Source organism: Cyprinodon tularosa, unplaced genomic scaffold (genome assembly GCF_016077235.1).
Source record: "Cyprinodon tularosa strain WSP-4 unplaced genomic scaffold, ASM1607723v1 ctg798, whole genome shotgun sequence".
Taxonomy (NCBI): domain Eukaryota; kingdom Metazoa; phylum Chordata; class Actinopteri; order Cyprinodontiformes; family Cyprinodontidae; genus Cyprinodon; species Cyprinodon tularosa.
This window is the reverse complement of record NW_024039560.1, coordinates 6,743-128,638: the sequence shown is the minus strand read 5'-3', so window position 1 is coordinate 128,638 and position 121,896 is coordinate 6,743. Positions and strand designations below refer to the sequence as shown.

At 37.5% G+C, this 121,896-nt stretch overlaps 7 protein-coding genes and 3 long non-coding RNA genes across 12 annotated transcripts in view; 5 read left to right on the top strand and 5 right to left on the bottom strand.

Moving 5' to 3' along the window:
* Positions 1 to 619: 619 nt before the first annotated feature.
* Positions 620 to 12,888, bottom strand: lss (lanosterol synthase (2,3-oxidosqualene-lanosterol cyclase)). The gene is made up of 22 exons (XM_038271295.1): positions 12,698 to 12,888; positions 11,200 to 11,368; positions 10,758 to 10,896; positions 10,546 to 10,654; positions 10,073 to 10,194; positions 9,882 to 9,978; positions 9,592 to 9,727; positions 8,234 to 8,342; positions 7,369 to 7,487; positions 7,168 to 7,265; positions 7,016 to 7,043; positions 5,630 to 5,686; positions 5,481 to 5,552; positions 5,311 to 5,361; positions 5,018 to 5,167; positions 3,934 to 4,030; positions 3,514 to 3,619; positions 1,829 to 1,894; positions 1,675 to 1,755; positions 1,428 to 1,598; positions 1,265 to 1,343; positions 620 to 1,167 (listed from the first exon to the last, which is right to left on the bottom strand). Exons 1-22 carry the CDS (start codon positions 12,709 to 12,711, stop codon positions 1,030 to 1,032), a joined length of 2,208 nt encoding a protein of 735 aa, XP_038127223.1. The 5' UTR covers positions 12,712 to 12,888; the 3' UTR covers positions 620 to 1,029.
* Positions 12,889 to 16,712: 3,824 nt separating this feature from the next.
* Positions 16,713 to 18,235, top strand: LOC119774021 (zinc transporter 7-B-like). Its single transcript, XM_038271286.1, has 4 exons — positions 16,713 to 16,869; positions 16,959 to 17,017; positions 17,725 to 17,906; positions 18,047 to 18,235. Exons 2-4 carry the CDS (start codon positions 16,999 to 17,001, stop codon positions 18,080 to 18,082), a joined length of 237 nt encoding a protein of 78 aa, XP_038127214.1. The 5' UTR covers positions 16,713 to 16,869; positions 16,959 to 16,998; the 3' UTR covers positions 18,083 to 18,235.
* Positions 18,236 to 25,116: 6,881 nt separating this feature from the next.
* LOC119774020 (protein pygopus-like) lies at positions 25,117 to 26,256 on the top strand. Of its 2 annotated transcripts, XM_038271285.1 has the most exons (5): positions 25,117 to 25,258; positions 25,341 to 25,387; positions 25,471 to 25,581; positions 25,618 to 25,832; positions 26,012 to 26,256. In XM_038271285.1, the coding sequence occupies exons 2-5, from the start codon at positions 25,369 to 25,371 to the stop codon at positions 26,048 to 26,050; spliced, it is 384 nt and encodes a 127-aa protein (XP_038127213.1). In that variant the 5' UTR covers positions 25,117 to 25,258; positions 25,341 to 25,368; the 3' UTR covers positions 26,051 to 26,256. The 2 variants fall into 2 exon arrangements, with proteins under 2 accessions (XP_038127213.1, XP_038127212.1); XM_038271284.1 differs by having other exon boundaries at positions 25,119 to 25,258; positions 25,471 to 25,832.
* Positions 26,257 to 28,722: 2,466 nt separating this feature from the next.
* On the top strand, positions 28,723 to 54,584 carry hibch (3-hydroxyisobutyryl-CoA hydrolase). Of its 2 annotated transcripts, none has more exons than XM_038271293.1 (14): positions 28,723 to 28,858; positions 29,405 to 29,447; positions 30,780 to 30,911; positions 32,956 to 33,040; positions 33,134 to 33,214; positions 33,372 to 33,424; positions 37,050 to 37,128; positions 47,497 to 47,642; positions 49,108 to 49,194; positions 50,099 to 50,157; positions 50,351 to 50,432; positions 51,806 to 51,925; positions 52,505 to 52,538; positions 53,765 to 54,584. In XM_038271293.1, exons 1-14 carry the CDS (start codon positions 28,827 to 28,829, stop codon positions 53,878 to 53,880), a joined length of 1,149 nt encoding a protein of 382 aa, XP_038127221.1. In that variant the 5' UTR covers positions 28,723 to 28,826; the 3' UTR covers positions 53,881 to 54,584. The 2 variants fall into 2 exon arrangements, with proteins under 2 accessions (XP_038127221.1, XP_038127222.1); XM_038271294.1 differs by lacking the exon at positions 28,723 to 28,858 and adding an exon at positions 29,190 to 29,299.
* Positions 54,585 to 58,468: 3,884 nt separating this feature from the next.
* On the bottom strand, positions 58,469 to 61,688 carry LOC119774019 (small membrane A-kinase anchor protein-like). The gene is made up of 2 exons (XM_038271282.1): positions 61,309 to 61,688; positions 58,469 to 60,701 (listed from the first exon to the last, which is right to left on the bottom strand). Exon 2 carries the CDS (start codon positions 60,540 to 60,542, stop codon positions 60,285 to 60,287), a length of 258 nt encoding a protein of 85 aa, XP_038127210.1. The 5' UTR covers positions 60,543 to 60,701; positions 61,309 to 61,688; the 3' UTR covers positions 58,469 to 60,284.
* A 5,864-nt stretch (positions 61,689 to 67,552) lies between these two features.
* Positions 67,553 to 69,692, bottom strand: LOC119774025. Its single transcript, XR_005279481.1, has 6 exons — positions 69,635 to 69,692; positions 69,395 to 69,442; positions 69,107 to 69,284; positions 68,874 to 68,975; positions 68,722 to 68,796; positions 67,553 to 68,596 (listed from the first exon to the last, which is right to left on the bottom strand). It is a non-coding gene; the product is annotated as an uncharacterized LOC119774025 (long non-coding RNA).
* Positions 69,693 to 70,366: 674 nt separating this feature from the next.
* Positions 70,367 to 70,823, bottom strand: LOC119774013. The gene is made up of 3 exons (XR_005279480.1): positions 70,781 to 70,823; positions 70,619 to 70,642; positions 70,367 to 70,415 (listed from the first exon to the last, which is right to left on the bottom strand). It is a non-coding gene; the product is annotated as an uncharacterized LOC119774013 (long non-coding RNA).
* A 4,746-nt stretch (positions 70,824 to 75,569) lies between these two features.
* Positions 75,570 to 85,449, bottom strand: LOC119774011. Its single transcript, XR_005279479.1, has 3 exons — positions 85,403 to 85,449; positions 85,094 to 85,126; positions 75,570 to 75,665 (listed from the first exon to the last, which is right to left on the bottom strand). It is a non-coding gene; the product is annotated as an uncharacterized LOC119774011 (long non-coding RNA).
* Positions 85,450 to 87,739: 2,290 nt separating this feature from the next.
* LOC119774022 (heat shock 70 kDa protein 12A-like) lies at positions 87,740 to 90,229 on the top strand. Its single transcript, XM_038271287.1, has 4 exons — positions 87,740 to 88,060; positions 88,162 to 88,386; positions 88,483 to 88,654; positions 88,926 to 90,229. Exons 1-4 carry the CDS (start codon positions 87,779 to 87,781, stop codon positions 89,951 to 89,953), a joined length of 1,707 nt encoding a protein of 568 aa, XP_038127215.1. The 5' UTR covers positions 87,740 to 87,778; the 3' UTR covers positions 89,954 to 90,229.
* A 29,219-nt stretch (positions 90,230 to 119,448) lies between these two features.
* Positions 119,449 to 121,896, top strand: part of LOC119774026 (heat shock 70 kDa protein 12A-like) — a 2,689-nt gene continuing 241 nt past the window's right edge. Inside the window, exons 1-4 of the mRNA XM_038271290.1 lie at positions 119,449 to 119,736; positions 120,305 to 120,526; positions 120,699 to 120,864; positions 121,107 to 121,896. The exon at positions 121,107 to 121,896 is cut by the window's right edge and continues 241 nt beyond it. Coding sequence (XP_038127218.1) covers positions 119,464 to 119,736; positions 120,305 to 120,526; positions 120,699 to 120,864; positions 121,107 to 121,896 — 1,451 coding nt within the window. The 5' untranslated portion in view covers positions 119,449 to 119,463. The remainder of the gene's footprint in view (positions 119,737 to 120,304; positions 120,527 to 120,698; positions 120,865 to 121,106) is intronic.

The following is a 121,896-nucleotide window of genomic DNA, read 5'->3' as shown; positions in this document are numbered from 1 at the left end:
TATCTGACGGGGTTTATAGGCCCGTCAGATAGCGTTTTCCCCTGATGTCATTTACGTTGAGTTGCAATAAATGCAAAACTCTCGGCAGGTACTTGTCTTTGTCGTCCTCTCTATACAGCTGGCTTTTAAAACACACGGCGAGAAGGTGGGGGCCGGGTGGTGAGGGTTACGGGGGCGAGAAATGCAAAAGTAACGCAATAGTTACTTTTACTAGTAACTAGTTACTTTTATAGTGGAGTAACTCAGTTAGTAACTCAGTTACTTTTTGGGAGAAGTAACTAGTAACTCTAACTAACTACTTTTTCAAAGTAACGTGCCCAACACTGTTGACATTGTGCATGTATATAAACAACTGTGTATATTAGATTGCTTACTAGGCAATACGAATGAACTCCAATGACTTCACATAAACCAAAACTAAGGCTTCTTTGAGCTCATCCCAACCAAACCCATGAAATCATTTTAAGGGAAAAAAATAACCATTTTAAAATGTTTTAACTTTCACAGAAGCACCGAAAGAGTTGTTTTGGTCTTACATTTATTCTGCAATCCACACATCTGTTTATGAACATGGAAATTATTTATTCAAATGCACAAGAACATATACCGTGGCTAAAAGTGTTTGCATGGTTACTGATTAATTAGCAAATACAAGACCTGGAAAATGACCAAAGACTTCCACCTGGCTGATTGAGTCTGACATCTTTCTAAGGATCCTTTCAGTGTTAATGAAGCAAACTATGTGGAAAACGCTAGCTTAAAGTGAAGCTGAAAAAAAAAATCAAATAAATTACTTAATATATAATAAACAATGAATCAGGGAACTCTGAAATTCCAAGCATCAGAACCTCTAAACTCTTTTGCCTGCTTGTGGCACATTGGGAACTACCATTTGTAGAGACCTATTTCACTAACTCTGACTGATCATTGTGTTATCTGGTTTAGACCTAACATTAAAAATGTTCTGATCAACCATGAAAGAAAACATCAGAGTTAAGGTAGATTTCAGATGTGATATTCTGCAGGATGTCACAGCTTCAGCTTCCCAGCCAATGGACTGCTGGGATAAAGCCTTGAGAAGCGTCCGAGGGTCCAGATTGGGAAGACGTTTCTGTAGGAGGTGTAACTGATGGCACAGCTCTTGTTAAACACACCAGAAATGTTCTCCTTCAAAGCAAACAGATATAAGACACATTTCTTACTGTCAGTGGATTTAGTTCTAGTTATAAAATATATGATCTGAAGGAAGGAGGCACTAAGTCACCTGAGGCCAGTCTCCATTTAGAAGCTGCTTATCAATCAACAGCTTAACTCCTCTCTCAATGGCCTGTTGGTCAGGATGTCTGCACAAACATACATAAGATCAGGAAACTGTCAGAAACTTCATTCCACACCTAAAAATGTGCTGGTAAATGTAGGAGCCTTACCTGACCGCCATGAGGCCTAACAAAGCCCAGCAGGTGTTGTGGATCTGAGCCAAGCTGCTCTGGATGTAGCGCCGCTGCTCACACGACTCAAAGTCCTCCCCCCAGCCTCCATCAGACATCTGGTGCTCCAGCAGGAACCGACAAGCTTTCTGCACCTCAACCTGCACATCTCTGGTGACAAAGAATACCTTTTTCTTTAAGTCCATCTTCTTAAAAAGCAGCAGATGTATGGATTTGTCCACCGTACATGCTCTTATAGGTGTGACCCATGCAAGCAAAGGCTTCCAGACCAAACCACGTCCCGTATGTAAAGCAAACTCCCCAGGATCTGAGGAAGGACCAGAACACTGAATAAAGAGCTGCTGGTTATTTGTTAGGGGCTAAAACAAGTCATGGCTCACCCTTCCCACGATCCATCAGTCCTCTGAACCCTCCTGCAGTATTCAAGACCTTCCCTTAGAGTGGATCTGAATGAGAGACAGAACTGTTCTGTTTATTTTGGATTTGGTTGCTTTTCACCAAGATCTGTCAGTCAGGCACAAAATAGGCTCCTGATTAATTCTACGTTAACGATTTTTAATTGTTACAAGCAATCTGTCACAGAGAAATATTCCTTTTCATCTGTATAAAAAAAATCAAGACTTGCAATACAATTTTAAAAAATAAAGTATCTGTTTCTACAAATGTTTACCTTTGACCATAAAAAAAAAAAATACACCCAGGATGTAACAAAATCTATGTTTATTAACATAAACATAGATTTACACAGCAAGTAAGTAATTGTTTCTTGAAATATGTTTATGTTTCCTTGATTCACCAATAGAATGAGATGTTTTATTTTTGATGCAACTCGTTTCTCTTACTTCAAGTGCATCATATCTATTTTAAAGGGGAAAAATACTCATTCCACTAGTAGATCATGTTATGGATGTGCTCAAATACTCTTGTTTTAAGAGGAGTTCACCTATTTTTAGAGCAGTTTTGCAGTATATAGAACTTGTGAAATCAAAAGCAATGAAGATAAATAATACAATTCTATTATTAATTGATATAAAGATGACTGATGAAAAAAAAAAACATCTAAAAAAAAAAAAGGAAAACCTTCAGACCACTTAAAAAAAGACAAATATCCTCCTATATTAGTCCAAGACAGGAAAATCTCAAACAGGATAATTATCCACAATTTGATTTTCATAAAAATAAATTACAGACCATTTTTTTCCATCAACTACATGCCTAAAATGAAGCTGATGTCATGTTTTAGGGCAAAACATGACATCAGCTTCATTGCTCAAAGGTTTGGAAATAAGATCTATGATTTGTAACGGTTTTAGATAGATGTTATTGTAAACTGTAATGTAATCTTTTGCCGCTGTCTTGGCCAGGCCTTGAAAAAGAGATTGATAATCTCAATGGGACTTTTCCTGGTTAAATAAAGGAATAAAAAAAATTAAATATAGAGAAGCTGGCTTCAGATAAGAGCAGCGAGATTATTTGAGTCTTATTCTTTGATTCTTATACTCTAGTGATGTTAAAATCTGGCAAGTGAAACAGCGGCTGATAATACGCAGGAAACGTAGACTTTAATCTTGCGCCGCATACTATAGGAAGGCTGTGCACAAGTACTGCATTGATCACTACTAGAAAAACAGCTGTTGAGTTATGCATTGGAATAAGGACTATTTAAATACTCTAAGATTTTTTGCTGGTTTATTATGCATCTATGATACTGCTATTATTTCTATGGGTTTTCTGCTGTTCACTAAAGCAATTGATAAAAAAAAATCTTCACTTTCTTAACCCCCATTTGAGCAGGAAACATTTCTGTCTATGCTCAGACTTTATGCCAGTCTCTGATGTAACGTTGCTCTTTTTTATTTCTTAACCATAAACACACCAGTTTTCATAAATCTGATTAATGCTTTTTAAACATATTTCTTTCTAAATCTAAATAAAGAAATTAATGTAAACCATGGAATAAAAGCCTGGATTCATCTAAAAAAGAAAATGATAAGATATCTATCAACCTTTTTAACAAAAAGTATGAAAAAGGTTTGAAGAAAAATAAAATAGTTTGTTTGCGAACCTTATCTCTTCAGTGCGGTGATCAGGATAGACCTTCTGGAAGTGCCTCAAAGCCTGCATTGCTGCAGAGGTGCACTCCACATATGTGTAGTCTATCATGATGTCACCTGATGCAGACAAGCAGAGCGCCGTATGAATAATTATACCACAACAGAGGAAATATCTGGATAAATGTCTCACTCCTAAAACCTAGACATGATGCATGAGTAGAACAAACAGGTATTAAAAATCCATTTAAAAACTCTCTTTTTGAAGGAAATTAAATTGCATTAAAAGAATAGGAGAAATTACTTAAAAACATGATGGGAATTATAACTCAGATTGTTAAAATAATTTGAAAATGTATCTTGCTGAAAATTGAATAATGTTTTGTGAATTAAAATAACCCAATTAATTTTTTTCATGCCAGCTTGATGCTTACCAAACACCTCAGAGGGGTTAAGTAGCTCCAAGAGTTTTCCTCCTCTTTTAGTTTCATACGTAGCAAATCCACCATCACTGTTCCTCATGCTCAGCAGCTACAAAACAGCAACAGACAAATCAAACAAGGCTGTAAGCTATCTCTAATCATACTATCGCTTGGTAGAACTCCAGAGGGATAAAACTCTCTCTGTCCGACCATCCAAAATATAAACACCCAGGATTGGATAAACTCTGCTGGGACCATAACTGGATTTAGGAGCTCTGGTCTCAGATTTGGCACCGGGTGTGTCCAATTTTCGAAAGAAAAGGTGTAATTCCACCTCATATCCACCTTAAAGCTGTGTAAAGAACCACTGATGCATTTGGTTTATTCCTCCTCTGAAGGTCTGGGAGCCTTAGAATATTTATCATTAATAATGGTATTAATAACCTGGTAGAAAACTAAAAACAATTTGTCAAGAAATAAAAATCCACAACAGATTATCAGATCTGTGTTGAAATGGGATCTTGGTTATGTTGGAAGATAAAGATCCATAACAAAAAATGTGCATCACCTCATTTAGAACAGAATAGCATAGACTAGAATAGAATAGAATAGAACATCCCTTTTTTTCCCACAATGGGGAAATTCTGGTGTTTACAGCAGCAAAAAGATTCTAGAAAAAATTGTCACACAAACATGGACCTTAGAAAAATGTATAAGAATAATATAATAGTGGAGAGTTAAAAGATAAACAAAAAAATGCTTAATTGTAAAGTGTAAACACAATAGAAAACTGTGCAACTGGAGAATAAATAACCAATATGCAGCTATGGACATTTTTCCAGCAATGGATATTTTAAAAGAGCAGCAACATCAGAGATGTGCAAAATTACAGCAGTATGTTATTGAACTGACTAAGGTAGAAAGTGCGCAAAATCAGCATAAGAGTAAGAACTAATTGAGGTTGTTGGGTACAGTGGTGGTTATAGAGTCTTACAGCTGCTGGGAGGAAGGATCTGTGATAACGCTCCCTTTATTAGAGCAAAGAAAGAACTAATTGTTCTTAATTTTTCCCTGCTTTGTTTCTGCAGAAACTAACCACATTGACGGCATCGTATAAACGCTCTGAGGCGATTGGCTGTCTGAGGGAGGGACAGAGCTCCTGCAGCAGCATCACCGACTTCAGGCCTTCAGCCGTGCAGTCGGCCACGATCCAGCCACAGTCACGGGTGCTGAAGGGGAAGCCGCCCTGATGAGCACAGAAAGATGCAGCTTATGAGCTATGGATGCAGAAGGGCTGTATATGGAAAATAAACTTATATGTCTCTGCTAGTTTCTTTGTATTATATCTCTTTTAGTTTAAAGTACATTTTTGCATCATTTTTACTTCACCTTGTTCATCTGTCTGTAGTATTTCTTATATTCAGGGGGATTGTCGGGAATCTGTGGGAGTGGAAAGAGTGGATACAAATCAGGAATCCTTCGTTACTGGGAGGTTCAGATCTTACAGTTTTTGCTTTTACAGACGTGAGTAAAAAGGAGGAGTAGTTATGCTCTCTAACCTGAGTAATTCTGAGGAACTCATGGGCTTCTTGAAGACATTCCATCAGTTCAGGGTCATCCTGGGCTCCAGCCTGAGAGGAAACCATAGAGAAACCATTCAACAACCAGAAAACATGAACACAGGGGGAAAGCATCCACACACTGATACCTCAAGAAAAGCCTGGACAGCGAAGCACGTGTCCCAGAGCTGAGAGCCATTGGTTCCCTGTGAAAGGCAACAATACAAGGAAACTTATTAAAAACAGAAAATAATGAAACAGAAACAAAAAGGACAACAAAAGCGAAAAATTGAAAGTTCAAATGGATTTTTTTCAGTAATTTTCCAGTTTTTTCATGTTTCAATCAAAACCACCGGTGTGTTTGGTCTGGCAAAGCAACAGAAAATAGAGCTCAATTTGAAATAAAGGAAAATTGGCATATTTTTGTAAGTCGAGATTAAAAATCATAGCATTAATTTATATTAATGTTCATATATTAATGTTATCTAATAAGAAGAGACCAAAATGTAACTTAGATAAATGTATAAAACACTGTGGTTCTGTATTAAAACTGCACATGCCCCTAAACCAGGAGATCCTAAAGTCCAGTTTTCTAGAGCTGCCATCCTGCAACTTCTAGATGCACCTCCTCCCCAGCACACCGGATCTTATCAGCTTAACTCCCTTAGCATGTCATCCACCTCAGCAGTCTGGTAATGAGGCACTCTTTAGATTCATTTATTCCCTCTAAGGAAATATTTTCTTTAGCAAGAACATGAGCTGATTCAATCTGGTTAAACGCTGCTGACTCCGGCCAGATTGACCTATAATGCAGCAGAGCTTTTCTGCTAGCGTGACAAGCTGGCGATCTCAACAGAGCAATGATCCAATGAAATTGTAGTAGTTTCTTCAACGACTTGACAAGTTTCTTGGACTACAAAATTATAAAAGCTGAATGCATCCCTTGGAGTTCTTGCGTCACATCTGCAGCTGAAATGTTCTAACCTGATGAAGCGGAACCTGTTAGTCCCAAATTTGAAAAGAGCTTCACCACACTGATACAGCCTGTATACTTCCTATCTGTCTGGCTGGCCAAGCTAGGTGGTCGATGTGAACATAAATGGAGTTAAAGGCTAAGATAAGATAAGATTGACTTATTGATCTCACATTGGAGAAATTCACTCGTCACATCGGCTTAATAGTCAAAAAGAAGAAAGCTGAAGAAGTAACATTTGTTGATCTACAAAATATGGATTCAGAATAAAAATGCAAGCCACACTTTTCAGTCTTTAGCATAAAACGTGCCTTTGTACTAATCTTTCAGATTCAGATTTATGCCCAACTCTATGCTTAACTTGGAGACATCTGTTAAGGTTTTCGGTTCTGCAAATTTTTTGTCCCTTAATTTTCTGAAATGTGTTTGAAAGTTAAAAACTATAAAAACACCAGAAACAAAATAAGAACCAAAAACAAAACATATGTAATGTTAAATAATATAGTTAATAAAAAAAATGGTTTTCATAGCCTTAAAATTAAAGCAGATGATAAAATCTCACCTGCATTTTCATTCCATCCAGTCCCAACCTGTAAGACAGAAAACCTCCAGCTGGTTGATTACTTTCATTACTTTCCATAAACTATGTGTTTTATTTGAATTTTCTGGTTTCTATTGTTAAAACTGGACGTTATCAGAGAGCTGCAGACTGACCACAGGTAGTCTGGGATCCTGGAGACGTGCTCCTTAAAAACCTCTGATTTGGGACCGTCCACATACCAGCGAACCAGCATATTGATTGTCTTGGAGATCTGCACCAAAACATTACAACCTTTAGTAAAAAATGAGTGAAACTGAGGTTTTCCAAATCAAAGTAGTTCATCTTATTCTTTGAAATGAGTGAATTTTCAATACCGGTCCGATGCTGATGCATTTGGTGAAGCGGTCGTCAGCCTGGATGTGGTCAAACAGCTCTCTGACGGCCTTCTTTCTCAGCGTGCTGCTGTGGTTGGCTTCATACATGTTCAACACCACTGCAGGGTCACAGACAGAGTCACACATTTAGATAAATAAAACAGCCTCTTCATGATAAAAAAAATAATAATAATCTAACACCATGAATATCAATCAAGATATTTAAGTAGAGCTAATATCTAAAAAACAATCCACTGGACTTTGTTTCCAAGTTTGAAGACGTTTCGCTCCCCATCCAAGAAGCTTTTTCAATTCAAAATGTCAGAAATGGTGTATAGTTTGAGGCTGTATAGAGTAGCCTAACAAGGCCTTGCTTTTGTTTAGAAAACATGCAAACTGAAACGGACGAACGGGTCCACCACTTTGGAATGGCTTCTTTTGTTAGCCTGCAATGCCCCATACCTGTCTGTGTCTCTGCAAGGGGTGTTGTTAAAGGGAATTGTTGGCCTGGCTGTTGGTCTGGTCAGTTTCAATTTGCATCTTTTCTAAACAAAAACAAGGCCTTGTTGGGCTGCTGTATAAAGCCTCGAACTCAGCGCTGTTCCTGACATTTTGAATTGAAAAAGCTTCCTGGATGGGAAGCGAACCATCTTCAAACTTGGAAACAAAGTCCAGTGGATTGTTTTTTTTTTAACTTTTTTGGAATGTCTACTTATATTTATCAAATATAGCAGAACATATAAATTGAAATAATAAAATACACAGTTACGTAAAGAAATTAAATTGTCAAAAATGCATAAAGAATAATTGTGTTAAAAATAAAACAATCATTTTTAATCTATATTTCTGTGCAGATGATTCTTACTGTAGGCGATGGTGAGCAGAGTGCTGTGAGGCGTGTATAGGTCACATGCAGCCACGTTGTTCCTCTGAGCGGGCCAGTAAATGGTCTCATAGTTCTGCACATACAGCTCCTGGATCACAAACACAAACATCCCAATCATTTTTAGACTTAATACTTTAGCATCAGTTGTTCAACCCCAAAAGAACCCTGAGATCATCCAGACAGAGCCTGCCTGGTTTTAGCACAATCCAATATTATTATTTTACTTTGTTTGTTTATTGTTTTTTTAATTTTCATTTCAGTAATTTTATTTTTGTTTGAAACAAATTTTTTTAAACATGCTTTAGGGAATCAAACTATCAGTAACATCAACATGAAAGGAGGTAGTAAATGTATGTTTATGCTTTTTTAATGATTTTTATAAAGCGTAGCCTCCAGCAGGTAAAGTCCAACACAACATGAACAAATGTTAAAGGAATAGTACACCCAAAACACGATTAGCCTTCATTTTCTACTCACCCCCATGCTGAACAACACTCTGGAGTACTTTTTTGATATCTCAAATGCGCACTTTCATCTGGTTTGGTCTGCCGCGGTTTCCGTAGACTCATGAACGCGCTTTTAGGAAATCCTATACACTACTGTTTATGCTCTAAAAACATTCTAAATGACTTTGTTTCGAGTAAACTATGGACGCTACCCACTCAGGACACTTGGAATACATTGGACGAGCAGTATGGAGGAATATTGACACGTTTTTTGTGGACTTTTATGGACCTTTCTGCCTCGGGCACCATAGACATCCATTATTTGAATGTCAGCAGAGAGCAAGAAGCCTCCCAGATCTCCAGATGCATTTGAGATATCAAAAAAGTACTCCAGAGTGTTGTTCAGCATGGGGGTGAGTAGAAAATGAAGGCTAATCATGTTTTGGGTGTACTATTCCTTTAAATGATGCCCAGAGCAGCTTTTTAGGTTTATCATCTTTTCTACACAGATACCATGAAAAAGACCCAGATGTTGTCTTCTCCTTGCACAGAGTAACAAATTGTGATTATACAACTTTTTAGCAAATGGATATAATAACTTGAGGAAGAAACCTCCAGTAGAACCAAGCTCAGTGTGAGTTTTCCTCTCCACTGTCACTACACGCATGCTTGGTGGAATGGATTGCTGTCGAGACAATGAGTCGATGCAATCAGCTGGTTTTCCTTAGATAGAGAACTGAATCAATCTGACTGTATGATCTGGTTGAATTTTCTCTGTAACGTGCCTTGAGATAACGTGTTTCGAACTGAATCGAACATCACATAAAAAACACATCGTTTAATCATAAGAACTATTTACGCCCCCTGCTGGCTGCCTCATGGTCCTGTCACCTGTCGTAAGCTGAGGATCAGGGGGTCTTCCTCTGCTGACAGTCTGACAGCATAACAGTAGCTCATAGGCAGGTAGACCTGGCGACAGTGACACCACAGGGTTGATGGGTGGGCTGGCATCCAGGTGGGGAACAGCCTGAAACACACAAAAACCATCAATCACCTGAAACGATTAGACTCAGCAGTAGACAAAGAGCAACAAAGCAGCCAGAAACACAAAAAGAAAACTCAAAAAGGCCTGATATGTTTCTTATTATTCAAAGCAAGCATCGCCGGTTGTTCTGACCCACCACATCTCTGGCAGCAACGTGTTCAGCCCATCCCAGCTGTAGACGTTTAAAATAGCCAACCAGAATTTACCCCACGATGGGATCCCGACGGCGCCACCTTAAAAAAGAACCAAGCCCAGAGACAAAGAGAACTCATTAACAGGATGTTCCTTTGACTTCAGTGGCGGCAGTGTGTTTGTTGTGGTCCAAACCTTTACTGTGCAGGTTGTTACGAGCTCGAACCAGATCGGGATCATCAGGACCCACCCCCAGGATCCTGAGAGACGTGTAGCTCAGAGCCGTTCCAAACACGGTGGACTTATCCTCAATATGTCTGTGGAAGGTGCAGAAACAGTCATTTTAAATGAGTAAACAAGTCCATCATATGCTTTATAATATATCCTGACTCCAATAACTTTAGCTTCATTTTTAACCAGCTTATGGAAAACTGCAGTCTGAACGAATTCAACAGATATGACTGAGGAAGAGGAGGATACAGCTGCTGGACTGGCCTGGAAAAAAATAACACCTGAAACTCTTTGTACGGTATCTTATATCCCCAATACAAGGATTTTTTTTTTAGCTGTTCTTAAAAAAATGTCAGAAGGTATGTTAAAAGGCCCAACAGTTAAAATGTTTACTGGATGGATCATGTTACTAAGATAAAATTGTGATGTGGACTTACAGACCCCAACCTCCGTCTGGCAGCTGAACGGAGCGTAGGTACCTCACCATCTCCTTCTTCCAGGCTTCTGGCAGAGGGATCTTTGCAACATGACAGGTAATAAGGAGACCTGGAGAACACAAAAGGACACAGAGGTAGAAATAAAATCCCTCCCAGGATGGGGTCTGTGACTGTCAGCCTCAGGTGTTAATGAGAAGAATGATTTCCTTCACCTGGGAGCAGGAAGAGGGGCCCGCCGTAGTCTCCGGCCCAGTGGCCGTCCTCAGCCTGGAGACGTCTGTAGAAGTTCATTCCTTTAAAAGCAGCTTCTACAGCACTTTCAGAGGCAGGGGAGTCTGACACAAACATGCTCTGTGGACAGAAACCAGAAGGATTGAATACAGAACAAAGACACTAAAAGATGCAAAAATTATTAATGTTTGTTCAGGATTTTCTTTGGATTTTGTTACTTTTACACTTATCTACTATCCAGTTTACCCTTGCTTAGGTAAAAAACAGCCTAAGTCCACTTCCTTCAGATACTCAAAGACCCAGTAACTAAAGACGACTTCCAGTTTAGATGTGGTACCGACAGCTGAGGCCTAGATACTGAGTTTCTGTGTGTTTCTAAGTAGGAGTTAAATCAGGAAAAGGAGATAAAGAATGAGAACATACGATGTCCAGGCCCAGAGAATGAGCTTCCAGCATGGTCTGCTCTCTGTCTGGGGTCTCATGATCTTCCACGTAGGCCCAGGTCTGCCGGCCCTCCACGTTCCTCAGCCTCCAGCGGCTCAGGTCTGTGGCCGGATCCGTTTTATAAGGTCCACCTCTCCTCCTCAGCTGCCTGACACACACAGAATATACAAACACATCGATTGGCTTTTGGTGACTTAATGCAGAAGCTTTAACTAGCAGGAAATTATCTGCACTGATGATACTTTCCTATGTATCATCAGTGGAAGATCAACGTTTTATTCTATTATTAAAGGACTGCTAATATTTGTACTGTTAATTTCATATGCTCTATCCAATGGGTGTCCAAACTTTTTGCAACAGGGGTCACCATAACACCATAACATGAGTCCATTTATTATATTTAAAAAAGACTTACATAGTTTTTACTAACACTTCTAAACGTTCAGTCTCTCTCCTCAGCTGCAGGCTGGTTTATGCACATAATCGAATCTATTTGCTTTTAGAGACATCAGGGCACAAGTGTAAAAACACAGATAGGTTAGAAATCAAGGTCTTGTTTTTATCCCAGTTTAAATTCTGAGGGAGGAATTGTAAAGAGGGTCATTGAAGCGAATAAAGGCTCCCAGGAGCCTGTCATGTGATACATCTGGTAAACTAACGCCGTATAAAGAGGCAGCCGCCTATTCAGGTAGCATAGCACCAATGACTGACCTTTCTGTTGCAAGGATATAGCTGATGAAGAAAATAACACCAATCTCATATGTGTAATTCAAGTTTTTTTTTTTTTTTTGTACAACAAGCTTTATTAAAGAAAAAAAATATTATTTGGTACGTTTAAAAGTATGCACCAAGGTCTGCTTTTAGTAAATGTTATCTTATGGTAATACTAACAATGGAAGATAAAATAAAAATGCAGTTTTTGTAGGTTAGTTTTAAATGTGTCACAATCTGCAGCCTTGACAGTTGAACTAAAATTGTGCCACCCTTTATTATTCTAGCAGGATTGATTTCTTCATGTCAAGATCAGTTTTTTATTGGCTCATTAGTTATTCTGTTCATTAATAATCCTGCTGACATTTAGCATAACTCTAGGATGCTTTTTTTTAAAACTCACTACTTTCCTGAAGGGTTCAAGAAGTTCTTCATATTCTGTTTTTTTTGAACAAATACAAATATTCAGAGGTTCTTCATGGTCCTGGACCAGGAAGCTGAACCACACCACACTTTGATTAACTGTTCATTACCTTCAGTGTCTTAGATGATTAAGCTCTTTGCAGTTTCTATACCATTAAAGTCTAGAAACTAACAAGTTTTCACATTAAACCCTTTCAGAAGGCAACAAAAGAAAAAAAAATCACATTTAATAATTGGTTAAGTTTTAATTGTATCATTTAATTCTCCACAAACTACAGAGGAAAACATGCAAACTACAGAGGAACAAAGTTTAGTTAAAGAGAAAAGCAAAATAAATACTTACGTTCCTTCAGTCATTGCTGCTGTTAAATGCAGAACTCCTGCTGATTGAAGGTATGAATGAAGCTCCACACCTGTTGATGAACCTCCCACTTGTTTGCTTCACATGGGAGCTGTAGTTCTAACGGAGAGCTTTACATGTTCGGTGAGCAACAAATAAAACTTCATTCCCCATGAACGCTTTCACTTTTGGAAGCCTGAAGCGTCCGCTGCTCGATTAAAGTGGAGAGACATGGGCAGAGAGTCAGCTGGCCAATCACAGACGGGCCGGGCGGGGAAAAGGGCGGGTATTTGCTGAGTTTGTCCAATGAGAATCCTCTGGAGGTAAACATAACACATGTGCTCACTGTGGCCCAAAGAAGGAACAAAGTGCATTCATGTTAAATATTACAACATTACTGAAAATGACATTTATTTTATGTACTTATTTGACTAAATTAAAAACACCTTACAGACTAGTTCCACACCGATGGATGTTTAATTTTATAACCATCAATTAATAATAAATACCTTTGTATGAGAGTAATTATATGTATAACATATTCATGATAGTTTATTATGTGCATCACATTGTACTCAAGTTTGCGGCTGACTGGGCATCATTGTGGAGTTAATTTCCTGATATATATGATGTTTTTGTGATGTAAAGCACTTTAAATTGCCTTGCCACAGAAATATGCAAAATGAATATATTATAAATTATTTCCTTATGGACCTATATGGACAGTCTAAGATTCAAAATTACAAGATTTTTGTTTTATCTTTTTCTAATAGATATATTTATATTTCTATATATGTGCAGTTTTGCAATCAAGTGTTAAAGCCAATAATAAGAGGGGAATTTTTTTTTACATCACTAAATATCGAGAAGCAGGAATTAGAGCCTTTAGATTTAATCATCTGCAGGTGGATCCGTGTTTTAATTAACCCTGAGTTTAGGCCTCCAGGACTTCTATTCCTCCTGTTTTACATCAAACTGTCCCTGCAGATCCTCCAGTCTTCATGTTTAAATGACAGAGGGAGTCAGTTATGTCTAAGTGTTTACTGGATCTTGAGCTAAATCACTGTGCATTTACTGGTTAAAGTTAGAATTTAATTCGTTTCCTGTCTCTTATCTGCAGAAATTCTGACTTGATTATGATTTCAGAGGATTGGCAATGAACTCAGCATTCCACGAAAAGAAAGAAAGGTGGGCAAGTTTGTTAAATTAACTGATTTTTGTCACATCGCCATCTAGTGGACATAATAGAGAAGGCACTTAGATTGAAAGAAAGAGAAGGCCAACACTATGATTTTTAATTACACTTTTTAATACACAGGGCTACTTTTGTATGGAAGAGGATTGGGGCCACTGGAAAAATAGCAAAGTTAACTGATTTTTAAATGTTATTTCAGTATAACATGAAAAAAAAAATCAGAATTCTGATTTAAATCTCAGAATTCTGACTTTCTAACTGTTTTCTGACATCTAAGCTGTCTTGCTTTAATTACCTTCTGCTCTTCCATTAATGAAATAGCATCACCAGGGACCCTTCTGGCACAAAAAAGTCGCCTAGTTCTGTCGTTTTCCACCAATGTGTTACTGGCCCTCCCAAACAACGCATATCTTTGTCAGTGAAGCTGAGTGCTCCCACATCTCTTCCTACATGGTGCCCATGTACATTAAGATCCAAAATTCTGAGATAAAAGTCAGAATTCTGAGATTAAAGTCAGAACTCTGATTCTTTTCTATATTAAACTGAAATAAAATTTAAAAATCAATCAACTTTTTTTTATTTTTTCAGTGTCCCTAATCCTCTTCTGTACATTTGAGATAAAAATTCAACTAAAAGAAAATGTACAACAATTGTATTATAAATCAAAATCAAATCGAACAGTGTAAAATTCTAAGATAGAGTCCTTTTAAAATGCAAGAACATATTTTAGTAAATCATTAAACATTTAAGAATATAATTAGCATTAAACATTACCATAATACAACAATAAACCTAACAGATTAGGTGTTTATATTTTTAAATACGTTAAAAAATCTGCAACCAGGTACCCAGTCTATTTGTTTTCTTTTACTGAAACAGCAGCTTGGAGAACCACTGTTAGACAATAAGAGCCGTTAGCATGAGATGTTTTTTTCTACACCTGTCTGACTTCAGTCTCTCACATCATTATGGAGGACATTTGTATCCGTGCAGCTCTCTGCAGGTCTCTGCAAAGCTTTTCAATCAGGCTGAAGTTTGGACTTTGACTAGATCAATGCAACACTTTGATCTTTTCCGATTTCAGTCATTGTATCCTAGATCTGCAGCTGTGTTTGGGGTCATTATTTTGTTGTTCAACAAGTTTGAATCAAGCCTCACCTGCTTAACAGGACTTTGGAAACATTTGGTGTGCAGAAGAGCTCCTGGCCTATTAAATAAACCCTAAAAAAAGACCACATTAACAGCCTGACAATTGTTTTAGGATTTTTTTAATATTTTCAAACACAAAGCATTGATTTATGGTCCAAAATCCCTTTAAATAAAGGACATGGTTCTAAAAATCCAAGCGACGTGATAATTTTATCTACAGAATAACAGACTTCAGATAGTTGGGGAAAGGCCCCACCCAAACTTATCCGCAGTAACGTTCCTGTGAAGAAGAAAAAGCTTTGGAAAAATTTGAGGTTTTGAAAGATTCAGTGTTTGGGGATTCCGCCACACTTGTTTCTGCTTAGGATTTTTTTATTAGATGTACGAATATCTTGGAATTGTTTCCAAGAGCGTTTGTGTTTGCTTATTAAATAAGAAGCAGACATGATCTTTGCTGGAAGTCTGCTTATCGCGATAAGTAATTACAGTTTCATTTAGAGATTAGTATTCAGTTTATTAATACTTGTAGATAAGCTTGAAATCAAAACGTTTTGTATTTGTTTGTTTATGTGTTTATGAATCAGCTTAAACTTAGTTAATTTATTTAAAACATTAGGTAAGTTGGTGTTAAAGCATCAGATTATTAAAGGTTTAAGCCACAAGAGGATAAAAAGTTAAGATGTGGTGGATAGAGTTTACAGAACTGAAATCAGACGTGATTAATTTGTGTGGCAGAAGGAGAATCTTTTAAGTGGTGAATCACAGTTCAAATGTCTGACAGAAATATATCTGACCTTTACGGTTTTTGCTGAGCAGAATTATGTTTTTGAGAAGTTGGCATGGGAACATAACATTTGTAGAAAAAGAAAAATGAGACAGAGTTCAGGAAAACTTATTGGGTGTAACACATCTAATAAAGAAATCCAGTTGGAACCAGACAGGAACCACCTGACACCAATGAGAGTAAAAAAAATAGGGTTCGATCACAGTTCAGTGCAGGGGACAGATAGCTGATGTTGTAATTCCTTGATAATTTGTGTAATTTCTAAGATAGACTCATCTTTTGATGGAAAACTTTTTTACATATGTAGGAGGCCCTTATGAGTATTTCTATAATAATTTTATTGTAATCTCTGCCTTACTTTTTAATACCTTAATTAAAACAATCAATCTATGTTATCCAGTTTTTTATTTTATTTTCTGATCCAGATTCCTCTTTGAAACAAACATGCAGTTAGAAAAATAGCAAAAATATTTCCTGTAGGTTCCTAGAAGAGTTGTTCCAAACACTGGAAAGTGTTTTATTGAAATTCTTGGCAGTGGACTTGATTTGTGAGCCTTGAGTGTCAATAACCTTTGGTTCTTCGAGGATGACTGAGTATTTTGCAACTGAAAATGTGAAAATACTGTTTTTATTACATGATAAGACCTAGTTACAATCCTCCAACTGTTCAAACATGCCAGCAAACTGGTTCTGTCCACCATGGTCTGCAGAAAATACAAAATAAAGGCCAGGTTATCCAGTCTAAGGTCTATTTACCTTGTAGGCTGGGTTGTAGATTTATTTTTTAGGGCTTGAAAAAAAAAAACAACAGCTTATCAAACCTAATATGAGGTCAAGGAGTGGCAATGATTATAAACATTAGTGACCACATCTTTTACTCCAAACACAGGATGACTGCTGGGAGTTCTGGCACCGCTGATACAGAGGGGGCGGGTTCAGGCTGAGGTGCGGCTTCATGTAAAAACAGCACAAAGTTGCAGAGAGGTCATAGGATCGACTCACCTGCAACAAACTCAGCTGAGGATTCTTTCTCTGCAGCCTTCAAAGGTACAATAGAGGCACATCAGATCATGATTGTAAGTTAATTACATTATTTTTTTTCATCTATCATCCACACCTCTGCTTTTTATTCACAGACTTCTGCATTTGGAAGCTGCTAGACGCTGAAGCTCCGAGATGGATAAACAATGCCATGGTAAGTATTGCAGTCATTGAAGTTTTTAATAGTCTTTCCAAAATAGGCACATTTTCTACTAATGTTTAAAGGTTGCATATAAAAACAAACCCATAGCTTTGGTTTGTCTGTAGATTAGAGGAACAAAAATAGCAAACAAAATATTATTGAATATTCCGTTATGCGGAAAGTCAGGTGTTTTGAGTAATTTAGTAAAGTAATTCCCAACAGTGGAAGGAAATACAATAGGAAATCGCTACATTCTCCCACAATGGGGAAATTCTGGTGTTTACAGCAGCTAAAAGATTATAGAAAAAATGGTCACACAAATGTGGACCTTAGAAAAATGTATAAGAATAACATAATAGTTAGGATTTAAAAAATAAAAACAAATGAACTGTACGGTAAAAAATACTGTAGTGTAAAAAATAAACAAATAAATGAAATACTGAACTGTATTTTTACACTAAATCAAAAAAGGTTTAAAGCGTAGAATTTACAATAGTTAGAGTTGAGGTGGTCAGCTACTGAATGTGAGTGAAAAAGTAGCCAACGTCTCAAGTAAAACCTTCAAAAACCCCCAGAAAGCCTATAAAACTGTTGAGCAGGACCATCTGAGAGATTGCAAGAAAATCTGCTTGTTTCTGATGAAACTAGAATAAAAAGGTTCTGCAGATTACAAGTTTCTACATTACTTCATTCTAAAGTTCTTCTAAAAATGCCCTTAGGAGGACACGGTCATGGTCATGGACATGATCATGGTCATGGACATGGTCATGGACACGGACACGGACACGGACATGGAGGTTGTGGTGGCAAGGAACATGGACATGGACACAAGGGGAAGCACAAGCACAAGGGTGGCCACAAACACAGCAAATGCCACAAGAAAGGGAAGGACTGTCATGCGGTGAGATTGTGTTACTTTCCGCACTAAACATACATTTTTTTTCACATCTTGACAATGTTTTGTGAGTAAATATTGATGTATCATACAGTCAGATTTAGGTGTAGTAGTAACACCTGCTTCTATTTCTTCTTCCCCTGCAGTCCTCCAGCAGCTCCTGCAGCAGCGACTCTGATTAGACAGAGGCGTAACGAGCATCTTCAGCTCCAATAATCTGCAACGATCAGTTTATTCCACATCTAAAGCTTGTCTGTAGTCCCAATGAAAATGGGCTTTACACAAAAATACCTTTAAGGTTCTATAAATGCAAATGATCTTTTTTTTTTTCAAAAGCAGAATGAAACATTGCTGGATTTCTTGCATTGTACTGATTTAAAAATAAAAAATATGAAATTCAAAAAAGTTAAAGATTTCTGTGTTATTGGTTTTGTTTCACTTTTCAAAGTTAAAATGAATGGTGCAATTTGCTCTCATTAGTTCAACAGTAAGGCATTTTGTCCAAATGAATTTAGATTTTTAAAACCTTGCAGATTTTAAAACTGCTTCTGATCCAGAATTCTAAAGTTTCTCCTAAAGATTTGTTTTAATTTAAATTTTTATACTTGGGCTCCCTTTTGTGTTGGGAAGTATCAGCAAACCTTGAAGTTCACGTGAAAAACCTCGACTTCTTAAAATGATAGAAGTTGCCTTTGCAGAACAGACAATACATGGAAATACTCAAAATTGACTAATCTTATGCAAACAGGCAAAAATAATTCAGCAGTAAAAATGAGACAGTCTGACTTCAGATAATGTTGATCCATGACTTACATCCAAGTCAGATCAACAGAGTTCCGAGTTGCATTGGAAATGCGTACCACTCTTTAATGTAAATATAAAAATGTATTCACAGTGAAAGCTCAGATTTCCTGATGTTGTACCTTCAGGATTATATCAGTTGCAGTTTATTCTGAGATTGAGCCTCTATGGAACTCATGCTGGACCAAAACTGCAAGAAACGATCAATTTGTCTCATACACCCCCACTCTGTGATCAGATTTAGATATTGATAATGTATTTAAAGGGCATCCTTAAAGTCTTACTTTTACCCCTTATGATCCGATGCTCCAGGAACCAACTAATCTAATCTCTCTTGTCTTTGTAGGTCAAATTACTTTTATTATATGGAACATATTTTCCAGTGTGGTCCTGTTTCTCTGACCGTGACTGAGTGGATGTGCTCTCTTCGTCCTCTGGCATGGGAGCTGCCTTGGAGCTCGTCTGCCTGGCTGTGTGTTTCCTGGACGGGGCCGCCTTTTACAGCTGCTTTTTGTATCTCTGCTTCTGTCTCCTTGAACCCCAGTCGGCCTCGGCAGATGGCCGCTCACACTGAGCCTGGTTCTGCTGGAGGTTTCTTCCTGTTAAAAGGGAGTTTTTCCTCTCCACTGTCGCTACAAGCATGCTTAGTGTGGGGGATTGTATTTGAGTCAATGAGTCAATGCAATCAACTGGTTTTCCTTAGATAGAAAACTTTGTATCAATTTGACTGTATGATCTGGTTGAACTGTAAAGTGCCTTGAGATGACATGTGTTGTGAATTTGGCGCTATATAAATAAACTGAATTGAATTGAATTGAATTGAATTGAATATTAAACCCCAATTTGATAACGTCTTTTTGGTCCAGAGATTTTCTTTTAATTTTTCCTCATTATGTGCAGAAATGATCGTTCATGAATATTAATTTGTCTTTATCAAAGGGAAATGTGGTGACTTAAATCAACGGATTTAAAAATAATACATGTAAATATTCTAGTCCTTTAATACATTTTTACAGTGTCCTGCATATGTTCTTGCACACCTTAAACCTTCACAGATTTTGTCACGTTATAACCACAAACTTTTATGTATATTTATTGTGATTTTATGGGACCAACATAAAGTAGAGAAGAATTGTAAACTGGGAGGTGGACGTTTATTTGCAAACCAAACTCCTTATAAAATCCCAAGAAAGCACATGGATCTTTAAGGAAAGTGACAAAATAGAGAAGTTGTACAGGTATAAAGACTTTTGTAGAATTTAAGTAGGAAAATAGTCTATCTTACTCCTTCTTCCTCTGACCTCATTTGACTTCCGTTTCTCTGTTTGCTCTAGTAAGAGGTGTGATGTTTTATTATACTTCGGTTTCTATGGACGGGTGAATCGCGACCTTTATTCACATTTTCCACAAACACTGACACACCCAGCAGTTCACCTGTAGAACTCCAGCTTTCATCATTTCCATATCTTTTATTTATTACATATTTTCCTAGAAATGCGCGGGTGCAACTGTTTGCCCATTTAAAAATATTGCACTCCAGTCCAAATGCCAGAATTTTCATCTGCAGTAAAATTCGAGCTGATTGGTTTCTACATAAAACAGTTGAACTTTATATTAACTGAAGATGTTGATTGCTGATTTTGCAGAAATTTGTCTCCCCTGGCAACAATGAAAGCATCTGTTTTTGTGTGTTGTTTTTCAGCAAAACATTATATGAAACATTTAGGAACAAAATCATACCATTGGATTGACAGAGTGCAGTTCCAAAGATTTTTTCTTGCCGTTATGTTGTTTTTTTTTTTTCATCTTGATTCCGGGCTTTATTTGATTTACTGGAACTGATAATTTTCCAGGTAAAAAAGGTTGTCAAAAAACAAGGTTTGTGTTTTTTGGATAGGATTACAGGATCACAAATACAGATTTACATATACACTATATTGCCAAAAGTATTTGCTCACCCATCCAAATTATTGGAATCAGGTGTTCCAATCACTTCCATGGCCACAGGTGTATAAATTCAAGCACCTAGGCATGCAGACTGTTTTTACAAACATTTGTGAAAGAATGGGTCGCTCTCAGGAGCTCAGTGAATTCCAGCGTGGAACTGTGATAGGATGCCACCTGTGCAACAAATCCAGTCGTGAAATTTCCTCGCTCCTAAATATTCCACAGTCAACTGTCAGCTGTATTATAAGAAAATGGAAGTGTTTGGGAACGACAGCAACTCAGCCACGAAGAGGTAGGCCACGTAAACTGACGGAGCGGGGTCAGCGGATGCTGACGCGCATAGTGCGAAGAGGTCGCCAACTTTCTGCAGAGTCAATCACTACAGACCTCCAAACTTCATGTGGCCTTCAGATTAGCTCAAGAACAGTGCGCAGAGAGCTTCATGGAATGGGTTTCCATGGTCGAGCAGCTGCATCCAAGCCATACATCACCAAGTGCAATGCAAAGCGTCGGATGCGGTGGTGTAAAGCACGCCGCCACTGGACTCTAGAGCAGTGGAGACGCGTTCTCTGGAGTGACGAATCGCGCTTCTCCATCTGGCAATCTGATGGACGGGTCTGGGTTTGGCGGTTGCCAGGAGAACGGTACTTGTCTGACTGCATTGTGCCAAGTGTAAAGTTTGGTGGAGGGGGGATTATGGTGTGGGGTTGTTTTTCAGGAGCTGGGCTTGGCCCCTTAGTTCCAGTGAAAGGAACTCTGAATGCTTCAGCATACCAAGACATTTTGGACAATTCCATGCTCCCAACTTTGTGGGAACAGTTTGGAGCTGGCCCCTTCCTCTTCCAACATGACTGTGCACCAGTGCACAAAGCAAGGTCCATAAAGACATGGATGACAGAGTCTGGTGTGGATGAACTTGACTGGCCTGCACAGAGTCCTGACCTCAACCCGATAGAACACCTTTGGGATGAATTAGAGCGGAGACTGAGAGCCAGGCCTTCTCGTCCAACATCAGTGTGCGACCTCACAAATGCGCTTCTGGAAGAATGGTCAAAAATTCCCATAAACACACTCCTAAACCTTGTGGACAGCCTTCCCAGAAGAGTTGAAGCTGTTCTAGCTGCAAAGGGTGGACCGACGTCATATTGAACCCTATGGATTAGGAACGGGATGTCACTTAAGCTCATATGTGAGTCAAGGCAGGTGAGCAAATACTTTTGGCAATATAGTGTATATGCAAAGCCAACTCTTTCAGAAATAGGGGACTTCTGACATGTAAACAACACGTGACTAACTTGTGTTTTGTGCGCTGTTTGCACTCTGTCAACGTGTTTGTCTAGATTTTATTTGATTAGTAGCCATTCAGCCAGTTGGCCAATTTGAGCGTGTGGGTGTTAGGTTTTTCCCCATTGGCTGCTTAGTAGAAGGGTTAAACCTCTTATTGTAAGCGGTTTTCCTGCAGCAACGAAACATATCAGCTTATTTTCTTCCCTTTGTAAGAAATGTTTATCTTCCAGATGTGAAAGATAAATACTTAATCTTTAAAGACGAGCAAAACTGTTTCGTTCCTCATTGGATTGGTCACATATTTCAATATAATATATTAATCAGGTCATACCTGGGGTTATACCTGTCATACCTGCCTTAATCCATCCAGCAAGACAGGTAGGACTGATTTAAAGCACTTTTTAGAAGGGGGAAAGAAGCATGAACAATCTGGGATTCTCATGGAAAATAATATAATATATAATATTATTATAAATTATTATATTATATAAATATATAATATAATGTGAACTTTTTCTAGATGTTTGTTAATTTGCATAGTTTCTCTTAAATAAACTCATTCTCGGAAAATAAATAGTTTTTATACATAAAAAAGAGAAAAAGCCAACTAATAGCTTCTCCATTATTAAATTGGTACATAATTATTTTTTTTTAGGTTTGTGACACAATATTTAACCATACAAAACCCATATTTTCCTTCACGAAGCGTCAGAAGGGCATGATTTGTCTACAAAAATAAAAATGTACATGAAATTATGTCTTGTTTTAATAATGTTTTTTGTTGTTGGCATTCTTATAAATTTACTGGTGTGATAATTTAGGATACGTTTGATTGATTTTTGGTATACATCTACCGTAAATCCTCTAATATAGGCCCGGGCCTTTATTTCACTCAAGTGCATCGCGGTCCAGGCCTTTATTGGAAAGAGGCCAGAATTAGAGACAGGCCTCTATTGCTATTTGAGCAAAACAGACTACCAGTGGAATGAATAAAAATGAGATTTTGTGTCTATTTGAACCTATAAAACACTAGGTTCATTTATTGAAAAAGTACAGTTACCATGTCTCGCTTGGTTTGAAGTAAAAAAGAAAAAAAAAATCCTCCAACTCTGTTTAATCCTCCTCCTCAGTTTCCTCCTCCTCTTCATCTCTCCCTTTAATCTCGTCATCACTCGCGCTCCTCCTCATGTTCTGCTGCGTGTCTGTTCTCTTCCTCGCGCAGACGGGCAGCAGTCAGGGCCTGTCGTCCGGCAGCGCAGGGCTGTGGTACTTGTATGTTACTGCCACAAGTATAATGTTGAGGTATGCCCAGAAAAAAGTTTATAGCCCCGGCCTGTATTAGAGACCAGCCATTATTTACCTCCTCTGACAGCGAGACCGGCCAATGTTAGAGTCCCGGCCGCTAATGGAATACAGGCCAATATTAGAGAATTTACGGTATTTTGAATTTATAGCCCCGCCTGAAGGAAACTCCACCAGCCGCCACTAGGTTTAACCCTACTACTTACTAGGTAATTAGCCTCGTGAGACCATCCTGATCTTGCGAGCTTTCAAGATTTCACTCTCTAATCAGTCTGGAGACTCTCCATTGAAGAAAATTTGGAGCAGTTCACCAAACGAACATCCAATCAGCGTTGGCTTTGAGGCGGGTTGAGGTGTGACGCAACGAGAAGCGGGACAGTTCAGTCTAAAGAACATGGCGGCTTCAGCCGATGAAACTAACGTTAGCGTGGCTATTGAGCAAGTTTTATCGGAATCGGAAGAGCAAAACACTGCTCTGGAGGCTTTCCGCAGAGGAAAAGTGGTTTTTGCTCTTCTCCCAACTGGTTTCGGCAAGAGTAGCCTGGCTTGTGGTTGTGTTTTCGACGTCGCTCTGTTAGTACGTCATATGCTTCGTTGATCTGATTGGTTTATTTGGTCCCTCTATCACCAACATAGGCCAATCAGCTAATTAGTATTTTCGCCCCTTCCCAAAATTTCTGCAACGGAAGGTTTCCAGATGGATATGCGGAGCAAATCCATCTGGCGGAGTCAGGTTACTAGGTAATGGGAAAGAGCCAAAACCCACCAGCTTAAACTGAACCGAACGGCTCTTAATGACATGAAATCAATGTGTATTTGACACATAGTTGACATGTTGTTATGTGGTCTTAGTGTGTTAACTATGTGTGACCAATTAAAAGGTGAAGACAACACATTGACAGTGCCCAAAACACGTATTAGTCATGTGGCGTCACAAGTAACATATTCAAATGATTTGGCTTTCCAATCTTATACATTGACATTTCCTATTTTAAGTCTCTATTTTAAGTTGATTCAAACTGGTTAGTTTACTGGAGTTTAATCATCATCCATACATTTACATGCTGGGCTCAGATTTTTTGCAAAGCTGTCCTAAAATCGGATTTTCAGTTGAATGCTCGTAAAGTGGTAGAACACCTTTGTAACTGATCCCAGTAATGGCAGTTTAACATCACTACAGTCTGAGAGGATGTAGAACAAGAAAAGATGTTCAAGCTCAGAAATCCAAACCTTTAGATTTGGACTGAAGGAGGCAACGGTCCACATTGAGGAGCCAAACGAAGAACCGTTTGTTGGTCTGATGGGACAAAGACAGAGTTGTTTCTACACAATGATGAGGAGTATGTTTGAAGGAGTAGTTGTACATTTAGTTGCACTGTTAACTTGCAACAAGATGATCTTTGGTTTGAATACCAGACTGCGGCTTTTCTCCAGGGAGTTTCCATGATGTCTCCATAGATGTATGGTTGTATTCTGGTACTGCCCCAATCTAGAAAAAATGCTCATTGGTTTCCATATATTTTACATTGTGTGTTTCCATGGTTGTTTGTCTGTTGTGTCTCTGTGTTTTCTTGTGGTAGACTGGAGATCTATTCTGGGTGTTGCCCACGTATCCATGGAGTAATAGAGCAGGAAGATTAGCGCAGTAAAATATCAACCAGAACGATGCTTAAGGCTTTGATGCTTGCTTCTAAAAGCATAAGGCTGAGGTGCATCTTGCTAAAAGAGTTTTTTTTTTTTTTAAGTAATACAGTTGTTTGCTCTGGGAAGCAGGAATTTAAAAACATCCAAGGGACTAAAACTAAAATTAAATAAAAAACGGACACTGAACTAAGTAGGAAGAAGGTTTACCTCCACCCAGCAGACTGTTAAAGTTAATTATTACACCAGATCTCATGTAGGTCATGTAGGTAGTAAAGACCTGCCCTGGTACTTTGATGAGGACCTCCTGAAATAAAGGTGCAGCAGACGATAAAAGAGACTGAAGGTTTAAGCAGAATCAGGAGATCTTCTGGAACCAGGTATGAAAGCACTTCTGTTTGGGTCAATTCTTCATGTTAAACATCACAAACCTCACTGAAATACATGCTTTCTCCATTTCAGAATCTGTCATTTCAGCAGATTTCTCAGAATGTACGGCCAGAATCAAGGTAAGCCCAGCCTCTCATCAAACTGATTATCATTTATTTTTGTAATGTGCACGGACTGAACTTGCCCCTTTTTTTGTGTTAAGGGAACCAGTTCCCTGGAGGGTTCCCCAACCAACCTCAGGAGATGCCAGGTGCTAACCCTGCTTTTCCTCCACCGATGTCAAACTGTCCTCCTGTAGTTGGACATCCAGGACATCCTGTACATCCTGGACAGCCTGTGCACCCAATACATCCTGGACAGCCTGTGCATCCAATACATCCTGGACATCCTGTACATCCAGTACATCCTGGACACGGACCAGGACCTGGGTACGGTCCTGGACCCGGACACTATCAAGACCCGCATCATGGTCACCACCATGGTCATGGACACAAGGATAAGAAAAAACACAAGCACAAGGATAAGGACAAGCATAAGCATAAGAAGGGGAAGGACGGTCATGGGGTAAGAAGATTTTCTTTTTTATGCTTCTGTAACAAGATACAAACAAAATGGCAAAAAAAAAGCTCTTCTGCAAAATGCATATGTTTAGATCTAACTCTGTGGGAAAAAACAGACCTAATAAAGCTTGAGAACTTTTCAAGCTAAGCAATGTGGTTCCTTATTTTATGTGTTTCTCTTAGGCCTCCAGCAGCAGCAGCAGCAGCAGCGACTCCGACTAGATGGAAAACTTCTTTCATGTAGAAGAACCATCATTTCTAGTCCTTCAACTCTCTTCTGCTTCTGAGTTTAATCTTAGGTATTTGCAGCGTACAGATGCTGTCAATTAAAAAAATCCTCCTGCTAGAAAAATGACTCCTCAGAACTTGTCAGCTTTTATTATGTGAAACATGTAGATTTCTTCAAAATAAAATGAAAACAAAACTGATGTAAATCATGTTTCTTGGCTTTTTTTCTGAGTTAGTTTATTATGTTTATTATTCCGTCTCTCTGTCTTTCTTTTTTTTCGTGATGACCTTGCACAACACAAAGTAGATCATCACACCCTCTTTCTACTGCTGCAATATTTCTGTTTTGATAACCTGTACAATCAACTGATTGCTAGCAGCAAGAAACGCCCTTTTACACAGGTTCACCTTAAAGGTCAAAGTTTCCTTATCTATTGCACCAATAAAACTGGTTTAAACTCATTTAGGTGCACCATGGTCCAGTGGTAAATTGTTTGCTGGAGCTGCTGAATCTGTAATCACTGTTCACTGAATACAAATGCAAAGATCAGAGCTAACTGTTCTGATTCAAAGGCCACAGTGCTACTTAGTCACTGTGTGCAGCAGTGGTTGAGATTGAGATTGAGGTTGAGATATTTGTCCACGATGCATTGCGGCTGTTTGGAGAAAACTAAACACATCATATCAACAACTCACACCATCTACCTACTAAAGTATGTTTTTGTCCATAACTATTCTTCTGTTTCATACAGCAGGAAACACAAACCATTATTGCAAAATTCCCTGATGCAATGTACTTGCAGTCATGCATTAAGGGGGAAAGTTCAAGTGTTTGCAGAGATTGAGGTTAAAGCCTGATGATGGGAATATTTTGTAAGAAAGCTTTACTTCTGACTCATAAATCAAGTTAAAATTTCGGGAAATAAAGTTTAAATTGTGTAATTAGTACCAGGTGTCAGGGCAAAGTTCCCTTTGTTAAATAAATACAGTATAGACATGTGGCTACAGGCAACTGAACACTGCTCCATGAATTCACAGAACACCTGAGAATAATCGGTATAATTGCCTCTATGAAATAAGATTTTATAAGTTGACCCCTCTGAAGCATAATGATGTATTTAAAACTCAACTCAAAGTGGACAGTTATTATTAATAATATTAAAAGACACAACATTTGCTGCTCATAAACCTCTGAAGGGTTTATGGCCTTTGCAAACTCTCTGAAGTTCAACAAACCACAGAGACAAAGATTTTTTTCCCTGAAAAACATATCCAGGATTTATATCTATGAAAAACATATGCAACACAAAAAAGGTGCATCTTGCTGAAGTTCAATTCTTATCAGATAATGTTCTTTTGGCAGATGGGAACAAGGTAGAGATATTTGGTCATAATGCTCATAAGCATGTTTAGAAAAAAAAATACAGTCACAGTCGATAACTACAAACACCTTATACCCACTTAGAGAAAGTTACCGAAAGTATGGTGGTGGTGGGCTGTTGATTTGGGCTTCTTTTGTAACGACAGGACCTGAGCTCTTCACATTCACCAAGTGGAACATGAACTCCACTATATAATATATAACATTCCATAATCACATAAGAAGCCATCTATCTGACAGATGAAGCTTTATCCAAACTGGATTATTATTAACAGAACAATCTCAAACATTGCAGCTGAACCTAAACTAAACTGAAATGCTGTGATGGAGCCTTTCAGAAAGCTGCAGCAAACACCTGGGAGCAGAGAAATGAATTAATATTGAAAATAAATGGAGACTTCAATTAATAATTCATTTCGAATTTATTTTTTTTAAATAGTATTTCACTTCAAACTATTTAAAAAAGGAATTTCAGAACATCTGTAAAAAAGGGAGCAGGAAGGAGCTGCTAATCCAGCCTAGTCTTTAAGCTGAGATGTCTATCTATCTATCTATCTATCTATCTATCTATCTATCTATCTATCTATCTATCTATCTATCTATCTATCTATCTATCTATCTATCTATCTATCTATCTATCTATCTATCTATCTATCTATCTATCTATCTATCTATCTATCTATCTATCTATCTATCTATCTATCTATCTATCTATCTATCTATCTATCTATCTATCTATCTATCTATCTATCTATCTATCTATCTATCTATCTATCTATCTATCATAAAATTGTATCCCATTCTCTTTTTAACAGATATTATTTATATTCTGCAAACATTTTCTATTCAATTTTGCAATATTTTTACTTTGCTAAATTTCATGTTCTAAGCTATTCTGCAGAATCACTCCAAAAACTGATATGTGCATAGCTTTAAGAGTACTATGAACAAAAAATATATAATACATTTTCTTCTCAGGTTATAACTTTCCTCTCTTTTTAAACAGATTTTTAATTTTTAATGTAGGCATGGTGTATAGTATTTATAGAACGTCACACAACACGTGCAGTTCTTAAATTTGATAAGATTCTTAAATAAAATAAGTTTATATTATAATTTAGATATTTCTAATGTTTTATCTTTCCCGATAAACTGAAATGTGTGATACATTCATTAAAAAAATGTATTTCAAAGTCAGCTTTCTAAATCATCGCTTTCTAATACCAAATGTATTCTATCTACCCACCAGTAGATGGCAGTATGGCGCACTCGCAGCGCCCGCCAATCAGCGGCAGTTTGCCGACGTCAAACAGGAAGTAAACAGTGTAACAGGGAGTTCAGTGAAAGTGCAGCTTCTGGCCACGCTGAACTGATCACACCATTATAATAATGCCACTAACGGTTCTGACTTCTGCCTGCAGGTATGATTTGGTAGCGGAAGCTGATGTTAGTCCAGAGGAAATAGAGTCACAACGGGGCGACCTTTGAACCGGAGACATTTTTTACCCGCAAAACCAGAAAAAAAAAACAAACGTTTTAAAGTGTAAAATGTAGCTTAGCATCGCAGATCATCCAGTCAGTCTGGAGCAGCCAAAATATTTTCTGATTACGTCTCGTCCCCCTAAACTTTTAAACTGATGCTAACACCTGATTCTGTACATTATCTCTTAATATTACCACCAGGGGTCATTGTGAAAAGATGGTAAAAAGGTCACAAGGTTCAGGCAGACAGGGGATAAAGATCTATCAGCTAATTTTAGGACCAGGTTCAAGGTTATGTTAGAATAGCTCACAGGTTTGTTGGTTCAAGCTTTACCATTCACATAATAATGGGTCCTGGGTTGTAAAGTCCTTTAGCTGATGTAAGAAGTAAAACAAGAAGGAAAAAAAAAATAGCAATTCAGTAACACAGTTATTAATGTGCCACCTGTTTAATAATCCTTCTATCTCTTCACTGTTTCCTTCAGACTAAAGCCTCTTTGCAGACTGCAGCGGATCCAGGCTCACATGGTGAGTTTCAGATCAGGCTTTAATGACCCGCTCTGAGAACTATGCTTCATCATCACCTTCATCATCATGGATGCACTTCATATACTTCATGCACATTTTCCTCCTTTGCTCCACTTTTCCTCTATATTGTATACATTTTTATTCAATTCACATTAAAAAACAATTATTTGCAAAATGAAGGACATGATTGATGTATAAAAACCTTTGTTCCAAACCTTCATCATATTACTGGTCAGTTTACTGATTGAAGTTTGTTGAAAAAGACTAAAAAAGTGTGAGTTTGAAACTTTGATGCATGTTTATCATAAACTGGAGCTTGAGTAGGAAGAATTAGATCCCTAGAGTAAAATACTGTTAACATTTTTTATAGTTCTATTAAAGGGCTCCATATATCTGCAGTTGCAATAATCATGTCTATATATGGATAAGAAGCAACAGATGTCATCTCTAGGGAACAAGTTGAAAACCAGTACGACCCAATCATAAAGAATGGTTAAATAATAAAATCAGTCTAATGCAGATTGGATCAGTTTCAGATGTCATTATTTAAGGAGCCCTTTTAGCTTTGCAGCATTCCCTAACTATGAGAAAGTATGTGATAATATTAGAAAGAAAAACAACCTTTTACCAGAAAGAAAAGCCTAGTTTGGGGATTTAGGAGACAGAAAACATGGTTTAGAGGATTTTAGTCTTCATCCATGTTGAAAAGTCAGCTGCATTTTTATCACTAGGGTTGATTTGGCTTATTTTATTCTAAAAGTGAATTAAGTAAAGCATCTAAATCATGATTAAAAGTGTTTTTGCATAATAGGAAATCCAAATTTAGTACAAAATTGATGGAGTGTTGTATTTCTGTGAAAGGAATCAGCATAAAATCAATTCTATGCTTTAAGAATATACAGAAAATAGACCTAAAGTTTTGGAGAACAGATATTTATTTTCATTATCCTTTATTTGTTATGTATGTTTTGATGCTTATTTTTGTTGCTGTTGAGTCTTTCATAATTTGAGTTCTTTGTAAATGTTGCTTTAAGTAAAGGGAGCAAATGATAATAGATTATTCTTCTTTCTGTTCCCTTTCATTCAGGATTTTAGAATTGTTGCTTTTATATTTGTTTATTTTTTTATACAATGAATGAAAGAAAAACTCTAAATAAAACAAAAAAATTAATTAAAAACATTGGTATGTTTGTATATACCTGGAGTTAGTGGACCTGAGGATTTTATCATAACAATTTAACTAAATATATTGCTTCCAGCCCCCTGAGCTCAGAATATAAAGTGATGTCGGGTCATGAAGCATGAGGGTGAAATAATTTTGTTTCCTTCCAGATGTCGAGTCACGTGGAACCAGAGGTTCTCCTGGAGAAAGCAGGCAGAGCTGCTGTGATCACCATGAACAGACCCAAAGTCCTCAACGCCCTCAACTTGAGCATGATCCGCCAGATCTACCCTCAGCTCAAGGTGGACTGAAACATCTTTTCTGACATGAGACATGCACGGCTTCATTGGCACAAAGATGCTGGTTATGTTTATATTTACAGATCCTCACAGTTTCGTTTAAAAACTGGGTTTGGATAAATGTGTTGCACATAAGGCGCTTAGGCCTGATTCCTTTAGATTCTCCTTCCAAGCTTCCAGACTTCCTTAGATCTTTTTAAAGGTCGACTCAGTGCCTCCGGGCTCTCTGAAGTGAATTTAACAATTTTTTGGACTTAAGTTGCAGCCTCATGCAGTTTAAGGCAAGTTTTCAGCCAAAAGTTCTGTCTGTCTGTTAAACTGTGTCAACTCTAGGAATTTATCATTGAGTTACTTAATGAAAGAAGACGGTTTGAAGGTTACAGTTTTAAGTTTGTAATTTCTTTATGTGCTGTGCTTCATATTTTGAGTGTAGGAGCATTTTTCTGTGTAGGATTCACAGGTTAGTGAGTCACTGATTATAAGAGCAGGTGAAGCCTCTGTAACAGATGAGTAACTGTTGATCTAGAGCCCCTTAAATCAATTCCTGCTGAAAAATGTGATTTTTTTTTTAGAAGTGAATGCTAATTTAAGACTAGAGTTCAGTCCTCTCCCTAGTCTGCCTCCTGTATCTGTGCTGCCAGCGACTCTTTCATCTACAAACCTGCAGCGCCACACAAACCTCTATGAATCTTTCTATTGTTACAGGTTTCTTATAGAAACTTGGAACTTTTGCAGCACATTTTAGGTCAAACAAGTTGGAAACTAGATATAAAAAGGTTAAAAATGAACTGATTCAGAGTCATTAGATAATACTCTGAGCTTAGTTTAATTCTCCAAATTGAACCATTTTTATTCATTCATCATATTTTGTCTAAAATAAAGTAAAGAACTGTACATATTTAAATTATTCATTAATTAGCCAAAAGACAATCTACTTGGTCTATTAACTATTTGTTTCTCTCCTTCTGTCTTGGTTCATAAAAACTATATTCTAAAATTGCCGGATTTCCAGAACTTCTATTATTAATAGTTCTACAGAAAATAATATTATGACTTAAAATACACAGTTTAGACATTCTTCTTTTCTTTGTCTGTTTTTAACCCTCTTGTTATCATCATGTCAGCACAGAGTGGATCTGTCATATGTTTTTTTTTTTTTGTTGTGTGCTTAAAGTTGTTTTTCATTGTAAAAATCTGGACTGATTTTGGAAAAACTGTCGAAAAACCAAGCTCTCTTTTATTGCTCATTATTTGATGATTCTGCTGCCAAAAAATCTAAACAGATTCTGGTCGTCTTTATGCTTTTTAGGTTTTCCTCTCTAGTAACGCAATGATTATTTTTCAGCATATTAGCACCAACCTGCCATCATGTTCATTCCAAACCAATCACTGCTGATTTTTTTAGTTCCTGACATGCAGGAAGGTCTTGATGGTTTAAGTTTTAGAGATTGAGCCTCCAGTCCTCTGAATGAAGCCAAGTAAAAGGTGTCAGAGTGAAGTTTCCAGCAACTGGAGACTCATCTGGCTAAATTACTAACATACATGTCCGTACAGACCTGGAATCTGCTCATATAGACACTGAGTTACTCTGTAGGGGAAATTATGGAATGCTTTAACATACATTATCCAAAGTTTTACCCTAAAATAAGACTAAATCTTTCATTCACCCCCAAATACAGCTGGGTTAAACAACTTCAAAATGAGCTGCAGTTTCTCAAAATTTCTCCCTTTAAAAACTCCAATATTCTGGTTGAATGTCTCAGAAATATGAGCTGCAAAGGTCTCTAGAAAGTGTTTTTGTGCATAGCAGTTATGGACTAAAGAGAAATTTAATATTAATCTTAAAACAGAAGATTCAGCTGCAGCTTTTAGCAACAAAATCAGTTCAGGTCAATCAGCTCAGCACTGAAGCTATTTGATTAAATATATTAACCTGCCCTCTGATTGGTTGATTGCTTGTATATTACTCTAACTTCTAATAATATGTACATTTTTATATGATTTACTGATGAGTTTTTGTGTTTTTATTTGTTTTTTTTTTTTCCAGAAATGGGAAAATGACTCTGAGACAGACATTGTGATCATCAAAGCAGCGGGTGGGAAAGCCTTCTGTGCCGGAGGAGACATTAGAGGTGAGAGGTCGACCTCCAGGTTCAGTCACCGTTTCTTTCCCAGGATATTTCCCTTCATCCTGCCGGGTTTCTCTGTTTGTTTTTTATTCCCAGCGGTCACAGAAGCAGGAAAGGTCGGCGGTTCGCTGGCGCAGGACTTCTTTCGTGAGGAATATCTTCTGAACAACGCAATAGGTGTGCTTTAGCATTTCATATTCTGCTATTTATAAAATATGTTTATATGTTTTAGATAAGCAGATTGTTTTATAAATGTACCTCATTACTACACTGCAGAAAAGCAGAGCTTTTTTAGCTTCTGATGTTTATTTTTTTGTCTTTTTCATCCTGTCAGGAACATACAAGAAGCCATATGTGGCCATAATTGATGGGATAACGATGGGAGGGGTGAGATTAACTCTCTTTGTTTTGGCTTTATTTAATGAATCCTGATTAGTTTAATATAAAGATTACAAATATTTTGTTTTGTTCACCAAAAAAATATATATAAATTTTTGGTGAACAAGCTGTGATGATAAAATAGGCCACTAGGTGTCAGTAAAGATCTTTGTGTCTCAGTTATCTCCTGCCAGGGGAAAGGTTGGCCTCTGATTGGAGGAAATTAGAGGTGTCTAAATGTTGTTGCTGCTGCTGGAATTCTTCATTCAGGAGTGGAATTTGGTTTTTAAACCAGCATAACTGACCCAAAGAAACAAGTTTCTAACTGTCAGAATGAGAAGTTTAATTAGTTTTCTTTCAGAAGCTGCAGAATGTTTTATTTTTTTTAGGATAAACATAAAAAGTGGTTTGACATTCCTGAATGTGAGGCATGCAGCCCAGACACTGATCCTCCTCCCATCAGAAAACATTCAGAGCTTCCACTTGTAATGAATAATATTTCTGGCTGGGATCCTCTGCGCCTGTAATAAAGCCTCCTGAGGTCACTTCTTCGTTGGGCATGTCAACGCTGAAGCGATGCTGATGTTGACGCAGGGTGATCGCTGCTGTTGAACTGAAACAGACCAGTTCTAAATTTGGAAAAGTCTACCAGGCAAGAGTCCCTTTCTCCCAGACGGGTTCCATGCTGGGAGCACAGACCCTCACATAACGCTATGTCTCCTAACAGACCGTCAGAGTGGGGGGGGGGGGGGGGGGGGGGGGGGGGGGGGGGTCGAGTCATCAGGAGCTCAGAGACACAGTCTGAGCGTTAATCGGACCTCGTCCCTCTGATGTAACCGGGTCATAAAGCTGCAGCTGCATGTTTGATGGATGTTTGTCCAGAGCTATGTGGCCGTGACCTTTGACCTCTGGGCAACAGATTTCTGATTTCATCACATCCACGTCGCCTGATGACACAACGACGAGGAGCCGGTGCCAAAGCGCAGCCTGAGGCCGGAGTCTGAGTGAAGTTTGTCATCTGCAGAGTCTGTGCAGAGCTGATGCTGAAAGGAAACACTGAGAGCTGCTTTCAAACAGATGTCACGTATTCCTGGAGTCTGTGTCCGCGTTAGAAAGAGCCTTCCTGGAATCTGATCCTGGTACTGTTCCTAAGGACTTGCTTTTAGAGTTTCAGTCAGCAGTAATCCAGGAGATACGAGAACGTTCCTCCATCTTTTTATTTATGAGGGAGACGAAATGTGTCCTTATATGGTGCCTGAATATCCCACTGATGTTTGGGCTCCTTTTAAAAAGTCTCCTCTGCTTATTGCACAACACAGAAAATTCCTTTTTCCAGGAAAGGTTTAAAACCAGATCAATACAGAATTTTTTTTTTGTTTGTTTTATCTTTTTTATCTCCCTTTTTAAACAACAAATATTTTAGGATGGACCTCAACACAAATCTGATCATTTAGAATCATTATGACTGAAACACTTTATGATTAGCAGATGTTTTAATCTAAATCAGATTGAGATCAACATGGATTCTGTATGCTAACGTATCTGTTGAACCAATTCTGATTTTTGTTTAGGTGATTCAGATGTTTTTGTTAGAAGTTTTCATCGACTCATGCTGTTTATGATTGTTATATGAACTGATCTTTTCCTGTTGAAGATTTCTGTTCCAAAAAGTATGGTGCTTTAGCAGGATTTCATTGTGGATTTATTTTCTAGCACAAACATTCACAGATTTTTAACAGACCCAAAGTTAGTTGAAAGAAACAAGGGAGAATTTTTTTTTAATTATTTTTTATTATTAAAGGCTGCCAAATTCTATCCATTTTCCATCACTTTTATCCCAACTGGGGTCTTGAGGGGTGCTGGTGCCTATCTCCAGCTGTCTATGGGTGAGAGGTGGGGTCCATCCTGGACTGGTCACCAGGGCAACACAGACAAACAGGACGAACAACCATAAGGAGAATTTAGAGACGCTAATAAACCTGACAGTCATTTTTTTAGACTGTGGGAGGAAGCAGAAGTACCCGGAGAGAACCCACGCATGCATAGGGAGAAAATGCAAACTCCATGCAGAAAGACCCCAGGCCAGGATTGGAACCCAGAACCTTCTTGCTGCAAGGCAGCAGTGCTACACACTGCGGCACTTAACAGCCTGACCAGATTCTAAACATACCGTAACTGTACATTAATGAGTATTCCTGCAAATGCACCAGATTTTGCCAAAAGCTATAACTCTTCAAAACTGGTTTAAAAATACAGAGTAAATGTTCGCTGGACTAAAGATTTTAGGTGAATAAAATAGAATATAGAATAAAACATTCAAATAAAAATAATTAAACTATATATATATTGTTTTTCTATTTCCAGACCCTTTTCGACACTGAAAAAGCGCTCACTTTGTTGACGTTGCATCTCTGCTTCAGTTAAACAGATCCTACCCTGCATCACAGTCACATGACCAAACAAATAGCACACGACCAACACAAGGATTGATTGTTGAAGTCGGCCCAGTTCTTGTTATCGGACTGATAGCGATACTTGTTTACAGTAGTAAATTATTTAAATACAAGGTTTTAAATTGTTTGGATTTATAATTTAAAATTAGATTTCTTTTTCACTTTGGTCTCCGAATTAATCTAATGAAAAAAAAAAAAACTTTGTGTGGGTAAATAAAGGAAAGAAGAAAATGTAACAGCTCTTGGGGCCCCCTGCTGGCTTCCCAATACGTGCCCAGTTTGATTTTGCTCAGAACAGTTTTGAACTCAGGACACAAATATTGGGTTTTTCTCCTGCAGCAGTTCAGCTGGACTGATGTTGGTCAGCATCAGCAGCTCTTCCTGTTTTCACTGTTAAAGCAGCATCAGCTCTTAGCTGGTCCAGATGAAGGAACCAGATTCTAATTAAGACCCATAACCTCTCAAAATGTGGCGTTAAGTTGACTTCATATTCCTCAGGACTGGCCTCCAGATTTCTTCACTGTATTTACTCTCTTGATATCTTGAATCCTCTCTGCTCATGCGTCAAACAGAACCAGGCCTTCCATTCGCTGCTCGTCTTGTTTGCTGCTGACTAACAGCAAGATTAAGTCTCCCTGTCCGCTTTAATCCAGGAGCTGTCCGTTATGGAGCTGAACAGTCCAGGAGAGATTTAGGAACAAGGGTTTGAAAAGTCCTGAGTCATTTCTTCATGTTTTCCTTCCTTACATCCAGACCTGTCTTGTAGTTAGTGCTCTTGGTCACCATTTCTAAGGTTTTTTTCGGCTGGTTTTTCTTTTATCTTGGGTTCTGTCCTCTCAATGACAACAGATTAGGGATTTTAATGCTGAAAAAAGTATGAACAGATGATGAAAGGACAAAAAAAAGCCCAAAACAATACAGTTGGAGGATATCTGATGGGGATTTCTTTTTAAAGATAAGAGGAAAATTAAAAAGTAACAGGCATGATGCATTGTCAAGGCTAAATGGATTCTAACATTCTGAAAAGCCTCAAATCTCAATTTAATAAACCTTCTGTTCTTTTAATTTATGAGGAAGTTCATAGTTTTTAAGGGGAATTTAATGTAAAAGTTTTCACTTCGATCAGCATGAGACTCTAATTTTGTTATTTAGTTTATTTCACTTTGCTTTCTTCTTCGCAGGGCGTCGGTTTGTCGGTTCATGGGAGGTATCGAGTCGCCACGGAGAAGACGCTCTTTGCCATGCCGGAAACCGCCATCGGTAAGACATCGACAAGCTGGACACACGGCTGAAACAGTGAACTTTAAAGAACATGAAGAACTGTGTTCATACCCCGACTCAACAAAACAGCACATCTATGTCTCCAAACATTATACATTTATACTGTTTTCTACTTTCTCTGCTTTTTAAAACATTTTTTTATTTAGAGCATTTTAGAGCACGTCAGTTGTTACAAGCTGTAAACAGTGACTGGATGGCAGGCATCAATACTAATAAAAACAAGCATCTAAAGCCACATTTTCAGCCCCTCTAGTTTAGTAAAGTTATGTCTAAATCTGGCCATTCAGAAACACGTTCAGGTTTAGTTGGGGAGTGTTTTTTAATGCCACAAGATGATAAAACCAGTTTGGAATAAACCATGTTTTCTGTTCTCCTTATAATCATCTTCCTAATCACTCAGTGTCAGAGTCACTGAATTCCTATTGAGCTAAATATAAATGTTTAACCTGTGGCTCTTGAAATGTTATGACCTCATGTGATGCGTCCAGCTGTTCTATTGGAACTGTGATATTACAGTCATTAGTTATAGGATTCAGTTTGGTTTTCAGCTCTACTTTATATATGCTTAGTGTACCTTTGCAAATAAAGATCTAGGAATTTAACAGCTTAATTACACAGAAACAGTCTTGGTCAGGTTATGTTTTCTACTTTAGATTAAAATTACTAAAGAAATATAGATTAGTGTTCGTATTATGCTGTTATGTGTGATATCATGTTATCATCACAGCATAGGATTATGAGATATTTTCCTTCCTTCCTTCCTTCCTTCCTTCCTTCCTTCCTTCCTTCCTTCCTTCCTTCCTTCCTTCCTTCCTTCCTTCCTTCCTTCCTTCCTTCCTTCCTTCCTTCCTTCCTTCCTTCCTTCCTTCCTTCCTTCCTTCCTTCCTTCCTTCCTTCCTTCCTTCCTTCCTTCCTTCCTTCCTTCCTTCCTTGCCTCTCTCTTGCTCCTTCAGTTAACTCCAAGGCTTCCTTAGACTCGACCAAATGCACAGTCCAGTCAGCAGGTTTTGGTTCAGACCCAGAATCTCCTCCCGTTGGCCCATAGAAAACCTTCTGTAGTGTCCTTGTTAGATACCAGAACCAAAGCAGCTCTCCATGGAGGAATTAGCTCTCCATCTACTCTGAGTCATCCTGCAGATGGAGCTCAGCTGTTTGCTTCCAGGATCTTGTTATCCTGGTTTTTATCCACATCTCATGATATCTGGACATCTTTCAGTTGATTCTCAGCTCGTTCTTCAGCATGGCATACTGGAGGGATTCCTTCATGTGACACAGCAGATGAAGCAATGCTTCATTAGTTTAGAAGCGGCACCATTCATTAAAAAATGCAGATATGCAGATATGCTTTTTGCTCATTTAGTTTTGTTTGACTTTATGTATTATATTAAATTCAGGTTCAAAAATCAATTAAACGTTGATCAATAAGTTATGAAAATACTTTAACTGTCCTATTAATAGCCGTAAATAAGGAAAATTATTGGAATGTCAAACGTTTTGCGCTTATTTTATGTGTTGCACATCTTGCTGCAGTTTTCTGATCTTGTTTCTGGTTATTTTTCTCTTGTTTTTGTTCTTTCTGGGCGAATTCTTCTGGTTTAAACTTCATTGCAGCTTATTTAAGCTGAAGTCTGCTCCTTCAGCTAATTCACAGTAACAAACAGATGGCTTTGTCCCGCGGTGCTGAGGAGATTAGCCCCAAATCTCTGACAGCTACAAACCACAGCCTACATTAAAGCATAAAGACATGTTTTTCATCTCCATCCTTCTGCTTTTTATTTATGTTGATCTTTCTGCTTATATGAGCAGAAATGGAAGCTGCGTTCAGTGTTATACTTATTTATCTTCATTGGGAGCTTGGGCATTAATCTGTAACCAGATGGTTAATCTTCTCTCTACCTTTTCAGACGGTTAATTAAGAAGCCAGACTTTATGTTGATCTTTTTATGAATTCCTTGAGCAACATTTTTTTTTTCTCTAGCTGCTTTTTCATCTGTTTAACTACCGTAGACTAGGGCTGAAAATAACGATTATTTAGCAAATAGATTAATCTGTCAATTATTTTTTCGATTAATCGATTAATAATCGGATAGCCAAAGGTTCTTTAAAGTAGACTTTTTATGACACTAAGCCGATGAAACTAAAACTTTTCCACTTGAGGAGTTCTGGATAGAGCATATTGACAGTAGAAAATGGTTTTTTAATCTTAAATGCAAAATGTTTACATATTTTTTTACAGTTTTGAATTAATTCCTGCTCTAAGACGGTTGCTCTGTCAACTTAAGGCATGTTTTAAGACTCTGTACTCCAGTGAACGATTAATCGATTAATAAATGAATCATGATTAATCTGATTAATTGTTTCAGGTCTAAACTAGACCCTGCTCCATTTGTCGCTTAACTTTAATCTGCAGAAAAGAGGCCCAAGAATTGAAATAGCTTTGTCTGGACCATGCTGAAACAAAATTCTAGGATCCAGACAGATTTTTTTTTTAATGTCTAAATTATTGGAGGGGTTAGAGGTAAGTGGCTTAAAGGCATTCCTCAGAAAATAGGAATGACTGCAAATGGAAAAAAAAAAGTCACAGAAAAAAGCTTAGAATAAAACCTCTAAAATCCTTGGAGAGCTGGTGATAAAGAGTGTGTTAAAGATAAGAAAGTCCACCTGTCTGGTGGGAAATATAAAAACCAGCAGCAGCATCTTTCACTCGGGGGAAACACCTCTGACTGACTGCCTGCACTCAGATGGCATCTTCAGGTGGCAAATTGAATATTCTGTGATGCTCTGTTTTGTGACGATTTTCACTTTCAGCTGCCAAACCCGTCTCATGAGGGTCACTCTGGAGGCTTATTGAGCTCTGAATAAAAAGCAATCTTGTGTCATAGATGTAGACATGAATGTCAGGAGCGAGTTGAAGGGGGAGATTATGTTGTCAGCAGACAGGAAATGAGCGTGGTGATGATGGGGGGGGATGGGGGGCCGCTCGTCCTGATGCGGTCTGATTGTTCTGTGGGATTTTCTCAAAGGCCACAAGCAGGGTTGGGAGGAAATGAAGCAGTAATGGATTCGTGCTGCCTGGTGATTGACTGTATCGAGCTGTGGAAATTTGGCAGAGTTGGGATCTGCAAGCTTCTCTCTTTCTTCCATTGACTTGATTTGTTTACTCCTCACCGCTGCTTCCTGATCAATTAGCAGACATGTTTGGGCTTGCTATTGATGAGGAAAAGGACCTGATTAGCAGATGAATTATTGATGTAATTAAAAGTTGATATGATTAGGCTTGGATTGGGTTTTACATCAGATGCATTCATGTCGTTTGTCATTTAATACGTTTTTTTTTTCCCTCCCCACACTATTTACATTTGATCACTCCTGCACTTTAAGGAATGGGAATTTTCTAAAAGCTGTACACAAGGAAATGTCGTTTTTATACACTCTGCATATACAAAAGAACAATAAAAGTATAAGTCAGGGTTGGGCAACTCCAGTCCTTGAGGGCCGGTTTCCTGCAACATTTAGATTCATCATTGGTCCAACACACCTGAATCAAATGGTTGAATTACCTCCCCAGTATGCCATCAATTTCTCCAGAGTCCTTTTAATTATCTATTTACTCGATTCAGGTGTGTTAAGTCAAGGACTTATCTAAAAGTTCCAGGATAAAGGCCCTCCAGCACTGGAGTTTCCCTCCCCTGGTCTAAGTCTATGTAGCTGTTCAGGAAGACAAGGTTGGGAGCAGCTGTTCAGGGAACATTATTGTTCAAAACTCTCTGTTTCTGAATAGGAAGGAAGTTTATGGAAAATGATGGTATAAATCTGACTCGTGGCTTAGAGCCACGAGGCAAGTTTTGATCATCTTGTAGGACTTTAGAGCTTAATTTTGAAGTTTATATTCCTTTAAAGCATTTTTTGTTCAAGCGTTTCCCTATAGTAATCCACGCCTTTGTGACCACTCGGCTGGATTACTGTAATGCACTTTATGTGGGGATTGCTGGGTCCTCAATTGCTCGTCTTCAACTGGTTCAAAATGCTGCTGCACGTCTTTTAACTGGCACACGCAAGTACGAGCACATTTCACCTGTTTTAGCTTCACTCCACTGGCTGCCCATCCATTTTAGGATTCATTTTAAAATTCTTTTATTTACTTTTAAAGCCTTGAATGGCCTTGCCCCAATTTACCTCTCTGAGCTTCTGCACCCCTACACTCCCAGCCGATCTCTCAGGTCAGCTGATCAGCTGCTCCTGACGGTGCCTAAAGCAAGGCTTAAGCTCAGAGGGGATCGAGCGTTTTCTGTTGCAGCTCCAAAACTCTGGAATGCATTGCCGCTGCACATTAGACAGGCCACCTCTCTGTCTCATTTTAAAACTCTTCTTAAAACCCACCTCTTTTCTTTGGCTTTTAACACCATGTAGAGTGTTGATTTTATGTACACATGTTGATTTTATGTATACACATGCATATTTTTATCCTGTGCGGGCAGTGCTTTTATTTTATTTTATTTTATTACTTTTATTTATTTTAGTTATTTTATCTTTTTGTGCAGCACTTTGGAAACCTTGTGTTTATTTAAACCGTGCTATATAAATAAAGTGGATTGGATTGGATTGGATATAGAGGTTTTGCATTTACGATCCAATACGATATCATAACTTGGACTAATGACTGATATTTACCTAATACAAAATCAATACACATCATATTGGCTTTTATTACTACTTTTTTGTGTAGCATGTTAAGAAATATTGATCAGGAGGTATTAATAAACAGAGAATGATATTGTTTAGAGTAGGGTTGTCACGATACTAAAATTTTCAACACGATACCGATACTCAGGAAAAGTAGTCGATGCTCGATACCATTTTCGATACCACAAAGACCCCAAAATTTAACAGAAATATTTTCATTAATATATAAAATACAAAAAATAAATAAATACAATAAACAATAAGAACAATATTTTGAGGTTGTATGCTGTGCACAATATTAAGCAACCTTGATATAAGACTAACAAAATTAACTTAAGTGTTCCTTCCTTGGCTATGCTTTGCACACATAACACTGACACTAGCCAAACCAGTTAACTAACAAAAATAATTCTCAGCAGCTGCACCTGTTACAGAAAAAGTCTGAAACTGTAAAATGCACAGAATTATTCAAACACACAGTGTTCTGAAAGTGCATTTTCCTCTAATCTGCACTCTAGATGAATGACTGTTTAGGTGCCACTGGTGGTAGCACTGTATCGATACTTTTGAAAATAAGTATTGTATCCGGATACAGCATTTTAGCATCAATACTTTTTTGAATATCGATACTTTTGACAACGCTAGTTCAGAGAACAACTGACTAGGGCTGGGCTGTTAATTGCATTCCCAATATAATTGCAATATAGAAAAATGCAATTTCCAAATCTCGGAGGCAGTCGGTTTTAGTTGCATTACATTGGGGCGACAGTGGCGTTGGATGTAGGAGTTTGCCCTGAAATCGAAGGGTTGACGGTTCAAGCCCCAACTCCGACTTTCAGTGTCGTTGTGTCCTTGGGCAAGACACTTCACCTGCATTGTCTACTGATGGTGGTCAGAGGGCCCGGTGGCGCCAGTGTACGGCAGCCCTGCTTCTGTCAGTGAGCCCCAGGGCAGCTGTGGCTACAATGTAGCTGGCCACAATCAGTGTGTGAGTGTGTGCGTGAATGGGTGAATGAATGTAGTGTAAAGCACTTTGGTCAAGTCTCCTAACTTGAATAAAAGCGCTATATAAGTACATGCCATTTACCATTTTAACAAGAGTAAAACTCTACATTTCTAACTTCAGCCCTTTAAGTGTCTGTAATACTTAAAGTTGGTTTGCCGGACAGATTTGTGCTTGATAGTAGAAGTATAAACAATTTCATGCATAAGTTACATGTTACAATGTCAGTAACGGATTTGGACATCCCTATTTCTGATATTACAATAAAATATTTATTATTGTGCAATGTGTTCTGGTTGATCCTGATGTTTGGATCATTCTCTCTAGGCTTTAACAATTAAGTCTCAACTTAATGTGTGAAGTAGAAGAGAGATCATCCATCCTGCCAAATACGTTTTTATGTACAACAATGACCTACACTCACTGGCCACTTTATTAGGTACCCCATGCTAGCAACGGGTTGGACCCCCTTTTGCCTTCAGAACTGCCTCAATTCTTCATGGCATAGATTCAACAAGGTGCTGGAAGCATTCCTCAGGGAGTTTGGTCCATATTGACAGTTGCCGCAGATTTGTCGGCTGCACATCCATGATGCGAATCTCCCGTTCCATCACACCCCAAAGATGCTCTATTGGATTGAGATCTGGTGACTGTGGAGGACATTTGAGTACAGTGTACTCATTGTCATGTTCAAGAAACCAGTCTGAGATGATTCCAGCTTTATGACATGGCGCATTATCCTGCTGAAAGTAGCCATCAGAAGTTGGGTACATTGTGGTCATAAAGGGATGGACATGGTCAGCAACCATACTCAGGTAGGCTGTGGCGTTGCAACGATGCTCAATTGGTACCAAAGGGCCCAAAGAGTGCCAAGAAAATATTCCCCACACCATGACACCATCACCACCAGCCTGAACCGTTGATACAAGGCAGGATGGATCCATGCTTTCATGTTGTAGACGCCAAACTCTGACCCTACCATCCGAATGTCGCAGCAGAAATCGAGACTCATCAGACCAGGCAACGTTTTTCCAATCTTCTATTGTCCAATTTCCATGAGCTTGTGCAAATTGTAGCCTCAGTTTCCTGTTCTTAGCTGAAAGGAGTGGCACCCGGTGTGGTCTTCTGCTGCTCTAGCCCATCTGCCTCAAAGTTCGACATACTGTGTGTTCAGAGATGCTCTTCTGCCCACCTTGGTTGTAACGGGTGGTTATTTGAGTCACTGTTGCCCTTCTATCAGCTCGAACCAGTCTGGCCATTCTCCTCTGACCTCTGGCATCAACAAGGCATTTCCTCCCACAGAACTGCCGCTCACTGGATGTTTTTTCTTTTTCGGACCATTCTCTGTAAACCCTAGAGATGGTTGTGCGTGAAAATCCCAGTAGATCAGCAGTTTCTGAAATACTCAGACCAGCCCTTCTTGGCACCAACAATCATGCCACGTTCAAAGTCACTCAAATCAGCTTTCTTCCCCATACTGATGCTCGGTTTGAACTGCAGGAGATTGACTTGACCATGTTTACATGCCTAAATGCACTGAGTTGCCGCCATGTGATTGGCTGCTTAGAAATTAAGTGTTAACGAGCAGTTGGACAGGTGTACCTAATAAAGTGACCGGTGAGTGTATGTCATACAGGCAGAAACATAGCTGATATTTCTCTCTGGGATGTTTTCACAGACAAACAGGAAAAAAAAACAGATGAATATAATATGATGAGGAAAGCAAAGAGACCAAAGCAATGAGTGGAACTTGACAAATACTGCAGTCGTGGAATAGAAATACAATGAATGAAGCAGAATGAGGAAAAGTGGTCCCTATGTTATCCAGCAGCCAAAGCATATAGCAGCAGAAAAACAGAAAGTAGCTCAGGATGATCCACAATAGAGCCACAATAGAGCCAAGGAGAAATGTCAGTTCACAGCCACAGGTATGTGAGGGGTATGTTCTCTGGCATTTCAGTAATAGGACTGTAATCATCATTCTTTAGTATCAGAATGATGGAAGCCTTTCATTGTTTTGAATTCTGCAAGTTTTTCTTTATACTGGAAACAACCCCATGGCCAACTGGAAATGTTTTAAACCCTGAAACCAGTGCATGTCCTGTTTCCTAAATAATGATTTTTTTGCAGGTGCAGGATCCAGATTAGATGGGTGTTGAAGATGGTGTATCATCTCCTTATTCACATTCTCCTCTAAAACAATTCTGGCTGAAAGGCCACTGAAATGTAATTATAGCTGCACTTTAACCCCACTGAAAACAGGATTTTTTCCCCCCCAGATGAGCAAAGCTGCACAACATTTAAATTTTAGCAGGGATTCTGTAATCAAATGCTCTTCAGATTAATCACACTGTAGAATAATGTTTTCTTTTTTTCTGAACTATGATTATCCACAGGTTTTCAAAATCAGACTAAATCTTAAATCAGGCATCAACAATTTGTTTGAATTTTAAAACATTCAGAAGTACCGTGTCAACAAGTCAAAGTTGTTTACAAATTTGTATGAGGCCCAGTGTGAGTTTGCATTAGTCCCTGTAGATGTTCCTGTTAATTATAAAGATGATGGAAACACGTAGGCTGATTGCAGAGGATTCAATCTGTTTAGTGCATGCAGGTGTGCCCTAATTACTCTGAACGTCGTCACGACATCCTCAATAATTAACATCAACAGTCCCCATAGAGTTGAATCTAAGGGTTCACACCATTTATCTGCATCTGATGAGGCAGATAAATTAAACCTTTTTAGGCCGCACATCATTAGAAAGAATATACATTATCTTATTTCACCTCTTTATTTACTCTTGTTTATTGGGCAAACAGTTGTCCTCTTATATAAACATCAACTCTTCCTTTAACCGGATTAACAGATTTATTCCGACCCCCTTTAGTGTCCTAAACAAAAGCTATAATCTGACACATTTATCATATGATTTTTTTGAGCCATAAATGGGGTCAACTTATCTAATCCCTGTAGCTTTAACTCATATCCCCTGGATGCTTTTTACAAGGAAACACAAAAGTATGATAAACCAAGTTTGACCATAGAATTTTTTGCAAGAATATTAACATTGATTTTTGAAAATGTTATATATTAAATGTAAGGGTAGTAGGTGGCTACAAAAAGAATCCTAAACATCATAAGATGTGTGGCTGATGCACAACAACAGCTAACGTAAATGGCTCCTGGATTAGGCCACCTGCCACAGATTTAATTCACTCTGACCAGCATACATAACAACACAACCAACCAAGTAACAGTAGCAAAAAAATACAAAACTACTAACACATCCAACCAACGAAGCAAAACCACCAGCAATAAAAAACATACAAAATGGACAACGCTACCAACCAACTAGCCTCGTGAGACCATCCTGATCTCGTGAGCTTTCAAGGTTTCACTCGCTAATCAGCTGGAGACTCTCAGTTAAAGAAAATTTGGAGCCGTTCACCAAACGAACGTCCAATCAGAGTTGGCTTTGAGGCGGGTTGAGGTGTGACGCAACGAGAAGCGCGACAGTTCAGTCTAAAGAACATGGCGGCTTCAGCCGATGAAACTAGCGTTAGCGTGGCTATCGAGCAAGTTTTATTGGAATTACAGAGTATTTCTTCACTGAAAGAAGAGCAAAACACTGCTCTGGAGGCTTTTCTCAGAGGAAAAGATGTTTTTGCTCTTCTCCCGACTGGTTTCGGCAAGAGTAGCCTGGCTTGTGGTTGTGTGTTCGTCGTTGCTCTGTTAGTACGTCATATGCTTTGTTGATCTGATTGGTTTATTTGGCCCGTCTATCACCAACATAGGCCAATCAGCTAACCAGTATTTTCGCCCCTTCCCAAAAGTACTTCAACGGAAGGTTTCCAGATGGATATGCGGAGCAAATCCATCTGGCAAAGTCAGGTTACCAACCAAGCACCACAGTGAACACTGAAAGAACAAACAGACAAACACAACCAACAAAAACCAACCAATCAGCAGGACCAAAGAAAAACAATCAACCATGTGACCAACAAATCGACGCATTAACAACACAAAAATAAATAACACTAAAACACAAAAATCCAAACACTATGGACAAACCAACGGTACGGTACTTAAAATCCAATCACCTTAACAAAGCCACCAACAAACGGTAAAAATACCACCTAAACAAAAAAAAAAAAATAAATAAAATCTAAAAAAGCAACAGAACATGTACAATCAGTGCAACTGAGAGAAGAAATCTGGAATCTTCATGAGGAGGTGCCTTAAACTCCTCTGCTGGTTCCTTTATAGACAGAAGTCCCTCGCCTTCATTTATTTGGCTGAAGTCTTTTATTTGGTCACAGTCTGAACTTTAAGTCCAGCTTGTTTTCTCATGAGTTATGAAACAAAAAGTGTTTAACATTATAAAACATCCCTAACACCCCAATCACGTTCAAAAACCCGAGCTACTATTGGAATTTCCCCACCATCACCCCACATTATTACACAAAACATCTAAATATCATAACAACAGGATCAGCACTACACTGATTAACACAGCTGAGCATTAAAAACAAATAAAGGTCACATTATTTTGGGGATTTCTAGACGAAGACCAAGAACAGTGAAATGATTCAATTAAAGGAATTTCAAGATGACCTACAAGGGAAGAGTAACAAAAACTGTGATGGTTTTATTTTGACAGGGCTTTTCCCTGATGTGGGAGGGGGCTATTTCCTGCCGAGGCTCCAGGGAAAGTTGGGACTGTTCCTCGCCTTGACGGGCTTCCGGCTGAAGGGACGTGATGTTCAGCGAGCTGGAGTCGCCACTCACTTTGTAGAATCTAAGAAGGTGATCTAACTTCAATTAATAATCACATTAAGGGTAAAAAACACGAGTCTGAATCACCGACTGTGTTAGATCCGCGCTTCAGGGACGAATGAAGGGGGCAGTTCAGGCCAGATGTTGAGTCAGTGGGTGAATCAGAGATCTTATGTATGAGCGCCAACACTTTCTGGCTGGCCCTATGGCCAGGTGTGGGTCTCGCTCTTGGCTTGCAGTCAAAGCAGCGGACAGCAGAGTTTGTTCAAGCCAATAACCTTGAATTTGTTATAAAGTACTGTTGACCTACAGGATTCTGCTGGAGCATCAAATTAAAACCAAGCCATACTGGCAGCAATGAAGTACTCAACATGTGCCAACAGCACAGATACATGGACCCAAAAAATTCCACCAGAATATAAAAAATGGTAAACACTCCTTAGAAGGTTAAAACCAGATTTATTCTTAGATTATAAAAACAGAACATTTTATCCTCACTCTCTAACATTAAAGTTGATTAAAACATTTCTGTTTTAGCTCTGGTAAGATTTACTAAATACAGTTTTATTTCCTGAATGATAGAACAATTAGGGGAAAACATTTTTTTTCCTCTTTTTTTTAAAATTAGGTTTACATTTACATTGTCTGACTCAGGTCAAACATTTCGAGCATCCTTCCAAAAGTGTTTTACTGAAAATCCAAAGGAACGTGATCAATTTGGATAACATATTTGGATCCAAGCTTTCCTTTTTTGGCTGAAATACTTTTTTTTTATTTATTTTTTTTATTATTTTCTTTTTTTCACAATGCAGATGTTTGTGCCTTTTTTTTTGGTGCTTTAGAAGTAATGGCTTCTTCCTGAGTGGCATTTCAGCTTATGGTGGTTCAGGACTGGTTCCACTATGGATAAAGACTCAAACCAGTTTTAGCAGTTTCTTTATCTCTTGCTTTGAGGTTGATTTTTACCAAAATCTGTTTTTTTTTTGGTACAAAGAAACCACCTTCTTTCTGAAAGATATGATGGCTGGACCTTCTAATGCATTTTGTACTGAGGTATTATTGTTTGAACATGCAACGCAGAACCTTCAGCTATCTGAAAATTTGACCCAAAGATGATCTAGACTTGTGTAAGTGGTCAGTTCTCTCCCTGATCTCGGCTTAATTCATTTGATTTTTTTTTTACCATGATTCCCCACATGGTAATTCATCCATAAGTAGGGGTCTATTTAATTCAAAGGTTTTATATTAAACAATCAAAAGCTTACAAAACCATTAAATCTTTATTAGGACTTCCCCTAACTGTTTCAGCATATGGTGTTCTTTGTTCATGTTAACCTCTTAGGTTGACTAAAGTTAAAAATGTTCTTCTTAATTTTCTGTCATTTAGCAAATTAAAACAATTTTATTTATTAAAGTTGAAAAAAAAAAAAAACTGTTCATAGTAAAAATATAAAATTCTGCGAGTTCCAATTCTGAAAGATATTTCCACCTGCAGATCCCAGACCTGGAGAAGGAGCTTGTGGACCTGAAGTCTCCATCTGATACGGACGTCTCCAGACTGCTGGAGTCTTTCCAGAAGCAGGTTAGGAACCAACGAGGCATCAGAACCCACTAAGGCTCCAACACATTTAAAATTTTCTTAAATATGTTAAGGGTAAGCTGCATGGTGAAGCAGTTGGTATCACTGTTATCTTACAGTAGAAGATCCTGGGTTTGGCTCCCTTCCAAACCCGACTGTGTTGTTAAATACTGACTTTAAGTTGCCTTTAGGTATGAGTGTTTCTCTGTGTTGCCCTGGGATGGACTGGGGACCTGTCCAGTGTCAATACCTTCTCTTGTCCAGTTCCATTTTCACTCTCGGTCTACAAGACTTTTTGCCATTCATCATTCTTCCTCCGGATGCAGAAGACCTTTTTATAGCGATTTATGACTTGCAATAACTTCCTTTAGTGTCTTTGCCTTAAAGTTGGCTGGTAAAGCAAAGATGTTTCAGGTGTTTTCAGAGAGCTTCTTTGTTTATATAACAACTTCCTTAAATTTCTCCCAGGGCGTCACAGTCTCACATCATGCTACTTTTACTCTAACAAGGTCCTCAGAGCCTTTAAAAGGATAAAAAAGCCCACAGCATCACTTAGCCTCCACTCTACCTAACATAGGCATTAGAGGAAGTTATTTTTGCTGATCAGCTTCTAAAATTAAACATTTAATCTTAAAAAATATTGTATTTACATCTAGTTCATTGTATAAGTAAATTAATCAAATAATAGTTCTATAAATATCGAGCTTTGTTCCCACAGAATAGATATTCCCAAATTAGAGGTTCTATTTCTCCATTTTTCAGTGTGTCTGATGCTGGTTGAAATAAAGTATAATTTCATTTCATGAATTCTTTCCGAATTTGACCAACTGTACCATTCAATAAAGAAGGTGCTGAATCTAAATTAGTTTATGTTTCTCACTTGTGGTTTCCTGTGTTTCTGCCATAGAGTGATCTGGACTCTGACAAACCTTTTGTCCTGGACAAACATATCTCTGATATTGACAGGTGAGTTTTGATGAACCTTTTAGAAAGCATAAAATAAAATGACATGTCAAAATTAAACCAAAAAAAAAAAAAAAGGTTTCAGGATTGGCACTAACTGGAGTTGTTTTACTCAACCCAATTGAACACTGATACAGCTTGCTGTTTGTTTCGTGGTGTAAACCCATATTTTCCCTTTTATTTCACCTCTATTCAGGCTTTTTGGCTCCGGCAGTGTGGAGGGAATCATGCAGAACCTGAAGGCCGACGGATCAGAGTTTGCTAAGAAACAAGCTGAGGTTGGACCTTAATCTGCTGCTGAACCAAAACCACTCTCACTGTATTGTTAATTTATGCTCTTAGGAAAAGGCGCTGTGCAGAAATAGAACTACATGTTGGCAGAAACTTGCTGCCTAAATCTGTTGCGGCAGTTTGTAACACCTTTAAAATCAGATCAGCTATGCAGTGTAGTTATAAATCACTGTGAATTATGGCTTTAATGTCACCCACCAGTAATTATTAACCACAATTTTAGTGTTTAATGGACGTCTCACCCAAACCACAGTGATTAGTTAAAGGATTTAACTAGAAGTGACTGCTCTGTTCATAAACCTATCTTTGAGCTGAATAGCTTTAAACCTGCTCAAGGTTTAAAGGAGCCCAACACCCATATTAAAGCATCATTACCAAAACACAATAAGCAGCTGTACTTTATTGAAGGTAAGACATGAAACTCTCTCCTTAACACAGTTCAATGAAAAGACAAAGTTAAAATTGATAACTTTTGTTTATATATCTGTGTACCAGTGTCTTAGTGGTTTTATCCAGTCACCCATCAGTGATCATGTCTTAATGAGCGGTTAGATGCTATGTAGCACTCCACCCAGAAAGATCCAGAAATTAATTAACCTGTAATTCATCCATCCTCAAATGTGTCTTTAGATAACAAATATTCCATAAAAAAAGATGAAGTAAACTTTAATATTTCAGTCTAGAGAAGTCTGACATTTAGACTTGTGAAATGTTTAGTAACTGTGTTAAATTTCCTTAAATAATTTAAATCTTGTTGAATTTTATTCCGGGTTCCAGATTTTTTGGAAACAAAGAAGGAAAACCTGTTTCTATTTTTTGCCTTACTTTGGATAGAAATAAATTAATTAACAATAAAATATTTAATCATTTAATATGTTTTAACCAAATCAGAACCTAAACACTCATCAACTTTGTATGATCTAGATTTGGAATTTTGGAAAATTTCTTTCATTATTTTATTTATTTCAACCTTTCTTTTTTCAACTTTTTATCACTGTCACAAGTCCCCATCCCCTTGGGGAGCAGTGGGCTGCCATTGTGTGGCGCCCGGGGAGCAGTGTGGGGGTTAAGGGTCTTGCTCAGGGACCCAGAGTGGCAGTCTGTGGGAACGGGGCTTGAAGTCAGAACCTCCGGGATCCAAATGTAATCCCCTGACCACTAGACCACCACTCCTCATTTTATCACAAAGTTAACATAAAAAAAAAAAAAAGCTTTTTAAAGAATATCTAAAGAATAAAAGATATGTACTCTATATTCTTCTGCTGTCTTTGCTTCATCAGTGCCCTTTTAGAACCGATCAGTTTCCCTCTGAATTATAACTCTGTTGATGATGATCATCTGCTGCTTGTGCTTCTTTTAGACTCTTTCCAAAATGTCTCCCACGTCCCTGAAGATCACCTTCAAACAGTTGCAGGCGGGCGCCACCCTGAGCCTGCAGGACGTGTTGGTGATGGAGTATCGGCTGAGCCAGGCCTGCATGGTAAACCGAACAAACCAGAGCCGCAAACAAGAACCGGGAAAAAAAATAAAACAAAACTGAAATTAATTGAAAAGAGAAAACATGACGTGATCAGGGGGTTTCATCTTCTAAAAACAAAACTCATCCATTAGGAATGCAGTCAAATTCCACCACTCAATCCCTACTTCATCTAAAGGGATATAGCTGCTGGTTAAACCTCCAGTGATGTATTCCTGAGCCTCGTTCAGATGTATTTTCTCTGGTTGAAATCCCCATCAAGGTGTTAAGAAGAAAAATGCATAAGACTGATTAAAAAACCCAAATACAGAATAGTTCCATTTGAAAATGTTAGAAATCCTCATGTCTCAATAAGCTTCCCTGCCCTGACCCCATGGCATGTCCATGTTGGGAGGAGTTTCATATTACAAATAACATCATTGAGACGTAATAGCAGACATTTTTTCATCACCACTGACTCTGATGATGCTTTTGCAGCTTCTCTGGACATTAGGTTTGGTCTCAGTGGGTGCATTGCTGTTAGAGTTGTAGTTTAAACCATGTAGAACAGTCTGCTGATTAGTTCTGATTTTCTTTTTCTAGAGAGGCCATGACTTCTATGAGGGCGTACGCGCAGGTGAGTTAACACTAAAGGTTCACTGTTGACGATAAAGGAGATGTTTTTAATCACATTTATTCAGAGTCTTACTGGGGGAGGTGTTTGTTGTGTTTTTTTGGTTCCTCAAATTCAATTTCCATTTCATTCAAATGTTCTCTAATTCAGATATGAAAGTTAGTTTTAAACTATTAATTTGGGGTAAAATTAAAAGATTATTTTATATTAAATTCACATAAAATAATTCCCAGTTTAATATGACCCACTTCATTTTTATTTAAAATAGTTTGATAAAATTCAACCCATATAGAATCCATCTGATTTTAGCCTCAGGCTGATTCACATACTGCAGTTTAATCCAGTTCACTAAAACACTTAAAGTAATGTTTTTTCTAATAACAATAAATGAATACAGTACAATTAGATTTTGTGGCCTTTTTCAATTGATTTGTCAGATTCAAATAAAAATAATCTATTAAGCCCATCTCATTCTAGGCTAGGATAAAGTTCTGGTCCGATTCAATGCATTAGGATGTTATTTGATTGTCTAATTTATAGAGATTCTTAGGACCTTAATCCAAATACACAATGTCCAGTTTGTTTAAAAGAATTAACTTGTTAAAAAACAGATTATTATAGTCAGAGCCTGATTACGTTCAGGTTATTGTTCTTCATTTCACCCCAGTCCCGTTCAGATTAAACCCTATCACATTTAGAGCACTTCATTCTCACTTTATTTGGTTCAGTCCAGTTTATTTTCATTAAGTACCATTAATTTCTCTTTAATAAAGTCCAATTAAAATCTGGTTGTTTTATTTTACTTTAAACCAGTTAATTTTTGTTGTGCATGTTTGTTTCTGTTTATTTAATCATGTTTAATGATTGAAATACAGCTTTAAATCTGGATCTTTCTTGGTAAAATCAGTCCAGCTGTTGTCTTATTGTGTCATTAATTGAAGCTTTAACCTAAATATATTAATTTATTATAGTATTTTGTACATTTTGGTCAATTTTAGAATAATTTGCTGGTTAAAGGTATAAAAATTTGCCTCTTTGTCTAAAAACAGAGCTTGTGTGTGTATGGGGGGTTCATATCAGATGCAGATATTCTTCTCATGTTCCACCTCCCTTCATCAGCAGAGGATGTCTGCATTAAAAACGTCCTCCTGCTGTTATTTAATCGCTGTTCGTATCAGCTGACCCGCCTCTGAGGCGGTTAAATGTCACCCACCTCTGTGCTTCTCCAGTTCTGATCGACAAAGACCAGAATCCTCGCTGGAATCCGTCAGCCCTGGGGGAAGTTTCTGATCAGTACGTGGACGAGTGCTTCGCTTCGCTGGGAGAGAAGGACCTGACTTTCTGATGTGTGATCAACCAGCCGCCGTCGCCTCCCACCCTCTGAACATTCAGGCCTTGTCTAAACAGACGCTTCCTGCTCACTCATCCTTTCATGGTCAGTCGTTTCAGACGGCCGTGCTGCAGAGAGCCTGTTGCTGTGTGACTAACACTTCACAATCTCTTTTCCTCTGGAGATGTTTAGCAGAAAATTTAGATCTTTTTCCTTCAGATGAGAAATCAAAACAGAATCAAAGTGCTAACAGAAACAATTTTTTTTTTTTTTTTATGTTTGGTGTAAGTTGAGTGTTTTGCTGGAATTTCAAGGACCTGACAGCCGCATTGCACTGCCAGCAGAACAGGAGAGAGGGAAATGATCTCACCATTAAGTGCTTCATCACATTTCCCGTGGGTGTTTGTTGATGTGACTGAGATCAGTTATCATCTGTTTTTCTGTGTTTCTGTCTCCAGCTAAAACACAGGCGGTAATATTTCCACCTGCTTTTGCCATTTTTATGTTTGTCCTTTTTAAATTTAATGCGAAACAAAACACATTTATTGATGATGCAGAAGCAGGATTTATTAGTGACTGTATAAAAATCACATATAGTTTCATTAAACTGGAATCTTGTTTTTATTTCTTATAAACTTGTCTGTTCTGTAGGAGTGCAGCCAGGTCCTCATATCTACAGTATTTATGAATCAGGAGGCAATAAAAAGAGTTTATTACATAACCAACATGTCTCCAAGTTAAAACAGGAACCAAATTACAGAGAAATCCACCTCTCATTCAGAGTAAATCGTCTGCTCCTCACTTAATGGGTCACAGAATTTAACAGAAATAATAAATGGCTTCATTTGTGAAAAATAAAAGGGACAAATATGCAGATTCTGTGTTTAAAAACTGACCTTTGATCACAGCTTTCCTGAGCTGATTGCTTGTTTCCAATTCCTGATGCTTTCCCAATCATTAGCCTTCACCCTCCATGCTTGTTTTTTTTCTATGTGCGGTTTAACAATGCTTAAAACATGATTCTGTGCATTTTGGTCAAACATTTCTACTTGAAGCCTTTCCCCTCACTTAGATGTAGCTTTTAAAACATCCTGCCATGTTGTTTTTATTACGGCGAAAGGTGCGCTTACTTTTACTGACAGCAGCTGCTGTTGGTGTTCTTGGAAAATTGATAACTTCATTGGAAGTTTATTATCAGTTTATAGGTGTCTTATCTGAGATATTTTACCTAACCCTTTTATGTGAGGTTACTCTTTAACCAGATATCTAACCGCCTCTGCCTGGTTTACCTGTACAGTTTGGGAGCAGAGAGCTTTAAAAGAGAAGTCTGGTCAGCAAGGAATAATCAATGAATCATTATTTATACCTAAAACTAATATGTTTGTGGTGATTTAATGAATTTAGTGTTAATCAGTAAAAAAAATAATAACAATCATTTTCATTGCAGATCACTGAGTTTGGGAGCGGACATTTTTGCCCAAATATAGTAACACGTCACTTCTGACATCTTCCAGCAGTGATGTCACGGGGCAGTAAGCCTAGCGCCATTCTCCCCACTTTAGTAGCAAAATCAATGAGAACTGCTAGACACATCTGCAATCAACAACGAATCAAAGTCAATATTTCAGACATTCAGCGGCTATAAACACAGAGCCTGCCTATGTCTTCGCTCTTCAAACAAACGCTCACCAGCAGCCATTTGTGAATCCTGTTTATCCGCCTTATAGCTGAACCTTTGACCCACTGAAAGCTCTCCACATCTCTGCGTCTTCCTGTTTGACTGCTGCTGTAAAACAAACATAAACTATTTGTTCCAAAGTAGTGGTGCTGGTGGAGAGAAAACATTTCACAGACTGAAGGCATAATTCTTGTTTATTGGCATCAGATTTTTTTCACACACTGAAAATACAGTCTGTAAGAGAGGAAGGATCAAAAGGCCGTCCTAAACCCTGGCAAAACCATGTTTCTTTTAAAATACAACGATTTGCAATGAAAATCTAAAATTATATCCCAGAAATTAGCTGGGTTTGGCTGTATACACTTTTAAGACAATAAATGACATTAATTTTTTATTAATAGTGATTTTTTTAATCAAATAAAAAAAGATTAGATTTTAGGCACTGGTATTTAATGTATATTTCCAAAGCAAATATCTTCAAATACTATTTATGCAGATAAGTCAGCAGTTAACCTTTTTAGACCCTGAAACGCTTGGAAAGGGGGTTGGTTGAACATGAACACAAACCCAACATTAGAGACACAAACTGAAACCATAAAGAGGATCCCCTAAAGGACCCATGGTGGAAAAAACAGGTGAACCGACCACCAGGTTAAACCATAGAAAAAACACTGAAGGAAACAACAAAAGGAAAGAAGGTTCTGGAGGCTGTAGGTGATGTGAAGAAAGAATCCATATTGGCAAAGATGATCCAGGAAAACTGGTTTAGTTCCAACCGAATGAAACATAATGCCAGGCAATGCACAGCTGGATATTAACACCTTCCATCAGTCTAAAGGTCTGCTGATTTAATAGAGATGGAGCTTGTTTTTAATGAAGGACGTGGAGACGGTTGGTGTAGAAGTTGAATAGACAACCCGCATGGTGAGATGAAGGCTGGTGATGCACTGGGATGACTACTAAGAAGAACAAGATTATGGAAGAGTCTTGGGTTAATCATCTCAATCCAGCGAAATACGTTTAATTCAGAAAACTCAGATTAACTTCCAACCATCCAGATCTTTATCCAGAACATTTGGTCGCTATAGGAAAATATTGGAAGGTAATTGATGAGGTTTTCCATGAGGAAGACTTCAGAAAAGAAAAGCTGTAACAGAAGTTAAAGAACTCCAACAAAGTTATGTGCAGATTTGTCTGGTCGTGACTCCATCATTTCCTGCTTAACGATTGAATTACTCCTCGTTATTTCCTCAAACACTGACTGAGCCGCCATTTCTTTTTTTCCCCTTAATGATTTTATATTCTTTCCTGAACTTCCACTGGTGATTTATTCCTAAATAGAGACCCTTTCATGTCTCTTTCATTCTGCTTGAAAAGGTCTGCAAGAGCTTTGGATCCTGCAGCCTCATTTGCATAAATGAGCTGTGCAGGTATTTGTTTTAGGAATTAATTACAATTGATTCCAGAATTCTTCCCACAGCATTTGGGAGTTTCTCTGTCTTTTAATGACTATGATTTTTTTCTTTTGCAACACAGAAATCAAATTGGTGAGTGTCCTCTAAAAGAAGTGAATCGGTGAACAGTACTGCTCCCTGTAGATGATTTTTCTCTTTTCTATACAACAAAAAGACAATTTAAATGCCAGAACAAACTATATCCAACTCTTTAAAGGTGTTAAAGTTAGATATTGAATAAAAATGAATGTTTAAACTGGAGGAGAAGATGTCCTTCTTTAACCGTGGATGAAAATCTTGGTGAAAAAGAATTTGTGGATCTTTCTAGAATCGACTTTTCACTTTTTCTTCTCTTTGAGTGACTCAGATCTGTAGATTACCACGGTTAGATCAGAACCAACCCCCCTGAGATTTACTGGCACGTTGTGTGTTGTTAGAGGAGCTCAGCTGGTCTCAGGCCAGCATGCGCTGCTTTGAATCGCGCTCCCGCTCGACTTTAAATAACTTTCTTAGGTCAGCATAAAAACATGAAGCAAACAATTTGTATCTCCTGACGCTTGCAGAGAGAAAAATCCCATGACTTCTCAATAATTAGGAATAAACTAGTTTTGCAAACTGGGAGGACTAAGTCTGCAAATAATTAAGCATTGGGATCAACCAAAAAAGGTTATTTTTGATGGAAGACTGAGGACTTGATAAGTGATAATTAAAGCTCTCTAAAGATACTCAAACCAAAAGTTCTACTTTGGACAACCAGTGCTAAAATTTATCAGCATTCCTAAGTGAGAAAACTTCTTTTTAACAGTGAAAAGAGAAGACTGGTGATTTTATTCTTAACAGGCAGAACAGGGAACACCCTGGGTGATCCAACAGGCAGCTTTGGAGGAGTCCAACACTTGCTTAAAGGGGCTCGACATTGTGACAAGAATGCAGACATGGCTCCTACTTGGAGCAAACAAGTTTTGGCTACCTTTAAAACCCTGTATTCCCAGAGCACCCAGAGAAAATACCTCAGAGACACAGAGAACCAAACTCCTCTCAGTAATTCTGTGAGGAAAGCCTATTCCCCTCTAAATCTGTTTTGACTCATTTTCCGGTTATTTTATGACCAAGAGACAACAAATATGTGTGGACACATGATTTTTTGTCCTCTCAGATCTCAACCTGGAATCAATAATAAACCTGATTTGTCTTTGAGTGGAAGGCAAAATATCTAACGTGTCCAAATTTCAGTTTATATTTTCCTTCTGGCTTTTTAAAATCCTTAAAGAGGACTTAATAAACAGATCTCCAGTCTTTCTGAAGGTCTATCTATGACCTTTGACAGCTTTATATCTACGTTTTGCTGTCTTGCATGTTATATCCACCTAACTCTGATGATGACCCATTCAATCACAAATGTATGAATCACTGTTCCCAAAACAGAGGAAAAATAACTTGTTCCTGATTCCTTTGATAAATCCATGAAAAATCCAAAATAAAAAGTTTGATGGGAAATGTTTTTTTTTTGTTTTTCCCCAACAAGGGTATTCCCCAAAAAGCTGTTAGCCACCACTAAAAGACAAGGCTTTATTTTTCATAAAAATATTGGCTCTGTTTGTTAAGTTTGTTATCAAATGTACATTTCTAAAAATAAAAATTAAAATGACCTGAGGTCAAAACACCAAGAAAGAAACATATGAGGCTTCCTGCAAACTTTGACTTTAAAATCCAATATGGCTGCTCTGATAAAAAAAGAAGCACAGTAATGAACATTTTCTAATGGATATGCACTGTTCTCATTTGTTAAGTGATTTATGTCAGAAAAAACATCAGTGGATAAAAAAAAAAAATCACCATCTTGTCTTTAACCTAAAACTTCTTTTACCAGTAAAACAGAACCAAGGTAACAATGGTGGCAGTTGTGCTACAGAGAACTTCAGCTCCAGAAATGTGCATCTCTGTGTCTTTCATGGCTATTTTCTCTATTGATCATCTGATGGAGGTTGGACATTTGTAGATCCAATACATTTTATTTTCTATGAACTGGTCAGACTAGTAAGAATAAAAAAAAAACCCAATATTTCAAATAAAACACATCTTCACATTAAATGATTGAAATGTCATAAAGAGCTAATGGAAACCAACGTAAAAGATTTCAAGATCTTTCTTAGAGTCTGGAGAAACTTTGATCAAGACCACTTCTAAAGATCCTACGAACGTTTTCTGTTTGGGAGGAAAGAAAAAACCTTGACACAGCAATTTTGCTCTGATTTGTTTCAGGTTTGAAAGTTCAAACTGCACATGATGGGAAAGAACCCTGTAAGCTCTTGAGAATCATCTTGTTGGAGCTCATACCTTCTTTCAGTCAAACTGGGTTTTCTGTGATATTTTTCATGGCTCTAACCAATGACATTTTGTCAATGTTGTAGAGAACCACCTTTAAAGACCCTCTAACAGCCTATATGAGAAGGTTCAGACAACCAAATACAAAATTTAAGGAACGACTGATTACTCAAGACTTTTGCACAGTTTGCAGTGTGTATATTTGGTAAGTACCTGAAGCAGCACCAAAGGAACTGTATTACGGGTTTAAAGAATTACCAGCACAGTAATGATGGCACAGTGACACAAAGGGGACAAAACAAGGCCTACAACATTTTTTGTCGGGTGGTTCAGGATCTTTTTAGCAGTGTCTCAGCTCCACTACCCCCATGAGTCCAACCCTTTTGAAGTTCTGTGTCCCTGCCACGTCTAGAGGCCGCGTCCAATTAGAAATGCATCATCTGTACTTCAGAAATCTGAGGTCCTGTTAGATGGAGGGCAGTGATTAAGGCGAAGTATTGGCAGTGAGAGAAGCAGAGCTGAGGATGTTACTGTAGTATCTCCTTTTAGGCCAAAAGGAGTTACTCCCCTTGACTATAAGGAATTCCATGGTAGGGAGTGTTTCTGATCTATTAATAAGTCCCTGCTCTGCCTGGTACAGAGGAGATGATGAGGATCGAGTGTCGGACGGTATTCCTGGGTTCATAGGTCCATTCATGGACAGATATAGACAGAGGAAGATGAGCACAAACCTACTACTGCTCCCATAATCACAGAGCTGGGATCAGAACGCTTTGGTCAGTTTGGAGGAGGGTTTTAGGATCAATCCCAAGCATAATCCCATCCAAAAGTAGGTCAAAACTGAATTCCCTCGTACTCAGTCTCACTACAGAAAAACCCATGATCTCCTTTTGTTCTGCATACTCAAGAAAAAAAAGGTCCAGAGGGTGTCCAAGTGATCCACATGTGGAATTTGCTTCCCATCATGGAACGTCACACTCAATGTAGGGGATGTCACTGTAGCGGCTGTCCACCTCCACCCACTGCTGCACCGCCCGGGCTACGATTTCCTCAGACAGTTTCTGAGCATACTCCAGTAGGACCGGGTTGACCTGGGGGGAGCCCTCCACCGAGGCCGGCTCCGATGAACCCACCAAATAGGCCTTCTCTCCTCGCGCCTTCTTCTCCGTGGAGTTGGCATGCTGGGAGGCATCGCTCCTCTTGGATTTGACACACCCCATGCTCTGGAGGATGTCTCATGGACTTGCTGCAGGGTGAGCTCCTCTGTCAACTTTTGGTTTTTAGGTTTTTGTCATCCACTGTTATCCATCTCTGAGATCCAAGCTGTGATGATCAGACCGTCCTCCTTTGGCGATGGGAGGCGATCGTGATTTCTTGAACTGCAAAGAGAAAATAGGAAGAATTCACTGCTTTATTTTCCTGAAGCTGCCTAAAACCCCCAGAAGGGATGGTACTGCCAAGGTTTTTATTTTGGCAGCTCAGACTGGAGGTCAAGGCTTCACCTCTGAAGGGGTCACCAGCCTCCCCTCAGCCTCTGCCCTGGAGTGTTTTATGACTCAATCCATCAGCCTGAGATAGTGTGGCGTGGCACAAGTCCATGTGTGTGTTTGTGTGTGTGTTTAGCTCTGGACTGGTGGAGATGTAAGCCTGTGTGTCCCATCTGTTCCACAGAACAAGCCTCTGCACCCAGATTCATGGTAACAGCTCCACTACAGGCCATACATGTGCTTCATTCAGAGAGCATCCTGCTGGAAGCCACACAGCATGCAGGCCATCAATGATTTATATGCAGAATGTGTGCCTAGGAGTGGAAATGGGGAGGGGGGGTCCCTCTAGTAGGTAACACAACCTAAACCTTAGAATTTGACCAATTTAATGAGCTGAAATTTAATTTAATATTAGACAGATGAGTTGAGAGCAGCCTCTCTATAAAAACAACAAACAAACATGTTGCATGTAAATATGATCCAGAGGAGGTCTACATACTTTTCACTGCGTGTAAGCAATCCCATTCCTCTCCATTCCCGGAAAATCCTGCGTCCACAGAAAGAAAAACACAAGGTCGTTCAGGGATAAAACCCTGTGGACTCAACCCGCTTCACCACAGGTTCCTCACAAGATATCCAAAACCATTCAAATCCAAAAATCGGTCCCAACTTGCCTCTGGGTTTGTTATTCTGGATGAAGCGCCCGCATCGTGCCAGATTTACAGATAATCTGTGAGGAAGGTTTAAAAACCAGGAAAACAACCTGAGGCTGCTGGACGGGTCTCTGTGCCGCCTTCAGGTCGGTCTGCAGCCGGAGGAGCTCGGCGGCAGACAGGGAGGAGAGTGGAGGGAGTCCGGATGAGCGCAGCGGCTCTCAGGAGGAGTCCAGGCGCTTCGCTTCGCTCCGAGCCGCAGCTCTGCAGCTGCCCTGCACACTGCCGCCATCTGCTGGACAAATACATAACTACAAGACTGGAGAAACATTTAGAATAAATGACAGAAATAGCGTCTGTGCGCAGACCAATCAAACTTAAGTGTCATGGGGCCTCATGCAACTCCCATGATCACGAGATGAAGATGTTTATATCTGGATCTTTGTCACAAAGCAAAGCTCTGCATCTCAGGATGTTATTCCTTTATGTTTTTCATAATTTTTCTGTTTTTCGTTCTAAGGAAGCTTGGCTTCAAGTTTTACAGAATTCTTTGGACTCTTGTCTGCTTTCATTTTTTCTTGGGTCCAATTCTGGGGGGGAAAAAATCTCTCTTTTATTTGTTTTAAGTTTATTTAATCAAGAAAAAAATCAACTTTGATATACCATCATTGTACTGTTTGGCCCAGGGGTGTCTAAAGAGTTACATTAGAGCCACACATGGCCCTTAAAATGTGTTTATTTGACACCCAACCACCAGTCACAAAAAAGAAACAAATATTACAAACCTTCTTACAAGAAGGCAACAGTGGGAAGTATTTTTATGTTCTGGTACAGAAAACTATACAATAAAAACAAAAACAATTAAACATTTTTTTTAATGGTTCAACTTCCATCCATCCATTTTCCATCATGCTTATCCCTGCAGGGTTACGCTGGTGCCTATCTCCAGCTGCCAATGGGTGAGAGGCGGGGTTCACCCTGGACAGGTCACCAGTCTATCACATGCAAACACAGAGACAAACTGCAAAAACAACAACTCAAGCACACACAGCCTCTGTAAATTTGTTGAAGAAAAAATTTTTTTTAATTAGCAGAACCCATGAAGTGCATTAACTGGTTTCTACGGAGGTGGCCGACATAGAGCAGACAGGAATGGGGGCCCACATCACTTCCTGCAGAGAGTTTATGAGGTTTAGTCTAGTTTTGTGTCTTTAAAAAAAAATCCAAACTCATAGTTTTTTCTAAATAAAAAACAAACACACAAAAGACAATCCAGGCATTTCAGGATATTTTTCCTGGAGTGAGTTTGGATAAAAGGTTACTTTAAGACACCTTTGTTGCATTTATTAACACAGTATAAACTTATCAAATTAAGACACTATTGCACATATCAGTAGCACGATTATTAAAAAAGAAGAAAATGAAAAAGTACATTGCAGTGGTTCAAAACATAACAAATATTTACAGTGAATACATTAAATAAATAAGATAACATGATAACATAAAAAGATAAAATGATTGATAAAGAATGAAAGGAAGTTAGGTTCGAAACATGAATAATTATGTTTAGATAGCACAGTAAAAGGTTCTTTAAGCAAACATTTGATTATTATTAAAATAAAACTATATTCCTACTGTGACATGATGAGTGTTAAAATAATTATAACAAAACAGTAAAGAAAAGTAAGCAGCAGAATCAGAAATCTGATCTGTCAGAACAAACATGACTGACGTGAACTTAACGACCCTGCAGGCTTGTTCCGATTAAACACACTTTATGTCCGGTTTAATGCTAAAAGTATTTTTGCAATAAAGAATTCATTAAAAGGTCTTCATTCACTATTTACACAATTCTAATCCGGAATATAAAAAAAAATCTAATTATACAAAAAAAATAAAGGCCCAAAGTATAATTACATAATAAATTAGGCTGAAAACTAAGGATGTTTTACTCAGGTTATTGTGTTGGTTTGTTTGCAGGTGATAGTCTCTTAAAGTCCAAAAGGAGAGGATGGATGCAGCCATGGAGGACCTGAATAACTCTTTGAACTTTGTGATCAGCTCCTCTGAGAACTAGCCGATTCAGGATGAACGAATGATTGATTATTTGGTCAATTTAAAGGAGAAATCTTCTTCTCTCTAAGATTATCTTGGCTGCCGGACCAAAGTTCTAACAGTTTCATTTCCACTATAGTTTCAGAAACTCCTGGGATGGTTGTTTGGCATCTCTTCTACTTTTTGTTGTGTATGTGGATGGATTGTTAGGATTGTTCTTTTATTTGTTATATATGTGCCTGTTTATTACTTATCTATTAAGTAGAGTATAGAGTAGACAGTCTTCCTTCACATGATAACACTGGTGTGGTGACACAGGCTCTCTAATTGGGACAGCCTTTCTGTCGAGATAATAAGTACAAACAATGCCACATCCCAGGGGCCAAATTGATAAAGTAAACCCTGTCCCTAAATCCCGAGGCCAAGATGCAGCAGGGAAAAGGAAAGGTTTTGATGTCAGGAACTAAATGACAGGAGAAGTGCCACAGACAGTCTGTTGGGAAACAAGGAAATGGCACTGAGTGACTAACCTATTTAAAACCTCTCACTTTAAAAAATCGAAAGGGTAAAAGTTTTCTGATTTACAGGAAAATCTAAAGTATCTGTGGACAAGTAACACCACAAAGGTAAATCGTAATGTTAAAAGAAGAAAAAAAAAAATCACTTCAAATGATTTAAATGTACACACAAGAAAAGTCAGACCTGTGAAAACATCATAGCAGAAATCAATTCTACTTAAGATAAATATATGGATGAGTTTTTAAGATTATGTTAAGAAATTAGTCATTTAACCCTGGAGATTATTTAGGTGACAGAAGGCTGACTCTTTATGGGCCTGTGATGTGCTCTAAGATGGAGCTGTGGGATTTCAAATACAACAGCTCTAGCGTGGAACCTGAAAGCTTAAAATGCTTTAGTCTTCACAAGTAAGGAGTAGACACAAACATTTGACAGTAAATGTTCAAAACCCAGTGATAAAATAACCTTCATGATTCTAAGGCAACAAGCAATACAGAGTGCATGGTTTTACTCAAACAGTAATGCTTGTTTGTAGCTTATTCTTCCTACAATAGTACTGTAGGTAAGGAAGTCCCAAAAGAGATGATGGGGGAAGCTTTTAAAGCCATTGGAGGTGATCAGCTCTTTTTAGCCAACCTGCGTGCAATGATTAGGTCATGCAAATGATCTAAATGGGTTATGCAGCCTAGGTCCAGACTGAAAACATCTTTCCTGCTCTTCAGTGTTAGACTGAATACAGTAATTGTTCTTCATGTAATCAAAGCTCAAATGTTTTTTAGGGTAACAATTGCATCACGGCAATGTCCTCATTCCAGAAAAAAAGTGTTCTGATCAGTTAGGTTTTATCCATCCAATGAAAGCCCCACTACTGTGATCAGGACCATTTGTGATATTAGCTCCTGTGCATCAACACTAATATTCGTCTTCATCTATCCCTCCATCAGCTGGTCTGGAATGTGTTCAGCTCAGGAATGTATATAAAGGTGGATTGTACTACAGAGCAGGATAATAATAATTTAAACCAAAATAAAACTTAGAAGCTCTTCATTTATCACAATTAAGTCTAACCTCTATTTAAGTTTGTATTGTAATTGTCCTATGTTTTTTTATCACCACACTATATTGTGCTCTTTTAATATGTAAGCCTCCATATCTTTCTTTGAACTATGTTCTATCAGCAACAGCTCGGTCTGTTTTTGTGTTTGTGAGAATGATATGTGAGGAAAAATAGATACTGCCAAAAAATTGGGAAATGGTGCCATCTTCTGGACGAGGATAACATCTACAGCTAAATAACAAAGGAAGTCAATTTGATCAGCTTTAATGACATGAATGTAGATTTAATACTACCAAATCTATTGAATTTTAAAAAAATCTCTAAGCAGCATGTTTCCTCCATACAATTACTAATTATCTTATCCCTACAATAGTTTTCAAAGTTAATAAATAAATCTAAACTGATATTGATACTATTTTCCATTTCTTGGAAATGGTAATTAATATTGTAATAGATAAAATTATACTCATCAGGTAACATTAACTTAAGCACACTGTCACAATCGCAATGATCAAATATGGAAATAAACTTGGTTCTATTGGTTTCATGAAACAAAGTCTTTGGAAAAGTATTGACTCTGCCACAAAATGTGTTTACATTTTTTTTCATTAGAAAACCTTGAACTTCAGCATATTTTAGATTGGAAATAAAAGTATAATTTACTATCTCGGCAGACTTACAGAAAGGTGGTAAAATAACTAATATATGAACGTTCCGTGTGGACAAGATAAGGCAACTTGCACCACTTTCCATTTTCCTCTGCTGGATTTGATGATCTGTAGGGTCTTTCTGACACCGTCTATTTGATCCCACATCTCCATTGTGACCCATCTGCTCTAACTATATATAACCACACTTAAACGCATTTTCTTTTGCTGCACTTTTCTTTTGGTAGCTCTTCGTATTTCACGTGCTTTTTTTTCTTCGTGTGGCTGTATTGAGCCAACTAATTGTCATTAGTTGCTACTACGGCCTCTGACCAGCTGTCTCACTGTGTGGTGTGGAGGCTGCAGCGCCTCAGCCTGGAAGAAGGTGAGGAGGGTGGCGAGAACAGCAGAGAGGATCATCGGGCTCCTCTTCCCTCCATTAAAGACATTTCATCTCATTGCTGCATGTCCCGAGCCCGTAACGTTATAAATGACCCCTCACACCCCCACCATGGACTGTTCTCCCTCCTGGGAAGAGACTTTGAATCATCCAATGCAGGTTTCAGCAGATTCCAGAACAGTTTCTTCCCCACTGACATTAGGATGCTGAATGTTGTGTAAAATGGAGTTTTATTACAAAAAAAAGAAGCTCAGTGTTGGAAACTGTAAATCACATTTCCGTCTTATGTTTACATTTTATCACTGCTGCACTTTAAAAATGAAAATGTCTTTAGAGCTGTACTGCACAAAGTTTCTTTTTGACTACACTCTATGTCTACAAAATTACAATAAAGTCGTTTTAAGTCTTTTATTTCCTTTCGTTTCTACTTGAGGAAGTGATTAAGCTGAATGTTGAAAAACTCTAAATCATGTCACAGTCTCTGCATCAAAATGACCATATCAAGCATTTCTTGCACCATGTTTTCTCTCCCGAAGTTTACATTTGCTCACTGCTGCACTTTAAGAAATGGAAATGTCATGAGATCTGTACCAAATGAAATTTCGTTTTTGTATACTCTCTGTATACAGATGACAATAAAATTTCTCTGAATGTAGGTCTACTCAGGTCAGGCACACCTAGATAAAACAGTTTATCCAGAAGAAAAAGACAAGAAACAAAAAAGCTGCCTTAAGTTTAGGAAGTAGTGGAGTTATGCATAGGGCCCATTGGCAAACCTTTCAGGAAAAAGCAGGTCTGTTTTTGAGAGATGGCATCCATCCCACTTTTTCCAATCCAATCTTGGCTGCCAACCGCCACATTCTATGTGGTAGGTCTTGGCATTAGGAAGCCATTAGCAGCACCACAGTGTCTTGCCGATAGTATAAATCAAATAGGTTAAAAAATGAGAAAAACTTGTTAGTCAATAATTTCACTTGTAATAGATCGTTTTTAGCTTCTCTCAGAAATCTGACAACAGCAAGTGTCTTATTTTAGTATAAACAGGTAAATTTTTCAAATCTCTAAAATTCCACATGCCCAGATTTATTTATTAGAAAAGCCCATTAATAGCAACACATTTTTTTTTAATACATAATCCTTAGTTTTAATTGAATTAAATCCAGTTTATTTATATGCTATAGATCCTATACATTTGTCAACTAAAGGCACTTTACAGAAAAAGTTCAATCAAATCATACATACTCATTGGTTAAAAGTTTTCTGTCTAAGGAAACCCAGCATGTGGTGCTTGTTGCATTGTGTTGTTGAGTGTGCGGTATTCCCTCACACTGAACATGCATGCAGCACCAGTGGAGAGCTTAAAATCAACCTAAACAGAAGGAAACCTCCAGGAGAACCAGGCTCAGTGTAAGCAGCTCTCTTCAGATGTTAAGATGGTTTTTAAGAAGACAGTAGCAGTCACCCAAAAGGAACGTAGAAATACTGATGTATAAATATATATTTCTATGTTAGAAAGGGTAAGACTATCTCCATCTGTGCCTGTGTTTAGGAAAGAAACAGTAAAGAAACAGTAAAGCCAGTTTTCATGTCAAAAGAGATGAAAGAGAGCACCGAACAAAGCACTCAGAAACAGCCCCAACTACATCATCTATGAGGGAAGTTGCTGACTGCAGTAACACAGCTAATGCTTCCCTCCAGAATGGTGTCACGGCTAAAGAACTCAAGGCCAGATGAAGCTACCATGATGAGAAAAATCAGAGATAATACAATAAAACCTGAAGTTAAACTAACATAAAATTAGAAAATAGATGTAGGATAAAGTTAAATGATGAAACGTGGTTCCTATGTCCTCAAGCAGCCTAACCCTATGGCCACATAACTACAGAGATTGATTAGGATAAGCTGAGCTACTTTAAGTATAAGCGTTATCAAAAGTGTAAATCTAGTCTAAGTAGTACGTGTCTTACAGAGTAAAACTAGTAGCTGGTAACATTTGACTACAGCATTATAACAGCATTAGGCTGACAGATATGATCAGAAAGTACAGAAATTAAGAAACAACCAAAAGGAAACTAACACATAGTACAGGCAATAATGAATATTTTCTATTTTTAAGTTGAAATTTACCAAAAAGCTCAACGAAGCTGCCAAATAATCTATCATTTTACACAAAGGAGAGTAAAGAATCTAAGCAATTAACCTATTCATTCTGACATTAATGTGACAATTCAGTACTTTCACAAATAAACGGATGCAATCTTTTCTTGGTTCTTTACAGACTCTGTGATATTTTTAGGGAGAATGTCCCACTTGTCATATGTTTCGGGGGGATCATTCCAGTCAGGTTCAAGAGGAGGATCATTCAGAGCCATCAGGCAGCCCAGCCTGTAGCACTCAGTTTCCAAATCATTTATCACATCCTTCAGTGTTTCAAGCATTGTTACTTGTGTTGGATCCTATGGAAGAGAATTAAAATCACTTTCCAAAATCACATTCATGGAAAAAAAAAGTACAACTTTACATTCACTAATGATATAACAGTTTTTTCATTGTCTACAGGAATATGATTTATCAAACAAACCTTTAAACCCCACTGTTTGTCACTGTAGATGGCCATTTGCAGATTCTGAATGGTTAACTTTCTGCACTCCCTAACCTGGAACAAGTGTTAGCAATTGAATTAGCAACAACACAGATTACTAAGTTTGAGTATTCGTTTTTTTTTTCAAGTACCTTTGAAGCTGGTGCCTCAGTTTTGGTCTTATTCAGTCCAAAAATATCATCTATTTTCCACTTCTTTTCTAACATATCAGTTTTTGCTTTTTTAAATTGTGTCTGGTGTCATGTACGTAAATTACATACAAACAAAGAAAAATCAAAAACAGAATATTAGATCAGAAAGAACGTTTTTTAAGAATTACTAATTAACCACTAAAGTTATCTGACATTATCAATGTATACTGTACCTGTATCACTTTTCTGGTTCTGTCCGGATTTTCCTGTCTTGATTTTAGATTACTTTTTATTTTCGGCCACCTGCGCCTCAGATCATCATATAGCTCAATTAGCCTTGGTTTACTAACTGGATTGTTAAGGTTGACGGTTGTTCCTGTTTTGATTGAAGAAGCAACATCTCCTGCAACTCTGCACATAAGATGGACAACAATCCTTAAAGCCAAGTACCTAAAACAATATTTATTAATAGTTTAAAGTGATGCTAAATTCATAAACTACAATTTACCAATGTACAGTACCTGTCTTTAAACAAAGTTAGTTCTTCAATCCTTTCAGTTAAAGAAGATCTGTTAAAAAAACATACACTATGTTAATTTATTAAACTTTTTCTTCTCTATGTTACTCATATAGATAACATCTGATAAAGCAATAGATATCATGCATATGTGTTAGTCATTTGTACTTTAATTTTATTTATTAATTCTATTTTTTGTAGAAATTATGTCTCTGAGTGATTGAAAGCATAAAAAGACACACACCGTTCCTTTTTAAATTCTTCTTCTGTGTTTATTATCCTGTAAAAACAAGGAAATATTGATTTAGAAATAGCCCATAATAACATTCATTTCAAGAAATGAACAGAAATGTATTTATTTAAACACTGGAAGCAAAAGACCCAAAACAAGGCTTTAGGCATTTCAAACTTGTGTTTAAGCTTTTAATAGTTTTTTAGGCTGTGTAAAATGTGTGTTTTGTGGGTCATTCTGAAAGATTTAGGCATAGAGAGGATAAAGTTCCATGGTAACAAAAATGAAAAGTTTAGAGGATGAACCAAGCAATTATTTATTAGTGCCTATAAACATAAAACAGAAACACATGTAACCAAATTAACTGGATAGGATTTGCTTCAAGAACAAATATGACTGCATTACATACTTTCTCTGCAAATATTTACTTTTCCCTGACAAACTTATATTTTCTACAACTAAAATGTAAGACCAGTTTCTTAGATGTTATTTTGTTAACCATAGATGGCATAAAAATAGATTCACGACTTAACTTCAGTCACTGATGAATGAAAATCAGTTGTTTAGTCTGTAGAAAATTTTTGAGTTTAAAGTTCTCGAATAGATTGAAAAAGATTTGATCATTTTGAAAAAACTGCTAAGCTATTATATAGCTATTATATAGCTTAGCCATGATATACATAGCTATTATATATCTCCACCCTATAGGTATAATATGTGTTTCCTATTTCTGCATGTATGTTACCTTTCGTGAAGTTTTCTCAGCGCATCCTCCCCATTGTCTAAAGCCGACCTTTAAAGCGAAATTCATGGAATTAAATAAATATTTTTGTTATTTAGTTAATCATGAAAGAAAATTTAAAAGCATCGGCTTCTGTAACATATGATGATTTATCATATGGAAATACAGTAGTTGCGTGCAGTTTATTTATTTTGTTTAAGTAAATTTAACTAATCGATACCATTGATTAAAGCTTATTAAAGCCATGCAGTTACCTTATCATTTCAGTCAAGGACATTCTGTAAAAAAAATACTATATGTCAAACTGCCTCTATTACACTTTATCAACAATGTCATACAAGAAAGATATACTTTTTTAAACACCTTGTGTCGTATGTGTCAGGTGTTAATAAAATAATGCAAGCAAGATTTTTTACCTTATATCCTGACACTGGTTGTCCACGTCCAAAAATTCTTTTATACTAAAAAATAGAGCATGAATGTTATGTCAATTTCAATTCAGTTAATTTATATAGCGCCAATTTACAACACATGTCATCTCAAGGAACTTTACAGTTCACCAGATCATCCAGTCAAATTCAATCAAAGTTTTCTACCTAAGGGAAACCAGTCCATTGCATCGACTCATTGACAGAAATGCAATCCGTCACACTAAGCATGCTTGTAGCGACAGTGGAGAGGATTAAATCAGAAAATACTATTATTAGAAACTGAGAAAAAAGGAACATCCCTCAATGTAAGAAAATCTTTTACCAAGACAACCTTATTCTAAATACTTTGACAAGTCCATGACAAGAGTAAATAGATAAATGGGTGTACGATTAGCTACTTTGGATCTCTGGTGATTTTAGGTTAATCTATATATCAATCTCTTAGTTTCAGAGCAAGGTATTTCATCTTGAGTAAACTAAAATCAAATGGCGTAACAGTAGTTATTATTGTTGGGAAAACAAAATGTTAGAGAACTTATTCAAAAAGTAATATGAAATATGCTTTAGTTTTTAAGATTATTAGGTATCATTTTTTTTGCATATTACCTGTCAGGTTGATACCCTGAGCCTAGTTTGACCAGAACTTTTCCCCTGGTTCCCTGAAGAGAGCTATAAAGAAAAAATTGGAGATATAAACAAACTATACATAGAAGGAATCCAGATGTTGAATCATAAATTCTGGCCTCAGAGAGATGAAAAATCATTAGTGGTCGATTAATGTAGAATAATAACATACAGTATAGTTCAAATTGAGTTTACTTATTGTTTAACAATTTTAAAAAGGTAAAGTGTTACCCTAATTTTTCCAGTAGCTTTACAGGATCAATTTTCACATCCGCAGTTCTTAAAAAGAAAACATCACAGAAATGTCAGTAAAAAAAGAAGAACAAATGACAAATACAGTGGCTGCTTATATTTTTCCCCTGTAAAAAAAAAAAATCAGATTTCCCATATGAGAGCCAAAATTTTTAAGTTTGAGGAGTGAATGAGAGGTTAATCAAATTATTGATCAGTAATGGTTGTAGGTTTGCTTACATATAAAATAGAAGGTTTACAGAAATGAACAACCCTCCATGTGCAAATGCAACTAATGGCTAGAGAGGGTCATTATAAGACAGCACAGAAGCACTGATCATGGCAGCGCAGGAGCAGACCTTGAGCACCAGAGCAATAGAGGTCATCTACCATACCAGGCTAGATCCCTGGTACAGGCTATGCAAAGAGGCCCCAGAAAAAATCCACTATCTTACAGCAGGGTGTTAGATAGTGGTATGGAAGGAATACATGTAAGGTCTAACCAAGTGGCTGATATAGTGTACAGAAACAACTGTGCATAATACAAACTGGAACCCCCTAGGGGTCCATTTCATGAAGCAGGTGCAACAAATTCAGATTAAAATCCGCAACTCTAAATTGATGTAGCCAAAAGTCGGGACGTCTGACTGTTCAGTTTCACAATAGCTGCTATAAGTTAGTTCAATCAATTTTAACTATGTCCACTCAGTATGAAAAGCCATTATCAGTGGAGCACCGATTCACCATTACAACAGGCAACAGGAAGTTCCCATTTAACCCTACTGGAACAAGAGATTAATGTGGAAATGCAAAAAACCCCCCCAAAAAATAATATATATATATATAAAGAGAATGTGTTTTAAAGACAGAGAAGCAGTACTACACCTAAAAAGGATAGGAAGATAGCGAAGGAGAAGGTTGTTGCTCTAGTAAATGCGTAATTTTACATCAAGTGGGTTGTCAGGCCGTTTTTACATTTATTAAAAGCACTCCTCTATTGTTCCATTTGTGGATCACTAAAATAAGATTCGTCCTGATTAAAAACACACTCCTCCACCAAACTGTAATAATATATAATTTCAAAATTTCTAAATTACATTTTTTGTTACAGAAACTGAATTTCAGAAAGTAAAAAACAAACAAAGTTATACTAGTAGGAATTGAGTTTTATATATCTAGAAATGTTTACACATTTCAAGTAGCCATTCTGACATTTATCAGCTTGATTGAAAATTTATTTATGATATCTGAAAAACATTTTTTCATAGTTACAATATTACAAATACTGACCAATAATATTAGGAATATGGATATCTGAAATTAATTTCTAGAGGTGGAGAATGTCCTTTTGTTTGAAATGGTCATTTAGACAAAGAGAAATTTTTTTTTTTTTTCCAGATATCAGGAATACATATTCAGTAAAACTAGTACATATCAAAACTGCTTGCCATGGTTGTTGTTACCGTGAAAATATTACAGGATTATTTCTTGAATGGTAGTAGATCAATGTATCTATTTAGGTAAAATCTTCTGGCAGCAGGTGAGGATGAAGAATAAAAACGTTCTAATAAATGGAACCTGTGGATTATCTCATGCGTCCCACTATATAATTCTTATGCACACAACTACGACAAAAATTGGACTAAATCAGGAAATAAAATAACGTGATTGGCTGTAAGGAGAGCGGAGACAGTGGTCACTCCAAGTTTACTAAAAAAAACCTGCTACCGATCAGGTTAGCTCTTGGGAGAATGTTACTTTGGTGACTGAAACAGAGGTTTAGGAAACTTTCTCTGTGAAACGGAAAAGTCAGAGTTTCCCTGTTTTCAGGTTTAGACAACTTCAAAGTTTTCAGTAAACCTGTCTCATGAAACGGACCCCAGGTCAGAATGGGAACCACCTCCCAAGGTGGAGGATAATTGAAGAGCTAGGGTCCTGTGGGACTTCTAGATAGAAACAGACAAAATGGTGGTGCCCAGCCAATTTTGTGACATTGGTACACAGCAGAGGACAGCTGTATATTATGGAAACACTGGGAACAAGAAACATAAGAAACTGGAGAAATACCAAGCGCTTAGGGTTAGAACTAGAAACAGCCTAACAGGTGAGGGCAACAGTAGTACCCAATGTCATCAGAGTTCTCGGGGCAGTAAGGAGAAGCAGGTCAAAGGGACACCTGATAAAAAAACACCAGACACCTCTGGTAGAGGCATTATTTAAGGGACTGCTGTAAGGTCCGCGACAAAATATGGGTTGAGGTCCTCTGCAACCTCATATTCATTCAGGAGGAGTGTGTGCTGAAATTCAATGACTTGATTCAATCAGCTGGTTTATTTAGAAACTTGTTACAAATCTGACTGTATGCTCTTATTAATTTGTAAAGTACCTTCAGATGACATGCTTTTTGAATTGGTGCTAAATAAATAAAAAAATTAAATTGATAGTCTACTTTGACTTATGGATGGATCTGAAACTAATGTTCCTCGAATTTAAATTCACCTTTAATCTCTTAAGAAGTTTTTCTGGGCTCTTTTGTGACTTGTGAGGCAATTTATCCATCTCTTTAAATTTATCATTAATTTTAAAATGTGCCACTGTTGTCACAGAAACATCAAGCTGGTCAGTGATGATCTTAATATGCTTGTCTATAATTTTTTGTAATTCCTGAGTCAACTCTTTCCTTTGCTTCTTTTGATGCATGGTGAGTGTAGTACACACCATGTCACCAAACAGCACAGGGACTACCTGTACTCCTGTATATTGGCCCACTAGGGATGGAACGATTTATGAAAACCGTCCGAACCGTTCGGTTCGACTGTCTCGGTTCGATTCACGTGTGTTGCGTTCAGTTCATGCGCTGCTCCTTTTTCTCATAGGCGAAGCGTGTACACTCCAGTGCAGAAGGTGGCGGTACTGCGACCAAAGCCAACCACCAGTAGTAAACTAGAAGAAGAAAAAGAAGCAAAGCCGCGTAGCCGGGTGCTGCAGAAAAAAATCAGTTGTTGTGGAGAATTGTGTGGGTATGGCGAGTGGGAAAGAACAAGAGTTGGAAGATGCGCCAGCAGCACTTTATAGGTCTGCTGTATGGGACCACTTTGCATTTAGAGTGACCTACAATAACGGCGAAAAGAAAGTTGTGGCTAAAAGTGCAACAGTGTGCAAGCATTGTGCAACAGCGTTTTGTTTATGCTAACAGCAACATGACCAACATGTCATGCTAACCCCGAAATCCCTCATACTCTGTCAGCAACCCCCGCTGCGCTCCAGACAGGCTGCTCAAAGCAAAGCCTACAGCCTCCACTGTGGCTCCCGTCCGCTCCCCTCTGAGTCCCTTGGAGATGGTAGTGGTCATGCGCGAGATGATTAAATTCAAAGCAGCAAAACATGCGGAAATGATCCAGGGTTTCCGCGGATCATTAAAAATAATTACAATTCATTAATTTTTTTTGGATTTTTTATTAATTTCATACATTTTTATGGGATTTCGGGGTAACAATCAACATATACCGAACCGAACCGAAATCCGTGACCACGAAACCGTGAACCGAACCAAACCGTGGATTTTGTGAACTGTTTCACTCCTAAGGCCCACTGACTTATTACAAGATTGCTGTCACCTGTGATGCTAATTAGTGGAGCCACCTTGATAAAACATGTCCCTTTGATCACAGTATGTTCAGTCATTTCTTGGGGTACCGTCAGTTTTGTGCAGGCCAGTTTCATGAGTCTGTTTTCTTTTAATAATTCTGTTGAAGCATGGTTTTAAAAATCAAGAGAATTTGTACTTTTCTTACTTTGACAGATTTAAGCTATTTCTGTAGCCATTTTGAGTTTTTCTTTCATTGACCAAGTGATACTAACAATTATATCCATGTGTGTATGAAAAAATCTAGAATATGCAGGTATACTTAACCTGTAACTGTAGTTGTCAGTTGGACTCATTTTTTTTGTGCCGCAGATGAGGAAGTACAACATTGAAGGCTTATGGGAAGAAGATTGAATGATGGCACTTTTGCTGAAGAAAAAGAACAAAAAGCCCATAATAGGAAATTATGTTAACAGATTGACTTGATACAAAATTGTCTGATTTTAAAAAATCTACATATTTGAGTTTTTATGGAATCAGAAATGAGGTATGAAGCACATCTGACTTAAAGTTTGTGACAAATAAATTACAACAAATCAGATATTTTCAGCAGTTCCTACAGAAAATATTGACTTGAAAGTCGTAGCAATCCTGGAGGAAGAATTGTCCTGCAGTTTTAAGCAGCCATCAGACATTAGGTATTATACAGGAGGTGCAAAACTCCACCTACTATGTAAAGGGTCAAGTTGACTGTCCATGAGTCTGCTGCACAGAAGCACTGACATAAAATTAATACCTAAATACACATTCAAATAATTGTAACAATTATTTAGTAAATATTTCATTAAAACATGTCTTTTATTATTTAATGTCATCATATAAAAGGTATATTTAATCATTTCATGGCACATTTTCTTACTTAAGAGACCATTTTATAGTTTATCTATTTTATTTCAATTTAATTCAGTTTATTGATATAGCGCCAATTCACAACACATCTCATCTCACGGCACTTTAGAGTTCACCAGATCATACATTTAAATTGACGTATTTATTTCTTGGTAAAATCGCATTTAATATTTTAGCGATATATTTATTTATTTAATTTTGTTCAACTCTCCATAGAACAGTGGCCACTTTGTTTAATTATTTATAAAAATCTAAGATTGTGTTTCTTGGAAATTTGACTCCTTATGATATTCAATTCTCCAGGTAAAGACTCTGCCTTAAACTACATTTATGAATATTTAAAGGTAAAACGGGTACAAGAAAAATATTTTTTGATTCCTCATTGCCATACCTTTTCCTCCAACTAGAAAACAAAGCTTCTCAATACCAGCAAAGAAGCATCTACAGAAAGTCTGTTTGCAACCATGGATAGTTTGCAACACCAGTTAAACATGTGGCTAAAATTTACCAAAAATAAAATACTAGTCAGCTTTTTGAACACTTATAATTGACCCTTGCAATGTAAAGGAGGCTGCCTGACACATACAGTATAGCTAAACACCTAAGGACTCTTAGCTTACAAGAAAAGGAGTGCCCTATTTGTGGAGCTGGCTTTCCCCAACTCCAAAACTATATCTAGCCTAACAATGACATCAGACAGGTAAGTTTAAAAAAAAAATCATGTGTTATATCCACATTGAGGCAGCTAACAAGTTATTTTAGACTTTTAGATTTTTAGACCCATAAATGTGGTTTAACACAGATGAAAATATCAACCTACTGCTAAACCATGTAATTTTCATCGACAAATAGTAATAAATTAGTAATTTGGATGGTGCAGCTCTTCTTTGGAGGAATCTGGCCAAATTTATCAAAACCCTGACAACACAGGGTGCAGACCAGGAAGCAGAGTCATAGCTTAACACACCTGTCTGCAGGTTCTCTACTGTTAACCACAGTGTCTTGCCCATGACCAAATCAAATAAATTTGAAAATAATCTTAAAGCAGAAACTCTTGATAATCTAATTAAAATCAAAATAACTCCAATCGATGAAAAATGAAAAACTATTTAATGTGGTTTATCTAACATAGAGCTCTCCTTCTTCAAAAAGTCTGTTAGTTAAGGACTTAATTTGTGATAAGGAAATTGATTTATGTTGCCTTACAGAAACTTGGCTGAAGCAAGAGGATTACAGTATGTGAGCATAAATGAGGAAACTCCATCGTCATTTAAATTTTCACATCCCCAGAAATTCTGATCGAGGAGGAGGAGTAGCAACAATCTTTTAGTTTCCCTCATCGAAATTGCAAAGCAACAAAACTTCTTCGTTTTGTATCATCCACCAGTTCCTCACTCTGAATTTTTAGATACGTTTTTATTGTTCCTATGCAATTTGGTTTTGAAAACTTACAGGGTCATCATAGATAGGGATTTTAATATCCATGCGGATATTCAAGGTGATACCTTAACCCCTTGCTCACACTGGCTCCGGTGCGGTTACCGAGCCGACGGAGACCGCAACTCCCGCACACCCCCGGCTCACACTGACTCCGGTCTTACCGTTGCGGTGCGGTGGGTGCGGCGCCGCAGTGATTCCAAGTCATTAAAAAGACGTAAACCTCTCTCACCGGCTGCTGAGCTGTCCGGCTGCGGATACCGAGACACTCCGGCGCTGCAGAAAATTCCGCAAGAAAGCTATCCTTGCGGCATGCCGGAGCCCTCCGCAACAAGCTCTCGCAAATATCCTTATTTGGGCCGTGTTATCGCGTGAAGTTACGTGAACTCAAGTGAACTTCTGTTAAATCTCCGGACCTGTTGCCGGAGCCGCAGAGCCGCACCGCACCGTAGTCAAAAGGACGGTGTGAGAGGGGGTGTGCGGGAGTTGCGGTCTCCGTCGGCTCGGTAACCGCACCGGAGCCAGTGTGAGCAAGGGGTTAGTGCAGCCTTTAATGCTAGCTTAGAAGCGATTGGCATTGTTCAAAATGTGATTAGTCCCAAACATTCTCATCTTCATACTTGGAACCTTGTGTTCACATATGGCATTGAATGTGAAGAAACAACAGCATTTCCTCACAACCCTGTTATCTCTCACCACTTTGTAATAACCCCCAGGATTACTTTAAAATAGTTCCCCTGCTCCAAAACGTTTCACTTTAGAGATCATTATCGGATAATGCAGTTATACATTTTAAATAATCAGTTTCACTTTCTCTCTTCTCTGTGTCGCTGAGCAGTGCTGCAGAGTGCAAAAGTTTAGTTTATTTCCCTTAACAGGTTGGTGGTTTTGTTGATGGGGTTGCAAGTTCTCAGCATACTGCCTTAGACAATGTAGCCCCTTTGAAAAAGAAAAACTTTAAAATTAGAAAACTGTCTCCCTGGTTTATGCAGAGCTGCGGACTCTGAAGCAAAATGCTAGGAACCGGGGGGGAAAATGGTGCTCTACATACCTACGGGAATCCTACCTGGTCTGGAAAAATACTTTACTGCTGTATAAGATGACCCTTTATAAAGCAAGAGCAGCATATTTTTCCTCATTGATAGAGTAGAATAAGAATAATCCTAGATAGTTTCTAAATACAGTTGCAAAACTCCCCCAGAACCTGGTTTATCTCTGGAAGGTGAAGCAGCATCTTAGGTAACCATAGATTCTGAACTGGATTTAATTTACTTTGATCCAGTTGAACTTTCACATTTAGCAAAACAGCTTTTACCAGTTAAGAATTTTATCAAAAGTGAAAGGGTACCTGCCACAAAGAGTTCTGAAGACCTATAATCCATGATTTTATGAATACAAGATTGGATTACTGTAATTCTTTATATGCTGGCATGGACCTCTCACTTTTACATCATCTGCAGTTTGTACGAAATGCAGCTGCCCATCTCCTTACTGGGATACGTAAACGTGACCAGATATAACCCGTTCTAGCCTCGTTGCATTTGCTCCCGGTTGTTTTTAGAATAGCTTTTAAAATTTTACTGTTTGTTTTTAAAGCTCTTAATGGTCTAGCCCCCCAGTATTTGACTGAGCTCCTCCAACTCCATGCACCGGCCAGAACACTGAGATCCTCTAATCAGTTACCAGTGATGGGACTAACGGCGTTGAAAGTAACGGCGTACCTTGTTTTAGTAACGAGTAATCTAACTAATTACTTTGACTGTAACTATAACGCAGTTACCATTGCAGACACTCCGTTACTGCGCGTTACTCAGGTCGCACAATGAACCTTTTTTCATGATAGGACTCGTGCGCAGCTGCGTGAAGCTGACACCCCACCCACGTCAAAAAACTCTGCAAATAGACTGAATGGTTAGTGCAACGTTAGTGCAGATTTGTGCAGAAAAAATACTGTTTGTGCTACTTTTGTTTAAGAGATATTAAAGATTATTTTTTAGGTCATCCAGAGGTGCGCGCTTTGTCATGAGACAGGGGAGGATGAGAATGGCTGATGTATAGTGAGATTCCGTCTGTCAGTTGGTAGGTGGGGGTTTCCGCTGGCGGGTGTTAACGTACAGCACACACAGAGAGATGGAGAGTGAGGATGACTCCAGCAGCAAAACAGCATTTCCTGATGGAAATACCGGTGTTACGTCGAGCTGCGTTTCCCCATCACATACGGTTTCCTCTGCATCTCCGCACAGCGCAGGCGGCAAGAGTCACCGCGCAAGCGACAGCAAACGCGCATGCTCGCTAAAGGCGCGCAACAGTCGCCCTGTGCTCGCGCCACAGGAGAACTATGGAGAGCGTGAACGATCAAATGAAAGGGAGAAATCTGGATGGATGGATGGATGGATACTCTGCCTTTTCAACCTACTGTATTTTTTATTTTAAACATTATTTGATGGCCTTTGTGGCAGGCATGGAGATCCATATTTTATGTCACACGCAGAGTATACATCTAGATAGATAGATGGATAGATAGATGTTGCAGTATCTATAACAACCCAAACACACAGGACTTCAGAATTAGACATCCCCAGTTATTAATTTCACCAGATCTGAATGCCCTGTTAAAAAACTTCACATCGCGTTCCCCCCTGATGTCATTTACATTGAGTTGCAATAAATGCTAAACTCTCTGCAGGTTCTTGTTTTTGTCGTCCGCTCTAATTCAGCTGGCTTTGGAAACGCACGGCGAGAAGGTGGGGGCTGGGTGGTGAGGGTTACGGGGGCGAGAAACGCAAAAGTAACGCAATAGTTACTTTTACTAGTAACTAGTTACTTTTATTGTGGAGTAACTCAGTTAGTAACTCAGTTACTTTTTGGGAGAAGTAACTAGTAACTATAACTAATTACTTTTTCAAAGTAACGTGCCCAACACTGTCAGTTACTACTGTTCATGCCTAAAACCAGACTTAAAACCAAAGGTGATCGTGCCTTTATGGCAGCGACCCCGAGACTCTGGAATAACTTGCCTTGGCATATTCGATCGGCAGGCTCCTTTGAGGTTTATAAATCCTCTCTAAAAGCACACTTCTTCTCCCTGGCTTTTTAATAAAGTCTAAGTGGACATCTGGCAAATTTTTATTCTAAATTTTATTTTATTTTAAAATGTTTTTTTTTTTTTTTTTTTGCTATTATATTTAATCTCCATTCAATTTTTCTTTTTGCATTGTGTTTACATTTTTTAGCTTTCAGTTTTTATCTTATGCTCTGCAACTGCTGTACAGTACTTTGGTCAACCCCAGTTGTTTTAGATGTGTTTTATAAATAAAGTTCGAGTTGAGTTGAGTATTGTCTTCATCTAAGCCTTCAACTTGTATGTTAGATCCAGTTTCAACCAGGTTATTTAAGGAAGTATTCCCTTTGATCTTCTCCTCCATTTTAGATGTGATTAATCTATCTCTGTTACAGGGATATGTACCAAAGGCTTATAAGGTTGCTGTAATTAAACATTTACTTAAGAAACCAACTCTTGATCCAGATGACTTGTTCAATTATAGACCTATATCCAATCTTCCTTTCTTATCTAAAATTCTTGAGAAAGTAGTTGCCAAAAAAAATTGCAGGCCACTTAAACTATAGTTAACTTTTTAAAGAGTTTCAGTCCTGTTAGATCTCAGTGCTGCATTTGATACAGTTGACCATAATATTCTTTTAGAAATACTTAAATATTTTATAGGAATCAAATGAACATCATCAGGCTGGTTTCAATCTTATTCATATGACAGAATTCAGTTTGTTCTGTAGTTAAAAGCCTTTAGCTGACCCAAAATGCTGCAGCCAGAGTTCTGATTCAAATAAAAAAAAGAGAGATCATATCTCTCCTATCCTGGCTTCTCTTCATTTGATTACTGTTAATTCCAGAATAAAATTTATAATCCTCCTTCTCACATATAAAGCATTAAATGGCCAAGCAAACCAGCTTTTGCTGCTTTAGGCTTAGACTGCCGGAGGACATAGGGGCCCCTTTTCATCATTCTATCTATTCTCCTATTCTGCAGTGTTCGTTAGTTCAATCTCTAACGTTATGTCCTCTGTGCTTTTGCTCATAGTAGCCTCATCTGATCTGTATCTGTTTGGCTGTGACACCATGCTGGAGTGATATATCAGCAGTGTTGCTGGCATCAACATCTTTGTTTACAGATGTTGAACCTTGGCCTGTTGTTTAGTGTAGTCCTGTTTTTTTTGACTGTGACTAACTGTATGTACTCTCTTTCATCCTCTGATATGGGAGCTTGTCTGCCTGGCTGTGTGTTTCCTGGACGGGGCTGCCTGTGAAGCTGGTTGACAGCTGCTCTTTGTATACTCTACTTCTTTTTTTTTTATCTCTGCTTCTATCTCTTTGAACCCCTGTTACCCTGGGCAAATGGCTGCTCACACTGAGCCTGTTTCTGATGGAGGTTTCTTCCTGTTAAAACTGAGTTTTTCCTCTCCACTGTCGCTACAAGCATACTTAGTGTGAGGGATTGCTGTCGAATCAATAAGTATATGCAATCAGCTGGTTTTCCTTAGATAGAAAACTTTGAACCAATCTGACTGTATGATTAAATTGTCTCTTTAAAGTGCCTTGAGATGCCATGTGTTTTGAAATTAAGCCATATAAATAAACTGATTTGAATTGAATTGACCAAACAGAGCCCGGCAATAGTATAGTTGATTGGTCATGACTGGAATACCTCAGTTTCTGAAAAGCAGATGCACTCTGCCAGTCCTAACAAGTGCCGCCTGGCGCTCTGGCCCTTTATATGAATATAAGAACATGAAAAAAAGGAGCTTAAAATGAAAAACAAAATAAAAAAATTAAATTCACAAAATAGCACCCCATTATGAATTAAATAAGTTAATTATTTAATCAGTAAATTACCTAATCAATAAATCTTGGAATAAATAAAAGATCTTGAAATAAAATAAAATCAAATTCGATTTTTATTTTGTTTCTTTTTATGGGGAAATTAATTAAATTAATGGAATATATATTGACAATTTATCAATAACAATATATATTTATTTATTTAATTTTGAATGAAATGGCTCCATAGAGGTAAGCCTTCCCCCCGCAAAATCGTTATAAATAAAGAATAAAATATTAACATGTAATACCTAAACTGACTTTGGCAAAATAAGAAGGAATGTTTCATCTCAGTAAGAGGGAGAAAAAGGGGAAGCTAATAGTTTTTTCAGAAATCAGAAGATCATGAAGCAGAGAAGTATATGAACCCCCAAACTGGTAAAAACCAACTGGAATAAAGAAAAAAAACAACAACAAAAAAACAACTGGAGCAACATGTTCAATCTTTCTGTTCATATGAAGACTGCCAAGAACATCAATCAAAAGTACACAATTAATTACTGCCTGACCTTTTGTTGTTGTTGTGTAAAGATAGAAGATATCAAAATGTTTTTTTACTGAAGGTAAAGGGGATAAAGTGATTTTATTTTTCATAATATACTAAGACTGTAAAGATGTAATCAAACTTGAAGGACATGTGATATATCTGTAACATGCATGTAATGATTTAAACTTTGACAACTTAGTATTTGTTCAAGTCTGTGTAACCAAAAGGCGGATGTCACAGATTACATATAGCCAGCAGTTAGGTTACGTTGGGACTTTCCAGGGAGGTATAGCATTTCAGAGATTAAGTTGTGAGGGCCATGGGTCATTTGCTAAAAGTAGAAGCAATACACAACACTGGTTCCAAAATTTATAAAAGGATAGGAGACACAATGCATGGAGCAGAAGAAGGAGAATCCTGGCCAAAGAGGACCACCAGCAATCATCACTGACAACATACCTCTTGTTGCATACCTCTGAACTCTCTCCCTTCATAAGGTCATAATTGATATACCGGGTCAAATTATAAATGGCCTGTACTTATATAGTTCAGGCCTGCATAGGTCATTGCTGTGAGGAGAGATCTGTTGGTAGTGCAGAATCTTCTAAAGTTAACATCTTGAAACACTGAGGAGAGCAGGTGTGTATAGTGCAAATAATTGAAGACAGTTAACAGTAAATTAATGCTATACAGCTTGAAATATCTGTTTTGTCTTGTCTAGAAAAACTGAAGAATGATGACATCTAGTGTTACAGTGGTCTACTTCAGAGAAACAACCCAAAAAGCTGAAAAGGGAGATGAGAGGATGATGCTTCCTCTGTTTATATACTTAAAAATAACTGTAAACCTGTTAGAAATGAGCGGTAAATAATTTTCTATATTGTTTTTGTAATTCTAAAATATTTTTTAAATAAAAGCAAAGTTTCAACAACTTCAAAGAGTGTTTGGAAAATGCATGAGTTTTTTTTTCTTCCCCCTGGTACATTCGTGTTAATGGTTTTCTCAGAAATGTCAAACACAGTTAAAATACTCAAACAAAATCTTCTTACAAAAATCCTGGTTGCCATATCTATAACAATACTGTTCCAACATAGCTGTAAGTGTGGATACATCCAAACTTTGTCTCCTTCATTGAGTGTTTAATGCTGATTTAATGATGTCCTCCTTCAAGGTCAGAGGCTCTCCACTCCTCTCCACTTCCACTAAAAACAGTGTTATCAAAGTACTACTTCCCCCTCCAAAAGCTCTGGATGGTTTACTAGAATTAACTTTAGGCTGACCAATAGTTTTTCTCCATGACCCTTTCAAACGACAAAGATTTTGCATGCTTGGCTTCACGATACCTCCCTGCTGCCTCAGGAATCCCACAAGCCAACCAAGCTCAATAGGATGCCTTCTTTAGCTCTTATTGCTTGCTTCCAAAGCCAGGTTTGGGCACTCACATCAACGATAGAGACATAGAACATGGACTGCTCCAATTCTATGTTCCAAAACTTTGTTAGAATGGATGGATAAGTTCTACCAGAGATTGGAGTTGAATACATCCCTGACAGAGGGCTCCATCAGAGGTTCAGGCTTATCCCAGCCTATCCAGCTTGGACATTTGTCAATAGCTGTTGCCCTCTCTTCACCCGAGTGCCCAAGACATATGGCAAAAGGTAAGAAGATACAACAACAAAGTCAATAATTGACCTCCAGCCACAGATGTCCTTGTGCCAAGTGCACAGATGGACGTCCCTAGGAGTAAACATGGTGCTCAATATGGGCAATCTATGACATGCACAGCAGTCCAATGATCAAACACCACCTGGATTCAGAGCAGGAGGTCTGGTTCTCCTGACCACTTCTCTTTAAAGTGCCACTGTTTTTTATGTTAACGAGAGGCCTTATCCTACCCCCTCTCGATTAAGTAACTACAGCTTGCCTGATTCAACACTGATTAACACAGTTTCTCTTAAGTACAGACCTGGAAAGCAGAAAGGTATTTATTCTCATGACCTCACAAATGAAGAACTAGAATCTGCTCTATTAAATCACACAATGACCGTGGAAAAAGATAGACAAGTAGTTTTTTTCATTAAGGAACTAAGCTTATCTTTCTTCATAAAAAAATCAGATTATTAAGTGTACCTTGCTGAATTAGATCCATCCTCTAATGCAGACCTGTAGAGCATAATCCATAGCATTAATCAAACTTGGTTTGTTTTTGGAAAAAATAGCACAGCATAAAAAATAAACATATATTTTGCTAAAAGAAATACAGTAATGAATTAATCTAAATAATTTAAATAATCCTGAGAGCTGACCATTAAACATGTGGTTTACATTTCATGTGCCGCTAATGTGTGCATATTTTGTAAAGTTATCTTTAATCTTCAAAACCTTAAATGCAATTGAAATATTTAACCTTATAAAATTATTAAAAAACAAACATATTACCTGGTCTTCTGAAAACAGTCATTGATGTCGGATATCTCTTGATACCTTTCAAAAGAAAATGCATCATGAATAAATCATAATGAATATTTTAGTAGAGACCTTTTTACTTCGAAGGCATAAAGAATTCACAGACAAAATTGTAAAGATTTGGAAGTTAACACATCTATTAAAAATTGACTGGAGCATCTGCTCTGGTTTAAAAGTAGTAATTCTTAGTGAACGTTTTATAATCATACTGAACTAAATTGTTTTAAAATTATAGAACGCAGTGGATCAAAACCAGGAAAAGTATTCTGAAAAATGTATTTCCAAATATGGCAATATGCCTGCCCACTTACAACACCTTACACAGTTGGCACTGATCATCAAGCAGTCTTGCAAAGATATAAGTAGGTGAATATCAAAGTAATTAATGGGCTAATATCAGAGGCTTTAACAGGATATATATATAATTAGTGGTGGGCCATTATCGGCATAAACACGCTATGTTAATGACAGGCTCTTATGGGCGATAAAAAAAAAAGATCACCGTTAATCTATTCTCACACTTGGGTTGGGAACTGGGCTTATACTAATGATGACTTTCACCTTGATATTTTAGCGCAGATGTATATCTGGTGCTGATGTATATCTGGGGGTGAGAACAAATCAGTATTCCGATCTGTTTAGGCCTACTGGGAAATTACCACATTGAATGTGACGCGCTAACATGGATTCAGCTGTAAGCACAGCTTTATCAGCCAAGCTAACCAATCTCCTCACTCAGTGGATAGCCCCAAACAACTGGCCCATCAGTGTAGCTGATAGGCTGGCAGATAGATTATAGTGAGATTAATCTAGATAAAAAAAAAATGTACATAGGCCACAAAGGCTGAAGCTATGTTGAAAAGATAATCTTTAAACTTCAACTTGTAGTTCCTTTTAAATGACAGCAGATGTCAGTAAGACATTTTTAGGTGAGGACAATGGATAGGGGTGAAAAATTGAAATATAAATCTGGTACTGGGAAGATGGTGGTTTCTATGAGTGTTAAGGCTTTACAGACACCTACCTGTATGCACCTCCAATAGTTCGCTCTGGCAATTTCACATGTTGGTTGGTTGCAGGTCTGAACCCATCATCCTGCAATGGTCTGAAACATTTTCAAATGTATTTTATTATGGTGAGTTAAAGAGTTGCAAGAAGCTACAATAATTAAATGCTGGGTAAGACCCAGTAAAATATTTCTGCCTCTGTCATCATTGTAAACTGTCCATATATATATATATATATATATATATATATATATATATATATATATATATATATATACTTGTGACTTGTTCTAGAGTGTAGTGGAGCTCATCTTTGGAGCTATAATTTTTTTTCTTTTTTTTTTCTCGGAGTTTAAATACATATCAGCATCCTGATTTGTTAAGATGCAAATAGAATTCAGTTTTTGCTTTTGTTTGTTTTTCAAAAATTTCACATCTTTGGGGAATGCCTGTCTAATTTCCCATCAGAAACTAATTTTGTGGTAGGACGGACATTATAAATCTGCTGTGCGTATTTATATTGTTGAGCTGAGATGCATAACTAACACCAGCACTGGCCCCTGATCATAATGAAACTCACTCTGATTACTGCTAACTGTGTGTCATGTTATAAAATGACTGCACTAATTTAAATACATGTGTAAAATACATGAGGCATGAGACTGTGTTGGATTTAGCATATCAATGAATTTGTCAAAAATATGAAAAAGCATTTAGTCACCTTTTTTCATGGGGCCTGTGTTGTTCACGTTCCCCCAATTTTATTCTTGAAAAACATAAAGAATATTAGCTGCTATGTATAACACTTTCTCATACTGCACACACAGATGTATTGCAGCAGTTTCAAAAACATTGAGATTGTATTAAAAGCTACATTTTCAAATTTCTGGTCGAAGCACTAACCTTACTAGCTTAACAAAACTGAATGATTTTCTCATATGGTGTTAGTTTAATTATAAACTTACAGAAAATGTTCAGGTAATGGTTTTCTTTGTATTAAGTATGAAAATATTCAAAATCTAAAAACAATCATCCCTCAGAAATGGTGAGTCATAGTTTCTCTTTTTAACCATTGAACTATTAAAGCATGAGATCAAAGAAAGAAAGTGGGAATTAAAACATTTAAGTTGTGCTTACTTGGTTTTGCGTTTATCCTTTTTCTTTTCATCCTTGCTCATTTTTGCGTTGTTCTAGAATGGATATGCCAGACTGAACTTGAATTAATAAAGATATCCTTTCACTGCAGGGGAGTGGTTCGGACTTCCAGTAAGTCCTGCCTACTTAGATTATATACCTACAGCAACATTGGCAGCACACTTTAGCAACAAGACCTGTTCCTACAATGGGAGACTCTTTCATTATAGCTGTAGACCTTGGTACTTCATTCAGTGGATATGCTTTCAACATAACATCCAGGCAGCAAGAAATTGACCCCCAAGTGAAGTATTGGGGAAAGAAATATGGAAAAGAGACACCGAAGACTCCCTCCTGCATTCTTTTTAACGGACAAAAAGAGTTTAACAGCTTTGGATATGATGCTAAAGAAACATATCTGTCGAAACTGGGAGCAGATGCCAAAGATTATTTATTCTTTGAAAGTTTTAAGATGTCACTCTATGGAAAGGTAAGTAGAACATTTACGCATAAAGTTAATTTACCTGGTTCCATGTTGGATTACATTTATGTAAAGACTATTTTACTAAGATAATGATTCCAATTCTTCAGAAACTTAGCCTGGATCTGAAGATTAAAGCTGCAAACGGGAAAGAAATGAAAGCGCTGCAGGTTTTTACAGAAGCTCTAAAATTTCTGAAGGACGACGCTTTGACAACGATTGCACAAAACACTCAAGGAAGAAAATTCGCAGCTGCTGACTTCACCTGGGTGCTGACAGTTCCTGCCATCTGGGATCATTCAGCTAAACAGTTCATGAGAGAAGCTGCAACTCGGGTAACTGGCAATATTTAGACTTCCATGGTTTGAAGCCAAACCTGTTTGTTTCTCTCCTAATATGTTAATAAATAATTATTTTTTTCCTCCTTCAAGGCCGGTATTGTTACCAGAGGAAATGAAGATAAACTGGTCATTGCACTGGAACCAGAAGCAGCTTCAGTTTATTGTAAGAAACTTCCATCAGAGGGTTTTATAACCGAAAATCTTGGTAAAAAAAAACTTGACCAGTCACCAGGAACTCAATACATCGTTGTTGATTGTGGAGGTACAGTGTTTTAATAGAAATTTACCTTTTAATGCCTTTCATATAAAAAAAAAAGTCTTATAAAATGTTGAAACTTCCAAGTTACTGGGCTTTTCTACTTTTCAGAAATGCTAAATTTAATAATTTGAGAATTTAAAATAGAAAACTCATTATTTAATATATAAAAAGACTTTTGTGGCCATTAACCCCTTAAAGTCTGTTTTGTTTTTATAACTAAGGTAGAGCCACTGTTAATTTTCCTTAAATAAATAATTTCCTCTTGTTTTTGCAGGTGGAACCATTGACATTACTGTTCATGAAGTCCTGCAAGGAGGAACCTTGAAGGAGCTACACAAGGCCTCTGGGAATGACCTGGGAGGACAAACTGTGGACAGAAAATTCAAACAGTTTCTCAGCAAAATATTCTCAGATGGACTCTGGGATGAGTATGAAAAGAAATATCCCAGTGAGCTTCAGAAGTTAATGTATGAATTCACACTTTTCAAAAAAACTGATGATGACGTTGAAATCCCCTGCCCATTTAACCTAGGAAAACTGGCAGAGAAAAAAAAGAAAAAGATTGAAAAACTCTTCAGAAAAGTGCAGGGGGCATCCTGGGATGACGGAGCAATCAAAATCTCTCGAGAGAAAATGAAATCCTTTTTCGAAGAGAGTCTGCAAGGTATTAGCCAGAGTCTTGAAGAAATAGTTGATAAAGCATTCAAAATTAAGTACATCCTGTTAGTGGGAGGGTTCGCTGACAGTGAAATTCTACGTAACCATGTCGCTGAGGAGTTTCATGACTATAAAGTTTTGTGCCCATTCAGGCCACAAGAAGCTATTTTGAGGGGAGCTATAGAATTTGGAAGAAACCAGGGAGTGGTGGAATCTAGAAAAGGTGCATTCACTTATGGAGTTGGTGTTTCTCAGAAATTTGATAAGTTCAGGCACAAGGCAGAGAAGAAATTCACTAACAAGGATGGTGAATGGTGCAAAGACCTATTTAAGAAATTGGTGGAGTATGACGAGGATGTTTCCTGGAATGAAACCAGAAAGCACACCTTGCATCCTGTGCAAGCAGATCAGACAGAAATCACCTTTTCATTTTATCGCACAGTAAGAAAAAATGTAACATACATTGATGAACCACACGTGGAGGAAGTGGGCTCATTCACTGTTCAGTCTCCTAACACTGCACTTGGATTGGATCGTGAAATTAGACTCGAAATAAAGTTTGGCTTCACAGAAATGACAGCAAAAGCCACTGATAGAGAGTCAGGCTCAACAGAAATGATCAAAATAAACTTCATGAGGAAATAATGTAAATGCTACAGACACATCCTATTAAAGTAGTTTAACATGATACATTTTAACAGGTGAATGTTACTGTATTTTTCTGATCTTTGGATGCCATAATATAGATAGCTATTCAGGAGTAAAAATCTGCAGTGTTCGATGTGTCTAATTAGATTTAATCATGATACCTTTTTTTTTTTTTTACATTCTTTTATACACTATACATTAAGTAGATGAAATTCTTTGAATAAGATGAATGTTTTTATATATAAATTTCAGGACTAGATTTTATTGCTGGTTAATAAACTGAACCTTTGCATTTGGACTCAACATAATGTATAATGCAGTGTATTTTATTTTCAAGACTTAAAATTTTAACCAGTGACAAGGAAACAAAAAACTTTTACAAACATTGAACAAAAAAATTAATCATGATGTAGCAAAAGAGTACCAAATTTAGTAAGTGTTATTTTGTTTTCCTCTGAAAGTGTAGTTCAGTAGAATTTCTGGAGTGAGTTTTAATCTTTGTTTTACAACTGAACCATTTGAACCAAATTGATGCTATTATGTTTAATAAAATGTAAAGATGTTTTGCCTTATTAAATGTGGGTTTCATTAAAAAGAGTGTCATAGTTTGTACTTTTAATTTTTCAATTGTGGTATTTTTTATGTCCATTTTTATTTAGTATTTGGGTGAATGGCCTTTGTCCCAAATCATCATCATCAGCAGTCCTCAGAAACTAAATTAATTTATAATATCTGTCAGGGTTTGGTTGTGGTTTGGAGGACCCAAATGCAGAGGCAGAGGCTGAGGAGATTTCTGGGAGTTTTAATGGGGGCAAAACAGTAAACAAAGGCAGGAATCCAAAAATGCAACTAATAATGAAAGGCAAACCAGAACTGAGGAGACATCTGGGGAAAACCAAACACGAGGAGCCAGGGAGAGACGAGGAACATAGACCACAGCATGGGAAGACAGCAAAGACAAGGAACCAACAAAGAGTGAGTGCAGAGGGAGAGCATATATAGCAGAGAGAGACAAAGGGAGGGCTAACGAGCAGACAAGGAGCAGGTGTGAGAGGAGACAATGAGGGAGCCAAGGGGAAAGGAACATACACACACAAGAGGGCAAAAGAGGACAACAGAAAAACATGAGAACTAATATAAATCTAGAAATACAACAAAACTGGAATTAAACCAATAAATCTAGAAAACAAGGAGCAAAGTAAAGAACAGCAGAACCAAGACCATGACAAATATCAACTTTAACTTTTTAAAAACATCTCCCTCCTCCTGCTATGGCTTCTTTCTTCCCTGTTTGCCAGAGGTGTCACCTTACTTAAGTATACCTTTTGGCTATCTATACCTTACTGAAGTAATTATTTTTCAGACAACGTTTTACTTCTAGTTCTTACATTTCTTTTGGAGTTGCCTCTACTTTCTACTCCTTACATTTTAAAAATAGACTCATTCATTTAGTTTCATTTAAGCTTGTTTTTGTTATGGTTTGTTGGTATTTAAAAAAACAAAAGACATAAAAATAATTTGTTTCATCCAGACAATTTCTTTGTGGTTGGAGTCGGTGCTACACCAACTTGTTGTTCACTAAATTCCAAAATAAATAGTTTTTCAAGACAATGCAAAGAAAAAACTGACAGTAATCTCTTTGGTTACCAAACTGAGAAAATTAAGTATAAGGAAGTTATCATCCAGAATTGTAGAAGTTTTCCTTTTTTAGGGTGTTGCAGTAAAGCAATACCCTACATTTTTTCTGTGTTACTTTTATATTTTAAGTATTTTTTAAATTTGTACTTTTACACTTTTACTTGAATAAAAAGCTTAAGTTGATGCTGTCATGATCTTGGCTCTGATGGCTGGCTTAATTGCTCATTCCTTTCACCTGTTTAACTCTGCCCAGTTGCTCATTACGGCTCATCTGATCCACCTGCTCCCGCCTCTATTTGAGGTACTTGCATTCAGCTATCAGGGCCAGATTATTGCTCTAGTTCTTGCTCTCTCTAGCCAATGGTGAGAGAGTGTTTTTAGAGTATCTCGGGGGTTTCTGATTTTCTGATCTTGACCTGTTCTGCCTCTCATCCAACGAGCGTGTCTGTTCCTGTCTGACATCAGTGGAGAGAGTGGTTTTAGCGTTTCCTAGTGTTTCTGATGTCCTGATCCTGACCTGTTGTGCCATCCACTGAGCGTGCCTGTTACCATCTGAACAGGCTGCCTAAACTGTTTCGTGACTCCTGGACCTCTGAGCCTTTCTGTTTTAGCCCGTTTCCCTGAGCTGGTTTCAGACTCATGTATGTTCTCCAGGGCCGCAGGATCTGGGACACTCTGGGCGGTGCCCGCCGCATGCTGTTGGCAGCCCACCGGCTGGATCCTACCTTGTTCTCTAGCGATGGACTGAGAACTGTAAAATCAGGTTATTTCTCTCCAACAGCTTCAGTAATAGATGCCCAAGCCGCTGATACCGCAAATTCACAGAGCGAGCTTGTTTCAATAAAACACTTTGACTTATCCCACTGTCTGTCTCGAATCAAATACTGGGTCCTCTGTTCTGTGTCATGACAGATACTCTAATTTCTACAAAAGTGCTTTTAAACAGTGGCATTTAGTCTTCTACTTGTGCCACATTAGGGGTAGAGGTTTGACAGGACCCAAATGCAGACACAAATCCTTGAGGCGGTTGCTTGAAGTTTTAATTAACCAAAAGTTCAGCAGAAGCAAAAAAAAAAAACAAAAACAAAACATAAATCCACAAAAAAAAACAAAAAAACCTGAAGACCAGGAATACTCACAACAAGAAGGGGACAAGGTAATGACGAGACGACAAACCAGCAAAGAGTGATCGAGCAGGAGGAGAATAAATGGGAGAGAGAAACAAAGACCAGGCTAATTAGCAGATTGGGAGCAGGTGTGAACAGAGGCAAGAAGGGAGCTAGGGAAAAGGAGACTGACACAAAGGGGAAAACAGGAAATATCTAAGAACACAAAAACAATCAAAAATACCTAGAACACCGGAATGAAAAATTAGGCCAATGAAAACTCAAAGATAAAACTTGAACAAAATCAAATCCATGGCAAATTGAGCAATAAACATTAATGCTTTTAACACCTCTGCTGTTTAATGCTTGCTTGCCTTTATTATTTGAAACATTTACTTTTTTGTTTCACAAAATTGGGTAAGAGTGGGACTGGAACTAATTTATACCGGGGATATCCAAGAATTATTATTATGATGTTTATGATTATTGTTGAAGATTATTATGATGATGTCACAAGAAAAAAGTACCAAAGGAGGATTTAATTCATCTAATGATTAAAATTCTGGTCTCAATATCAACATGTTATTCAGGGTCAGCATACCTTTTGTGTGGTGACGATATGTTTTGAGACTTCTGATGACTCATTGTTGTTGAAAAAAGTGTGGTACATTAACTGTGAACTTCATGGTCAACCTACATATTATTGGGAGAGAAGACAGCTTTTCTATAGAAAAGATGGTTCCTGTTTAAGCAGAACTGAAGCTTAACGTCGTATATCAAATGTGTTCTAGACTGTGACCCACACAAAACCGGCAGCCTCCACTCTGAACAGACAACAAATAAACAACATCAATAACATAACTGCCACATACAGCTCCAACTGAGACAGGAGTAGCCAGACAGTTGGCTCAGAGTGAGAGTTAACAGCCGACATTGCAGGACAAGTAGAGACCAAATAAATATCCCCCCAAATTAATACCTCTTCACTGAGTGCTAATAAGATGAAAGCATAACAGAAGGCCTCCCCACTAAATTCCTCAGGACATGCAGACACTTCCAAGGATGGCAAAGCCCATGATGTTATGTTATGAGAATTTAATAAGGCACCTATTCTAACAGAGTTGATTCTTGCAAACTACATTTGAAAGAGGAGTCTACTTTGTTTTTAAAGGTTTGTTTACAGATTCATTTTACAATGAAGCGTAATTTCTAGGCAAGTTTGACCCTTTGGATTTTTTGTTTCTCCAGGTAAAGAACCTGGCAGAAGCCATGTTCTTGGATATTTACAGGCTTTCTGTGACCAAAACAAACCTTTTCAGTGATTTTAATTACTGTTTATCTCTGATATGTGTTGATTATGACTGTTTAATTGATGTAGGACACATTTGCATTCACAATCCTGATGATCGAATCTAATAGAACTGTGTGATACTCTTACAAAATGTGGTTTGACCAAAAAATGTTAAACACCAAATGCACAGACATATATTTTGGACTTAATCATTAAGGGTCTTATAATTTCAAAATTGTCTGCAACTGATGTTGCCCTATCTAACTGCTTATCTAACTCAGACATTATTCGTTTTTTTTGTTCTCCAGTTAATGTGAAGGTTGTTTCTTGAAACAAAAAGTATTTGAGGAAAGTGCTTGTTAAGTTTATTCAATGATGATTATAAAATTAATGTATGTACATATGAAACACTGAAGAAAGGAGATGCTTTCACTCTGTCTTAAGATTCAATCAGGAGACCACTCTGTCTTGTGATTCAGTCAGTAGAGCATACTGTCTTATGACCTTATCAATTGTCCTGTCAGAAGAATACTGTTTTGTAACCCACCCCATGTGTTATGTTCTGTTGATAAAAGGCACTGCAGAAGGAGAGGAGGGCCGGGAGAGAGTTGGAAGTTGGGTGCAGCTGTTTCTCCTTCTGCAGAAGCTGTTGAAAATCCCTTCCTGTGTGGACTCAGTCCCTCTTTTACGAACCTACATTTTTTAACGTAGCAGTGCTCCACCAGTAAGAAGTAAAAGGGTTGCTGGTATTATTGGACCTTAGTGCAGTTTGCTGTTGATCATTACAGTTTATTGGACTGCCTGGGAAACAAGGTTGGCCTTTCTGGTACAGTACTGAGCTGTCAGTGACCAAAGTATCATGTGGAATTCCCCAAGGATCAATCTTAAGGGCCTATTAAATATTTACATGCTCCCCTTAACCCTGATCATTGTAAACCACAACATTAGTTACCATAGCTATGCAGGTGAGACATAGCTATATGTTATAATGTCACTAGGTGACTAACCCATTCAACCGCAGAATAAATGTATAGAAAAATATAAGATGTGCCAAACCTTTTCTTCAGCTAAAATAAAAACAAAGAAATAATACATTATTGAAGAAAGTATGCTGTTTGAAAGTTATCACATAACTCCTGTTAATTCAGCTAGAAAGCACCAATCAGGGTCAAAATCTGGGTGCATTAATGGACTAATACCTGAATCTTTAAGGTCGTATGAAGACAATAACACAGTTGGCATTCTATCACCTAAATTACATCTTCAGGTATAAAAAACTAAAGTATCAGCCAGATATATAGTATAATTTATTAACTCAACAGTGTCTGCCGGAATAGTTGATCAGAGAGAGGCTTTTGATCCAAAATGCTGCACATGCCCTAAACTAAAGAAGTGGAGCAAATAACTCCAGTTTAAAAGATGTAAATATACTCCCAATATCTTAGAAAATGTTTCTGTTAGTCTACAAATCTCTAACTGGTTAGGTACCTAAATACGTTACAGACTTTGTTAGTGTAGCCAGGACCTCTCTTGGTCTTTCGGCATAAATCTACTCTGCATAGCCAAAACCAAACAAGAAGAAGCACCTTTTAGTTTTTTATGATCCACTAATTTGGATTAAACTCCCAGAAAACTATGATAGCACTAAAAGCCTAATTTCCTCTAAATCAAGATTTAAAACATTTGTTCATAGTGGCCTTTGACTGTGTTATCTAAACAGATTTAGTTTTTGGTCCAAATTTCCTTTTACTGTTTTTATCAATCATTTGATGATTTTTTTGAGTACTTATCTTTTTTTTTTAATGTATGCCTTCATTTAATTTTTTCTCATGTGAGCGCTTTGAATTTTCGTGCTAACCCAAACCTCCTGGGGTCAAATCGTCCCAATCTTGACCCTCCAGATGCCTCCCGCGCTCAGGCATGTTCATATCTGGGATATTTTACAGCCATATGTCCCACAGTGCTGTAGACGTCAGCAAATCTGATGATTTTATTGTTCCAACCTCATGAAACTAGTGGCTCAAAGGCGAGACAGCCTTATCTGTAGACGGCAAAAAATGTGGATTAAAGTACTAGTATATGTTAAGTATCCTCCCTCTGCTACCTTTTTGAAGTGTCATTTAAAAATTCACTTCTCTGCCCTGACCTTCAACCTGCTGTTAGTTTTTCTTATACTCAGAGTTTTATTATTCTTGTTATTGTGGTTGTTTCATTTTATTACCCCTGTTGATTTCTATATTGTTTGTTTGTTTTAATGTAGATGTTGGTTGATATTTTTGCTGTTTTATTCGACTTTATAAATAAAGTGGTATAAACCAATAATTTACTTGATTCATCAAGTGGTCATAATGAAATTAAAAACTCAACGTGATACAGTCCTAAATAGGATGGTCTGTCCTGCTACACATTCCCCACTCACATTCCTTCGACACATAGGCTTTCAAATATTAATGCTATGGTTTGCTGCTTTGTCTTTACTAGTGCGCCAGTAGAAACAAACTCAAAACTTTGCTTAGTACCGAGTTAGTTTATTACAATAGCTATAATCTCTTACCTTTCTTATCTCAAACCAGATAGATCATATCTCTGTTTGCCATTGGAGGACATGGCAGAATGCAAAAATCTTCTGACTGGTCAGAACTGCTAAATGATGTAGAAGTGTTATTTTCACCTCAGAAGTAGGAGCTTTATAATCACAACTTGAAAAACACTAAGTTGAAAACTAAACGCTTCTAAACAAAGGAAAACTGTCCCCACCCCATCATCACCACAAATTAGAATACCACAAATTTCTTTAACAGGGAAAAAGACATATTTTTTTAATCTCAAATCGGTTGTGGGAGAGGGCTGTTTACACTGTCTACTGTTAACACATGTTCAGTAAGAAGTGATATTCGTAAGTCAATATCTCAATGCAACCTGTTGAATTTTCTAACATAGGCAAAATTTTAACCAATGTGTTTCCATGATTTGATTAAAATAACTGTAAAGTGTCTCGAGATAACATGTTGTGAATTTTGAGTAGGTGGATAAAAATGTGTCCTGTGGAACTTGACTGTTGATTTGAAGCTTAAAAGTTTACTGCAAACCTATTAACTGTTTACTTTTTCTATAAGAATTTTCCATCTCTGAAGCTTGAAAGATTTGTTGCCAGATGCTGTTTCTGGGAAGACCCATTAGAAGGTAATTAATACAAAGTTGTTGCAGCTAAAATTTACCACTATTTTAAAAACTTTGACCCTGCAGCCTATGTGCCTGCACAATGGGGGAGGGCATGGGAATGTGACCCCGTCAAAGGATCTTTGGAAATGAGATTACTGTGCTAAAAGATCACCTGTAGTAGTAAAGTTACAATATCAAGGTTTAGATTTTTCTCGTACTCATACTCGTCGTCTCCCGCTTTATCTGGAACCGGGTCGCGGGGGCAGCAGACTAAGCAGAGACTCCCAGACTTCCCTCTCCGCAGACACCTCCTCCAGCTCTGCTGGGGGAAGCCCTAGGCGCTCCCAGGCCAGCCGAGAGACGTAGTCTCTCCAGCGTGTCCTGGGTCGTCCCCTGGGCCTCCTCCCAGTGGGACGTGCCTGGAACACCTCCCGAGGGAGGCGTCCAGGGGGCATCCGAAGAAGATGTCTGAGCCACCTCAACTGACTCCTCTCGATGTGGAGGAGAACCGGCTCTACACTGAGCCTCTCCCGAATGACCGAGCTCCTCACCCTATCTCTAAGGGAGAGCCCAGCCACCCTGCGGAGGAAGCTCATTTCAGGCGCTTGTATCCGGGATCTCGTTCTTTCGGTCATGATCCAGATTTCATGACCATAGGTGAGGGTAGGAACGTAGACCGACCGGTAAATTGAGAGCTTTGCCTTTTCGCTCAGCTCTCTCTTCACCACGACAGACCGGTGCAGCGTCCGCATTATTGCAGCAGCCACACCGATCCGTCTATCGATCTCCCGCTCCATTCTTCCCTCACTCGTGAACAGGACCCCAAGATACTTGAACTCCTCCACTTGAGACAGGGACTCTCCTTCAACCTGAAGGGGACAAGCCACCTTTTTCCGGTCAAGAACCATGGCCTCGGACTTGGAAGAGCTGATTCTCATCCCGGCCGCTTCACACTCGGCTGCGAACCGCCCCAGCGCACGCTGTAGGTCTTGGCAGGAGGGAGCCAGCAGAACTACGTCATCCGCAAAAAGCAGGGACGTGATCCGCTGGTCCCCGAACCAGACCCCCTCCGGTCCTTGGCTGCGCCTAGAAATCCTGTCCATAAAAGTTATGAACAGGACCGGTGACAGAGGGCAGCCCTGTCGGAGTCCAACGTGCAACGGGAACAGGTCCGACTTAATGCCTGCACCCTGGCATAGGCCTTTCCGGGGAGGCTGAGAAGTGATTCCCCGATAGTTGGAATACACCCTCCGGTCCCCCTTCTTATGGAGGGGAACCACCACCCCAGTCTGCCAATCCAGGGGGACTGTTCCCGACCTCCACGCGATGTTGGCCTCACGGTACCTGCTTGCTGCTTCAGGAGTCCCACAAGCCAGCCAAGCTCGATAAGACTCCTTCTTCAGCTTGACAGCATCCCTTACTATCGGTGTCCACCACCGGGTTCGGGGATTCCAACCACGACAGGCACCGCAAGCCTTACGGCCACAGCTACGGGCAGCCGCATCGACAATAGAGGCAGAGAACACAGCCTTTTTTTTCTGTAAACATTAAAATAAACTGCTGGTGTGTTTACAGAAATTGCCATAAACAGATAAGGCAAATTGGTATATAGAGAATATTGAACTACACTACTATAGCTGATATTTAGAAGGTTTTAGACTCAAACTATAATTGCTGTGTCACAAATTTTATTTCAAATCAGATGAGGCTCCAACCTTTGAGCTTATGTGAGAAACACTTAAAAGCACAAACATGCTAGGCTAAGGTTCAAAATACAAAATATTCATCAGTACCGGCAGACCAATTTAGTTTATAGCTGCCAGTGACGAATAAAGGATTACCAGGAAACACACACTAAGGTTCAAAGCACCCTTTTTATTATTACTCAGGTGTTGTTTTGGCTTACTGCTTGCGGGAATACACAGAGATGCAAGCAACGGCAGATACCCAAAGGTTTAAAGTGCAACACTTTTATCATTATTGTAGCTTTAATTAGGGTTTATAACTGACAGTTATAAATGCACACATTATTATTCCCATCATTGGTCATACTTTGATCATACTTTGACCTTAAAAAAAAGGCACAAAGCGTTTTATTTTGCAATCAGCAGAGAGAGAGAGAGCATGCAGTCTGACCTTTATGTGCGTGCTTAACAACAAACTCTTTAAACAAGGTAACACTGTTTCATGCCACATGCAATAAGGAAATAACACTTCAAACAAGAAAATATAGATTTCTTTATTGAAAAGGTTAAAAACAAAATGGTTTCTCTGTGCTTCATTTCTTCTGTGATTATAAGAAGATATATATAAAACTGATTCTTATCCCCTTTTTACATCATATATATATATATATATATATATATATATATATATATATATATATATATATATATATATATATATATATATATATATATATATATATATATATATATATATAAAGGTCCTCTACCAGAGGCCTGGGAGCTTGAGGGTTCTTTGCTGATGACCTTCCAGGTTTTCTCCAGCTCTTCCCTAAGTCCTAGGTACTGTATTTCTATAGTTTTTCATGTTCTTTTTTCACAATGTTAGGGCTCTTGATATTGCTATTTCAACCACAACTGCTTTCCTCTCCTTTTTGTCCACCACCGCAATGTCTGGTTGGTTTGACATTACCATTCGGTCCGTCTGTATCTGGAAGTCCCACAGGATCTTGACTCGGTCATTCTCTACCATCTTTGGAGGTGCGTCCCACTTTGACCTTGGGGTTTCCAGCCCATACCCTGCACGCATGTTCTTGTACACTGTTCCAGCCAATTGGTTATGGCGCTCCATGTAAGCTTTCCCTGCTAGCATCTTACACTCAGGGTATATTTACATATATACAGAGATGGGAAAAGTACTCACTTTCCGTACTTGAGTAAAAGTACAGATACTTGTGTTAAAAAATACTCTGGTAAAAGTGGAAGTACTGATTAAACTTCTTTACTCAAGTAAAAGTAACAAAGTACAGGCTTGTAAATTTACTTAAAGTATAAAAGTAAAAGTAGAAACCACTTTTTTCATGCCGTTGCCTACATTTTAAATGGATGTCTGCCAATAGGACTAGATCTCCGTTGTGTTCATTTTCAATCATCTCGTCGTCCATACTACTATGCTAACGCCACCGCCACCAAGCTGCAATGATTAGCCGCGAATGAATACCGCTGAATCTGTCGATTCATCTTGTAGTGGTGCGTCAAATGCAACGTAGATTCCCATCCAATTAGATTGAATTTGGTATTGATGACGTGAAAAATAATAACGGTAACTCCATTGAAATGATTCAAAACTAAAGTAACGAGCCAATTTTTTAAAATGTAAGGAGTAGAAAGTACAGATATTTGTGTAAAAATGTAAGGAGTAGAAGTAAAAAGTCGCCATAAAAATAAGTAGTAAAGTAAAGTAAAAATATCAGAAAAATCTACTTGAGTACAGTAACGAAGTATTTGTACTTCGTTACTTCCCATCTCTGCATATATATATATATATATATATATATATATATATATATATATATATATATATATATATATATATATATATATATATATATATATATATATATATTTGTAGGTATGTTGCAAAGAAGTCAATGATAACATACTCTGTTAGTGACCACCTATAACAAGAGCTTGTCAAAGGTTCCATGGTCCGCTGAATGTGTAATAACTGGCACTGAGGGAATGCACATGCTATCTTAGCTGTGTACATAATACAAAGGATTTGTCGCATTTTTGCAACAATGGGCATCAAGGGTTGAAGATTCATAAACTTAATTTCATTTGATAAAGATGTTATAAAAATGTTATAAAAATATAATCTAAAAACTGAATTAAAGCACTTTCTTGTTTTCTCAAGGTAGAGTTGGGAAGATGCATGTATTTCCCTAAATGACTCCTTCAACGGTAAAATCTAAGATGATGCTATTGGAAGGCTTTCCTGACACAGAAGGCCTTCTTTTATTAACCTGTAAACAAATCATCTGCTAGTAATTCAGTTATGACATCTTATCTGTTATTGTAAGCTTGACTATTAACATTGGGTATGGATAGATTTTATAATGAAGTGATTACTTTACAGTTCGCCCTGGAATTTCCCCTTGTACAAAAATGCCACATAGCTGCAGTAAAAGTGTTGATTTCAGGTAACAATAAAAGATTAAAACCAAAAACTTTTGATCGCAGGATGATTTCCCGACAGACTTTTTAATTACACATAAAGGTCAACTCTACAGGTAAAATATTAACAAGGATAACACATTATATATTTTCCAGTAAATTCATTTAAGATTTTAATTTGAACTTCTTCCTCATTGATCAGGTGCTGATGTCTTCAGCCTGTTTAGTTATTTTATCAATGTTAAATACTGGTTTTGTCTTAAATATCTTTTATCCACATACATAGGTCTACCAAGGAGCATACAAGTTATCCTTTTGACAAAATGAAAACCAATCTGTAAATTTAAATATTACCCAGAAAAATATCACTCAGTTCATGTCCTCTGCTAGGTTTTTAGTGGTATCGAAAATATTTCCAGTTGTACTGAAGAATTTTAATGTACATCTGAAAAAGTTTCAAGGATTTTAAAAATAAAGCTGAACAAAAATATATATTTCAAGACCTGGTGACATTTTTCTTCAGTAGGAATGTAGACAAGGTGGAAGTGAAACCAGCAGAAATTAAACAAGAAAAGTAGATTTTCACAAAACAGTCCATAAATCATGTTATTTTTTTGTTTTTTTAATACAATAGGCCTACTTTACATGGCCAAAGTCCTTCACAGGTCCACAAATTTAAAGGAAACAAAACATTACGAAATAAAAAGAAAGGACAAACACAAACAATGAGGAACAAGAAAGAACAAATGAACAAAACTTTTATCAAAACAGAATTTAAAAAAAATTGTTAAAACAGCGTGATATTTAGCTTTTCTAGAATTAAAGACAAAGAAAATAAATTACATGGGATTTTAGAAGGGTATTTGAATAACTCAATATATTCACCATCCTTACAATAAGAGAAAGAACATGTACAGTTAGGGAGCAGAAACCGTAGAAGCTCCATCGCCTCAGTGGAGTCCTAAACAAATCTAAAAGCAGCACAACTTAAAATTTTCTTCTACTGTAGGACCATGCATGTGTAAAAGCTCTATTTTGATTAGGAGGTACCATATTATTTGGAAAAAAGTTATAATCTTCAAATCAGAAAAATAGAGGCAGCAAGTGCAGGGAGGTCAAAATGTCTAAAACAACATACATTCTGGCAACATTAAAGCTAAATAACAATGAGATCAATGTTATGATCCTGAAGTTTCTTTTGATAAAAAAGAACATGCTTAAAAGATTCAATCAGAGACAAGATTCCTATATTTATATATTAATAATATTACTTTTCTATTTTTATTACTTTTCTAATAATACTGAGGTTATTGATATTGGTTCAGATTTTTATCTTAATAGTTGTGCTGGACTTGTTGTCTTCAGCCTTTTGTCTGTCACTGCAATAGCTTTATTTTTTTCAACTCCAAATTATTCCTCTTACAACATAAAGAAAATTTAAATCAATTTATTTGATGTGGAAATACCTGAGTTTGACATTAGAGCTAAATTTCTTTCTGTGGTCTGCTGCATTCAATCAGTGATCAGTGGCCAGCATTAAAATGATTATTGACAGGTAAATTCGAGGAAGACAACAGATGTAATGTCTTTTGTAAAATGTGTCTTTTTTCTGTCTAAAATGTAAGAATTAATCAGGGGACTAAAAGATTTTATTAAAGTAAACATGTTATCATATTAGAGTTTGTACAGTCAACACTGTCACATGTATTAAATATTAGTCATTATATGTTACATGTGATCAGGTTAAAAATGTACAGCCTGATCTTAAATTTGGCATTAATCTAGTTGTTTAAAGACGTTTTTCTGTTACAAATGCTTTAAATGATTTTTTCTTAAAATTCTTGCGTTTGAATGCCTGTTATAGATTTTCTTTATGTATGCTGTAATGATTTTTATTGTCCACCAGAGCATGCAGCAGCACCATGGTTATGCTAGGTGAATCAGTTCGAAGTATTTTGAGCATGTTTCTGATCCTATTAAGCAACACCAAAGAAACAAGAAATATGAAGTTAAGAAAATATGAAGTTATAGATCATGCAGGATCAGTTTTATGTGAACTGTTCTGTGAGAAGCAGCATTTTGGATCAACAGACCTGTGAGCTGACATCCAGTCTCTTTTGTAGCAGTCACTACTGCAGACAGGATGTAACTCAGCTGAGCTCTGTGTGTTCTCTGCACACAGTAACCCTGTGGTGCTGCACCTTGCTGGTCAAAGCCTGTAGACCACATATTTTATCATGTCTTCAAAGGACACACCTGTAAGTTTGGAGCCTTCAGAACAGATCAGCCTTTTGATCAGCATTTAACATTCCTAGATAAACATCTTCAAGCAAAGAGCTGCATGAGTCACAGGATGAAGGGTCAAACTACACATTGCATTTAAGCTAATTTGTTTGTACTGACAGTATATGTAGATTAACATAATTTGAGCTGAACTTCCTGGTCCTTAGTGAGTGTTTTTGTTAACTGGGTTTAGCACTAAATTGTTGTAGATAAAGCCACTAAAGGAGCTAAAACTGTCAATGACCTTTATATCTGCATCATACAGAATTTACTCCTGGATCAGTACTGTAGTGTTTCTTTTGTCTGCTCAAAACCCAGGTCAGTCATGGCAGAAGGTCATTAATATTGAGTCTGGTTCTGTTTCTAGTAAATGGTATTTTTACTTTTCACTGTGGCCACATGCATGCTTGATATCTGTATGTATGTTCCATGTTTATTTATTATTATTCATGTATAATGGCTGGCTATTTTAATTAATTTTCTAGATAAGGGTATGAATAAATTCAACCCTTTAAATTCCGATTCAGTTTATTTATACAGTGCCAATTCACAATACATGCTTTCTTAAGGCACTTAACAGAGGCAATGCTGTAAGATTGCGTCCAGTCATTGACTTGCAAGACATGCTCCTCCTGGATGAGCTTGTGATGGTGACCTGCACTTGCATTTTATCATTGACTCTTCAACAATTCCTCACACCAAGCATTCCTGTAGAAACAGTGGAGAGGAGAGCTCCCTTTTAACAGGAAGAACCTCCAGCAGAACAGGATGTTTCATTCCAACCATGCATCAATTTATTAACTTCATTTGGAAATCTAGTTACCACTTTATCAACAATTTCAAATAGTAGGCCTATAATCTAATCTTCTAGGGTTTAGATCTATGTTGATGGCATCAGGGATCACAAAAAGTCATTTTTTTCCTAGTAGTCCACAGGTCCATACTAGGATTAGAATTATAGTTAATCAGAATAATAATTAGAAAGTACAATAATGTTCAGTTTTGGTTCAGTCTTGAGTATTTCTATAGCTACAACTATTTTGTTTTATTGATAACTGCAGTATTAAAGCTTAAAATTATTTTAGCGACATTTAATGGTCAGACTCCAGCGACCCAAACTGTTTCTCCCTCTAACAATATGGAGGCTGTCATTGAAGAAAAGGTCTTGCAATGTCCAGTTTAACTATCTTATCAAGTGATGATGAGGTTTGTTATAGATAATTTTATAAATAGTATTTCATAAGTCTGTGTAAAACATAGATTTTATAAAGGCCTAACTTTCTGCAATCACATTCAAGCGTGAATTATCTAGGTCTAGTGCAGCTCTGCACTGCCTTAGTGAAAAGATGTCTGCTACTTTAAATGTGAGATCCGCTCCCATGTAAATAAAAGTAGAAATAAGATAAAAAAATCAAACATTAAGATTGAGACTTTCCTTTCATATATGATAATAAATAACATACTTATGTATATAGTAAAATACATTTTATATTCTTTTTGTAAATTCTTTCAACCAGTTCTGTAATGGTAACAGTATTGTGTAAAGGTTAAATTAAGTAATGGAAAAAAAAAACAGACTTATGTTTAATATATTAAATCTTTGTCAGTAAATCTTTGTAATGATTACACATTGGAAATTATTGTTTTGGGTCGACCTTTCTGGTACAGCACTGGATTGGTTTAAATCCTACCTGAAGGAAAGGCAGCTTTAAAGTTCCCTACTGTGTCAGTAGGGAAATCACATGAGGGGTTCCGCAAGGCTCCATTCTGAGACCCCTCCTGTTCAACATCTACATGCTCATCTTGGTTCAGATTATGGAAAACAACCAGATCAGTTACCATAACTATGCAGACAACACACAGCTTTACATCACAACCCATCAGAGCGTTGGCTAGATGCTTAGAACAGATCATTATATGGATGCTGCATAATTTTCTACAACTGAATAAAAAATAACCTGGGATAATTTGGACCAAAGCAGGAGAGATCCAGAGCAAGCTCACAGCTTCAGCTATTACAGTTAGAAACCACTGATTATGGACGAAATCTTGGTGTCATGTTGGATTCACACCTGAATTTCCGTAAAAATTCAAAAAATATCCACTGGACTTGGTTTTCAAGATTTGAAGACGTTTCGCCACCTCTCCAGGAAGCTTTCTCAATTCAAATGTCTGGATCCGCAGTGAGTTTGAGTCTTATATGTACAAGGCCTTGTATCGGTCTCCGCCACGTGACGTCAATTGTTTACCTCGGGCGCGGTGCATCGTGGGAAAACCACCATATTAGGTGGAAAAGCCACACGCGGCTGTTCTTTCGGCACAATTATTTACCAGAAATGACACGATCATGTTGTGTGAGAGGCTGCCAGTCCCGGCGTCGTGCCAAGGTAGTTATCCCCGTGAAAATTTGTATCCCCTCGTCGGGAGCGCGCACGGAGTAGGAAGATCAACCCGAGTTAACTCCGCTTCAATTCCAACGTGCAGAACTTGAAATTTGAAAGGTTTTACGTGTATGAAAGTTGAGCTTTACTGTTTTATTCTTTACTTCACATGTTATAGCAGAATAGTGCCAGTGATATTGATTGAAAACTAATAATAAAACAAAAACGTTTGCTTGAAAGCTGATCGCTGACAGCAGTGTCTACTCCTTCCTCTGAAAGCAAACAGATCCTTGTTCTTTTCCACATGTTCATTAAAAAAATCTCTCATTGTTTTACAGTATCCAAATGTTCTCATCCCATTGAAAACTGTTGTAAACCATATACTTGTAATAAAAATGAAATAGAAAATGGAGTGCACGTGTAATCATTAAAGACTATATGCAGAAGGAAAATAATTTTTTCCTGGTTGAAATTTAGTATTTAAATCTATATCTGGGATGAAATAAAACCTGCTGTAATATGTTCCCCCTGTCTAAATCAGACAAAAAAGGTCCCAGCTTTTTCATTTTTGGCTTATAAGCATCTTTTATGATGACAACTAACCCCTGACACTTTGGAGTTGATTAACCTTTATTTCTTAAAGTTATAAGGGGGGAACAAATTATAACAGACCACCTGCTATAATCTGTTCCCCCTGTCTAAATCAGGCAAAAAAGGTCCCATCTTTTTCATTTTTGGCTTATAAGCATCTTTTATGATGCCAAAAATGAAAAAGCTGGGGCCTTTTTTGTCTGATTTAGACAGGGGGAACAGATTTTAGCAGGTGGCCTGCTATAATTTGTTCCCTTTCTTGTAACTTTAAGAAATAAAGGTCCATCACATCCAAAGTTTCAGGAATAAATTGTCATCATAAAAGATGCCTATAAGCCAAAAATTAAAAAGCTGGGGCCTTTTTTGTCTGATTTAGACAGGGGGAACAGATTACAGCAGGTTTTATTTCATCCCATACTGCCAGTTCTGACAATATGGGATGAAATAAAACGGCTGATGTTAGAACACAAACTGTTTATTAAGGATAGTACAACATAGATAAATTGTAAGTTACTATAAACACAAATATAGATTTAAGTACTAAATTTCAACCAGGAAAAATTTATTTTCCTTCTGCATATAGTCTTTAATGATTACACGTGCACTCCATTTTCTATTTCAATATCACTGGCGATATTCTGCTATAACATGTGAAGTAAAGAATAAAACAGTAAAGCTCAACTTTCATACATGTAAAACCTTTCAAATTTCAAGTTCTGCACATTGGATAACTACCTTGGCACGACACCTGTCCGGTAATTTCGCATTCTGCTTACTTTTTTCCATATAGTCAGAGAAACAAACTCAATCCTGTAGTCCTTCATTTTGCTATGCTGCGGTTGTTTACACTACGCCTTTTCCACCAAAAATGGCGTCTTAGCAACAAATGTCACGTGACTGGCGGAGACCGATTGCTTGGAAACATGCAAATGGTAACCGATGAATGGGTCGTTTAGTTCCATCGTTAGCCTGTAATATCTGAACCTGTCTATGATTCTAGGGGTCGGTCGTTAAAGGGGGGATTACCAATAAGGGGGGGATTGTCTCCTGTAATACCTGAAACCTGTCTATGATTGTTAAGGGTCGGTCATTAAGGAGGTATTGTTCACCGGCTGGAGCGGTTAGGTCCCTCGTTCCTCTGTGATGGGGTGGGGGGTTTGGTGATATCTGGAAGGGATCATGTCTATGATTGAATTGTATGTTTTTGGAAGCTGGAATCTGAGTCCACCACCTCTGTTTAAAGTTGGTTTTTCTCTCTTAACATAGATGGCTTCCTTCACGCCCCTCTCAAACCACCTATTTTCTTTATCCAGAATATGGACATTCTGGTCCTCAAAAGAATGTCCTTTGTCCACAAGGTGTAGGTGTACTGCGGAGTCTTGTCCAGAGGCGGCCGCTCTTCTGTGTTGGGCCATGCGTCTGTGGAGCAGTTGTTTGGTTTCTCCAATATAAAGATTAGAGCATTCCTCGCTGCACTGAACAGCATATACCACTCCGCTCATATTTGGTCTGGGGGTTTTATCTTTAGGATGGACTAGCCTCTGTTTAAGGGTTTGGTTTGGCTTGAAATGTACTGGGATCTTGTGTTTGGAGAAAATCCTCTTGAGCTTTTCAGACACTCCAGCAACATAAGGGATTGTGATGTTTTTGCGTTTAATTTAATTTGTTGCGAGTCTTTTGGATTTCCTTGCTGATTTGATAAAAGCCCAAAAGTTTGGATATCCACAGTTTCGGAGAGCATCTTTGATGTGTTTCTGTTCTTTTTGCTTCCCATCTGTTTTAGTAGGGACATGTTCTGCCCGGTGTTTTAAGATCCCAGTTTCAGATATTACAGGCTAACGATGGAACTAAACGACCCATTCATCGGTTACCATTTGCATGTTTCCAAGCAATGCAAGGCCTTGTCCATATAAGACTCAAACTCACTGCGGATCCAGACATTTGAATTGAGAAAGCTTCCTGGAGAGGTGGCGAAACGTCTTCAAATCTTGAAAACCAAGTCCAGTGGATATTTTTTTGAATTTTTACGGAATGACTATGACCTGGATGACTGAGAACCTTCATCAGCATATTCACACCTGAACCTTCAAAGGCACGTAAAGGCAGTTTTTAAATCAGTCTTTCAGCATCTGAAGAAGATATTCAAGCAGGATCTAGAAAAACATTTTGAATAAAGTACAATATTTAACACAAAACCTCATTGTATGGGTCAGAAAATTTCAATAATACAATACTGCAATAAAATATTTCCATATTGTCTATTTTGGGAACTGTAGGAGGAGCTCTGTTCTGTAAGATCTATTAAATGTGACCCATTTACAGAGACACTATCAATTCAGCCTATTTTCAGTTTTCTTTAACACACTGTCTCCAGGATAATATCATATTATAGAACTGTAGTTTTTGGGCTGGACCAATTTTGTGGTCCAGATGCAAACAAAATGATTGAAATGTTACATACTGTTGGCTTTGATGGAGATTTTTTTGTTTGTTTTTTTTTGTGGGAAAAATATTCATTTATTACTATTGTCATTATTATTATTACAAGGCAGGATTGTAATCTTGATGAACTGACTGCACAGATGAATTTTTTTTAGGTGTGTTTTCTCACTTTAAAACATTAAAACTATTTGCTGGGATCAGTTTGTAAAAAGCAATTTAAGAAAGAAGATTGAATTAGAGTGGAGAAAAACAGGAACACTGATGGAAAGATCAGTTAAAGAGAAGGAAGAAAATCTAGAAAGAAAAGAAGATGGAGAGGGAAGAAGACAGAGAAGATTGAATGACCGGATCTAAACTAATGAACACTATTGTTTGATTAATTTCATTAATCTTATGAAATAGGAGAGGCACATTTCTGGATTTTACACTGGATTTTTTTGTTTTGTTTAAATATTAATGAATATGTAAAAATGGATGAAAGCATCACTGTCTCTGTTTCCTATTTTAGTTTTGATGATATGTTTTTCTTTTTAACTTTGAGCTGAAAGTGTCCCTAGATTGGATTTCGGAAATCTGATCACCTTAGTTTAGGTGCGGTATCCCAAAATGTGTTTCTGGCGACATGTTGTCTCCTGGCTGAAAAAATAAAAAAATGGGGCCACCCTCTTCTGCACTGTAACTTACTAACTCTGTAACTCATTATTGGAATTAAGTGAGGCAAAACATGGGAGTGAAAGAATGAATTACTGGGAATTTCTTCTTTTTATACCTACAACCATATTTTTAGGGAAATTTTAGGATTTTCTTTTATTCTCAGGTTAACCTACATACCTATATTCCAGCTTAATTTTAGTAAAGACATTTGTATTATATTGATGTAGTAGGTTATAAAATGCTATATGTATTTTTGATGTAAACAGCCCCCCCACCCCCTATTTTTTTATCAACTGTTGAATCCTTCTAACATTTATTATTACATGTTTTTTCACACATACATTTAAATACATTCACACATATGTGATAGGGTGAACCAGGAAGTAGGAAGTTGGGGGGCGGAGCTTAGTCTTTAAAAGCCAGAGGGAGGCAAATCTGGGCCTTTCACTCAGTTACTCCACATGGGTGTAGAGGGCAACTGGCAGCCATTACACTTGAGCTTTTAAGCCAAATCCGGGTTTGGTGCACAGACAAGAAGGTAAATAGATACAGTATTTTTGTCACAAAAGCAATGCAGCCAATAATGACTACATCCTCTTAGGTCCAAGTACCAGTCAGCAGTCCTGGGAAAGATCTTGCTGAAAGATCCTATCACCTGCTGGCCTCCAGAACTAGTATAGTTCTTTTGTTGGATGTTAATAAAGGTAACTTTTAAATAGTATAAGATAGTAATTTTAATAATAAAATGATTGTCATGCTGAATGTAAAATATTGGTATCTTTTAGTGATGATTTGGATGCTGCTGAGCCGCCATCCACTGTTTTTTCACTTGGTTAAAGTTTAGGCTGTATATTAGTTGTTGCCACATCTTATATTTTTATATAAGATTTTAGAACAACTAATAATGATGCTTTTATATTTCTGCAAATAAACGTACAAATATTTTGCCAATATTTAAGTCTTTACACTTTATTTTACACCTGGTCACACATACATGAAAGTAATACATACGGAGGAGGATTAGGGACACTGAAAAAACTAAAAAAAAAGTTGACTTATTTTTAAATTTTATATCAGTTTAATATAGGAAAAAGTCAGAATTCTGACTTTTTTCTCAGAATTCTGACTTTAATCTCAGTATTTTGGTTTGTAATGTAGATGGGCACCATGAAGGAAGAGATGTGGGAGCACTCAGCTTCAGCTTCACTGACAAAGATGTGAGTTGTTTGGGAGGGCCGGTAACACATTGGTGGAAAATTACAGAATTGGGCGACTTTTTCGGTGCCAGAGGGGTCCCTGGTGATGCTATTTCATTAATAAAAGAGCAGAAGGTGATTAAAACAAGAGTGCTAATCTCTAAAACAGACATGGCTATGGCATGTTTGTTAGCTGTCAGAAAGCAGTCAGAATTGTGAAGGAAAAAAAAAATCAGAATTCTGAGATTTAAGTCAGAATTCTGACTTTTTTGTTATATTATAGTGAAATAAAGTGGCCCTAATCCTCTTCCATAAATACACAATTACATTGGTAGATGGCGCTATTATACAGCTGTGGTTTTCACCAGGGAGGTGAGCTACCTAGTTAGACTTAAACTTTGACAAACTTTATTGTTGTTTTATAAACACAGAGTGAATACAAAACGAAATTTCGATGCGTACAGCTTTTCGACACTGAATAAGCAGCTTAGCAGCGGAATTAACATTTGCATTTATAAAGAGCAACAGTGATCAAAATGTAAACAGTGTAAGAGACATTTGAAAGACATGGTGCGTAAGGCATTGATATGGAAGGTTCAGAGCAGTGCAAATAAATATGCTGCACAATGCAGAAGAACTATGAGTTGAATTCTATTTAAAGAGATTTTAAAATTAGAGTTTTCAACAGTTCAGTAAATTTACAAACAGTATATTTAGAAATTTACTAAGTCTCAGTAGAAATGTAAAAAAATTATTTAAGGCTATTGAAAATTGTTCAAATAAATGGGGGGCTTAAATTTTCAGTGGAAAAAATAAAAATGACATGTTTCACTAGAAAACAAGATGAATAATGATATAAAACTTAAATTGTATGGGAAAAAAACTTGAAAGAGTAAAACAATATCAATTTCTTGGTGTCTGGTTTAATGCGGGAATAAAATGGAAAGTATATTTAAAAAAAAATGTTAGATTTTGGGAGTATTGTTTGTAATTCAGCGTCTAACACGTCTTTAGAAACCTTAAACGCAATTCAGCAACAAGCAATGAGAATTACTACTGGAGCTATTACAACACAACATCTTTACTGGTAAAAACAGGAGAGACACAATTAAAAGGGATCAGTTGGCTTTTTGAGGTACTGGATAAACTTAAAAGGACATGAACAAAACCATCAACACAAGAAGTGCTAGAGCCATGCTGGGAAAAAAACAAAAAACGGACCAAATATTTTGGATGTAACAATTCATCATAAAACTGATGAAATTCAGATAAATAAATTTAGAATTAGTCCATTAGCACCTCTGTCAATTATAAATCCATAGATATTTAAAGAGCTAGTTGATCTGGAATTATTAGACAATAAGGAAGAAATGTTTTATTAACTTATATATAGTTTTGGAATACATAAAAACAAATTAGGGATATGTTAAAATATCAGATGCATCAAAGAAGATAGTGGATCAGAGTAGCAAACATTATCCCTTAGTTTGGAGTGAAAGTAGGTTTGGTAGTTAGATATTGCTTATCAGTATCTACGGGTGAAATTATTGCAATATTTAGAGCTCTTCAGTGGATTGAAGATAATCAACCATTAAGATCAATAGTGTATTCAGATTCTAGCTCATCAATTTATATTAAAAATGGTTGTTCAGAAAGTAGACCTGACATCTTGATAGAAATACAGCAAACATTTTGAATTTACATGATGGGATTAATTGTTTCATTTGCATGGGTTTGGTAGATATAGAGATAAAGATCAGTAAGTATAATAAAGAAGAAAATGAGTGTATTGCCTATTTGTACAGAATTAAAATAAAAAAGCTTAAGACTTAAAGGTGATCAAAGCAAAAGGTGAATTCCATTCAAATAGCCACCTGATGCACCTTGGATTCTGGCTTACGCAGTCCAAAAAGATCAAAAAGGGGTCAAAATCTGTAATATTGTGGCACTGGGGCTGGCCTGTTTGTCCACTCTGCACTCCTGCTCAGCTTCACCTCACCTGCAATCAGCCCTTAACTGGTTTCACCTGTTTCCACCTGCTTTTAAGCCCCATTCAGATCAACTACCTGTGTCAGATCGTCTTGAACCTACCGGTGAGAACCTTCCAGCCTTCCTTTTGCAAACCTATCTGCCTGCCTGCTGTCCGACCTGATCTGCTTTCTGTTACAGAGCCTGCCTGTCCCTGTTCTTCCTCTGCCTGCCTGCCTGCCTGGCACCCTGATTGGCTCTGTCTCTGGAGTTTGGACTCTGTTTATGGACCTGGATTGGAACTGGACCTCCCCTCCTGGATCTCCCTGTCTGTACTGCTGCTGGATCTGCCACACTGTTGCTGAGCCTGGACCCCTCTGGATCCCGTCCCTGGAAAGCCCCACTAGAAAACTTCTGTCAACCTGACAGCTGCCTGCTGGCCCGTGCCCCAGCAAACCCTGTCTGCAACCGGACTTCAGTTCTTAACTTAGGTAACTGCCTCTAACCGGCTCTTCATGCTCTGGACATTCCAAGTCAGGGGCTCCCGTTATGCTTTCCCAGTTAATTTCTCAAATAAAGCCTGTAAAAGTCACTGACCTGTCTTGGTTGTATCTTGGGTCCGATTCCCGTACATTACAAAAATCCAGTTCTTTGCTTGCTTTATTTCTCGTTCAGACAAACAGGTTACAGGCTTCACAGGATTCTTCTATTGCTCTCATTCTGATTCCTGCAGCTGTTCTTTGATTTACTCACTGATTGAGACTGAAAACTGGAAACTGAGAACTGGTAAAAACCATATGACCACCCACGTGCATAATGAGCAGAGATGGCAAAAGTACTCACTTTCCGTACTTGAGTAAAAGTACAGATACTTGTGTTAAAAAATACTCTGGTAAAAGTGGAAGTACTGATTAAACTTCTTTACTCAAGTAAAAGTAACAAAGTACAGGCTTGTAAATTTACTTAAAGTATAAAAGTAAAAGTAGAAACCACTTTTTTCATGCCGTTGCCTACATTTTAAATGGATGTCTGCCAATAGGACTAGATCTCCGTTGTGTTCATTTTCAATCATCTCGTCGTCCATACTACTACTGCTAACGCCACCGCCACCAAGCTGCAATGATTTGCCGCGAATGAATACCGCCGAATCTGTTGATTCATCTTGTAGTGGTGCGTCACATGCAACGTAGATTCCCATCCAATTAGATTGAATTTGGTATTTGTGAGAAAACAGCTCGCCAGCTCCCGTCTCACGTCAGAGGAGGAGTAAGCAGATGACTTGCAAAAAGGTGGTAAGAACCAGCGGACAACAAAATTCCAGTTCAAAAGCGTGTAGCGGTTTATTTACTGGTGCAACGGTGAGGACAAAAAAAACAAAACAAACAAAATACTTTCAAATAAAGAAAACAAAACCGGCCATTGCAGGCAATACAAAACACTGACAGCCTCACAGCAAGCTGACTTTAAATATAGTCTCTCTAAGCAGACCTTCAAGAGCAGTTTCTCCAACCAGTCTCTCCAAGCAGCCCTCCCAAGCCATTGTGAGTGTGCCCCTTAAATAGACACACCAATAACCAGCCAATTGAGACAGCCCAACTCAACAGGAAGGCAAATCCCCAATAAATCACATTTAACATTGTAGAAAAATAAATACAGACAATAGCATCATTCATACAAAAACATACATATTTATGAAATAATTTAACCATACTAACATTACCATTTCACCTACTAATTACCATGCAAACAATTATTCCATACATTGAAATCCCACTTAACACCCCTGCCCCCTAATAGTCTTTTCCAATAACCTGGGACAATGGATAAGAGACTGGCTCCGATGCGGACCATACTGGTCCGTGTGGAAAGGGAAGAGAATGTGTAAGGGAAGAGAATGTGTAAATTGACTGGGAAGTTTTATCGCCGACTACGGAATGTATATTAAAGCTGTCGCAGTGGGTACCTTCAGAGTTTGCTACGCTGGTGAGTAAGTAAAGTGTTGAATGAAAGGCGACGTTGTAATTTCGGAACTAGTGTAAATTACCGGGTGAATTGTTTGGAACTGCCGCCGCCATGATGGCCGGTCTGTGGTGCATGCTGGGAAATGTAGTGAAGGATGTGACGCTGTGTGTGATAGACGGCGGCTACACTTTGGGAACAGAGGGGGAAAACGGCTCCGTTTTCACAGTATTGATGACGTGAAAAATAATAACGGTAACTCTATTGAAATGATTCAAAACTAAAGTAACGAGACAATTTTTTATAATGTAAGGAGTAGAAAGTACAGATATTTGTGTAAAAATGTAAGGAGTAGAAGTAAAAAGTCGCCATAAAAATAAGTAGTAAAGTAAAGTAAAAATATCAGAAAAATCTACTTGAGTACAGTAACGAAGTATTTGTACTTCGTTACTTCCCATCTCTGATAATGAGCCACCTAAGACCTACCTATTTATACTGTGAAACACCCACATCCCAAGCTAAAATTAACTAACTGAATCGCTAAACAAAACCTTATTCTAAATAACAAATCAAACTAAATAATCCAAATTCTAAGATTTAAATAAAAATGGAGAAATAGCTCCTACAATGAGAGAAAGGTGGCAAAAACAATAGAAGAAATAAAGGCAGATGGTTTTATAGGATTCATTGAAGAGTGGGAGAAATGAGGAGGGCTGACAGGAACAGGAGAAAAGAAATATAACACCTCTTAGATTTGAGCACACAGGATTAAATAGGAGTTTGCTCATTATAGGGAAACATGATACAGGTAAATGTGATTATTGCAGGGAAGATAAAACTAACATTTATCATTTTCAGAAATATAGTGTTGAAAGAACTCAACTGATAAGCAATCTATCTTAAATGAAAGTTTTAAAGACCTAAAATTTTGATAGATTTCTTAAAATAACTTGAAAGAATTTTAGATTTTTTTTTTTATTATTGTTTCAGTCCACACTCCATATTCGTGCTGGAGGTAATGCACGCCTACAGTTGTTTGCCAACCGTCAAATAAAATCTGCATAGAAGAAGAGGAGAAGAAGGAGAAGCATCTGTGCAGATTGGCTATATAAACTTCAGGGTGAGAGAGTACATTCCCAACCCAATAAGATGTTTTGTTTGTCAAACAATGGGTCATGTAGCTAAGGCGTGCAAAGGGAAAACTAGGTGTGCAAGGTATGGAGGTTCACATGAATATGGAAAGTGTGATAAAGATGCCAAAGTTAAATGTTTTAACTGTGGGGGATGCATAGTACAGAGGGAGGCAAGACAAGCACAAAGAATAAAAATAACAGAGGTTTCATATGCTGAGGCATTAAAGAAAGTTAGAAAAGAAAGTAAAAATGACTTAAATAAAGAAACATGTCAAAGAGAGTTAAATCAGGAAAACAACGACTCACAAAGAAAACAGAATCAAAACATCAATTCAACAGATGAATGCTATGCATGCAAACATAAATGTAATGTAGATGAAAATATAATGTTGGAGAAAAAAGATAACTTTGTGGCATTTATTTGTCACATCATTAATGTTACAGTGCAAATGAAAAAGAAAAGTGATAAAATCAAAACAATTGTAGAAGCAGCAGGACGGTTCCTAGACATGAAAGAGGTCCAAGCGCATCAAAGTCACAAACTTCAATGGAATGCTAGAAGTATCATAGTAAATGATCAAGAATTAAAAAAAAATATGTACATGAACTAGAAAAAGCTCCAGATGTTATATGTGTTCAGGAAACTTGGTTAAAAACAGAAATAATATTATAGAGCATTCAGTATTGTAGGAAAGCCCACACTTTTTCTGGATAAATAAATTATTGTATGAGTTATATTTGTTTCCGTTTTATGCGTCTTTCCTTGTAAGTTTGAAATATCCCATGCTCCTGAATGCACCATAGCTATTTGACGCTGACCAATGCATCACACTGGTCTGTGAACACCATGCTGTGTAGATGAGCATTTGATTTTACCCTTAAGAGAAAGCTTTGCAATTTCAAAACTCACCGGCTACCTCGGTTTATTGTTGTGTGTAAATAACAAGAGACCAAAACAAGTAAATCAGCCGTACCTCGGTCAAAGTCTTTGGAATTAATGTTATTTAAAAAATACGTATTTTTGTAAATGAATCTGCCAAATAACCACATTTTTTCCCCACGAGAGGTATATTTAAACGTTTTTATATAATTAATATAAGAACCTAAGCTCCATTGGTCATACTTTTATCAGTTTTCTTCGTCGACATGCAGTTGAACAGAGCGATACGCGCTCCTGCGACTGGGGATATATATCTCGGCAGGCATGCATTTTTGGGCATAACACCTGTTGAGAATTTTATGAGCACCGGCAGCTTTTATTTTGAAAAGATGACAGATTTATTTCAAAACAGCGGATAATTTCATGTTTCAAAATTATTATTTTTATGTAAATCTAATGTGTTGCCAATGAAAATGTAAAATATTATCTTCAATGTGGAACATATTGAGTTCATGGATTGCTGCTTTGAGTGTTAGTTTGAGGTTTAAAAAGACAAATCAACGGATCATACCATTGTAGTCTGTGAAGGGTTTTGCCACGCTCTCCTTGCGCTCTTTCTCTTGGATTCCATGGGAAAAGGTATGAAGCTTTGTTTCTGTGTCCACTAAGTGTATTTTAAACATAATAAGTGACAGTTTGATTATTGTCCTTATAAAATGATATGCTTTGGACTTTGTTAAACAGTGATAAAAAGGTGTTAGCAGTTATTTAGCTGCTCTCATGCTACATGAAAATTTTCTAATGAAAATGCTACATTCATGTGCAGAAAAGTCTTTTTCATGGTTAAACAGGTGCTGTGGAACACTGTGACAAGAAAAAGCCTGTTGATTATTATTTTCTATTTGAATGCAGATATACACATACACACCCGCTTTGTTTTTAAAACATATACATATTAAAAATATAACCACAGATGTCTGGGGGACAGTGATTCGCCTACATGTTATCTATGCTGGCGTACCTTAAAGAATAAATTATGTACAGTTTAGTTTGTGCCTTCAAGTCGTTGCCCATAGGAAGACGTTACTTGGTTATAACAAAACTGAATATCTTTGGAACAGCTCCAAATGACACAAAACTAATATGGGTGAGTAGAACATGATCAGGGTTTCTGCGGGTCATTAAAAATCATTAAAAGTCATTGAATTATTATTTTTTAAATTAAGGCCTCAATTGGCATTAAAATTCATTAAATTTGTTAATCGTGGCTGTAAGGTATGCACTACAGATGCAGAAACCTTGTGGACTTAAGATGGCCAATGAGGCCCAGAAAACACACCAAAAGAGGAAAAAAACATGCTGTTTTTTTTTTACATATATATGCAAAAAAATGACTTCTTACATTTCAAAGCAGAGAGGCAAGGATTCCACTCTCTTCAAACATTGCAGAAAAAAAAAAACACAGAGAAGAAAACACACCCACATTTAAACAACCCAGCTTTCTGAATTATCAGCCTGTACCATCTCTAAGGGGTGGAAATTTTAACATTTACATTTTCTGTTTGTGAAGAAGTGAACTAAATTAAACCTCTAGAGGAAAAACAATAAATACATAACACACATTTACAATTAACTTAAACAAATTGAAGCTAAACAATACTCCAAGTCCAAACAAAACACAAAACATCTCTCCTCCTTCTCAGTTAGTATGGATTTCCCTTATGAGGCTGATTGGAAATACCAGGGCGCTTCCATGGCAACACCTGACTAGGTAACCTCAAAGAAAAACAGAGTGGTAAGAACCAAACAAAAAAATACAAGTTACATCAACAAAAACTTTAACATTACCCCAATAACAAATTTTTTTCTGAAAGACATGAAATGCCTGCTTACAACACCAATTAGTGAGCGGGTAAATCACTCACAGTGGCATTAAAATGCTTTGGAAAAGAATCTTGAGGTAGAGAAAAGGCTAGAGAATGGGGAAAAGGCAAATTTTAACCAAAGTGGTGGGAAAACGAGGAAACTGGGGACATGGATGCAGCCTGTCCATGGTGAAGATGGTGAAGGATATATACTGTATATATATATATATATATATATATATCATATATATATACACGGCAAACTATCACAGAATTTCACAAGACCTATCACAGAACAGTGGAGCAATGTCAAGCATGTTTTAAGACATCTAAGAACGACACAAGACAAAGAACTGTTACAAAAACGGTGAAAACTTGATTCATGCATATAATGAAGCGAATTGGGCAAAATATGTAACTGATAGACCGAGTACTACAGGTTACTGTGTTAGCCTAAATAAAAATGGTTCACCGGTCTCATGGAAGACCAAAAGACAGCCTACGGATGCACTGTCAACTGGTGAAGCACAGTGTATGGCTTTAGCTGCAACTGTACAGGAATGTTTCTTTCTACAGCAATTGTTAGAAAACATTGATGGCCTGCAGTTGTCTTACTTTCTGCTGCTTTGCATTTTTGCTCAAAGGGAATGGGTCAATAATATTAGATTCATAAAACTCAGTTATGTCACTTTTATGAAGGGGTGGACTTTCAGTCAGTTCCGCCCAGTTAAACTATTTGTAAATATTTAACCTGGACAACAACCTCTCATTACTTGATCCTTTTCTTCAACAGAACCTGCAGGACCTCTCCCTACAATGGGCTCATACATTATCGCTATAGACTTTGGAACAGCATTCACTAGCTATGGGATTGATATAGAAACCAATCAAGAAAGGACAGAAATCTATTGGAAATGTTGGGATCAAGAAGTTGGACGAGAAACCCGAGACACTCCTACCTGTATCCTGTTTGACGAACAACAACAGTTTGTCAGCTTTGGATATGAAGCCATAGAAACCTCCTTATGTCAGAGCAGAGACACTAGATTGTTTTTCTTTGACTTTTCTGAGATTTCTCTGGATGACAAAGTGAGTAAAAATACTTTTCAAAAATCAAACATTTTAGATTCTTAAGCTATTTTAAACCAACTATATTTTACAGATTATAGGGCTAGTAAGATGTTAAAAGTTTTATGTTATCACCACCAAATTGTATAGATATTCTTACACAAATGTATGCTCTATTTATATTTGTCTTGTTTGTTGTATTGCAAGCTTATATATCAATTTCTTTTGTTGTAGTTTATTTTATTTCAATTTTCTAATATTAAAATAACTTTCTTGCTTAGATACAGTTTTATAACTAAAGTATTGATGTACACAATGATTTATTTACCTGTTGATATATTATCTGCTTTGTTAGCTTCTATCATGTTAGAAAATCTAACTTTGGTTCAATAATTAAACTCTGTTGTGATTCTCATTTAACTTGTATTTGGCCTTTTTTTTTTACATAACTTGTCAGAAAATTACAGAAAATATGAAATCTTTTAAACATGTAAGCAATGTGTTTTTTTAAATCTTTAGAAATTGGTGAATTTACTTGTTCTTGAAACTTTGACATGATTGAACTAATAAACTTGTTAATCATCTTTAGAAATTCACCAGAGACCTGACAATTAAAGCAGCCGATGGAAGGGAAATGAAGGCTCTGGATGTTTTTGCAGAGGCTCTGGGATTCCTGCAAGATGATGCTCTGAAATTCATTAACAGTCATGGAAAAGTTAGGTTAACAGCCTCTGACTTTACCTGGGTGTTGACTGTTCCTGACAACTGGGATGATTCAGCTGAACTGTTCATTAGAGAAGCAGCATCTCAGGTAACATCATGTTAAAAAGTAAAATTTACATTAAATGGTTAAATATATTTTTCAAAACTTTCTTTCAATCACTGATTCCAATAACATATCTTCCCAAAAGCAGCAGATACAGACTGATAAGAAGAAGGGAGGAAAAAATATATAATTGTATATAAATATTCATTCTCTTTAGGCAGGTATCGTCACAGACATAGATCGACTGGTCATTGCATTGCGTTCAGAAGCAGCTTTATCCTGGTGTATGAAGCTTCCAGGTGATGGTTTCATCACAGAGAGCAGAGAACAGGGCAGAATGGATCGATCTCCAGGGACACAATACGTTGTTGTGCTTTGCGAAGGTATTTAGTTTTTTCACTCTTTTCAAAACATTTATTTTTCCTTTATACATTAAATGTTTTGCCATCAAATCTGAACATTCTTTAATTAATAAGAAAAATTTCCCGAGATGAATGATTACCTACAGGTTATATAATTAGAGCACAGATACTCCTAATGTTTACAGACAAAAGATCTTTGAACTTCTCCCAGTTACAGCTTTAATGTTACAGTTATCTTGTGTCGATTACTTTGTGTGTTACAGAGGATATCAGCCACATCGCTGTATATGAAGTCGTGGAAGGAGGAGAACTGAAAGAGCTGCAAAGAGCTTCTTATAAAGACCTGAGGAAAAAAACTGTGGAGAGAAACTTTATGGAGTTCATGAGGGAAATATTCTCTGATGGAATCTGGGATGAATATGAAAGAAAGCATCCCAGTGAGGTTAAGAAGATTCTTTATAATTTAAATGTTTTAAATAAAAGATTTAAAGATATAGAAATCAGTTGTTCACTTAACCTGATCAGGCTGGCTGAAAGGCGACAGAGCATAGAGAAGTTCTTTGAAACAGTAGAAGGAGCATCCTGGGATGAAGGAGCGATCAGTATCTCTCAACAGAAACTGAGGTCTTTTTTTGCCCAAAGCATGCAGGACATCACTCACAATCTTAGAGAAATCTTAAACAAAGATTTCAACATTAGTGGCATTATGTTAGTGGGAAAATACGCTCACAGTGAAATTTTAAGGAACCACATTACTGAAGAATTTATAGATATTTGTGAAGTTCTGTGTCCATTTATGCCCCAGTACGCAATCCTAAACGGAGCTGCAGAGATAGGGAAATACGGGGGAAGGATCTCTCGTCTGAGAAGTGCCTTCACTTATGGAATTGGTGTCTCTGAAAGGTTTGATGAGTTAAAGCACAGAGAAGACAGGACATTTACCAACAAAGATGGTAAATGGTGTGGAGGCCTTTTCATCAAACTAGGCAGAGTTGGTGAACAAGTTAGCAGGAATAAAACCATAGAGTTCACCTTTTATCCAGTAGAAGCAGA

Bases quoted from the DNA above. Each gene is read 5' to 3' on its own strand.
- LOC119774022 (XM_038271287.1), top strand. From the start codon at position 87,779: ATGGGAGACTCTTTCATTATAGCTGTAGACCTTGGTACTTCATTCAGT. The intron at 88,061-88,161 runs GTAAGTAGAACA...CCAATTCTTCAG, and splicing joins AGATGTCACTCTATGGAAAG to AAACTTAGCCTGGATCTGAA. The intron at 88,655-88,925 runs GTACAGTGTTTT...TTGTTTTTGCAG, and splicing joins CATCGTTGTTGATTGTGGAG to GTGGAACCATTGACATTACT.
- lss (XM_038271295.1), bottom strand. The intron at 7,266-7,368 runs GTATTGAAAATT...GTTTTGGTGCAG, and splicing joins AATGCATCAGCATCGGACCG to ATCTCCAAGACAATCAATAT. The intron at 1,344-1,427 runs GTAAGGCTCCTA...ATGTTTGTGCAG, and splicing joins TTAGGCCTCATGGCGGTCAG to ACATCCTGACCAACAGGCCA.
- LOC119774019 (XM_038271282.1), bottom strand. From the start codon at position 60,542: ATGGGGTGTGTCAAATCCAAGAGGAGCGATGCCTCCCAGCATGCCAAC.
- LOC119774020 (XM_038271284.1), top strand. The intron at 25,833-26,011 runs GTAAGAAGATTT...TGTTTCTCTTAG, and splicing joins AGGGGAAGGACGGTCATGGG to GCCTCCAGCAGCAGCAGCAG.
- hibch (XM_038271293.1), top strand. From the start codon at position 28,827: ATGCCACTAACGGTTCTGACTTCTGCCTGCAG. The intron at 30,912-32,955 runs GTGGACTGAAAC...TTTTTTTTCCAG, and splicing joins AGATCTACCCTCAGCTCAAG to AAATGGGAAAATGACTCTGA. The intron at 50,158-50,350 runs GTGAGTTTTGAT...ACCTCTATTCAG, and splicing joins CATATCTCTGATATTGACAG to GCTTTTTGGCTCCGGCAGTG.
- LOC119774021 (XM_038271286.1), top strand. The intron at 17,907-18,046 runs GTGAGATTGTGT...CTTCCCCTGCAG, and splicing joins AAGGGAAGGACTGTCATGCG to TCCTCCAGCAGCTCCTGCAG.